Consider the following 121,370-nt stretch of genomic DNA (forward strand, 5'->3'; position numbering starts at 1 on the left):
CAGGAGTGCTTTACGACGAAACTTGTCTCGTATTATATACTTGGGGACATATTTTTTTTGTAGTTTGATACTTTGATAAAAGCTTCAACAGCACATGTTTTCAGCTAAGTACCCTAAATTGACTTACCTAACATCGAGGCGCAGATTCAATACTTATGGATATATTGGTGATGATTAGGTAAAAGATACAAATGAGTTTGAATTTACAACTATTTAGGCTTGTTCATTTTGTGAAAAAATTTGCTATATAATTCTGTTTTTTTCGTCGAGGTTTTGATATAATGATATATGATTTAGTGAATGTGGGTTGTTGAGGAGTTTCTTGGCTTCGATGTTGTTGGGGGGAATCCATCGCTAGGTATATGTTTTAACAAAATAGGTTTTTCGAATTTCATGAAATTTATTTTCTTAAAATATTTTGTTTATGTGAAAAAATAACTTGTCTGTTATATCTAAAAGTGTATAATATTATATGGTAATGCATTTACAGCAAGAGAACATTTTTAAAGGTTGGTTTCTAATACTAATAAATAATTAATAAATAATGGCCAACTACGGGGACCCAATTGATAAGTGATAAATAATTAATCGATAATATAATACCAATTATCATTTATACTTAATTTATATACATTTACTATGGTTAATGGTTAATGACTTATTAACCAATAACCATAGTAATTTGTAAACCTTATTTTATATGCTATTATATTGTTACTAACAATAAAATAATATACCTAAAAAATGTTAACTATTAAGACTACCTACACATTTTTAAAATTACAACAAAATAACTAAAATCTGTTTTTTGTTTAAAAATTATCTAAATTTATCCAAAATAAAACTTAAATTAACTATAAAAAAAAAAACTCTGATATATTTTTTTGGTTACAGTATAAAATACTCATGAGAAATATTGTATTATATTTTCAATACTTAACTTTAAATATTGAACATTAAACAGGTTTAACATTAATTATGTCATTGTAGGCGGTGTTTTTTTTTAACGATTATGGAACGATGATAATATGGAATCTCGTTAAAACGAAAAAAAGACATATTTCTTTATTTTCAACAGGCATTTTTTTTATAACTATTTCAAAATTTTTAAACACGCAGGTGTACCAATAGCAAAATCAACTTTATTTTTTCAAATAGTAACCACTTATATTTTTTAATGGATTCTGGTAAAGCTATTTTGTCTATTTGTACACAAACAATAATTTTTCAATACATATTTTAGGTAACTGTACCTTATATCTATGAAGATTTTTAGGTCATTAAAGCATTTTTTTTTTTGGTCATTAACATCCTATCTTTGATTATCAGTTATCACTAATACGGTGCGATAAATTGATTTAATATTTTCCGAAAACTTTGCATTTGTAAAAGTAATTTGTGTTTATAAAATATAATAAAATACCCGCCTTAAAATATGCAAGTACATATAATATTTTTAAACTACAACATTCAATCCTTAGCTATAAGAATTGTACATTTTAAACATTTATAACTACAAACAAAATTATTTGAAAATATTTGTGAATTTGACAAATTTTGTTAAAATTTGATCTTCATATGCTAATAAAAAAAAATGGCTATATTAAAAACTTATGAGGAAACTTGTATTCAATTTTCAAGCTTCTTGACCAATCCAAAACAATTTTTATCGACATTTATAGAAATAAAATTGAAAATTTCACATGTCTATTAATAACTAAAAATAGACAACGATATTTGAAAATAATACCATTCATAGAAAATGTTAATATAAACATTTGGTGAATATTTCAAGTATCAATATTGCAACAAAATAAGAAAATCGTTTGGTGGGAAATCGCCATTTTACGCGTGAATATCCAATTTTGTCAAAATTTAAACTTAGACAAACCTTAACCACAATAAAAAAAAATTAGAAATTAATTGCCACATTTTTTAATAAATGTTGAAAACGTTTACGAAATTTTCATAAAAATCACAAATTATTACGTAGTTAAGCATTTATAAATGTTTTAATTTTAACAGCTACTAAGGGCTGAGAGTTGAAAATTGTATACAAAATTTTTTTTAATTTTCTAACTGTCACATACATTTTTTATGAGTGAAATAAGTTCAAATTACGATGACATCGGATAATCAAACTTTTAATAATAAAGTTTTTTTTTATTTAGTTATTATATTAATAATTTAAAATGTTTCATTATATTCCTGAAAATAGCATTGTCTATACAAAATTAAATTTTTAAAATATTTAGATTTATTTTAAGCTTTTTATATTCTTACGAACCTATTCACAGTTTACACCGTTTAGTTCTACGGTACCGTTGGTATTTACTTAGTTTAAGTTAATAACTGACACCAGTTGTCAGATAAATAATATAATATAATATGTAATATAATAATATAATATAATATTATAATAATGTAATATAATATGAATTAACATTATAAAAATTATTACATGAAATAGTACGGGAATAGTTTTTGGGAAAAATAAGTTCAACCTAGGTACTTACAGTATTACTACTAGAAAATGTTATCACAAAATACGAATTATTATGGCCATATATACGTATATTGACGACAAAGATATTCGAACATTTTTGGATAATCAATATCGTTATTTAGTTATTGTTTAAAAAATATTAATTTAAGTTTAAAATGATCCACTTCTGCTAAAAAATATCATTGTCTATGTATTATATATAAATAATATAATAAATATAAAATATGATATGGGATTTTTTGGGGGGAAAAATTAGTTCAACCTACCTTACACGGTATATTATACTAGTAGAAAATTAAATTACGAATATATTATAGCAATATAAATATTAAAATAAATAATAAATTATATTATATGTCTTTTTCTGTAATTTTTATCGTATCCAATGATTAATATCATCGAATTCAAATTTATTAATACATCGATTACAGTTTTCTGATCAAGAACGATTCTGATTCTGATTCAATTATGATTCAATCAATACTTACTGTAATACCGGCATTTAGCAGAGCGACTATCGACTTCCAAGGTTTTTATAATTGTTATTTATTATTATTATTTAGAAAGTTATTAGTTAAAAGGACGTGATAAAGAATCTAAATAAGGTAAGATTATTATCTAGGCAATCTCGTGGACTCTTTATTATATTTTAATTTTAAAGCGAGTTATGAGTATTTTAAGATGTATACAAACAATTTACAATTTTAAAATACTAATAGCTCGCTTTAAAATTAAAATATAATAAAAAGCCCTGATGTTGCCTAGATAATAATCTTACATTTAGATTTTAAAAAGAGGTTAGGTTAAATTATATTTCAATTCACTCTAATTTTTAAGCTAACAGAGCTACATGTGTTCTGCCGAGTGTAAAATTTGCTATGTTACACACTATTATAAGACTGAGACAACACATGCCGGTATCACGTCCCCTTATAACTGTAATACGTATAACTAAATATAAAATTATATTTGCTTTATTTTGTCAGTGACCAATGCGACTCTATGATGTATATTATGTAGACTTGGTCTCCCATATGATACCATTGAAAAAGTCATTGCTGTAGCAGTAGTGTCCATTTTTGGTCGGTTTTCGAGAACTGCTATAGCAGTACTATTACATATAAATTCAAAATTGTCCCCTGGCATTACCAAACGAAAATACTGCTGCAGCAGTACTTTTTCATAATGGTCCGTCAATGTGTCTGTCTCGTTATACTGCTGTCCACATACACTGTACATCCATTCACATTATAAATTTAAACTTGACAATATTTACCAACATTTGTAATTACCGGATTGGCGTTAATTATTTAAAAAAGTATTTAAACATTTTTTTGTATATATTTTATGATTTAGTGTGGATACTTTCACTATAAGTACAATAACATTTTAGATTCTGAGCAGAGCGATGAATGTATTGGTTTTACAATGATGTGTGTTTTTTTTTGTCTGTGTATACGATAATTAGTCGAAATAATGGTTCAATTTTCAACTTTAGTACCTATCTTGTTCAATGGGAAAGTGAATATTGTTGATGCATTGGGTAGGGAGGTCAAAATTTAAAATTCCCAATAATTTTCAAAAGCACCGTGAAAAACAAAAGAAAAATTAAGGAAAACGGGTATTTTTAAACAAAATCTGTTTTTGAGAAAATCGAATTTTGGTTTTTGGTGCAACTCATAAACAAATGACCGTAGGTACATAAATGTTTATATTAGCATTTTCTATACACCATAAAATTTTCCAAATATTTTGACTTATTTTGAGCTGTGTACGGACATTTTCAGTTTCCATTATTTTTAGTTTTTTTTTCTATAAATATCAAAAAAAAAATATTTGTTGGTTAAAAAAGCTTGTAAATTTAACAGAAGGCTCCTAGTATATTGTTTCAAAGGCAGATTAAAAAATTCAAAATCCATAGTCACATTATTTTTATTAGCTTTGAAAGTTCAAATCTTGAGAAAATGCATAAAAATGATGAACATTTGTAAATTATTTTAAGTTAGAAATTCATAAAAAATGTTCTTTTTAAATCTCAGATTTTAAAATGTAATACAAGATTCCTCATAAGTTTGTCTACCCTTATCAAAAAAAAAAATATCTACAAGAAGCTTAAATTAAATTTTTATGAGCGTTTGAAATTCATATTTTTACAATATTTGATATACACTCGATTTCTCATGTAACAATTTTCTTATTTTATTGTAATTAAAAAACGAATGACGGTATATCTAATACTTAAGAATTTCACTGAATATTTATATTAGCATTTTCTATACACCATATAATTTTGACTCTTTTTGAGCTGTTTACGGACATTTTCAACTTTCCATAATTTTAGTTTTTTTTCCTATAGATATCAATAAAATTTTATTTGTTTGGTAAAAAAGCGTGAAAATTGAATGCAAGGCTCCTGGTCTATCGTTACAATAGCAGTTGAAAAATATTAAAAATACATATGCGCAATTTTTTTTTTAAGCATTTAAAGTTCAAATTTTGACAACATTTATCAAATTTATAATTTATTAATTATTTTGTAGTTAAAAATGTATAAAATGTTTAACTTTTATGGCTAAGGATTGAAAATTTAAAACAAGGCTCCATGTAAATAGGATATATATAAATTACTTTATTCGCTTTAATATCATCAAATATACTTAGTAATATACTAATATCATAGGCTGACTGACCGTTTTCGCTCAGAATCGTTTTTCTTATACAATGATATTACATCATTTTAACACCAACCATTTAGAGTGACCCATTTGTAACCTACTGTATAGCAGAGTGACATCCACTGGTACACTTTTTTTATTTTATTTTTTTTATAATGAAAATAAACAATTTTAAATTGTATTAAATGTATTTTCAAAATAAACAATTAGTAGATATAATTTTTTTTATAAATGTTGATGGTAAAAAGTTATTTAAGTCAAGTAGTTTAATTTTTAAAATTTTTTTTTTTAATATTTAAATTTTTTCGGAGTAAATTAATTTGAAACGTAATACATTTTTGGGAATTTTTCGTCATAAATATTATAGTTCAAAAATTGATTATTATATTTATATAATTTTCATAATTTTTGTCATTTTATGTTAACTTGTATTAATTTTAAAATTTTTTTTTTGTAAGGTATTTTTGTTACACTCTATAGATAAATATGTATTTTTTAGAAACGTTTTACGTATCCAATGATTAATTAATCAAATAAAATATACCTAATATATCTAGTACAGTTTCTTGCTTAATGACGAGATGGTTCATTCGATACCTACTATACTGCAGAGTGACTTCCAAGGTTTTTATAACTGTTATTTGCTATAGTAGCTATGACAACTTATAACTATGATATATTATTTGCATAGATTGTTTTTAAAATTATAATAATTACCTTAATATACTTACTCAAAATACAATACAATTTAATACATTAACACTTTCATGGTACGAATATGAAACCTCAACCGTCAACAATTCGTTAAATAGAATTAAATAAATTTGGATCTAATTTGGTAATGGTTCTCAAAAATATTTCGTTAAACAAAAAATTGTATTAAATCGTAATTAAAGTTCGTTGTTTCACTGTATAATGTATTTATAGTTCGTTATTAAGTGTCTTAAAAATTGTTGGTGGTGTTATAATTTATCACTTCCAGCTTATAAATGTTATAATATTATAAACTTTGAATTTTTTTGTTTTTATTTATTAATTCATAATGATAAAATACTCGAGATGTTAACTAGTTTTTGGCTATTTTAGAGAATATCAGATATTATGATAATCGTCAGTTTAATATTTTATGTTGAATTACTCAACAATTCGTTTTGGCAGAACCATAATATTATTATATAAACATATTGTATTATGACACGAATTATAATATTATGCCGCGTTGAACATTTGGTGTATTTTAAGTTGCCTATCTGCTATTTTGGCGGGCGAAATGACTTACGTGTAACAAAATTTAAAATTATTAGTTGACAATCGATAATAATATTATTCTTGACATAATTTATAACTAAGCTTCGGAAACAGTCGTAAATAATATTTGGTCCATTCTGATTATTTATTTTAAATGCTTGTAATCTCTCTCATTCTCATTATAATAATTAATAAACCATGTTTGCGTATGAAGTGACACTTTCGTTGTTTTTAGTGATATACAGCTTTTTTGAAAATGAACAATATCGTAGCAAGGACTTGCTTCAACTGATAGGATTTTAGATTCAAGTTCGTGATACAAAAAATATAATTTATTTGTTTGATTCTTTTTGTTTATTCTATTTATTTAATTTACTCACATTTCATTATAGATTAATCTTAGATTTATTTTTTTAAAAGTTCCAAGTTAAAATCAAATTACCATTGGAAATTTTAGATATTGTACAAGTGTATTAAAATTAATTTAAAAATATAATAATATAATACTTAATACATTATTATAACGTGCAATAGTTTCGATATTATTATTTTATACGTCATGGTTAGGCATTACATGATTATTATAAATTTAATTAAGGGGATTCCATACCGTGATTTTCTGTTTTTGTCTAACACACGCGCGACATAGTATTTTAGACGTGTTTTTTGCCAAACATTCCAATCGATCTATTGAAGCGATGAGTATTCTGAAAACAGATTTGAATTCGTCGTCAAGTCTACTTGAAATCGACTTTCCCACAATTTTGATTTTTTGATTTTAGCTTCTCCGAAAATTGAAATACAAAAATGTTTAAATACTCTTTTTTAATATGACGTTTTCTAGAATTTGGGGATAATATCAAAAATGTGGGAAAGTCGTTTTCAAGTAGACTTGATGACGAATTCAAATCTGTTTTCAGAATTCTTATCGCTTCAATAGATCAATTGGAATGTTTGGCAAAAAACACGTCTAAAATACTATGCCGCGCGTGTTTTAGACAAAAACAGAAAATCACGGTATCGAATCCCCTTAACTTACATTATATAATAGTATATTAAAACTACACCCCGTCTCACTATTTCATACTAACTATTAAATAATCTAAATAGATAATAACAATAATCAGATTTATATATTTTTTTATTTTTTGTTTTCGTTGAAATGTCGTGTCGTGAGCATAATTTCGCTACATATTTTTTGGCGTTGTACCCTCCGTAAAGAAGTTTCACTTCAATCACTTGCAAGCTTATATTATTATATTACCATAAAGTAGGTACCTGATACCTATATATTATATAAGTACTTTAACAGAGAAATTTCTTAAAAACTATTACAAATATTTGAATTTTTGTCAGTTATCTTTACGAATTATAATATACCTAGTTTGAAGCTCATGACAATTTTTTTTGCATATTATTGCATTTTAATTAATGGTTATTGCATATTTGTGCATATTTTGACAAATTTCAATATTTATTGCACATTGAGTAAAAATTTAAAAAAAGGTATACAATAGTCATTAGTCAAGTAGAAAATCCTAAAATAGTTTTTTAAGCTCCGAATATATAGTGTTTGAAATAAAGATATGTTAATTTAGTAGACACCTACCTAATTATAGGCTGGTTTATTTGCTTTAAATAATTTAATACTTCATAAAATTATAAACTAATAATAATAATAGTCATAAAATAAAATGTGCCCGTTTTTTTATCATATTATGAACTATATAATTAAAAAATTATTTCCTTGCATATTTGTTGAATGTTATATGGAATATTTTGATACTTTTTAGTGCTAAATATCCGTACTCTAATAATAACTTACAAGTATACTTTTAGCTATTACAATCTTTTTACAAGTGCTTTATAGCATGTAAGTGTGTATCGTATATTTTGTAGTATTTATTGTTAGCATTTTGTAACATTTAAACCACAATTATTCTTCAATAAATACCTAGGGGGAAAATAAAAATATACTACAAGATATGCATTATTTTAAGCTTATATACTGTAAAATAGTAAGTTAAGTTTGAAAATAGTGTTTGAATTATGTGACTATTAACATAATATAATTATTTAATATTTTTTTTGGAATTTTTGGAATTTTAGACATTGGTGATTTTGTTAACTCTTTTTTTTTGGCCTGATAAGGATAATTTTAAAGCCTCATAATATTGGATCATTTTTTAACATTTTGTTCAATATTTGTTTCCGTCAGTTAAAACACTTAACACATTTTATGATTTTTTTTATTTTCGTAAATATGTACTACCCTATAGGTACACAAGATGTCGTAGTTAACTAATTAAACTAATATAATAATATATTCTTTAAATTGAAATAATTTTTAAATTTGAAAGATTATTAAGTTTAATCTCGTGTTTTGCACATTCAGAGCATCTTATGCTGAATCTTTGGGGATTTTAAGTGAACTTTTTTAAGGTTTTTTTAGATTCTGAGCGGAGCAATGAATGTATTGATTTAACAATGATATATGTTTTTATTTATTTTTAATTTTTTTAAAAATATTTAAATTTTAGTGTCCATCACCACCATCTGGGGCAGAACACTGCTTCGATTTTCTTCAATACTATGTTGCTCGATGGGAAAGTGAATCTAGTTGGTGCATTCGGTAGGTCAACATTTAAAATAACCATTAGTTTTCAAAAGCACCGGGAAAAATAACATAACAATTAAGGGAAAATGAGAATTTTCGCGCAAAATCGGTTTTTGACAAAATTGATTTAGGTTTTTGGCGTAACTCTAAAACAAATACATGCAATTTTTACTAGTTTTTTGTATTCGCATTTTCTATACATGATAAAATTTTCAAAGTATTTTGATTTGTTTTGAACTGTTTAGGGATATTTTCAGTCAATTGTATTAGTTTTTTTTTCTATAAATGTTAATAAAACTTTCTTTGTTGTTAAAAAGTTTGAAAATTTAATACAAGGCTCCTACTATATTGTTACAACGACATTTGAAAAATATTAAAAAACCTTAGTTACAGTTTTTATTTATAAGCATTTAAAGTTCAAATTTTGACAAAATACGGAAAATTCACGAAAATTTGGAAATTATTTTGAGTTAGGAATTCATAAAAAATCGTATTAATTAATAAATCGTTTTAATTGTTGTAATTCAAAATCGAATAACTGTAGATACATGAAAATTTCACTGAATGTTTATATTATCATTGTATATACACCATAATATATTTTTTAAATATTTTGGCTCTATTTAAGCTGTTTACAGACATTGTCAATTTTCGATTTTATTTTATTTTTCTATAATTGTCAATAAAACTTTATTTGTACAGGAAAACAGCGTGCAATTAATACAAGGCTCCTGATATATTGTTACAATAGCCGTTGAAAAATATTTAAAATACATAGTCACAATTTTTTTATGAGCATTTAAAGTTCAAATTTTGACAAAATTTACCAAATTTAAAATGTTATAATTATTTTGTAGTTATAAATTTATAAAATGTTCAACTTTTATAGCTAAGGATTGAAAATTTAAAACAAGGTTACACGTAAATAGGTTATATATATAAATTACTTTATTCACAATAATATCATCAAATATACTTAGTAATATGATATCATAGGCTGACCGATCGTCTTCGCTCAAAATTGTTTTTCTTAATCATTGAATCATTGAACTCAAATTTAACACCATCCATTGCACTGACCCACTTGTAACCTACTGTACAGCAGAGCGACACCCACTTGCCCACCTTTTTAATCATTAAATTTATAGCCCTAGTTATAAACAAATAAAATATTGATTAGCTTTTATAATTTATGCTTTTTGATGTACCTATATAATATGTTCTAAAAATAAAAAAAAAATATATATTGTAATTAGATTTAAGTATAATAGGTTATGTAAGTATATCTGGGCATGGGATATTTACGTACATCGGATACATATTATTAGAGCTTTGCATATTTTATTTTATCTATTTGAGAATATAACTTGATATGTTGTACTGTTTCGGTATAAAACATTCAATCGCGCAGACATTCACACATTTTGATGTTATATTATTAATTTATTATGATCGATGCATTATTATGTCTTTACACGTAGATTTTTTATAAATAGTTTCACTTGGAAAATCAATACAACTCAGATCATTAGGTATTTTATTTTAATACGGAAAACAATTTGTATGAATTATAATTTATAAGTATCCAATATGGGTCATTAAAAAAATTGTAAGAATACAATAGTAAAATAACGCTGATGTATTTGACGATGTTAAGTATAAAATATTCAGAATGCACGATCGAATGACTCTTGTTTTTGCATTGTCTTTATTAAGCTGAAAAAATAAATAAACAAATTAATAATTATGTTCACACTACACACGTTTTGAATAATGGTTTTCTATCATCAATATAATATTATTAACAATTTTCGGAGACCGATAACATCAGCTTGTGCTGTACGAAAATATGAAGGCATAGGTAATATATAAATATATATTTTTATTTTTTAACTTTCCATTTAGGTATAATTTGATACACGATATAAATAAGTTAGGAAAGCTCTCTCTGTAAGCGTGCTATATTCTCGGTTTCTAAACGTATTTTAATACAAGATCGCAATAAGCTATAATTGCATGTTATACAATTAAAAAATAATTATTTGGTGACCTTTATATTTTGGTAAGTACCTATTTTTAATGAAAATGTGGAATTTGTTAACAACTATGACCAGTGTTGGGAATAGATAACTAAAAAATTATCTAGATAAGATAAGATAATTTTAACAAAATATTATCTAGATAAAAATAAAGATAACATAAATGTAATTTATCTAGATAAAGATAAATACAACAATACATTTATCTAGATAAATATCTAGATAAATATCATTTTTTTACACTTATTTTTAATGTTTTTTAGTATTTTTGTAATATTAGATATATATTAATATAATGACATAATATTTATAATAACAACGGATTGAGCCTTCAAATGTAACTATTTGAATATTATAGCTATAAGAATGAAACACCAAAACATTTAAACCAATACTTGGAATACTGGTATTGGTTTGAATGTTCAAAACTATGTTGTTAGCTGACACTTTATTCTTTAATAGGTACTTTAATAATTGTACCCCTACTTAGTTATACAAATGCATACAATAATGAATTATTAATAATTTATACATTTTAATACAAACTAATCGAGTAAAAAATTATTTATTTGTATTATCTCGAGGAAAAGTTGGTTCTTAATAAATATTGTCAAATGCCTCTGTATGCACTTATAGGCTATAGCCACTTGTAAATCATATTAAACCAATATAAAAAAGGATAAACTTCACCTTAAATATTTAAAAAACATATAAATAGTAAATATTACATTATAATCAATGTTTGGTAAGAAATAGTTGAATGCTAAAATATAAGCGTATTGTTTTATGATTGAATACAACATTTTTCATAGTTTATAAAACAAAATACAAATTATAAAATTACAACTGCAAAATATTAATAAAAAAAAATATTTTCAATAATTTTAATAATAATAATAATAATAATAATAATAATATTAGTACCTGTATACAATATAGCCTTGTTTAACTTACTTAGATCAGTTAGGCGTTGCTTTTTGGTTATTATTTTTTATACTTATTTTAAAAATATATTTAATATACCTAACTATAATGAAAAGTAAATTTCAATTGTGATACATTTTATGTAATAACAAAATTGATTTGTTAAGTCAAAAATATAGGATTTGTGACCATATAAGCCATAGTAGCAAGTTGCTACTATCAAGTAGCAAAATGATATTGTATTTTTTAAATTTAAGACATAAAACTACCTATGTATTTTTAGATACTGAACATTACCTAGTATAATAAATTTACATATATTAAATTATGATGGTATGGGTAATCAACTGATCAAATAAAATATGAGGCTACTAAACTATACTACTATGGTCGATGAGAATTGAGGGGGTAATAAACTATACTACTATGGACTATGGTCTATAAGGGGTACTGATCTAAATTGTCTTAACTTTAAATTTAGTCTTATGAAATAATATGCTATAATACTATTTCAAAAAACGCACTGCATCGCGCATCGACGCATCGTTATCAGAGGTTCAAACGGTTTTCATCAGCGTTCTGGTGCGTTCTCATTTCTACGAAGTTAATTTTAATTTATTTTTAAAATGGATGGGGAAATAAACCTATACCTAATTAATTGTAATAAGCTCATGATTTATGGCTAGTAGAGAACGATGTATAGTGCATGCCCGCACATAGGTTCTCGTATTATCGTAATACCGTCGTTGACAATAATAACAAGAAATATATATTCTTCTAATTTTATAAATAATTTATATTATTTAAGAACTTTAGTAACTTAGGTTTTATAATTTTGTAGGGGTACTATAATATTTATCTAGATAAATTTATCTAGATAAGCCAATTTTTTATCTAAGATGAACATTAGATAAATCGTAACATAATTATCTAGATACTCTAAAAGATAATTTTTTTCAAAAAATCTTATCTAGATAATTTATCTAGATAATTTTATCTAGATAATTCCCAACACTGACTATGACACATGCTTGGATAGTACGAGTTATAACCGTTAAACGGTTTTTAGCAAAAATATTATAACAATTTTGTGAACATTAATGTTCTAAGTATTTGTAGATTAGATAATCGTTATTAGAATATAGGTATTGATGATTTTGTATTAGGTATACGCCACAGATGTGAGTTTGTATTATACTGCAGTGGTATAAAACTGTATTATGCGATTATACAAATGGTATATAATTATTTTATAGGTTGTGTTAAAAGAAATAAATATATAATAACATAATTAGAAAATTAATTTGGTATTTATAAGAATATAATTTACTGCGAGTTGTAACTATATTATTTAAAACGGAAATTATTTCTAGTCAATATTATAGTAACAACATGGTAGCACGACTTTAATATTAATTTACTCTTAAATGATTCTTTTATTATTGTGGTTTTAAAATGTCCCTCTGGTCATAATATACAATAGTGTATAATCTGTGTTTAATTTTTATAATTTATGGTACCTGCAAGATTCTATACGGTATAATACTGGTATAATATCGGTATTATAAAAATTAATATATCGTATTTTAACATCTCCAGGTATAGGCTATTGTTGATGATGGATAATGATGGATGTTACCTATGCGATTATTTAGATTCAGAGCGAGGAAACGATTGGTATTCTGTTGTTGTATGTTTTCCCTGCCAATACTTCAATTCAATGTGAAATGACTTAGGTATAAGTTATGTTTTACATATTATTATATTCCTATTCACCTCGAGGGGTTTATACATGATTTATCATACAACATTACTACGCTTATACTGCTTTTCACGTCCGTTGTTTACAATTATACACGAAAGTGTATGTGGAAAAGCATCGTATCTCTATACTGGTTATAGTCGTTATAGCGTATTTGTACAGTGATTTATATGGAAACAATGGCGTATTTAAGCCGAGACCAAGCCCCAGGGACCCTTGGGCACGTCCAATTTGGGGAGGGGGCCTAGTACTATTAATCATTACGCATAAACTGAGAAAATATTTATTTTATTCATCAAACGAAGGATCGACAAGTTCATTTTTAACTTTTAAAGTTTATGAAGTTATTGTATTGACTACATATTTTGTAAGTGCTTAGTAAAACAATGAATTATTATCATTAAAGTATTTTTCAAATTTTTTTTGTTGAAGCTTTAAGCATCACTATATTTACAACTTGATGTCATTGCATTGTTTGTTTTCACCCTCTCACCCAAGGGCAACATACGCAAAACGCGTTTACACACTCTGAACTCATTTAATTTTGTTTTTAGAGTAAAAATGTTTATTGTAAAATTGAAATATAAGAATAAAACGGTTTTATTAAAAATAAAATATTGTTTAAAAAGCTATAGGTGGTCGTTTAAAAATGTTGAAATGGTCGTTATTTCTAAACAATATATTGAGTATGTTATATTCAGAATAATGAAAAACGTACCATACTGCACTTCAAAATATTGTCATATTTTCATTTTAAAATAGGTATTTTTATTCTATAACCCAAATTGAGCGAGTGGGTGTGAGAGAGAAAACAAACTGTGCGCTGACATCCTCTTAATGTTTTTTTTAATCAAATGAAAAGCAGACAAGTCCATTTTTAAGTTTTAAGTTTATAAAGCTAATGTTTTCAATACATTTTGAAGTGCTTAGTAAAACAATTATTATCATTTTAGTAAAATTTTTTAATGTTTTTGGGCTGGGTATATATATTTTTATTTTCTAAACAATTTTGCGTAATGCTTAGAATAATATGTAAAAATTACCTAATTCCCATTAGGTATATACTATATAATATATTATATATTATATACAATTATTAATACATACATTTTCTTCGAAGTGGAAATTTTCGAGTAACGTGCTACGTTTATGTCAGTCTTCCAAATTAAATTAGGTACCTTGTAAGAACTTATAATATAATAAGTTATAAATTATGTATGGGTTTTTTTGTTAACTTTTAGCATCACTATTTACAAAGCTGTCCAGTTAATGATTTTATTTAACTCATTTATGATAAGTTAATACGGTTTACACAGCATATACTGCTGACTTGTTCAACAATTTGTATGTACTAACAGTTAGAAAAATATAATACAAAGTCACGGTAACTTATATAAAAAAACATAAACTACTAAACCAATCTAAACGAAATGTCAATACAAGATTTGAAAAATAATATTTTATAAGAAACGTAAACAATAAAATGATTACTGAGATGCAATTTAAAACGGCAGGAACTAAAATTGCAAATATGTTGCCGGTAGAATCATTTAACTCAAACCTCAATAATTTTCATAGATGAATAATACATTGGCTAATTACTGATTTCACACGTTTTCAGTAATATAATTAAATTTAGTAACAACAATGTCAATTAAGCTTGAGAGATTGTAATTTTTAATATCCAGATTTATCCAAACTTTTTTCAGACAGTACAAATTGTTAACTAATTTATATTGTATGACTTATAGATTAGACACCTGGACCCCCACACGAGAGTCTCAGTGGGGCCCAGTATTCTTATTTCTGATAAATAAATACATAAATAAATCTGCAATGATAAGGAAATGTTAAATTTTCAAGGTTAAAAACAGAATTTTTGTTTTGTTCATAACACTATAGTGTTATATATAGTTATATATAGCCTATTTTATTTTACCAACTAAAAACTATCATAATAGTATTTATTTATAGTATTTAAATATAGTACTTCGTTGGAATTTTTTGTCAATAAACAAAAAAACAATTCACACCTAACAATACCCAAAATATTTTTTGATTGAAAAGAAAATCGAAATGCAATACAATATAGTCGAAAACAAATTAACTTAACATCTTGAAATGAAAATGTAAGTATTTAACTCAGTGATTTCAGGTTAGTTAAAAAACAAATAAGTTAAACTATAGTATTAACATTTTGCCAAAACCCCAAAATAACTAACAAAATTAAAAAGTTAAAATAAAATAAACCTTTTAGCTCTGCAGCATTGCAGCAGGCATTTAATAATTTAATTTAAGTGTTTATAGGTGACTCCAACTCCTAGTTTCACGCTACGCCACTGTATAGAAATATCAACGTTAATATTATATCGATCCGTTAATCTGAGTCCAAGGGGGGGGGGGGCGACAGAGACTTAGTGGGGGGCAAGTCCTAATTTTCAGTTAACTTTCGATAGTATAATATGGGTTTATTTTTGTAATCTTGTTTTTAGGAATATATAATTTTTAGAAATACGAGCTTGAGTGCGGAACCCTCTAAAGTTGCCTCTGAGTCCACCCGGAATCAGACCACCACCTTTATTGTGCAATCACCTGTTGCTGCTGGTTCCGGTACGCTTTCCGCTGCTGGCGCTGCGTCGGGCGCAGCCTCGGCGGCGGGCGCTTCTTCCGGTTTAACTTCCTCAGTGGCCGCCGGTTGTTCACCTTCAGCCGGTGGTGCTTCCACCACTTCAGCCGGTGCGGCTGCGGCCGGGTCTGCTGGATCCGCCACCGCGGTGGCCGGGTCGGTCGGCGCCGCTGCTTCAGTGGCCGGGTCGGTCGGTGCGGCCGTTTCGGTTGCAGGGTCGGCGGGCGCCGCTGGATCGGCTGGGTCAGCGGGTGCTGCAGGGTCGGCTGGGTCAGTGGGTGCTGCGGGATCACCTTCAGCCGGGGGACCACCTTCAATTCCTGTGCGCGTGAAAAACATAATAATAATAATATATTATTTTTTGGCTCAATTTTAGTCGTTGTACCATGCTGGCAACTATGATAAGTCTGCTTAAACAGGTGGTAGGTTAAACTATCACAGAACTAGCGGGAGTACACGTAGTAGAGTTTTTCCATTCCACAACGCACCAGAAACTCAAACTCAAACTGTCAGACGGTAACCCCAAGTCCAGTGATGCCGGACCTCAAAATGAGGGTATCCCGCGGTGCAAAAGAAAAACCTCTATTTAGGTGCTCAATTGTTTTCATTTAACACTAATTTATTCACCTCGCGAACATAATAGTTATTATAATTGGATATAATAATTATTTAGTGATCTTCCGGAAACCTAAAATGTTTAAAATCGTAAAAAAAGATAAATATTATATTATATTTTTAATATTTTTTTCATTTATATAACATCATAGTATTGTAACTATTATAATATAGAGGTCGACGAGGTGATAACATAGGCCACCAAACAAACAGCCAAAGACGATAACCCCAGAACGTAATGAGTCAGTTAAAATTACTGAGTTAAGTATTTAATTGATGACCACGAAAAAAAAATATATCAAATATATTATAACAATTTGATTGACTAGGTATTGCTCCACCTAGCTTTTATCCACGGACACACCTAGTGGCTATAGTGTATTATAGTATTATTAAAAAGTTTTCAATCACCTTCGTCAATTGATTTTTGTTTTTTAATAGTGTCTTTGACCACAGAGTTCAGTAGGGGTTGTGGTATGGCCGTTACGGCAGTCATGAGTTTGTCAACTAGGTCGTCGACGCTGAGCGGGTTATTCGAGCACACGGTGTCCTTGAGGTATGCCCAAAGTTCTGGCATAAAACAAACAAATAATTTAATTAGTATTCACATTGAACAATTATTATTAAATTTTATCGAAATTTACCTTCTGGTGCCGGGGAGGGTGGTTGGGGTTCTGGTTCGGGTTCAACCACTGGTTCTGGTTCGAGTATCTCGTTGTCGCTCTGCACGTCTTCCGTCGCGTCCGTCAGATCGCCCGCGACCGATTCGCCTTCCGTGGTCAAACCGTCGTCGGTCTTTTCGTCTTCGGTACCGTCGCCGTCTTCTCCTTCGCCCTATTTTATTTCATGAACAGACGACGTGAGAAATGTATTTTTTTACCAACGCACATTTACAATATAATAATCTATCTCAAAATTCAGTTTCAAACGTTAATCATAATTATATAACTGTCCACCTATGGTGAGAGAAAAAATAAATCCCGATTATGCGTAAAATATTTATTTTTTTCGCCTTAGACGGACGTGCACTTACCTTAGATATGATTTTACCGATTATTTCTCTCTTGCCACACTCCGAGTCGTCTTAACCATAATAATATTAGGTACAGCGCCGAAGGCTTATAATAAAACTCATTTATTTTTACAAAATTATATCGAGGAGGATGTCATTTAGCCCGTTAGCAGTACTTAGCACTAGATATATCTTGAAATATTCCACATTACACATATACCTATCTAGTCTTAAGAAAATGTCTACAACGTTTCTGTTCATAGATATAACTTTACGTGGTATAAAACAAATACAATTAAAACATTAATATTAAGGATAATATTGTAATACATATTGCATATTATTTTAAATTAAAAAATAATATATAGGTACTCCTGCAGGGTAATTTTAAACTACCTATTTAAAAATTGTTTAAACGGGTCAGAAATTCATACTGATATAATTTAATGCTATGCATACTGAACACTGCTTTAAGCATATGGTTGTCTCTGTCCATTACTTACCCGCGATAAATTGATTTTTTATACATGATCGCCCCAATTTTTCCCTTTAATAGAACATTTAATCAAATTTTGATATCTAGAATTTTCACGTATACCAATAGACTACATTTTTAAATTTCTGAAATTTTTTGTACCTACTGCGTAAAGAGTGTCCTGTGGCGATACAAACTTCTATTTTTCAAACGAGGATTCCCCATTTTTACTGAAAATTATTTATCAGATATTTTTTAGAAAATTTTGATCGATCTAAATCAAAATTCTAATGAGTAGTTACTGAGTTATTAAAACGTTATACTAACAATAATAATTCTTAAAAATAGATTTACAAAAATATAAACTTTATATTAGATATAGTATAGGTACGTATTTATTATAACATTGTATTATATTATAATATTATGGATCATTTTTACAATCTATTTATATTGATAGTAATAACCAAAATTTTCAAATCATCTAAGCTCTCTTATCTACTTAACCCATTACCATAGACATATTGTCCTTAGGAGGTACCTACTTAAACAAAGTTATATAACTCAAAAACTAATCTTTCGAATGTTGATTTAGATACATCAAATTTCTCAAAAAATATATCTACTGGATAGTTGAAAGTGAAAAAATATGGTTCCTATTTGAAAAATAGAAGTTTCTATTGTCACAGGTCCATCCTTAAACTGTACAAAAAATCTTAAGTAAGTATTCTAAAATATGGTCTTCAAGCGTACGTATTTAGAAATTCAAAAAATCAGAAGTTGAATATACCTATGCATAATATTTAATCATAAATATAGGATGAATATAGCTTAAAAATTCACCTTATGGATATTATATAGTAAAACCATTAATAGTTATAAGTTATAACGAATGGGACAAAATTTATATTGTGGAAAAACTACAAACGTCATGCGTTTGGGCGAATCGCCATTTTATCTGTTCAATAAAAACAATATGTTAAGGCGAGTTCTTCATACTGTGTTTAACCGGGTATGATACAAAAATAAAATAAAAGAGATAAAATATTGTGAAGATTAAAATAAAATATTATAACAACCTAAAATTAATAATTATGGCATGGCACAAATATCATCAGTTTTTCTCGAACAATGGAAACGTGAACTCGTTATAATGTTAGTGTATACTTATTAAATATTTAAATAATTTTTTTGTATTTTAAATACATTTGAATAACTCTTAGCCAAAAGTGTTTTAAAATGTATATTTCGAATACTAATTATTGTTATATTTTCAACGCAAAAATATTAAATACAAATTCTTTTAAACTAGATTTTTAGTTTTGGGTTTTTTGACAATTTATTTCCCCAGAAATGGTTAATCGTCGACATGTCGACGACGTACGGTTATTAATAATAAGCGATATTTAGCGATATTCAAGGTAATATTATAGTGCTTATTTATGCAATTTTAAGTACTATAAACTCCAAACCCTGGTTATTATATTTTGTTATCGACGGTAATTGTAAATATTTGACAAACAATTTGAATATAAATTAATTTTTGTGTAAACATATAAGTACCTATTTGAAAATATTTGAAATACCTTTTGAACGTATTTGTATTTGTGTTTTAGAAAAGGCATTTAAAAACTTTTTAACTGTAATAGGGGGACGGAGTGGTCGGGCGGATTAAGGCGTCGGTTCGATGCCGGCTGCGGGTGGAATTTTTTTCGGACAAGTCAAAGTGTCCGGAGAGAAGTGCCGCCATTCCGCACCCGGGCATGTCAGATACCTACGGGAGCCCACTAAAAAATCTGCCAAAACCAAAACACACGTGTTTAAACTTACAGTACCCTCCCCCACAGTAAAAACCACCCAATGACCTAAGTTACCACGGGTTAATAAATAAATAAAAAAAAAAAATTTAGTAGGTATTTAAAATTTAAATACGTAGGTAGTTAATACGTAGGTATAATGTACCAAATATGGATCTTAAAATTGAAAAAAAATTTTACTACAAAGCGAATTAAATAGTGAATTTTAATTGAAGAATATTAAAAAAGGCCACCCAAACACATTGCAATTTTCAAAAAACTCGCCTAAACGCAAACTGCCCGGAAAAACAACCAAACCAAATTACTACTAAAAAAAAAATAGTGCCCAATGAATTTTAATCAAACTATGTGAAAGCGAGTAGGTAATTAAATTCTATAATTTTCAGTTGATTATGACTAGAGCACTAAAAAGTTCAAAAATAAGCTATAATTTAAATTGAGTATTATGATAAAAAAATACACAATTTTAATTTGATAATTATTAGCCTATAATTTTACGGGGTATTAAAATAATTTAAAAGAAATTAAACAACTTATAATAATTAAGTTGGTATCTACTTAATGGACTTGTCTTTAATATAAATAACTATTTAGAGGCTAAAAAGATTATATTTTAATTCTCTACTTGACAAATAATACCAATTATTTTTTACCTTTTCTTTTGTTGACATTTTTGCTTCACTATTCAATAAATATTGAAATTCGTCAAAATATGTACAAATATGCAATAGATAGCCATTAAAATATATGCAGTAATATGTGAAAAAAATGCGATAAGCTTCAATAATCATTTATAAAGATATCTGGCATAAATCCATAAATGTGAAAAGGAAATAATATACAATTGCATAAAAATCCGCGCTCTGAGATTATAGGTAACTGTCATATTGTCTGTGAATATTTAAAAAAAGGAAAGTAGTTTGATAATTGAAAATAATATTATTTTGAAACGGGTCATGCTTTTGCTTAGGTACCATATTTGCTAATTTATTATTACAATATCGTTACAAACACGTGAGAAAAAGCAAAGATTGGTTTTTTATAAATAATATTTCTTATTAGGTAGGTTTATACGTATACAATGTATTTTTTTTCACTACGTCTACTACGGACGGAGACAAAACCATGTTGCGCTTATAAATAAATAACATTTGTTTTCTAAAATAAATCGCCAGACGTAGTTGACCTAAAAAAATAAAATACATTTTCCCGGCGTCTGGTAACCCCCACCACGCGTACCTCAAAATTTACTATGACATACATTTTTTCGATTTCCTCTCTTTTTTCGTTAGTAATATGATATATGACGTAAGCTCTGGGAATTGGAAACACTTATGTGAGAAAAATAAATATAATTCTGGCTTTGAGCCATCCGTGTAGGATATTATGCGAACATTGTCTATAATATAGTACCTACTGCTCCGCTCGCATAACTTTTCAATTTTTCCACACGACATTTTCCGTGTGCCCAGCTCTCTTAAAATCTAATCTCTACGACACCGTTTCCTAGCTTTTCCTTTTCTGCTCGACCTTTACGCTATTAATCATATTTTTGTCTTACTATCGTCTGATTTCAGGCAACTTCCAAAATCTCTCTTTTATTATAAGCGCGTCTCTACGACTGGTAATGGTTATTATTGTTTTGTAACCGATATCGAATTTCCGTTTTTTTTTTTAATACACCCACTGACCTTCTTTTTAACAATTAACATATTTCCTATTGTAATGATATGCTCACACACATGTTTGACATTTTTCTCTGCAGTTTTCACATAATAATATAATCACCCTAAATATAATGTTCACAACAATCATAACCGTCTAAAAATAATTTGTCCTCGAGTAGGCACTTCTATGTTTTATCTGTTAAATATTATATTATATAAAAAAATATTTGATTTACCTGAAAAGCTGCGACGCCAATTTCAAATTACAATCTATGTGGTAATTGTGTGTAGATAATTACAGACCTGTTACAGACAAAAGGGTACACAGTAGGTAACATATGACAAAGTATTGAAGGAATTCTCATAAACGGCAAACGTTGAAAATATTGTATAAAATATAATCATAAAAAAGGCAAAGGATGGGGACTGACGTTGGATAAAAAAATGTGTTGATTCATGCACGATGTATATTATAATATTATGTTATGTAGGTAGTTGATAAAATTAGAGATTCCTGTAAAACCGTTTGAATGGCTACACATAATAACATTATTATTTCCATTATATTTTGTAAGTCGGAAAAATGTTCCTGGATAAACACTATGATTGAAATGTCAACAGTGCAGGTTCATTAAATCAGGTTCCATTATTTCAGGGTTTTTTTTCACACTGCAATGAACCGTATTAAACATTTAAATCGATGGTAAAATTATAATTCAATAATTACAACAGTAAAAAATGTTGAAAATTATGTAAAAATCGCCGTCTGAGTCACTGGACTGGAACGGATAGGCATTAGGTGGGTGTATAATATTATATTTTTTGTCAATTGATATAAATTGAAAGGGGTTCGAGTGCGACGTGTTTTTTTTTTAGGGATCATACAAAGGTTGAAAGACAAAGGTTGATTTTTTTAGGTTTGTTAATAAACTTGTACACGAAATAAGTTTAATGAGACATTTATGATCTGTCATGTTTGACAACAAATATTTTGGTTATAACAATTACATGCTGGTGTTGAAAGAACATAGAATAATGAAAATAAATAAAACTGGGTAAAAATATGCAATTCATTGGAAACACAATAATAAGCTTCGTTCGAGGTCTTTATGCCTCGTATTCCACTTCTTCCTTTACCTTCTTTTCGTCTCCCTTTTTGGACCAATCGGGTTTTTTCTAAAAAAAAATTAATACAAAAATATTGTTTTACAAAATATTATGTAAAATCGTCTCTGCTTATACGTATACCTAACACAATGTCATTAAACATCAACAAAATAATATCGCAATGATATTACGTACCTCTTTGTCTTCTTCTTCCAAGGTGAACTCCTTTTTCTTCACTACCTTCAGTTGGTTTCTGAAGTTGAACTCTGCCGCTTTCTTTTGGAGTTTTGCGAATTTGTTTTCGTATTTGGAAACCTTCTTCAATGTTGGTTTGACGCTGAAAGAAATATTAACGAAATGTAAAAAAACACACAAACAAAATATAATGTAACTTGACCACTGCGGGTGTTATTCCTTTTATACTCACAATTTTCCTCGTAAGTCATTGACTTGGCTGTTCAATTCGCTGATCTAAAAATACCAAAAATATTATTTTAAAACAATCGTACCACATTCTAGGAAAATATTTTAGTCATTGTTAAAATCAATTTTTTTTCAACACAAATTTCACATAGCATGATAATGCAGTAAGTACAATATATTACTATAAACGGATGCAATTTCAAACAATAATGGTTATTGTTAGTATAGTAATAAATATACTTAATAGGTATTTGATATATTTTTGACTTTCGAAAATCAAAAATGTTGTTGTTTTAATAATAATCGTTACGTCCTACTGAGTAGGTATTGAAAATACCACAAATATAGTTTTTATGGCGTTTTTTTATCTTTCTTCAATCAACTGATATACGACTGTTAAGTTCAGCAGAAATATAAGGAACTATATTATATTATCATACTAAATATGTTTAAAAATTACATTTATCTCATGTAATTTTGATTTATCTATATTATATGTATTTTATTTAAATAAATAATAACAATTTACACTATTTATATAATTGTAAATTTTATTATTTTTAGATTTTTTAGTATAATATTGTTACACTCTCTATCTCTAACTCAAGCTCTGCTTCAAAGAGATAGATAATCATACTATTGTACTTTTTAAATTTTATTGATTAAGAAAACAAAAATAAAAAAATGCAGATGAATGTTTTTATCTGTTATATTATGGTATCAGGTCAAAAATATTATAATTTATTAAGCTACGCCGATCACGCGTAATGCAAGCTCGTTTATTTTTAGAACTAAAATTCGTTGGTGTAAATAAGCGAATAATTGCTGGCACTCGCGAATAAAAAACCCACAACGTCGATGTAATCATCGCTATCGTAATAATATTATAGCCTTTGCTTTTAACCTACCGATGAAATAATAATTTCATTATACAATTTGCTTTTGACATAAACATAATATACGGTCCAGCCCTTTGATCTCTGTGGGGTGAACCGCAGGCTAGGATTTAATTAAACTATACATTCGAGTGTTTGCGATTAAATAATATTATATTGCTCGACGAGTTAATTGCTTTGTGGGCTTATAGTTCAAACATCGCGCCTATTGGCTTATTAAGCTCTCCGTGTTCTATTATTATTATTAATACGATTATTATTGACTATTAATACGTTATGACAATGGCGAAACGAGTTTAATGAAAATTAATACATTTAGGTACATTTTACATATTGCAATATTATTGAGCGTCGTCCTTTGGGACCAATCGGTCAACACAGTGTGCGGTTCGAATATTATAATATTCAGATTTATGTGGTCTGCACTTCCCGTAGCTCTTTGACAGCGGTTCTCAACCTCAGGTCGCCAAAAAATTAGTTATAAAAATTGTATTAATATAAGAAGGTAATTAAAAATAAAAAAAGCATAAATGGAGAGTACTAAATAATTTCAGTAGGTTTATAGTTATAGTAATTGAAAAAAATCAGGTATCGTGGGGGGAGGGAGGGGGGGGTTGAACATTGTTTTCAAAAAGGTCGCATGAAAAATCGAGTAAATATCTTCGGTCGTCAACACACAAAGGTTGAAAACCACTGCTCCAGTATTCTATAATAGTATAGGTGTATACGTGCGTATAACACAATATTTAATTTATGGTCGGAAAATATGAAAAATATCGTAAATAACTATCGTACGTACAAAGTTTTTGAATAACGACATTTTCCTATTTGGTCGTCTGTTACTGTTGTACCAAAATCATAATAATCGTAGGTATTGTACAATATAGATCAAAAACAAGCGCACAGTGTCCTGAAGCTGTTATGAAAATTTAGAACTAGTTAAATGTTAACCATCAGTATTTGCACTATTTTAAGAATAGTTAACGTAAATGTTAATATCAAAAAAAAAAAAAACAAAAAAAATTAGTACAAAATATCAAAACCTTTTTTTTTAGTAATTTGGTAGGTGATAGAACTTAACACATTATCGTGCGTTAAAGTGATTTGAAAATATAATCATTTAGTTTTTGTGGTGTTGGAATTTGTAATAAAAAATATTTCGACGACGCGATCGTCACGACATGCCGTGCGGGTGACGGGTGTTGCACGAATTACCTCGAAAACTTTCATCCTGATATCTCTTTCCAAGTCGAATTTTATGCCCTCTACGGTATAAAGCCGTTTCCATAGTTCTTCGCAGATTTCCGCAAGCTCCTCTAAACATCAATACTGTAAGATAGTTAAATAGAAAAGCAAGACACCGCGATCTGGACACGTGATTATAATATGGGCCCTTTTTTTGACGTCATAGGGAGACTGCAGGTGTGGCCCGACTAGTTTACGAATAAATGTCTTACGATTTTACATTCGATTTTCGGTGCCTCCGATATCACTACCAAAATCTGCTGTGGTATGTGATCCATATACCGTGTGATGAATAACGTAATACACCACTCGTAAACTCAAAAATAAACCAGAATTATTGACGTGCATTTTACGCCGTCGTTCGGTTTGAATGTTCTCCGTGGTGTATTATTATTATTACCATCATATGCTGCCCCCGTTTTGGCAACGGTATACAGAGTGTGGTTTTTATTTTAATTAAGCGTTAGTGTTAACGTTGGCCCGCGGCGCGTGCATAAAATAAAACGTCAACCGCAGATGCCCTTGTGTGTAGTTGTGCGTTCGAAAAGACTTTGACGTCCGGCCAAAAAAAAACCGAGACGACCAATATAATATAGGTTGATGTGCGTAAGACGGACAAAATATTACAAACTAAAAGCTGCAGAAAACGGTACGACCGTCGTCAAATCACGTCATAATAATATTACAATATAATATTATTACTGTCGAAAGTCCGAAAAGCGCAGACGCAAAAGCTGCTGCAGGCCTACCTACGTGGTAAAAGCGCGCCGGATTTTAATTTCGAAAAGCTCGAAAAGCGTTTAAGCCTGCACGGCCATGTACAGCAATAGTATAACAGTAGCGGGTAATATGCGTATTGTTGTTTATGGTCAAGCAGCGGTATAAAACGACCGACGACCGTCTAACCTCGAAATCTTTCTTTTTCACGAGGTATTCCAAGTCGAACTTTTGATCTTCTAATTTCGTGATCCTGTCGTAATACTCTTTGATCACCCGTTTGATCGTATCTAAATATCGTTTTGCGTTCCGAGAGGAAGCGAACAGAAAAAAAATAACAGTTACGACAACGATTTAGGTTATATGCTCCGTTCGTTGTTGTCCCGAACACGCGTGCAAGTACATAATAATGTATAGGTAAGTATACCGCCATGGCGTCGGCTCGTCGCCAGAAAATCCCGTAGGATTGTCGTCTAAGAGCTATTTTTTATGATGGCGATAAAAAATTTAATCGTTTACCTTCGCCGGCGTCGTCGATGTTCTTCGGTTGTCCGCACCGCTCTTCGATGATCCGCCTCCGTTCGGCAGCTTTGCGTTCTTGTTCTTTCTTCAACTCTTCGGCTGCCTTTTTTCTCAACAACAGCTGTACACACACACACACGCGATCCAATCACAATAATACATTAGCGAACGAGAATTAAAATTAAATTTCAAAGACTCCGAAATTTATATTATATTCAACACCGCCAGCTCAATTCCATATAATAATAATAATCGAGGAGTACTTACACGGAGTTTCTTCTTTCTGTCCGGGGTCATGAAACCCTTCTTGGCCTTCTTGGCCTTGGACGCCTCTTCCATACGCTTGCGCACTTCAGCCCTCTTGCGGTCGATTTCCGCCTGTTTCGCTTTCTTAGCCTGCGGAGGACACGAGAAAAACAGAGATTAGTGTCGGAAAAAGAAATGAACGTCGGCAGAAGACCCAGCACGGGTTCGAACTCACTTCATCGTCGGCCATGGTTGACGGGTTGTTTTGTGCTTTTCGAGTAAATAAAAATAATCTGAAATCATCAATAAAATACCGGTGTTAATGTTGCGAACGTACGATCTTGCGATTGATATTTATAATAAAATATAAAATTAAAATAGGTATAATAACGTAGTCGTTTCGTATTCTGCGGAAGTTTCGCGCGTTCCATATTATTACACCGTCATAAGTTACACCGGAGGATTGCGATTTCCGTGGACAAATATTATTTCGACTTGCTATGCCGTTGGGATATTTTACAGCAAGTTAACAAAAGTGTTAAGTTCTCAAATGACTGCCAATATCATCACATAAACATGTTATTATATGACAATTATTGCGCGCATGTGAGTCCATCACTTAGGAAAGGGCAACGGGGCGAGGTAATATAACATTATTATTACTATAAAAAGATATGTAATAATATAAATATATACCAATAATAACAATATTATATTACTTAGTGTCGTCGGGAGTTTCTAAATTTACGGTGTCGTTATAAATGACATAATTATGTACGAGGGAAAATGTAAAAAATAATAATATTAATATTTAATAAATGGAGAGAATAGAGACGACAAAAAAATTATAAGATTAAAACATAAAAATATTATAATAGCCGACGAATAGAAAATATAATATTAATAACCACAACAACAATAAAAATAATGAGAAAAAATGTTCAACCTGAACTCTCTGGAGGGCGGCGCGGCAGCTGACTTCGCAGGACTTCACCGGATTGAACAGGACTCGTCACTGTTTCGTATAGGAAGACGAGCGCGTTACACTTGACACACAACACGCCTCGCGATTGGTCGACAGAGTCGCCGTTTATTTATAGCGCCAAGCTTTTACTTTTAGCCGGACGCGGCGAGCAGCGGCCGATCGGTGCACGCACACACACGCACGCGCTTATATATAATATTTAAGTATGTATACATATATTTAAGTATATGTATATATCGGAGTATATAATATATATCTAAGTATATGTATATATATATGCATGTACCCATACACGAGCACAAGCGCAAGAACTTACGAACGGCGTCGTACGTTTTCGTCGCCACTCGCGACTAGCGGGCGCGACGACGTCCCGATCTATTTTTAGACGGCGGCGTTAGCGACTATCGCGCCGCGGCTTGCGCGAATACTTCGGGCCCGTTCGTAAGTTATTATTATTATTATTATTATTATTATTACTATTATTATTATTATTATTATTATTATTATTATTATTATTACTATTATTATTATTATTATTACTATTACTATTATTATTAATATTCATATTATTTAATTATTATTATTACTATTAATATTATTATCATTATTAATATTATTATTATGAACGAGTTTTGAAAATAATATATTATATAATTTCCAGCTAGGAGGTAGTAGCTAGGGTTTGGACTGCTGCAGTATCTAAGATATTATGTATATGTATGTTAGATACATATTTTGTATTTTGTATTTAAATACTTTTTTTTGTATCTATCTTTTATCTGTTTGTGTATGTAGATGCTAGGTATTTATGAAATTGCATTTTTAAATTTTTAAAAACAAATCAAAAACCTGATCATGCAATAAGTTTTTAATATAAATTATACTGTTGGTTTGCGAAGTTCCAATCTATATTACCCACAATATTATAATCCTGTATACTTTGACCCTGGTTGTGATTTTATGCCACTAAAAACTGCATACATGCGTTATAATATTACCTCAAATATTGCTAAATATGCGTCAAATAAAAAGCAATAAAAGCATAAATAATGGCAACTATTTGGCATTTTAAAACAATGTTATATAGGCACAAAGAATAACCATAACACGTTCAATCGAAAATGATATAGTCATCGACTTGCAAGTGAACATTTTTAAAAATGGTTTATGGTATGAAATAAAGAAAATATGTAACATATTTACATATAATGTAGAAGTTGTTTGACAAATCTATAATATAACATATTTGAACAAAGCCTTTTAACTATTAAGTTACAAATGACAAATCCATAAGCTAAATCAACATCATAAAATATTTTAAAACTCATATAAAAAAAATGATTGATGTTTTAATTTATTACTCAAGTACTAATTTAGGTACTTAATATTGTACATTTTTTCATAATTATTTTAAACTATATTATATTTATACAATTATAATTATAAATGATAGTAGTGCTCAGTGTTTTAACTTCATAACTTTATAATTTTATAAATAACTAATAAGTAATAAGTATACAACAACATATAAGGTTATATTACCGTACTACTTGATTGCATATTTTTTAATCACCCCAGATTCTAGTTTTTCTGATTAGATTTATAAATTATAATACAATTAATAACAATATACCATGTTTTATACTTAGGTATATACAGTTACAAACTTAATTCATAACCATTCACATATTATAGTAATAACCAAAGTTTACGAATTATTCGTAAACTTTGGTTGATAACTCATAGGTTATACATTAGCAATGTTTTCTGTGTAAAATCAATATGTTATTTCGAATAATCTATAACCACACATGTTTCAAAGAAAAAAAAGCGGAGAAGTGGTTACAAATAGTTCACTGTGGTTTTAAATTTGAATTCAATGATATAATATCACTAGCTGTTTATACGAAAAACGAATTTGAGCGAAGACGGTTATTTGTCAGTCTAAGATATTTTATATTATATTTACTTTGCTATTACTTATTATTAATACGGTAGCCGATAAGTTGAATTAATATTATACAAAAACAAAAAAAACTAACACCGTTATTCTTGATTATAATATACGTAATTTCGTTAAAATTTAAACATAAAATAACTATAAAAAAACTGTGTTTTATATTTTTATATTTTTTTAGTTGCAGAATAACCTATTTATGTAGAATCTTGTTTTACATTTTCAATCCTTAGCTATAAAAGTTGAAAATTTTATACATTTTTAACTACAAAATAATTTTTAATTTTAAACTTGATAAATTCTATCCAAATTCGAACTTTAAATGAAATGCTTATAAAAAAAATTGTGCCTATGTATTTTTAATATTTTTCAACTCCTTATGTAATAATATATCAGAGCCTTGTATTAAATTTTCACGGTTTTTGACCCAACAAATAAAATTTTATTGACATTTATAGAAAAAAAAACTAAAATAATGAAAAATTGAAAATGTCCGTAAACAGCTCAAAACGAGTCAAAATATTTTGAAAATTTTATGAAGTATATAAATGTAAACTTCTAATCTAAACATTCAGTGAAAGTTTTATGTATATGCGGTAATTTGTTTATGAGTTACACTAAAAAACCAAAATTGATTTGGTCGAGAACCTTTTGCGTAAAAATTCCTTAATTTTTTGAAAACTTTTGAAAACTACTGGGAATTTTATATTTTGACCTCCTCAATGCACCAACTAGATTCACTTTCGCATCGAACAAGATACTGAAGTTGAAAATCGAAGCATTATTTTGACTACTTATTATGTACACACTACACAGACACATAAAATAAAAAAATAAAACATATATCGTTGTAAAATCAATTGCTCCGCTCAGAACTTAAAAATATTTTTCGTCATGTCATTGAAATATTTTAACAAGAGTAAAATTTTTGGGCATGAAACAGTTGCACCCAAAACAAAATTTGTACTTTAGGCTCAGTATACCAATTGCGCTGCTTATAGATATGTTTATGTTTATTAGGTATACTATAAAGTATCTACCTACTAACTACTAAATATTATCGACGTTCATAACAACTGAAAAATATTAATAAACAAATCGTTTTTATTATATTTCAAAAAAGCTATTTATTTATATATTACCTATGAATAATTTTTAATTATAGGTACACTAAATATATATACTGTTTTATAAAATAATAATATCATAATAGTGATTTATTTAATTGCAATTATATATTTGTGTATAATAGATTATAATATTATAATATGTATTATTAATATTCATGTTCATTGAACTCCAATAAAAATATTGCTATATCTTCTATGTGTTATTGAATACAATTAATATTACCCTAAAAATTACTGTTAGTTTTTATATGAAAAAGTAATTTCAAGCGCAATTGGTAAACTCCCAAATTTTTAATTTTTAACTATTGCAAATTCAGAACCCTACTAATAATACACTAGGTATAATACAACGCTTTAAATACTCATTAGACAATAATTAAAGCCGTATAGTATGCGTCATATTATGACAAAAAGTTAGCATAACAAATCATACAACAAACCAGAAAACAATCACAAGTTTGAAATTGGAACCGAATAATACGAAATTATGAACACGGCTGATGCTTTATAGCTGGCCGAAATAATGTTTTCATCAAAAATTGAACTAAAAATTATGAAAATTCATTATTGATACCTTACAATAAAATAAGTATGTACTAGATTTTTATTTATTAAAGACAAATTTAATATTATACCTTATTAATTGTTTTAAATTAAAACAATACTTTAAATATTTAAAATATAATTTATTTAAATATTCATTTTTTAAAAACATATACTATTGAACTTTTTTTTTTAATATATAACATAAACAGTAATATTTAATAACGGTTTCATCCACTTTTATAATACGCTTAAAGTATAATATTTATAATACCTATTTAATATTTATTATTATAAAATAATTATTTTATACTGAATTGCATTCTAAAACAATTTCGTAATAGCTTTCTGAATCACTTACTTCATTCGTTGTTTCTGTCGTAGTGCATGAGTTTGTTGCCATCGTCTTACGTTTATACTATTCTCTGTGCTTAAGCGTCTGCAATTTTTTCGATATTTGAATTTTCATGCAAGATGTGGTCATGTAAAATATCACCAACCAAAAATGCTCATATCTCGCTTGAAAATAAAAATATCGATTATCAAATAAAAGTTGACCCTAATACACACATAATGTGCTTACCTAAAAGTTTGATAATAGGTAAATTGGGTACCACACGATTGCGTACGTTCTTTTATACGAATTAAATCAGCATTTTCCATTTTTTTAATCCGACCTTTAAATACTGATTGAATTTTCGTACATATTTCCTCTTGCGTTTCTTTTAGAATTGAAATAACCACATGGATGAGAGCTATGAAATTGAGCGTTGTAAATTCGATGAAAACTTTCAGATCCATTTGTCGTACTTAAAAAATATAAAATAAATGCAAAATTATAGTTATTATAGCAATTATATAGTTTTGGTGCATAATTGAAAGTACCATCAGTGAAAAATTCACTTGTACTTGTCATAAAAGTAAGATTTTGTTCTGTAGTAACACAAACAAACAATTTATTGTCGGGAATAAAAACAAATTGTTTAACTTGAAATTTTATTATATCGTCATCTCCCATTGCTTTAAGTTGTTCAATTGACTCCCTAAGTGATTTTGGAAAAGTGGGATAATTTTTTCGACGTTTATCGTACATTGCTTTTCGAATCGACCGTACATCTCTGTGCTTGATTTCAGAGTGATTGCTCCCCATAAGTTCGTTTCTAATTATTTTTATGAGTCTGACACAAATAGTATTATTTGATTTTCTTTTACAAGCTTTTTATAGTACTTGTCGTTCAATGCTCTGTTGTGAATTTACAGTGTGGTGGTGTTCATTAATTGTTTCATGGACATACTCTCTATTTGTCAAAATGCTAGCATAACATGATTTTTTTGTACACAGCCATTTTTTAAATCCGTCTTTTCTTTCCCTAATAAACCGATATTTATGTAGATTTAGTAAGACTAGTGGTTTACCGTTTTCAGAAGTTATAAAAACAACTTTATTTTTTATATTTCACTCGAAAAACACGAAATACGCGAGGAGCTGTTGATAATCCAACGACGGTTCTTCACTGACTTCGTTTATTGAACGATAGGTATACTGCAGTATACAAATTTATCGAGTGCGAGTATCCTAAAATATCTAAGTAAAATAACCGATTTCGTTATCGCCCATCACCTATCACCTCTCAATTAATTTTTAATTGTATGTTCTATTAGTTCAAAGCAAATGGCAACAGTGCTTCAAAGTTTCAAATAAATACCGTATGCAATCATGTTTCACCGAGGTAAATTCACCCGAACATCAAAACTACAGCATTTTATTTAAACTAGGGAACGAACATTTGCTATGCCGTATACTCGTATGTGTGTAAGAGGGAGACAACAAATGCATGTATCCACTTAAGTTATATACACAGTAATATTTATAAATATTTACGTCATATTAAATATATATAAAAAAAAACACTTAAAAAGGAAAAAATAAGTTTTTAGATGTAGTTAAAAACAATTTTAAATTATGTAAATAAATTGGTAGGCATTTCCTACGCCAAGTGTCTGGAATCTGGACTAGGATACAAAACAACAATCGCGGCATTACAAAAACACCAGTCTTATAAAATATGTTTTTTAAAAGTATTCAAGTACAGTCTGTACAGATAAGGATACCTATTTTGAAAAATATTTGAATACTCAGTAAAATAAGTATTTAAATATAGGTACAAAAAAGCAAATACTTTTAGAAAGATACTGACAAATTGCTTACAAAATATTTGTTTAACCTTAAAAATCAACCGAACCGATTTTCTTCATTTACGTTACTTCTATAGATCATTTTACACTGTATCATTTGGTGGAACTTTAAAATACTCATCAGTTATCTCTGTCGGTATATTTGATTTTCAGTTGAGCCTAATTCACAGTAAAAAAAAACTATTACCTATTTTATATTCTTAACTTTTTTTTTACTTGACATGATTAAATTAACATTTTAATTTTTTTAAATTAGTTCTTAATCTTTTCAAAAGTAATTAAATTCCTTTTTGAAGTAATTTTTACAAAATTATTTAAATTGCGTATTTCGAGTACTCATTTTTAATTCTTCGTACAGCATATAGAATCTAGATATCATCAAGTTTCTAAAATCGTAAAATTGTCGCTTGAAATAGTTGAAATTAATAATCGATGAAGATACTTCTTATGTAAAAATAACTAATTTTGCCGAATGTTTTTTCTAAAACGTCGTTCAAAATATATTGAGTAGTGACTAGTGAGTAGTGATCAACAATATTATAATATTATATAAAAATAATATAATTTTTAAAAAAAAAATTTACTTATATCTAATATCAAATTTTCAAATTTTCGCACTTTTCCTAAAATATGACGAAATATACAAAGTAAAGTCTTTATTTTGACTCTTTTTGAGCTATTTATAGACAAACAAAAATGTCGATTCTTATTAGTTTTTTAACTATTCTCGTTAAAAATAAATGTTCACAATTTAATAAATATCAAGTATATTGTCATAATATTTTTTCTTAAGCGTTTAAGATTAGAATTTCGACGAAAACCGTCAAAATTACGATAATTTTCAAATTATATTGTAGTTAGAAATTCATAAAAATTGTTCTTTCTGTAACTAAGATTTTAAAATTTAATAAGATACCTCATAAGATTTCTACTTTTAACAAGAAAAAAAAGTTTAAATGTCAAATTAATGTTTTATGAGAGTTTGGAGTTCAAATTTTATAAATATTTTGACTGAGTTATTTATAGAAATTTAAAATTTGTTTTTCTCAAGTTCAAAAATAATTAAGATTCATAAGCAAGTTTTTATTTTAATCATTTAAAGTTCAAATGTTGACAAAATTCATCAACATTTCGATAATGTGCAAATTGTTTTGTATTTAAAAATACTTTAATTAATTTGTTCACGTGCTAATATGGTATTACGTGGGCTACATTTTATACTGTAGACCGCATACTAAAGCAGAAACATGACGGTAGTCCGCATACAATAGCAGCACCGATTTTAATAGCTAAGAATTTAATATTTTAAATAAGCGGTTACTCATAAGTATAACTACCTAGTTTATGGTGTACCCTTTTTTTTAAGAAAAATGATTTATACTATTTATACCTATATTTAGGTATAATATACCTGCATATTATGCAGTGTTGTAAAGTACTTGAGTAAAAGTATTCAAAACTTTTTCAGTACTCAAATACTTTATCGAAGTATCTCTATTTAAAATCAAATAATTTAATAATTATTTTTAATTTATATATTTTCTATCTCAATTTTGATTACCTAAAATAAAAATAAAATTCAGAATATAATATTATATGATAATATATTTTTTACTGTGATTTATATTCAATTGAAAATCAGATACTTTGAAAAAACTTCTATGCTATCCTAACCTTTAATATTAACGTAAAGCATAAAATCGGTTCAGTTGATTTATAAGGTAAAAAATATTTCATAAAAAGTTTGAAATTATTTGAAAGAATCTATAAATACTTGTTTTAAATGTTTGTATCAGGGCTTGTAAACGTTATAATAACGTTATATTTGACAAAAACTGATTGAAATTTGTAAACGTAATATATATATATTATTGTAACAGAAAGCGATAATCAAAAATAATTAAATACCTCAAAACAAAATATAAAGATTAACAAAATATATTATATTATTATGCTGTTAAACAAAACATAACGCAAAACGTAATTTATAGAATATCATAGAATGAATAATATGGCAAAACGTAATTTATAGAATTGTATTGAATAAAAAATGACGCAAAACGAAATAATTTAAAATCTGTTTATTTAAAAGTTATATTGGTTACGTAGAAATATTTATTTCATGCACACCTACGGATATTAGAATTGATTATAATATTATACCTATTCCGTAACCGGGCCATTACCTGCCCACATTATTTAGTTATTCTTAATACATTTATTAGTTATTAACACTATTCTAAATAACGAGAAACGCAAAACTTGTATAACGTTTTAATTCTAAATCACGATAAACTCAAACATTTTGTAACTTTTTAATTGTAAATAACATAAAATGGAATTTTTTTTAAATTCCATTCCTGGTTTGTATAATTTGTACTTAAATACTTTATTGCCGAGTATTGAAATACGTATTGTATTTTAAATACTTTTCAAAATAAGTATCTGCAGTAGGTTTTTGCAGGTACTTGAATATTTTTAAAAAATATCTTTTACAAGACTGTAATAATATACCTATGTGATAATTAGAGTACGGATTTTAAAGGCATTTGCCATTTTTTTCTATTGCTTTAGAACGAAGCTATGTCAGCTACAAATTCAATTTATACTATTTAGAATAAAATGCACAACATTTTATTTTGCTTTTTTGTATATTTATGCTTTTTGGGTATTTTTGGTACATTTTTTCAAAATGTGTTCTAAATAAACGTATTTGAAATGTTCATTTTTAATTGAAAACTTGAAAAAAGTTTTAATTGTCCAATGCAACTCCGATGATATAGATAAAAAAAATCATTTTATAACTATTATTTAATTTATTTTTATAAATTATCTTAAGTAGAATTAATTTAATTTACAGATTAATAATATTGTGGGAGAAGGAATACTCGAAGAAGTAGACTTGTAAAAAAATTTTAATTCTTTTTTTGTAATAAATATACTTTTTTAAAATCCATTTTTAAGCTTTTTTTAAAGCTTTTTTGGAAGATTTAGACAGCTTTTTTGCTTTATTTTAGTGCTTTTCTTTAGTTTTTATTGCTTTATAATCAGTACTCAAGTGATAATATAACAATACAGGTAGGTAATAAAAAAAAAATTATAATAAAAAATGTATAAACGTCGCGTTTACAATGAGCATTACATACATTTTGATAATATTTTAAAATAGGATTTCTAAAAGGTCTTCCTGCCGTCGGTCTCTATGCGATGGATCTAGTGAATTGCTGCAGTCTGTTTGTGGAAAATGATTAATAATTCGAAACGGGCTACACCTTTGCAAAGAACCGATTTTTTTCACACTCAATCCTTTATTGCATCGAGTAGGTATTGACATGCACTATCGCGTGAAATTTATTACACGGCTGACTTTGTGACGCGTAAGTACGTAATAATAATAATAATACAAAATAGGCGCGACGACGACTTTGACGTCGACGAACGATGACGATCCACGGCGATTGATCCGTTATTTAGATGGGTCAAGGATCGTGTAGTATCGTATATATATATATAGGCGTAATATATACAACATTGTACCTATGACGACGTCTTTCGGAGGCCAAATCGGCCGACTATTTCCTGGCTCATCTCTCCACCGGTGTCACTGTCGTCGTCGTAGTCGATACTGATAATAATAATATGATAGCCGGCAGTATGTTGTATCCACGGGCCCAGTGGCGAATTTAACGGTCGTTTTAGCACTACATTTTGACGCCCCCCCCCCCCTTAATTTAAGCTAATTTTTTTTAAATTTTTGCCACGAAAAAGTAAACATGTTTTATGTCACAAACTGCAATATCGTTTAACATTGTTCCTATTTTTAGGTTAGGTTAGGTAAAAAAAAACAAAAAATTCATAAGTAGGTATAATATGCTACTGAGTACTGATACATTTTTTACGAGGCACAGACTGTTCCAGAAAGCTAATTTATAAAATAAATCAGTAATTGAACATAAAATGATAAAACTGCTTATTTCAGTTTGTTGATAGTGGTTTGAAACAAGCAGTGACTTTCAACTGGTGTGTCGTGACACACCATAGTATTTCGCGAATTACCGTGACGTGCATCGCCTAAAAATTGTTTTTATATCCATATTGTAGGTACCTACATCTTCAAATAGTATAAATATATGAAATTATTATGGCGCGTTATGACGTGATGGTAAAAACCACAGATGACCAAAACAATTGTGAAGATAGTCAGTTCATTCTCAATTTACATATAGGTTTACTGATCTAAATTAAGGTGCTGTCATAAAAAATGTTGAGAAGCACTGGATATCGGTTTATAAGTCGGTACGCTATTGCAGTATTGCGTGTATTAGTGAATTGAATACCAATACTATTAATACTAATATAGCTGCGTATGATAAGTATTTTTAATAACAATAATTGTTATAATTATTATAAGCTAAATTGTTTGAGTGTATATATTATTATAATTACAATATTATGGTAACCGTTGTTCATTGAATGGAATTAAATCGTTTATTTTTCTTCAATACATCACGGATCGTTAGTGGAAGATATTTACATGCATATCTTTTTTGTTTTTTTTTTAGTAAAGTTTTGCATTCACAACTTCAATAATATATTATTATATAGAGATATTAAAAAATGTATTATTTCAAGAGGTAGCTCTTATGGATTTTACGAATTTTTTCAAACCCTTAAATCTGTCATACTATCCAAGGTTCCTCTGTGATTTAACAATTAATAGTGATTTTCCGGTTGTTGCAGGTGTCAGCAGCTGTGCTGTCACTGCAGCCGCGGTTAGCAGAGGAGAGAAGTTCAGGGAAGGGGTCAGGCGATCGTGCATTTTTTGTTATAACCGAATGAGCAGCCAAAACGATGATATATATAATATTATGGTTGAATTATAATATATTATATTATATAAGAAGATTGTAGTCGGTTAGTAGTAATATTACGCAAAAATTAAAACATTTCGTACAGTGGTCGATGTAAAAAATATTAAGATTCTCGTTTTTTACTAACGCACATATATAATATATATATTATACTTACTTGCGTACTTACTTTAATCAAACGCGTTTTTATTTTTGTGGAGCCGAGACAGAAGACAGTTTGGTTTATATTTACGCTATTTTTAGATTTCTCCTCAAATTTCACCTAGTTTTCTCCGCGTGCTCTATATACGCATATATAAAGTATACCGCGGTTATTCGACCGTTTTGGACGTACTTTTGTTTACAGTGGGTTCAGGTCTAATCTTAGACTTCACGAATATTAATTGAGCAACAAGTGAATGATATATTATAACAACTATGAAATATAAATGTCTAAAAATAATTCATAATAATATAATATAGACAAGTAGCGTAAATATGTTGTTAAAAAACAAAATCATAATATCGAATGAAAGGTAATAGGACACGCAAGTTATGATAATGAATGTTATTCTACTCACACAACTTACACTATTATGAATAGGAAAGGTTAGGATGTTTACGACTTTTTAATATTTTTCCTTTTAGTCTTGTGTGCATTGCATACCTAGTTAAAAATTCGTTTTGTATGACAAAATTATGAATGAGATGCATTATATTTTATTTTGCATGGAAAAAACAGTGACTCCAGCTCTTATATTAAAGTAAAGTATTAAAAATTCGATAAAAAAAAAATTAGGCAAGATATATGGTTTGATGTGCAGTAACACCTACTAGAGAGATCACTGTAATGGATTTGTTGAATTTAGTTGTATACGAAAAGCGATTCTGAGTGAAAGCTGTCTCGTCAGTCATAAGTACCTAAGTACTATAATACTATTGCTATTGAAGCAATTTACTTTACTCTTAGACATAAGTAATATGCACTAACACAGTAGGATAAATACATTTTTGCTGAAAAAACGTAATCGTGTTTATAAAATATAAAAATATACCCAATTAAATAATGTTAAGTGTCCATAAAAAATATTTTTGAAATAACAACAAATTACCTAAAATTGTTAATTTTCGGTTAAATATCAAATTTCCTACTAATCTGGACTTCAAAATACATCCATAGAAAAAAAACTGAGTGTAAATATATTTTAAAATTTATGGCTACAATATGAACTACCAATGAGAAGCCTCGCTATACATTTTGGATATACAAATTGAACATTTTTAACTACAAAATAGTTTGTACATTTCCGAGATTTCGATGAATTTTATCAAAATTTAAACATTAAATGCTTATAAAATGTATCACTTATGCTTAATATTTTTCAACTCCTGTGACAACTCATGAGAAATGTAAATTTTTTTATTGTTAATAAATATATAGAAAATAATATATTATAGATATCAAAACGAGACAAAATAATTTGAACATTTTATCATTACATAAAATAATAAAATAAAGATTTGGTGAAAAATTTCAAGTATTTACGAATATTCGTTTTTGAATTACAACAAAATAAGAAAATCGTTCTATGAGAAATAGTTTGTTTATGAGTGAATATCTAATGTATAATATCTAATTTCATCTTCAATATTACTTATCAATGACATAAACATCAATTTGACTTTCCAGTAAACTTTTTTGTTGTTGTTAAAGGTAGGAAAACTTATAAGAAATCGGGTATTTAATTTTCAAATATTAGATATAAATAGAAACATTTTTTTCGAATTTCCAACCCAAAATAATTTGCAAATGTTTCTGTTTTTTTACGAACTTTGTCGAAATTCTAACTTTAGACGTTCCTAAAAAAATACTGTAAATTTATGCTCAACTTTTTTTTTTAAATTTCCACTAACAATAACTTAGGAGGAACCTCGTATTCGATTTAGTTTTTTTTTAAATTTATTTATCGAGAATAATTAAAAAAAACTTATACAAATCTAGAATTTTTCATGTCTATAAATAACTCAATGAGAGTGAAAATATTTTAAACATTTTGTGGCGTATAGAAATTGCCAATACAAATGTTCGGTGAAAATGTCCTTGATTTTTTATTCGTTTTTTTCCGACACTTTTGGACCACTGGGAATTTTCTATTTTGACCTCTCGAATGCACCTTCTAAAGATTCACTTTCCCACCAGAAATCTAAGCATTGTTTTGGCAACTTATCGTTTACACAGGCACAAAAAAATAAACAAAAAACACACATATTTGTAAAATGTAGATGATGGTCAAAATTATTCATCTTATAACAATTTGCCATCTGACAAATGACGCAAGTTGTTCTAAAATCTCAAAAAAAAATTTATTATTCAAATGTGAAACTTTTAGGATGCCGTTGACTATTAACCAATATTAATCAATGCATTTTACAATGTCATATTTTATGGTTTTCACGACATACTTTGATATGTTTTGTGCATATTTGTGTTAAATTTTTTAGAATTTTCGTAAACATCTTAACCTTAATAATTATAAGTTATATAACTATAAGTTATCACGCATACATTTTTTTTATATATTTTCTATGATTAAAATCAATATAGTACTGTAGGTACTCTTCTACTAACTTTACAGAAGTGTATACAATTTCAGTTATTTTTCCAACGGTGATATTATCAGTTAATAAAAATTGGAAATTGCTTGTTGACTTTTCAACGATTGTTTAGCATTCGAACTATGTAGTAGTTTCTTAAATATAATGCAGCTATATTTTTAGAAAATTTAATTATACATCTATATATATTAAAATGGACCCTAACCTTTTGTCATTGCATCACTTGAGAACGCAATTACCGATTTGTTTTCTGTTATGTGTTCGTGATTGTTAGGACAAGGTTTATATGAATTAACCAGTATTTTCCGGAAAAAAATTGTGATTGTTCAACTCTTTTTGGGTGTAACACTAAGATCAGTGTTTTAGATTCTGAGCGAAGCGATGAATGTATTGATTTTACAATGATGTGTGTTTTTTTTTTATTTTTTTTTTTTTTATTTTTTTTTTTTTTGTGTTTGTCATCACCTTTTAGGACAGTAAAAGTGCTTGGATTTTCTTCAACAGTAACTTTTCTGATAGGAAAGTGAATCTTGTTGGTACTTTGGGGGGTCAAAAGTAAAAATTCCCAGTAATTTTCAAAAGCAACGTGAAAAACAAAAGAAAAATTAAGGAAAAACGGGAATTTTTACGCAAAATCTGTTTTCGAGAAAATCGATTTTGATTATTGGTGTAACTCTAAAATAAATGACCGTAGGGACATGAAATTTTGACTGAATGTTTATATTAGCATTTTCTATACACCATACAATTTTGAAACTTGACTCTTTTTGAGCTGTTTACGGACATTGTCAGTTTTCAATTTTTTTAGTTTTTTTTTCTATAAATATCAATACAATTTTATCTGTTGAGTAAAAAGGCTTGAAAATTTAATAGAAGGCTTCTAGGTTATTGTTTCAAAGGCAGATGAAAAAAATTAAAAATCCTTAGTCACAGTTTTTATTTATAAGCATTTAAAGTTCAAATTTTGACAAAATACTGAAAATTCACGAAATATAGCAAATTATTTTGAGTTGGGAATCATAAAAATTTTTCTTTTTAAATCTAAGATTTTAAAATGTAATATAAGATTACTCATAAGTTTGTCTACCTTTATCAAAAAAAAAAAAATGTCTACAAGAAACTTGTACTGTAATTAAAAAAACGAATGACTGTAGATAATTGAATTTTTCCCCAAATCTTTATTTTATTATTGTATGTAATGATAAAATGGGCACAATTTTTTTTTATAAGCATTTAAAGTTCAAATTTTGACAAAATTTATCAAATTTATAATTTAATAATTATTTTGTAGTTAAAAATGTATAAAATGTTCAACTTTTATAGCTAAGGATTAAAAATTTAAAACAAGGCTCCACGTAAATAGGTTATATATAAATTACTTTACTCACAATAATATCATCAAATATACTTAGTAATATACTAATATCATAGGCTGACTGACCGTTTTCGTTCAGAATCGTTTTACTTATACAATGATATTATATCATTGAATTCAAATTTAACACCATCCATTACAGTGACCCACTTGTAACCTACTGTACAGCAGAGCGACATCCACTTACCCACATTTTTTAAGTTTAAATTATATTATATTTTTCGTGAGATTTGTTTGTGGTTAAGCATTATATTATCAGGTAGGCAATCTACCTGTGGTATATCGCGAACCACACGTGGTGCGTACGTAAGTGTATCATTTAACTCTAGAGTATCAACATTTTACCAAGTTTGTCGTTTTTACACAATTCAACCTATGGTGGATTAATACAATAATTTAATACAAAACCCTAACCTAACCTAACCTAACCGTACTAAACTCCAAAGAATAAAAAAAACCAAACATTCGTATAATCTTATGTATAGATAAAGAACAAAAATACACAAGTAAAAATAAGAAAAAAACCATGTTAAAACAATGCAAAAAATTGGTCCACCGAAATCGTGGTTCAAACTCGAGACATTCTGTACTAAAATACACAAGCTTATCGCATTAATAATAATAATTATTATTATTAAAACCAATAGCAACCTTTTATAGAAAGTAAATCTCATAATCCCTGTTAGAGAACCTCCCCGGTTTGCACATTTTTTTTACTTTTTTCATGACAAGATGTAGCTTATCATTTCCCCTAAGTTCTATCTCTGTAGGTAGCAAATTTCATTGCAATCGAATGGTCGGTTTAGGAATAGACAGGCAGGCAGACGAACATTAATTTTTATATGATATATAGATTACATGCTTAATAACAATGAATGTTGTAATGAAAAGCTACAAGTCTCTATGAAAAATATGTTTTGTATTGCATACAATAAAATAAGTAAAATCGTTTTTTTATCATTAGGTAATTAAATATCCAATTTGGTCAAATTATAAAAATTGAAATGTCTATAGAAAAAATTGTTATTCGTATATTTTTTTAAGATTCTCAAGTTTCTGTAAGAATGACCCATGAGAAATCTTGTATTAAGTTTTTAAGTTTTCATTAAAATTTATAATTTTACAAATTTTCAACAACAAAATAATTTGTACGTTTTAAAAATGTTTTTGAAAAATAGTTTTTTTCCATTAAATTAGTTAATGTTTACTGTTGTATAATTAAATATTAAAAACGTATCGATCGATGCGTTGATTATTTGATGAGATACAAACAATTCTAACTCGTACAATAATATGAATTGTAAGGGTGAAACCGATAAGTATTAGTTTCAGTATTTTCATTCTAAAATCTAAACAGTAATTAAGAATCAAATAGGGAGTTCTAAATGATTGTATATCACACCAGGGGTGGATTGGTAGTATTTATATTACAAGGAAATATTTGGAGGGGTCCCCAAACTGAAAAAAAATTTAGTCGCTTCGCTACTTAGATATTCAGTCTAACACCTTTCCCTATAGATAAAATGTTACGGGTGAAAACGTATTTTTAGTTTGGTGGGGGCTGGGGAAACGGCATATGAGGAAAAAGCTTTTTTCAGTTGTAAGGAATTTTTGAAAAATTTCACGTAAGTTCGTACAAATACCGTACTAAATATCTGCATAAAAGTTTCACATAAATAAGTAGTTTTGGAAATAGGGGGTGGGGAGTGGTGAAATGTTTCTATAGCCCCCCAAACAAATTCTCGTATAACTTCGAAAAAAAAATCTTACAGGGGCCCACAGGGAAATCCCTTTTTCCACCCCTGGATCATACAATCATAGAATGTAAAGGTACCGTCATAATACCACATTACCATTGTTATAATAATTATTATTATTGAGCTATAATAATAATATATTATTCCATGCATGTACTTACCGTCTATTTTTGTTTTAAAATTTGAAGTTGGTACCACTGCACAGAAAAAATGATTTAAATCAGAATCTAAAAGTTCTAACTAAACCAATTAAATATCTTTTCAGGATTAAAACGTTCTACACGTGAAACTTTTTGATTCCAAAAATAACATTTCAGTTTTTGTATGGTTTACCCGATAAATAATTAGGTAAAAACAAATTTCCGGTAAAGTCGTCGTGTTCTGTAATGTAACTTCCTTGATACTGCATCAAATTTTCGTAATTTAGTTGTTACAGTGAACAAAGTTATTCGATTTAAACGCTCCTCTGAACAATTTATTACAAAATTATTACGTTAGAACCTTTTCATCCTGCGACGACGATCATTCACTTTATTGACAAAGTGGAATAAATTATATACGACATGATACAAATTGGCGACACAACGTTCGTGTTTCTAGAAACATTTTCATGACCTCTCAAAAGTAGTTATAATAATATTTTACATCAAAGAGTTTCGGGTTATTATATCAGTACCATAATATTATTTTAGTAATGTTTTGACTTTATGAGTTATGCGACATTAAACGTTGATTGGACCTATTAATATGGTCTTGAAGTTTTTTAGCCATCGTTAAATTATTTTGTTGTACCTTATTCAAAGTACAAACTAAAAAAAAGGATGCTCATCAATTTTGTATGCTCAAAGTATGCATATATAATTCTGATTTTTAAAATGTTTAAAAATACTTGTAGATAGGTAAAGGCCATATTTTTTAATCCTTCAGATTTTTTGTACCACTTAGAGATGATCATGTGAAATAAAAACTTCTGTTTTCCAAATATAAATCCCCCTTTTTCATTTTTAATTATCAAGCGGATATCTTTTTTGAGAATTTTGATGTATCTAAATCAAAATTCAAGCGAATAGGTTTTGAGTTAAATATAACTCTGTGTACTGAGGATAATATGTCAATGATAACGTGTTTAGTAGCTTTGGGGGCTTAGACGATTTGAAAATGTTAGTAATTACTATTGATCTAACAATATAAATAATTTATAAAAATTATCCAATTATAATAAATTCTACATCAAAATATCCAATATTACATATAGTATATATGTATATTGTATATAAAACCATTTTTGAGGATTATTATCTTTAGTACCTATTTACATTTTAATAACTCAAAAACTAATCGTTATAATTTTGATTTAAATACATCAAAATGTTCAATTAAACAGTCCACTAAATAATTTGTGTAAAAAAAAAGGGCTCTCATTTGAAAACTGAAGCTTGTATCGCCACAGGACACTCCTTACGTTGTGTAGAAAATATCATAAATTTGAAAATATGGTCATTCGAAATTATAAAAATCAGAATTTGAAGAAATATACTATATTAAACGATAAAATTGGGAGGAGGGGGAAGGTGGGCATGGTTAAAAATGTACCCTGCATATTTGAGATATCCATATTCTTAAATCACTAGCTTGTGACGAAGATAGAGAGTTACAGAAACAGAGAATTATAAGAATTTCAAAACTACAACAAAAACTAGTATAATTTTACAACTATCAGATGGTACATTAATATTGTCTGTAGATATCTACGATTTCGGCACTTTTCTACGATACGATTTATTTTTTACTTATTTTTTCCTCTATGTAGATTTATAATCCAAAAAAAATAATTATTCTCGTTTTATTTTCTGTTCCTACCTATATTCGTAATCTCACGAATCCTTACGATCCTACGTCTTCCGATCCGTTCGGAAAATTACAATTAGGTAAAATCCTTGTTAACACGTTACAAAGTTACTTTTTAACCAAAAATCTTAAAATACAGTTTTAAGACAAACTGGTTTTTGTGTCCAATGCCCCAAAGTCCTAAATTATTTTTAAAATTGAAAAACTGAAATTATTAAAAATTGTTAAAAAATGCAGAATAAAAACTTTTTATACTGATTCAAAAATACACGAAACTGTGATGACGTTATAAAACGAACTTTGCGTTTCAAGGTTTGTAAAACAATGCTAAGCTAGTATATCAATATCCCATCCCTAGTTATGAACATTTGAGTTATAACTAAACATTTATTTATTTAATATTAATTAACGTCAGATGGAAATAATTACAAAGTTTGGCATAAAACTACCAAGTTACATAATTATAATGTGAATGGATGGGTAAATGGACAAATTTATCCTCCTAGACATTTCTCCCCACCCCATAATTTATTTGAATATGAAATTTTTTTTTACTAATCTCTAAGTTTGTCTTTAAATATATTATTATTGTCGAAATATCTATCCATTTTTTTTTATCAATATTATATTATTATTTTATTTAGAAAATCTTTCAGATATTAAATTGTTTACTTAATTAGTTTTAAACATATTTACTTACTGCTTGTTTATTATTACATTAGTAATAACTTACCTACTTTTTATTGTATCAAATATGTATATTATGTATTTTGTGAAATGCTATTGTTACTTATACTTAATACAGTACATATTAAAATTGCAATTTGTTTTTGTAAAATATTGTGATTGTCACCTATATAATACTTCTTTTAAGCTTTACTTTTTTTTTTATTGTTATTTTAATAGTAGGTAGGTACTTTTTATTGTTTAAAATTGATAATTTACTATTATAAATATATATCTCTAATAATTTATTATATTTATGGAAATATTTGGAAATTTATTCAATCTTAACAAAAATTAGACATTTGACAAAAAAAAAATAATAATTTCTAATTCAAATACATTTTGGGGGGAGGGTAAATAAAGTAATAATGACAATAATAACGAAAGAAAGAAACATTTTTTTTTATATAAACTGTAAGTTGCAGTGTGAATGTGACAAATAAAACTGAGTTAGGTAGTGGATAAAGTGTTTATGGTATAATAAACGAACATCATAATACAGGGTATAACAGGAAGAACAGACAAATTAAATAATTTTTGCTTTTTGTACTAGAAAATTGTTTTTAATATAATTTACGATCGTTTGCGCTAAACATATAGTATAACATTGTTCATTTTTATTTTTAAAAACTGAGTATTAAAAATTTTTAAATCTGATATGAATTTTTTTGAATAATTCAAAATAGCCAATTTGTAAATCAGGATTTTAGAAAAAAAATGATTTTAAAAACATTTATTTGAGTCATTTTGTAAAATTTTCGAAAACTCGTTATTTTTATTAAGTTAAGTTGATAAAACCTATAAAACATTTTAAATTCTTAAGCATAAACTATTTAAAAATATTTTAATATATAATTATATGGAAATAAATTCCTAAATAATTAAAGAAAAATATGCCTACGTTTTTAGTATTAAAATTTGTCAAAAAATTATATTTATAAAATGGATCTTGTGAATTTTTCCGAAAAATAAAAATAAAAATATGTTATTTTGTACTCTTATTTTAGGCCTTAATAAGTTATACAATACATGCATAAGGAAAAAAATGTTTAAACATTCATTAGAACCAAAGTTATTTCATTTGTCAGGTCTTTCCGTCGCACTCTGTAATTTCGTATATTAATATTATGACATATTATGATGTAAAAGTATATGTTTTCAAATTTTAATCATAACTGTTCATCATACGTCATTTTTTGTGACGAGGGATGAAATACGAAAACAGTTGTCTCTTATAATATTATTATATAGGTACGCGAATATACATCACTCTCACTGAAGTTCCGGGTGAAAAATAAATTATGATTAAATTATATTATTGCAGTTCAACGGATAATGCTGATCGGGTTATTCGAATTGCACTTTTTATACCTCAATTAAATTGGTAATGGAATTGTACTTGGGTTAAAAAAGGTAATATTCGAACTGCACTACTGTTCAAAAAAAGGTTTTTATATGTTCTTAAAATGAACTTAACATTTTGAAAACACTTACTTCGTCTAATCGTCCTACCTGCTAATTGTATGTGTATGTGACGTTTGTAAAATTATAAATTATATTTTAAATAAATTATTATTTTTAAAAATGATAAGAAAGTGAATTATGACATAATAATATTACAAATAAGACTTTAGACACGCATAAAAACATCTTCAAAATAATTTGAGAAAAGTGCAATGAATTACGTTTAATACTTATGAGGATGTCAGCGTACTATTTGTTTTTTCTCTTTGACCCACGCGCAGCATAGACAAAACGCATTTGCGCAGAATCGTTTTTTCTATGTTTTCAAGTTATCTTAGAGTAAAATTACCCATTACAAAAAAGATAGAGAATAATATTTTTGAGGGAATGTCATATCAATTTTATATTTTATTGTTATTTGACTTTGTATTTGAGTTTCAAAATAAACAAAAAAAATTTGTACATTTAAATGATGTTTAAATTGTTTTGAAACAATATTTAGAGAAATCGATATGACATTCCCTTAAAAATATTATTCTCTATATTTTTTGTAATGGGTGATTTTACTCTAAAATTACTTGAAACATAGAAAAAACGATTCTGCGCAAATGCGTTTTGTCTATGTTGCGCGTGGGCCAGAGAGAGAAAACCAATAGTGCGCTGACATCCTCTTATGCTAAATGTGTAAGACTTGTTAAAACATATTTTTTGAACCCGAATTCAGTTATTCGATCATTATCAGCGGTTTTCCCAAGTGCAGTTCGACCATTGCCTTTTTTAAAATCATGTGCTCTTCGACTAAGACAAGTGCAATTCGACCTTACCCAATGCAATAGATATATAATAATATTATAGAGAACCAAAAAATGTGCTTATGAACTTTTCATTTTTATAATAGTTGAGTAGTACCTCATCTTTGGTATTTTATTTACAAAGCCACAGCAATTTTATAAAGTAGAAATAAGTCGATGAATAATTTTACATTTGTATATGCATTCAACATATTATATTATAATAGCAAGTTATAATTATGATTACATAGTTTGAAAATCGAAAATTCCCGAAATGCTTTTAACTTTTTGATTTAACTGTCATATAACTCTATAATACTTAAATTTATGAATTTATAATGTACCCAACTATAGTAACTAACATATCTATTATAGAGATCCAAATTATGTGCCTATGAAATTTTCATTTTTATAGAAATTGAGTGATATGCACCTCTTTGGCATTTTATTTACAAGGCCAAAATGTAATTTTACAATCGTATATTATACTAATATGATAACGCATGATGTAAAAATATATGTTTTAAAATTGTAATCAATATTGTTCTGTTAATACGTAATTTTTTTGTGACGAGTGATATTAAATTCGAAAATCGCTGTCTCTTCCATTATTATATACGCACGTATCTCACTCTCACCTGAAGTTCCGGACATTAAATAAATAATAATAATTACTAAATTGTATTGTATTGCAGTTCAACGGTTTAGCGTTAATGCAACAATAATACAATTTGGAGTGTCATCGCCGTGTGTTCATATTATATTAATTGTACACGACCATCTACGGCTCCATCTACGGCTTATCACATCTTATATAATTATTTCGGCTCTATGTATAATATAACATAATAATGCCACCTAACCTGACCGGGTGACGTGACAAATTGATTAATTTAATGCGGTTTACTAATAGATTTAATGCACCAATCGTGGGCCACTCAATCGTGTTTAAGAGACATTTAGAGACGCACTGTTGTTCAATTGAAAGTTTAGTGGCTGTAGTTTTGTAAGTCAAATCCATAGAAAACTGTTCGTGGAAAAAACGTTGTTTATTTAAGTCGAGCAGTTAATTTTATTACAGTTTTTTTTAATTCGAAACGTGATAAATTTTTTTTTGGGAATTTTCGGATACAAGCAAATCTTAAACTATTTATTAGTTTATCATCAAATTTATCGATTAATAAAGCGGTTCGCTAAAATGTAATACACCAATCGAGGGACACTATTACTCGTGTTTAAACGCACTCTTTAGCGCCGCACTATTGATTGATTGAATGGAATGTTTAGTGATTGCAGTCGATGATGCAACCACGTGCATTAATGCGTAATTATAGAAATCAATAATTCGACTTTAAAAATATATTTGCATACCACGCATCGCTGCAGCATGAGTTATATTATCTCTAAAAAATATAAGTATTTATCCATTACACGAAAAATGTATAACTTTGTGTATTATACTTTATGCGTGGACAAACAAAAAAAACATTTAAAATCACAATAAATATTATGAATCATTGTAATGAGGTTTTTTAATAAGGAAATAAAATATTTGTAAGAGCATATTACTAAGGCATAATAATATGTCATGGTTAACTTTTAAAAATGTTTTATATAAAAAAAATTATGACGTCATGGAATGTATATAAATAATTAATTCTAGCTGTATTACCCGACTTTGCTGAGATTAAATAAAAACTATATCTCTCTATCGTTTTTCATTTTTCTTCAGTTGATATACCTATAATATAAACACAACTGCAACGATCAATTTTATGACTTTCCACTTCTTAATTTATTCTGAACATATTTATATAAATACAAACAAAAACTGAAGACGGATTTTGCACGAGTCCTTAAAATCCGGAGTAAATGCAATATCGTTAAGATTGGAATTCATATTTAGTATTTCCGTGTTTACTTAAAAATTAAGTTCAAAATTAAGAAAGCAAGTCTTCATTGAAAATCATAAAAGTAATCATTGTAATAATTGTATTTACAACTATTTGTTTTTATAATTTATATATTTCTAAAATTATTGATAATCATTCATTATCAACTAGGTACATAGTTAAAGTTAAGATAGCACTTTGACATAAAAGCTAACTAAGTTAGGACATAAGTTTGTTCCTGAAATTTCCAAAATGTCTAGCTTGGTTGGATGGTTAGTTGGTGAAAATAAGAACTTCATAAATATAAATTTAATAAGCCGTTTGTTCAAACGGAAAGTATTACATACTTTGGTACTTTAAAAACGACTTTTTAACTATAGTCAGTGCCTATATTTCTACATATTTCTTCTATAATAATTATAGTAGAAATATTATAACCTATGACCATATATATATAGTGGCATCCATTTAAAAAAACAAAAAAATATTCGATTTTCTTAAACTAAATTCATGCTCGAATCAAAATATAGCTAGTGGCCTATTATAGGGGTAGAAAAAAAAACTGTAAACACACCTCCGAGTCTCAATATAATATATAGGATCTATATGTATATATATTGGTATAATTCTTATTGAAAACGGTCCAGTAGTTTTTGATCTGCAGATGTTATGGTCTGTGCGTTATCATATAACATGCCAGACATAGGCTTAGTAGTTTTTTTTTCTTTTCATTTAGGTATTTATTATATTATTTATTTGCTATGGTTTTATTTGTCTCGTGACATATTTTCCGAAACGAGTGCCAGCAGAGGCATATGCTATTCGCGCGTTGGAGCTCGTACATAACGTAATAAAATATTTATATATATACAAATATTATACTCTTTTCGAGAGTGTATATAATTAATTTTGTTAATTTTTTTTTTTATTATTCTTATTTTTATTCATTTCGAGTGTTGAACTTTCTCGCGTGCCCGGTGTTACGCACAATCGCGGCGAATTATTGTGAAAATCCACACGCGTGAATGAGTATTTCTCTATTTGACGATGCGATATCGTATGTACACTCATCATACATACATACATACATACATACATACATACATACATGCATACATACATAGTACATACATACATATATACACACATATATACATATATATATATACATATATTTATTATGTACAGGGTGTAACTACAGAAGACCGGACAAACAAAAAATAAAAAAATGACACTAGTCAAACTCGTATGACAAAAACCGTGAAAATTATAAATAGATAATAAATGATTTAAGATTTAGGTACCTACTGATGTTTGGAAATTCCCCAAAACGATATCTTGAAATGATTACATTTATTACGATATTACGATATTACGTTTCGGTGGTCAAATTATTCCAAAAAAAAACAAATTCAACTAAATTTAAAACAGTCAAAGGTTAAAAATAGTGTTGTGTACTTGAAAGGCAAGCGTCAATAAATTATATACATGGAAAAAAAATGTTTAAATAATAATATACCTAATATTGATTGGATCAAAATGCGTTATTCCATTTGTCAGGTCATTCTGTTACACCTTGTACAATGTATTATAACTCTCAGCATCGTCTTCTTGTCCTCCTAGCCGGCAGGCTTTTCGACGTCGCGTGAAATAATTAATTTCACGATAACGTATTTATAACAACAACAATAATAATAATAATAATAATAATGATATATTACACATTATTGATTATACCTACGACTCGCCGTATAATAGGCATTATCTGTTTTGTACGAAAAGGTTTCTAAATCTCCCCAAGTCCCCGGAACAATCGACCGAACGGTACGGGACGTCAAATCGACGGGGAAACCGATTATGGCACGCGTCGATCATTATTCGCGATGTTTTGTTGTCCGTCTGCGACGGCCATTGTCTCGGCCGTGTGAAAACGCACGCGGATGTGCAGACCCTCCGCACAAGTCTCTAAGGCGCCGCCGACACTTAAAACAGTCGCTTATCTGCTGACGGCCGACAGTCGTAGTTACCCGGCGGATTTCGCGTGACCGCGTAAAAACCTGCGGCGGAGTATAGTACCTAGGTATACATCGTAGCCCCGGTATCCCAAATCTCTCATATCGCGAGATCTGCACAGTAATAATAAATTATAATATCGTAACAACCGCTGCAGCTGCACCGTATAGAAAATAAACATTTTAACCGTTACTGTTATCCTCATTGTTGTTATTGTTCTCATTATATTGTTATCATTTTAATTATTCGTTTGAATCGTAACAAACGCGCGCGAACGTTCTCCGTCCCGCAAAGCCTTTCGAAAAACAATTACGCGATTATAACATAATATATATATATATATATAATACCTACGATTAAGATGAATAACAAGTACGTCTGCTGGTTCGTCTGGACCATGGCATTTTCCATCTCGCCGAACGTTTTCGTTCATTCCGGTGAGTAATATTAATGACTCGATAATAATAATGTACCATTGTATAGGGCTGTGAATTTGCAGAAAAAATATGTATTGTTTTTAGCTTACTGTAAAACATGGCTTCCTTAAAGCACGAACTCTGAATTTGGTTCTATACTAATACATTTAAGAACTTACTATTTAGAACTTTTAATTTGAAATTGTTTGCATTTCTTATCTAATAAGTATTTTTGTCATTTTTACATAATTTTTTCAATACTTTTTTTCGATATTTTTACCCAATAGTTTCCGCCAGTAAAACTTGTACACATCTTATGAATTTTTATTTAAAATTTTTTCAGTTTCGTAAATATGTATATATTTTACAGGTACACATGTGACATGTCGTAGTTAATTAATATAACATATTTAATTTATTGTTTGTTTGAATAAAAATACTTTATTTACATAATTTTACGACTGTATGTCTTACACTTAGTGCATGCTCGTATTGCTGTATAGGCCAGGGACTGGAACCTTTTAAATTTTTCGGTATCGGTCCCGGTACTGGTTTTTTGATAATAAAAAAAAATAAGGGTATCGGTTCCAAATAATTTCGGTCCCGGTTACAGTCGATTTAGGTACTGAAAAGTATAATAATTTTAAATACCTATCCGGAATGCGACTTTTATTAATAGTATGAGAAATTTTGGAAAACTCATATAATCATACATAGTTTATACATAAAACAGCAATACCATTTATAATAATTATGATAAATAAAATTATTTTATTTTTGACCCTAAAAGAGCCTATTTCATTTAAAAATTCCGGTTCGGTTCTGGTACTTTATTGATTAAAATAAAGGTTTTGGTTCTTAACATTTTAAATGTTTCGGTTCCAGAACCGATTTTTTTATGTTCGGTTCCAGTCCCTGATATAGGTACCATAATAATATCACAGATTTGGGTGCCTAGGTATACCTACAGTGGTGTTTTTGAGGGCATGAGCGTCACCGGGGTCAAAATTCTGGAGAAGCAAAAATAATCATCTACAAAATATTTGCTATTTAGTAATTTTTTTTTTCTAATATAGCATTTCAAGGGTAGAAAAAGTACCCCTCGATATCCCTTAGTGACGCATATGTTTAAAGGTATACCACGGTGGTATACGGCGTTTATACATTATTACCATTTGGTGAATTAACATATACCTAATATATACCCTGTAAAAATAGTACAAAATATATACGCGCACGTATACGCTTGCATATTATTACCTTAAATTTTTTAAAAATTAAGCAATCTGTATTCTGTATTATTATGTACTGTCGAATGGCATTTATCAATCGTCGATCATAATAGTTAGAAACAAATTATACAGATTGGTTATTACCAATGTTTTTTACGAAAACACCACTGGATGACTACATAATCATACTATAAAGGTATAATAATATTATAACTATTAAACCGTCAACTTAGTGTTATACGCGTGACACGACCATTTGCATATTATTATAAATTGTGTTTGTGTAATTGTGTGCATAAAATAATGCGTTCTTATAAATTATAATTAATATTAAAATATTTTATATTATAATAAAATTGTATCAATAAATTAGCATTCGTTTTTACATTGTATTATAAGGTGTTTCAAAGTGAGACTTTTCCTTTTATACTTCTTTCATTTTACTTGTTCATTATTATTTTTAATTACCTACCATGACTGTTTTGATTGTAATTATTTTCAAATATAAAGAGATATAATATTTTTCACAAAAAAAGATTTGGCGGGGCTTAAAATTACCTTATTTAATTTAGTATTATCGAGTCGTTCGTGTTATATTAATTGGATTCCACAATAAAATAAAATGTTTTACGGTTTTTTATCGTTAGATTTTTGGTTTTTCGAATGACAGCATACATTTTAAATGGATTTAATATTCCGAATCAGAATATTTTTATGAAAATTTCGATACGGAAGAAACTATACACCGGCGAACTCGATTTTCTATAGGAATGTATAATAGTCGTATAATAGAGGAATACTATAACCATACTAGGTTAGGTATAAATTGTTAAATTTGAAATCATTGTGTACGGAAAACGTTTCTGATCTCAGAAGACAGGTGGATCATTATTTATTTCCAATGTTGTATAATATACTCAGAATCTAAAAAAATCGAACTCAGAATGAGTGCGGTTAATAAATAAATGAGTAGTGATAAGTATATTCTATAGTTTAAATGAGTGGAGTAGTCATCCAATCATCTTGACTTTAAATCCTTAAAACTCACTGACCACTTGTTCAAAATTCAAATCTTTTACATTGAAATTATAAGAATATTAAAAAATGTTCTACTTAGGTACCTATATATGAAATATGAAAAATGTTCTACTTAGGTACCTATATATGAAATATAAATGTATGCTATCATTTGAAAAAGTATCAAACTTAAAAATTATAACGTTAATTAATTGATAGTTTAACTGATATTTATTTAAAAATCTTACAAATTATCTGAGCAATAATTGCTTGTTTTCCATTTCACGAAATATATATATTTTATAGGTACATGCATGATAACAGATAAATATATAATATATTGTTAATGCAGTTATTAACATGGTTAGTGTCCATTTTATCTAAATCCATGCTCAGTTCAAACTTCAAATATTAGTTCCGAAAAAAAAATTTAACAACTAAATAATATTACGTTATTTGATAATATAATAATATTATGTTATAATGTACCTATATGTATACGACCATTATACGAGAATATAATATAGTAAGTTAATAGAGCTAAAGTATTATTGTAAAAAAATAAAAATAGCCATTTTTGACTTAGTTATTTTATTACCTATATAAAAGTTAAAAAAAATAATATATAGTATTATTGTAATAGTAAAACCAATTTTGGTAGTTTATGCACATAATATTATTGAGTTGAAAACATTACCATCGCTACTCGTTTGTAAATATGTAAAATTGAAATTTACAAATGTTAAATTAATCGTTAATTTAATTTTTACTTGATAATCATATAAATAAATTAAGTACTTATATAACTTTAACATTTTACCTATAAAGTGGTATAAAGATTTTATTCGTGAACAAGTATCATGCAATACATTCTATATTATAATAATATATAAATAATTAATCTAAGATTTATTTTTTTAAGTATAGTGAGGGTTGAATTTAAAATGTTGACAATTTTGTTAAAATCATAGAAATTTGAAAAAATATACTTTGTAACTAAAACATTTTTAATTTTTATTAAACGTTTGAAATTGTGTAACAAGTTTACTCATCATTAGTACAAGTTTTTATTACAACAATTAATAAAAAAAATTCGTTAAGTAATAATATTAGTTTTTATACGTGTTTGAATTTAAGACTTCGACAAAATTCGTAAAAATAGTTAATACAGGCTGACGAACGTCTTCTTTCAGCATCATTTTTCATCGTACACAATAATTCATATTATCGGTGAACTTAAATCAAACACGTCCATTTCAGTGCACTTGATATACTTATATTATATTATACCTATATTGTGTGTATGAATGACTAAAAAAAAATATCATAATATTACTCACAGATTATTATTCCATACGAAGCAGAAGTTAATGAATCGACCAAATTTCAATTACTTCTACATAAGGCGACCGCAACAGCCCCTGTCGAGCAATCGCGAGGTGTCGTGGCTATAAGAATACCGGTCATTTAATTTTGAATCCTTTTCTTTTGATCGTAAGACCGATTCTATTGTATTTCAGTTTGTTTTGATCAATATATTAGTGTTACGTGTTTTCCTCGTTTACTTTTACTCTTTGTCAGAGTACCAAATCTCAAGTGTGCAACGTATCTTTACAGTGGCGTTTGTGGTGAGTAAACACTTTTAGGGTAGCAAGACACCGTTTCTCACTTACTTTCTCTTCAGGTACTTGTTATCGTGGTCAGTTTTTCGAGAATAAAGCGACCTTAGAGTTGTCGAGTGTAAATCCTGTTGGAACTTGTTGAATTATCCATTTGTGCAGTACTCGTTATCGTGTCACCAAAAGGAGAATTAAATGAGCTTTTACAGCAGGTGTCGATACTATTTACTCGTTTGACGGTTTGGGAATTGGAAACCAAAATATATCTGTTATTAAGCCTTTGCGTGGCGTACACGACCTTGCTGAGTGGTTACCGAATATTGTCCTCCTATTATTTTTTACCATAGCAGTAAGTTTTTTTATGAATTTTCTTTTTTTCAAAAATCCGCTTATTTTGAATAAAAGATTCTGTCTGTATATCATTTTTATGGAAATGTCGATGTATAAATTATTATATTGGATATTGAAGAAAATTGTGAACATTTGATAACTATTTTGTTTGTAATTAAAAACACGTCACGTTTTTAATTTTTATACCAGATATTTTAAAATGCGGTACAAATTTCTAATACCTAAGTATACGTTTTCAATATAAAAAATTTAAAAAAAAAATTAGTTTAAATACATACATAATACACATAGGTACCTATTATTATTAGTTTATTAAGGAATTTAAAATGTCGACGAAATTTTTCTAAACTGTTAATTATTTTGTAAACATAATAATTACAGGTTGACGAACGTTGTCGTTCAGAATCGTTTTTTTATCGCGTAACCATGATTGATCATCGAATTCAAATTTACCACATCCATTACACATGAACTATTCAATGACGGGGTGCGCTTGACATACACTTTTATAATTTATAATATAAAGTAGAGTAGTTATTTGTCCTCTATTTATTTTTGTTACCACGGCAGTAAGTTTTTTTTAAGATTTTTCGTTTTTATTTTTCGATTTTTAGTTGTATTTTCAATAAAAAAATTCTATTTTTGTATATTTTTATGGAAAAGTTGATGTATAAAATAGCATATATTGAATTAATAGATCTTTTCTTCACAATCATATTTTATTATTTTATACTCAATGAATTTTAAAGTTCAGTCGAACGGAGTGATGTTTATAGTAAAATGTTGCGGGACTAAACGTCCCCATAATAGTACTCAACCTAACAGATGTTTTCTTAATGTCACTCTAAACACCTAGAGCGCGGGTTTGTATGCACTAAAAAGTATCAAAATATGACATATAATATGCAGTAAAAATCGTGAAAATATGCAAGAAAAAAATTTTAATTGGGCAATAATATAGTAAGAAAAACCCACAAATTATATTTGACAATAAATTATTATTCTTAGTCTATAATTCGATGAACCATTAAAATAATTGAAAACAAATTAAACAACTCATAGTTAGGTATCTACACAATGAACTTCTCTTTATTTCAATAAATTTTTACTATTTAGTGCCTACGAAATTTGTTTTTGAATTTTCTGCTGAACAAAATATTATTTCATACCTTTTAAAAAAAAAAATGTTCGCTTAAATACGCAATAAATTTTGAATTTTGTCAAATTATGCGCAGTAAATGCCAAAATATTATGATTCGTGAAAATTACCGACAAAAATTCAGTGCATGGATAAAAATCCACGCTCTACATATATAATGTACTTACAGTATTATAGAGCGGTCACCTACGTCTTATTATTTTTTTTTTACCGCGGCAGTAAGTTTTTTAAGCACCTTCGTCTTTAAATGACAATTCGTTTATTTTCAATAAAAATGTTGTTACTTGTTTCTTTATTATATTTATGGAAATGTCAATATATACAAGTATAATATATTATATTGGATATCAAATTAATACATAAATAGTTTAAAGTTCAGTCGAACGGAGTAATGTTTATAGTAACATTTAGCGGGACTAGACCTCTCATATAACCAGCTTATATATATTATCTCATTGTCGCTCTAAATGTCGTGATTATATGCTTTAATGCTTTATAAGATGTAATATTTAAATAGTTAAAGAACTATATTGCTCCAATATGATATTTTCAAAAAAAATGCTGCCGATAGTCTTGAAGTTTAAAAACCTAAAAATAAAATCCCATTTTTATGATGAAAAAATATAATGTTATAAATTATAATAATAATAAAACAGATTTTCATTTTCGTCTTAAGAATATTTAAATGACAAGAGTGTTCTGTTACCAAAAAAAAAAAATCATCATCTGCACTTTGTGTACAGGTAGGTTATACGTATATTATTTTAACGTTATAAAAATAATCATCTGCAAAATATTTAATATTTAGTAATTTTTTTTCTGATATAGCATTAATAGGGTAGAAAAAGTACCCCTCGATATCCCTTAGTGACGCATATGTTTAAGGGTATACCACAGTGGTATACGGCGTTTATACATTATTACCATTTGGTGAATTAACATATACCTAATATATACCCTGTAAAAATAGTACAAAATATATACGCGCACGTATACGCTTGCATATTAATACCTTAAATTTTTTAAAAATTAAGCAATCTGTATTCTGTATTATTATGTATTGTCGAATGGCATTTATCAATCGTCGATCATAATAGTTAGAAACAAATTATAGAGATTGGTTGTTACCAATGTTTTTTACGAAAACACCACTGGATGACTACATAATCATATTATAAAGGTGTAATAATTATAACTATTAAACCGTAAACTTAGTGTTATACGCGTGACACGACCATTTGCATATTATTATAAATTGTGTTCGTGTAATTGTGTGCATAAAATAATGCGTTCTTATAAATTATAATTAATATTAAAATATTTTATATTATAATAAAATTGTATCAATAAATTAGCATTCGTTTTTACATTGTATTATAAGGTGTTTCAAAGTGAGACTTTTCCTTTTATACTTCTTTCATTTTACTTGTTCATTATTATTTTTAATCACCTATCATCACTATTATCTCATTGTCGCTCTAAATGTCGTGATTATATGCTTTATAAGATGTAGTATTTAAATAGTTAAAGAACTATATTGCTTCAATATGATATTTAAAAAAAAAATGCTGCCGATAGTCTTGAAGTTGAAAAACCTAAAAATAAAACCCCATTTTTATGATGAAAAAATATAATGTTATAAATTATAATATTAATAAAACAGATTTTCATTTTCGTCTTAAGAATATTTAAATGCCAAGAGTGTTCTGTTACCAAAAAAAAAAAATCATCATCTGCACCTTGTGTACAGGTAGGTATACCGTATACCGTATACGGTATACGCATATTATTTTAACGTTAAAATATTGTGAACGCAGAAAATAATTTTGTAAAATATAAATATTACCAAACCTTTGCCTCTATTATTGGATTAATGATAATAAACTCAAATAGTTACTGTAATAAATGTACAATAACAGATTGATATAGGACAATTTAATTTTAAGAACTTAAAAACGTATTAAATTTAAGTGTTCGAAAAATATTTGTACTGATTATTATAATATTTAAAGTATCTTTCATACTTTTTTTTAATGGAAAAATGAAAATTAAGTTTGTTCTTGAACAAATGTATACATTTGCTGAAATTTAAACTTTTAACGTTTAAAAATAAACATTTAATTAGCCGATAACTAGGTAAGACCTAGATAAAATTTTGTTAATTAACCCGTGGTGTTGGCTATTGGGTGGTTATTTTTTACTAGGTTTTTAACTGTGGGAGAGGGTACGATAGGTTAGAACACATGGGCATATGTGGCGAGGGTTTTTGTCTAGCACCCGGGTGGTCACCCATCCGGGAATTAGTGACACCGGCTGATGCTTGACTTCAGAACACGTTTTGTGATTGAAGCCAGCCACCGCGCAAGTCAAAAATGCATTATTGTTATAGTATTTATAATCGATAGCAGCCGTTATTATTGTGCCCAAGTCCGATCTAAGTCACTTTCATTCGTCTACAAGTTTTTTTTATGTAATCGGTCAATAAAAATATTACTATTTCTCCTTTGCCGGACTCAGAAAAAATATGTATATATAATACGTAAAGTACATAATTTAAACAAAAATTGTGCATTATAATAATACCGTGTACAGGTATCGAAATACTATAGGATCCCATCCCATCGTGTTTTATTTCTTACACACGATCGATGTCAGACACTTATATATATGTGTACGTAAATATTATTGTATTATGCGGCGCAATGATGATAACAATATTATAATATTTTAGTCGTAACAACGGCCGTCGGCTGTGTTTGCACTTCTGCCGCGGAGACATAATAATAATAATAATAATAATAATAATATTTTGTCGACGCTTTTTTTTTCGTCCTTTTCGGGAGATCAAACGGAGCGGATGTAAAAAAAAAAAAAAAACATTTCAATATAATATTATATCGTCGCGTTTACCGAGCTTTGCATTTCAGTATAATATCGTAAAATATTATCGTCGTCGCCGCCGCCGCCGCCGCCGTCGTGCAGGATGCAACTCGGGCCGTACAAAAAAAAATTAATAAATTCTTAAAACAAACACACACACACACACACACACACACACACACCGGCGCGCGCACTCCCGCCGCCGCCTCACAATATCGTCTTTCACACTGGCGTGCGTTTCCATTCGGTTATTTTCGAATACGTTCTAAAATAATATCAGTAAACTGCGTGTGAGCGTGTGTGTGCGTGCGTATATATACACACGAAACGGGGTAAAAATAATATCTAAGCTTGTGTGTGTGTGTGTGTGTGTGAGCGGATGTTGACAAATTAATAAGTAGGTGCTTGTGAGCGATGTTGTTCGGACGATATTTTTCGTTACCCATCGCGCGAATTACTCTGTTATTGATTAGCACACTGACTATAATAATATGCAGTCAGAAAGTCAAAGTCGGTGGTTGGAAAGTCACTTTTTCTAATCGCCGAATATGACGTATGTATGTAACTGTATTGTACCCTTACAGGTCTTCGATTCATATTTTTTTTTTTAACACTATAACACTACTATCTCGATATTTATTGCCATGCAATTATTTCGAAATGTATATATTTCAACTATGTAGATCTTATGAGGGTTCCGTCACTGGACAGCCTCCCTCCTCAAACTAAATCATCTAGTAAATATTTTCCGTAATATTATCTATATTTGCATATTGTACGTCATAATATGTTACAGATTGTAAATTTTCTATTTTAAATCGAAAAAAAAAGATAGTCACTTGCAACAAGTTGCAGGTCTTACAGTACTCATAACAACTTGCTGACCAGACAAGTCGAATCGAATGCGTCGTCGTTACAATCTCGTCTAACGCGTTAAAAACTAAAAAGTATAACCATAGTGTTATTATAGGTTTCAAGTGGTTATTATAGATGGTTTGTTTTTACTACAAAAATCCCAATGTTGTGTGAAAGACTTATCAAAACTGCCGGGTGGATGGTAATTATTAATAATTAATATATTTTGTGATGATAGATACGTTTATTGTAAGTGGCAATGCACGGTTGACGGTTTAAACCACGCCCATAACATTTAACAGACTTTGAGTAAACGGATTTTCAAATGTATATTTAAAAACTATGAAAAATGCAACTTCTAACTAGAGCTATTGTTTTCACTAACTAATTTGAAACCAAGTCCGACGGTCGGACAATTCCATACAGATGACTGACTCTGTCAGTTATTAATGTTAAAGTGATCTAACTTTAGCCGATTGAAACATGTCTCGCCCAGCTTTGAATTTACAGTATATAATGAAAAATAATAAATACCTACAGTGTCGTACTACACACATTGATAATAATAAAAATTATAATATTATGATATCACACTATACCGCAATAATCGCGGTATACTGCTCGAGTATAATAGTGTGCGCGCGGTGTGTACGACGGACGTTATAATAATAATATTGTAAATTGTTTTTTTTTTCAGCCGACGAGCCGGGCGAATACGAGTACACAGATCTATGTTTTCGGGACGACCCAAAAATAGACGTTTGCATCCGCAAAAGAATTAACGACGTGCTCGAGCAATTCCAAAAAGGTACATAATATTGTTATAATAATATTTTACACATGGCCATGGCAGCCACTCTATTATAGCACACCATAATAAATTACATTATTAATTTATTATAATAATAATTATTATTCTTATTATTAATTATCATAATTATTGTTATTTTATTAGTCATCATATTGTTAATTATCATTATTATTATTATTATTATTGTTATTGGAAGTAAGGTAATTGTTATAATTGAAACGATACCTCAAGTGTGATAGATTTTTTCACTCTCATGCCTAGAGATATTATGTTAAAATACTGGGGGGGGGGCTTTTTTGTTGTTGTAAAATACGGTATTATACCAGTATTATACCACTATTATATTATCGTATAGAACTTTGGAGTACTTTAAATTATCGGAAATTGAACACAGGTTATACTGTATATTAGGTACTTTATTTGGTATGACCGATTTTAAAATGGCATAATAATGTCAGAACACAATGTTTTAAATCCACATTAACACAATAATTATTTTATTAATATATAAAGTCATGCTACCAAATCTTGGTATACCTATATAATATATAGTTGAAATAATTTAAATTTAATTAAATGTAGTTAAAATTCGTATAGTACATTATATTCTTTAATATCGAATTAATTTTTTAATAATATTAACTATTGTTTTAATTTTTTTTCATACCATGTATATAATACAAACTTACATCTCTATACCTTATATACCTACGTACCTATAGGTAATTAATATATTATATGGGTCAAGACTTGGCGGCGGCCTTTTCAAAAAAGTTTTGATTTTATTAGTGTCCAGCATGACCCTGGAGATATATATAATATCAGTAGTATAAGTACTTAATAATAATCACATAATTATGCGTTTTTTATAGAACACAGGCATTTCCATAGTAACACATTCCAACGGAACGGAACGTTTCGCTCCGACACAGCAGCTGTGCATCTACGTAAATAAATAAATAAATAACAATACGCATTGCTCTGTCCCGATCATTTATATTTCTTTGGATTCGAATTCAAACTATTCGTCCAATCAAGTCGCGACATTTTACAATATTAATAATAATATACAAACATAATATTACATATGTATAAAAAAAAAATTAGACCAAACGATTTTTGGCGCAATGTACAGCTGTTGATATAATAGCCCGTACACTGATACTCGCGTACGTCTTTTTATAGATCACCATATTTTTTTATTTTTTTTTTCTTAACAGCAAATGAAAAATAAAAAGAAACACACGTTTAATGGGTTACCAAAATTAAGTTGTCATCTTCTAGAACATCTATAATTATTGTTGTGAATAATATCGATTGCTGGTTCTAATAGGTATAGGTACTAATCATCGCTCGTGGATTGATTGATCAATAGATTTCGAAAACCGTTCGACTGAGATTATTTTTATTTAATATTTACAATACATATAATATGCATCACTGTACATATGGACGATTATAGTAGATATATATATATAGACATTATGTATAGTCTACTCGGAGTAGACCATTGACCATATTTATAAATAAAAAATTGACCGATGATTTTTGGCTCAATTGAGAGTCGTCGCTCTCTGTTGTTTATATTATAATATTATATATTTATTAACTTTGGTTTCAATAACACCTCAACACAAGCCAGTAAAAATATTCTTTTTTTTCGGTGCAAAGGTTTTTCCCACATATTATCATCTATAAGAATAACGATATGAAGGTAACGGGATTATAACGGGACAAAAAGCGTCTCATTGGAAATTTGTTGGGACAAGCGGTGACACGATGCTTGGGACAAGGGGGGCATGATGTTCAAAATAGCGACAATCCCGTTCTAAACGGGACGTCATCTTTGAGTACAGTGGTTACAGTGAGACCTCCTCTAACAGACACCTCTAAATAGTGGACATTTTTTTGGGAACAATCTACACATTATCTACAAACGTAATCCTCTGGATAGCGGACGCCTCCGAATAGTGGACGAAACGTCAGTGACCTAGGTGTTCGGTATTTAGAGGTATCATTGTAGGTACTGTGTAGTTGAAAATATTGTTACCTATAAGTTATAACTACCTGTATATAATAAGTGTAAATAGACAGCGTATTATCATTGATTATGAATATTTATTATATTAATAAATGGTATTGTGTTAACCATTATTGTAAAAATTCAAAAAACGAACAGAACCCGATTCGAGAGGGAAATTGGAATATCTAGCTCAGGGGTATGAAAATATAGATTTTAAACAAATAATTAAAAATGTAACGAAAATAAGGAAGTTAAAAAAATTAATTACATAATATCTTTCGTAAGGAAATGGTATAAAATGAAAAATTTAAATATTTAACAAGCCGTAAACGATGATATAATAACTATATAAATTAAAATGAAACTTAAAACATATTTGTACACAAAGTAATTTAAAATTGCTAAATAAATTTAATTTTATATAATATAGTGTATTAGTGTGTCTTCCAGCGAGTATCCATGTAGGCACAATTATGGTATTTAATTTGGGGGGCTGTTCTAATTTAGACCAAACGGACCCGCGGAGTGCTATTTCGCACGAGGCAATTTCATCACTTATATTATTATAGTTGAAAAGTAAGAACTTGTCCAGGAATGAAGCATTTTAAGTAAACGAGAGTTTGTGGTAATTTTCACCAAAATAAAAACATGTAATTTGCACCACCGCCGCAGGTAACTGAAAATAGTGTTTGCAATTTGCACCGAAATAATGGTACGACATTTGCACCGTTGTAGGTGTAGTGAAACATAACTTGCAATTTGCTCCAAAATGAGTATTTATGTATTCGATTATTTCGTCGGTGTCCTTATTGTGGTTGACGTCGAGACTCGACGGACTCGAATGACAATAACAGTTTTTCGGGATTTCCAACTACTCGCCTAGGTATCTGGTAATCAAAGTTTAACGCTCGATCTGTCGTAATCACTTTAATATACCTACGCGGCATTACATTTACTAATTTTTTTCAAAAAATATGCATTTATTATATTATCAACAGAGTTGTGGGTAATTAGAGACCCTGCAGGTGCCAGCCAGCACATCACGTGTATGGGCTCCTCTTTTTTGATCATAATAAATTTAATAGATATATAAAAAGACGGACTTGATATAAAAATACATAAAGATACATAAAAAGACTTCACATCATGGGTATTCTTTACTCCTTATATAAGACACTATTGGTGGATTTATTGAATTTTAAAGAACCGATAAATAATTTCTTCGTCGAAACAATTAACAAATTTATTTATGTCACTCTAGGCTGACCAATTCTAAACTAAACAATTCCAAGTCAAAACGGACCAGGCTTTTACATTTTCACTATATGACTGAAATACAAGATAATAATATGATTATTATGAATCAAATTAATGGGCGAATAAAAAACAAAAACATTTGTTGACGGCTATAGGCCCTTCGTCCCGGAGGATCGCCTGCACCTTATGATTTTTACGGCAGTGAATTTATCAATTATTATAATATTACATATTTTTTACCAATTTGTAAATCTAGTTTTTAAAGAAATGTTGACGGTAAAATCGTTTATTCAAGTGTATTAGTTTATTTTTCAAAATTTTTTAAAATATAAATATTTCATTGGAGCAAATTAGTTTTAAACGTAATAGCTTTTTCAAAATATTTTCTTGGGAATTTCTTGACATAATTGTATTTCGCAAATTATTTATCAACCATATAATTTTCATAATTATTTTTGTCATGCGCTTAACTTGTATCAGTTTTTTTTTTTTATTCACTAGGTTTCTCTGTCACACCCTGAGAGTATGTGATTTAAGAGTCTGCAGTTGGCTATTGCCTTAAAATAAATCTATACAGACCAGTAAATAACACATCGTCCCTGAATACATGTAAGCGGTACAACATACCGTGTGTAACCACAGAAAAAGTAAAGTCGATGCGCATGCGCAAAATACAAGGGTTAACAATTTGCAAGTTTTATAAGCAATTAATGATCCAACAGACGAGTTTCATGTCCCGCAAACATAATTAAAAAATACGTATAGGTAATGAGTAATATATGAACTAAGTTTAGTGTCTTTAAACTTACCCTATTTTTGTGGTAAAATCGTATATATTAAAACTCACGAAATTAATTTCAAAGCGCTTCCTCGGTCGTTATTTTAGTTTAGTACCCGTTATGACGTATATAATATGTTTTCTGGGAATAATAAAATCCTTTCTGAAATTTCACTATAGGTAGGAGGTACTCCTTCGTTGTTAAAACAATAAAGTATTTTAACGGTATTCAAAACAGCTTTGTTCGACGAATTATCTAAAAATTGTTTTCGCGTGTAGGTTCTTTGCATAAAATAATATAATAACTATTATGATAATAAGACGAAATTAATTTCGAACGCGCTACAGAAAAAAACAAATATTAAAACTTGCTTATTAGTCATTAATCATTATTATCAATTATGCCCATTGTATAATACTTATATTGTATACAAAAGTCAAAAACAAAGCACTGGTCGACAAAATAAATTTCTAAATTTAATAAATGTGACCGAATAGATAGTACCTACCCGGTACCTACTCCGAGTACGGACTCAAAGACGGAAAAAGAAAATGATTTAAAACTAACTTTTTTTCTTCGGAAAACAATTCAAGACATCCTTGGTCAGTGTGGTGTACGCTGTTTTTTTGGACGTAATATCAGGATTCAGGTTTGGTGTTTTATATCTCTTAAAATCACATAAATTATATATATTATGCGCTATAAATATTATAATATTACCTTAAATATTGCTAAAAAGCGCTACAAATCTGCAATAAAAACGACAATATATGCAAAAATTGGAATATTAAACTAAATTTGTTGGGTACCTGCAATTTAAGACGCGACAAAGAATAATCACGTTCAACTGAAAACACAACTTTTTTTCCGAGTTAATTAAAGGACGTAGGAGTAACCGCGTTAGCATTACTTATTCTCAACTGAAAACACAACTAGAAGAAGTTATAGATTTTATTGTTATTATTTCGCAAGTTACCGACATCATATCGTAGACAATTGTATATAATTAAATATAAATATAAAATAATTTTCATCCAAGAGATAGCTCTAGTATAGGAGACAAGAGTTTTAAATTAAGTAAATTTAAGTATAATACAATAAACGAAAACAAATGTGATAAGTATTACGTAAATAAATAATAGGTTGAAAGTGATATATGCACTAATTATATATATGTGCTGTACTTATCAATAAGGTTAAATATACATTATGTAATATGCATCACTGTATTAATATTGAAGCACAATAATCATATAAATTACTTTATTAACAATTTATTATATTAAAGGACATAGGTATCATAATATTATATTCAACATTATTCTAAAATAAACAACAATTTGAGAAACTCTTAAGAGGACGTTACATGGACACTCGTTGGTAGACACACTGTATACACACAAACACAGATAATGTTTTTACCATCAAGTTTCATAATATATCAGAGTGTTGATAGATCCAATGTTGTAAAAATTTGAACTTCAAATGCTCATAAAAATTCAATTTTACTTTCTGGTAGACATTTTTTTTTTGAAAAACTGAAAAGAAACTAATAAAATCGAAAATTAAATATACCTATATAATGGCAATACAATTTGTGGTTAGTGACTAATGTTCATATTTAATTTAAATTAATATAATATACATTTAATAAGATGTCTTTTGCATGTAATTGTTTTCAAGTAATAGTTAACATTCATTATAAAAAGTTTTGGTAGGTACTAGTACGGTACGGGAGGTTTTTTTTAGTAATTCTTAATAAAGTATATTGAAGGCGGTATTGATCATATTTTTACAACTATAGTATTGTACAGCATAAGTAAACGAGTTGACTTGCACCCCCTGATATTGTGTAGCAACTAGCAGAGGTGCAAATATATCCTACCTTACCTGCAAAAGCAGAACTATAATCCTCTTAAAATCCAATACTATTCATTTGATTTGTTGTATTATTTTCATAAATGATAACACACCTGAAAAATGTATTAATAATGAAATAACGTTATGTAATCATTTTGCTATCACTTACCAATCGATTATAGCCCGATGGCCGTTGTCACTATCTTAGTCATTCATAAACTATATCGATATGGTCTAAGTTTACCGAAATAAATGTTTTTATTTTATACAAATATTGTATTTCTATATGTATAACTAGCTGATCCCGCTGGCACTTCGTTGCCCGTTAAATGTACCAATTCTATATTACTCAAACTTTGTTCAATTCGTTATTTAATATTCGGCGTATGGTGTATGGTGTTCAAAATTTATCTTAACTTTTGTGTTGCCCGGGATAAAAGTTCTGATTCGCGGCAGTACATTATCAGGTAGGCAATCTACCTGCGGTAGATCGCGGACCCCGGCGTGCTGTTTGTACGTAAGTGTACGATTTAACTCTAAAGTATCAAAATTGTAGTACTAAGTTTGTCGTTTTTACTTAATTCCACATACGGAGGATTTATATAATCAATTAATGCAAAAGCCTAACGCAACCGTACTGAAATCCGATGAATATAAAAAAAAACAAATTTAACACTTTTTATAATTAGCCTATCTTTTCCCCAGAGGTCTAATCTACACACAAACATTCATTTTTATCTATACTAATATATAAAATGATAGCCATAACTCCGGAACCACTTATCCCACAGCGTAAAAACTTCACAGAAACCATCTACATATCAATCTTAATATATCCTGAAATTTTTATCGAAATCGGTTCGGTGGATCTTGAGCTATAAGATTTATTCAAAATGTACACTTATTTTTATATATATAGAAGATGTATTTTTATTTTATACAAATATTGTGTTTCTATATGTATAATGTATAAATAAATGGACCTACAGACCATTGAACTATATTATAATAACATGATTATCAGTCTTGTAAAAGACAATTTTCAAAAGCATTGAAGCACAAATACAGATACTTATTTAAAAAATAATTAGAAATACGTAAGTATTTGAATCTTAGAAAGATAAGCATTAGAGTACAAACACGAATACTTAATAAAAGTATTTGTAGACACATTCAAATTGTTCATAAAATATTTACCTTATAAACCAATACTGAACTATGTTTCTTGTTCTACGTTAATTGTATAGATCTGAGATCATATTATACTCTAGATCGTATCATTTGGTGGAACTTTAAAATATTCAACAGTTTTCTTTGTCGAAGTAGGTACCCATACCTATTTGATTTTCGGTTGAGTATAATTCAGTATTCACAGTAAAAAATGTATTATGGTATAAGGTTTTTATCTAATAATCTTGTGTCCAGTCTACCTATTTATTATTATGTATGTTAAATATTTGTGTATGAGTTATTATAATACGTGTTGGTAAATTATATATTATACAAAGTTAAAGTAACTAATAATTTATTAAAATATCGATTTTTCTTTATAGGTATGTATTGCTATTGCCAATAGTATGTATTATGCATATTAATAAATGTTCCTTTGTAGTGAAAATCGATCGTCTTATTAGACTACTGAAAAAAAAGAATATTACATATTCTTAGTTTTAATTAATATTTTACGTCATCAAAGTTTAAATTTTAAGTAGAATATATAATTTAAACTTGAAATAATTATTAAAATGTTCGAAAATTAGTATTTGATTTTAAATACATATACACTGAGAAAGTATTTAAAATAATGTATTTGAGTACTCAAAAAGTATTTGATTACTTATTCAAGTGCTTTACAATACTGATCATCATATAGTTCAACATACATGTTTATGCACATACTGCAGTGTTTAAAATAAACATATTTTGATATTTGTAAACGTTATAATTTTATCAATTATAAAAATATGGTACACTCGAGCGAAGCGATTGGCTTTAAAATATATGGCTTAATTTGTCTTTATGATTATTGGATCAATAAAAGATTTGAACCTGCTGAAATTTAATCGAATTACGCCAATGTATAATAATACAGTATACAGCGCGCTTTCAACAATCGTTATAGACAATAGGCACAGCTGTAAATGACAAAAAAGGGTGCCCATCAAAATCAGCGGATATAACAAAAGTTTTTAATTAGAACCAAATAATACGAATTAATTATGAACTCCGCTGATTGCGTCGCGTCGGCACTCGGCGTCTCCGTAGTCGGTATATTTACTTAACTTATATTATATTTACTTTTAAAATTAGACGATAATCATAAAACACGTTTATTGTCAATGCAATTTCACAAAAGATGACCAATTTCGATTAAAAAACTGATCAAATAATTGCGAAAATATCTCACAAAGTACAGATGTATAATTGCACTAAAATCTAAAAATGCAAAATGAAAAATATGCAAAGTAAAATTTTTGATTTCAGTTCTCAGAACCATGAAACAAATTTTAAGTTCACTCTGCTATTTCTTAAGCATTTTATTAGAAATATGCAAATGCTGTAAAATCCCAACTTTAGCGATAATCGTAGGTACCCATCATTGTAGTAGTGGCGTAGCCAGGATTATGAAATTGGGGGGTTTATTTAAAAATTATACCAAGTTTGTTCACATATATTTCGTGTATAACTAATACATTTATCAGAGGAAAAATTCCATGGGGGGGGGGTTGGTTAAACCCCCAAAACCCTCCTGGCTACACCACTGGTCAATAGGTCGATTTTAAATCGAATTTAATCGTCATTAAATCGAATTTTAACAACTGCGCAGGCGATCCCCTCCCATTTGACGGTCTTGCAATCAATTTTATTGTTATAAACTCATAAATCCATCTACGATGAAATCGCAATAGATTTTTATCACTACGATTTTTTTTTTTTTTAAATTTCGTCGTTCATTATTTGTTATTGTTGACTGAAGATTTTCATTTCCATTTTTCCTTTACGTATACGTAAACACGCGATGTAATGAAAAAAAAAATGTTTGTTTTTATATCGTTACAGATTTTTAGCATATTATATTATTTATAATTTACGAGAAGTAAAATATACGAATCAGTTTTGTTGAACATAATAATATAATACCATCATTATCTAATACGATTGCAGGAAATGACGAATTTGGCATGCGCGAATTTGACCCATTACACTTGGACACTCCGTTACACTTCGAACACACTGCCCGATTGATTGGTGGAAAGATCTCGGTTAAGAACATGATGACTGAAGGTTTGACAACAGTTAAATTGCTATCGCTGAGGTAAGATATTTTTCGATAATATTATTATGTAGTTTGTATTTTATTTTTATTTTTATAACAATACGGGATAAGCCCCCAAAAAACAACAGTAACTATAGAGGTACCTATAATACTTCTTAGTGTATTAGAATAATAACAATAAATCGTCACATTATATCACGATTGTCACAATTTATCATGATGTTCAACGATAATCAAACTGAAATCCCAACCGTAGTATTGTGTTAGTTTTAATTATAAAAAAAATAAATAAAAAATAGTATTTTCGTCCATTCGTATACTGTTAACGAATCAGTAACCTACGTACAGTAACCCATGTCCGTACCAGAGTACAACAGTTACACCTACTCAAAATATTTCTCCATTCTGGCCTTAAACGCGGACATAAATTAACTAAGATGGAATTTTTATATTTTATTATTAGGTTAGGTATTTGAAAAGACCGAATCGCTAGAAAATATTTACTCCCTCCGGGCGTTCCCGACGCATATTATAGCGAAATAGCGCGAAGCAGTTAAATTGATACAAACGGAGAAATAAATTTAATATACAGTTAGATTGAAAAAGAGGGGTCGTGGTTTACAGTGCGCATCAGGCGAATGATTGGAATTCGGAGAATCGTCAAGATGGTCGATAGAGAGAGTTGTATAATGAGTTAAAAATGTAAAATGCATACATTTTTGGTTACTATTATTCCTATCAGTCTTGTAAAGGTACGTCTTGTGTTTCGCGTATCTTTCGCTATATATATTTTTACTATTCGAATCGATAGTCGAAAAAGTCTGTACAGAGTACGTATTTGACATTTGAATAAGTTCTTATTAAAAATTATACTTAACGAGTATAGTATATTTTTTTTCCCCCGCAAATTTATTTCTGTTTTAACTTTTGGAATGCCAGTGCAGGTATATAGTTAATAGTTATATACAGTATATAGTTATATACATCAATATAATATAATATTATTAAATAAACAAATAGTTATTGTGTTTATTGTACAATAATTGATGTTAGTAGGTATACCGACCATGCAAATAAAAATTTATTAGAAATTTGTTTTATCACAAATTCAACAATGATGATGATTGCTCACTAATCTACTGCACGATAGTTATTTATGGGGGGAGGGGGTTGATGCGGAGTATTATAACATCTAATTACTTACAGGAAAATATTCCCAACCTTGTAGAATGGTCGGACTTTGATAACAATTTTTTTTATCTGAAAAATACGGGCTGAACCCTAATTGTTTTTATTTGAATTCTTTTATTTTTAAAGGCTTAAGTATTATCAAGTTTGAGATCAAAATATTGAAGAATGGAGTTCAATTTGGCGTGTAGAATATTACACTCTATTAGTTTAAAAAAAAATGTATCAAATTTGGTTGATTCTACAAAATATGATCATTATTCCCGTATTCATGGGGACTACATTACATTAGCACCGGGTGCCTTAAATTTTAAGCAATTACAATATTACAATAATATAATCGACTGATGTAGAAAATGTTATTTAAATCGATTAAGTTCAATATCATAATATTTATTATAATCCAAAAACATTATAAAACAAGTCTTATATAAGCATAATTTCAACCACAAACTAACGTACAAATATATTGGAGAGGGACGGAGTGGCCGAGCGGTCCAAGGCGTCGGTTGCGACGCAACCGACGCCGGCTCGATTCCTTGGCCATGGGCGGCATTTTTCTTCGGACAAGTCACGGTGTCCGGAGAACAAGTGCCGCCACCCCCCACCCGGGCATGGCAGATACCTACGGGTGCCCAATCAAAAATTCTGCCAAACCCAACACACACGTGTTCCTCCCCTCTACCGACATTAACAACGTACAAAACCAATACAGCTAATGGCCGTAGATGCCGGGCTTAAGATCAAAAAAAAAAAAATAAAAAATATATTAAAATGCCTAGCATATTATTATTAATATGATAATATTATATTTTTAACGTTTTCGGAATGTAGGGAAAATTAATAACAAGTATAGGTAACTATAGGTGTATGGGCATATGGAATTTACCGTCAAGCATAATGATGACTGATTTTGCAGTGTAAATGTAATATTATATAATAAGTGAATTGAGTGTTAAATATTTTTTATTGCTGGGTATAGAAGATGTACGAGGTGTAACAGAAATACCTGACAACTTAAATAACTTTTGTTCCATTCAATATTTACACATTTTTTTTCTAATAGTTTATAGACGCTATTGCCCCACAAGTACCTACTGCAGTTATAACATTTTTTTTATACTGAAAATAAAAAATTTAATTGAACTACATTTTTTTTGGATAAATTTAAAATAGCCAATTTGTAAATATAATTTTTAGACACATTTTAACGGTAAAGACGTTTATTGAATTCAAGTAGTTTATTTTTACAATTTTTTGATAGTATCAATATTTTTAAACGTAATAACTTTTTTCAAAATATTGTTTTTCAGATTTTCCTTACATAAGTATTATTTTTTTTGAACTTTTTATCATCCATAAAATTATCATAATTTTTGTCGTACGTTTAAATATATAGAACCATTTTTTTAGGTCTTTCAGTGACACCCTGTATTCGAATGTAAATTTATTTATTGACTTATAGAATAGCTGATGTGGCCTTTTAATAAAATATCAAAGATACACTCGTGACTACTAATAAAATGAAAAGTACATAAACAGTAAAAACAATATAATTTTGATCTCTTTAATTTTCAACTGATGTGCCTGAAGTATTATCTAACCGAGAGCTTTTGAAAGTATTTTTTTTGAATAATTATGTTTAATAAAAATATAATATAATACAATATAAATATCAATATAATTTATGTACGTAGGTATAGACTATAGGCACATATATTATAAAAAAGTACAATTTTGCTTATCTAATTTGGTGTAAGAAAATTAATAAATAATGAACTAAAAAAAAAATTAAAAAATGGTGTTTGATGAATAAAACGTTGTCCCATGCTGAGACGTGAAAATATTGTGAAGGGAATATTGTGCTGTGTTAAAAAAAAGACGAAAACCACTGCTCTCTGTATTATATTAATAATCTTATAATATTAAAAATAAAATTATTTAAGACGCCTAATAAACTTATATAAAATTTAAAGGGATTTGCGGCATTCAAACTGTACTTATAACAATATTATAACTTGCTAAGATATTAATATTAGTTTCCTACGAATTCTGTATTTTATTGCGATATTCTGTTAAATAATCGAAGATTATATGTATTATAATAATTATTAACTTGGAGAAACGGAAAATTAGAAACGCTATAATAACTGAGTTAGATAGTAATAATATATTATATAAGAATAAAGTAGAGTAAATTAATTTGAAACGTATAATTACATTCTTTTTTCAAAATATTATTTTTGGGAAGTTCTTGACATAAGTATATTTCTTAAGTTATTCATCAACCATTTCATTTTTATGATTTTCGTCATACGTTTAACTAGTATAGTTTTTTCGTTGTCATATCTTTCTGTTACATTCTGTATATTATTAAGAAATTATGCGACTATGTATATATATTTGTTACCTAATCAAAAAAAAATGTTCATCATTATTCCTTATTTAATATTAATAATTAATGCGATAATAATTAGATGTTTGTAAATTAATTAGGTATCATTAGAGCAGCTCATCTATACTAATTTAAAAATTCTAAAAGTATAAAGACGACCAATCAATCAATTTATTAACATAGTTTGTATGGCATATTAGTACTTGTTACCTATTCTCTGTGTATTGTACAAAAGGTCACAAGTCATATAAAAGTGGTTAAATAATAATTGTGCATATTATGGCCACATAAGCCAATAACAATTATAATAATATTACAATGAATAAAGCACTTAAAACATGTAATTATATTGTAAACATAAATGCATGTACTTAAATTACATGCGTATTTAAAAATCATTAATTTTTCATTTTAAATTGGTTAATTATTTTTTTTCTGTTTCCTGTAAAATGGGGTTTTTTGACTTGAACCCTTTTGCACAAACATCTCTTAAACATACAATTTAGTATAAACCAGAGATTCTCATTCAATGAGTTACCTTAATTGTATAAGTTAACTTGAATAGTATACTAACCTAACCTAAACCATATTGACCATAAATACGACTGATATTATTTTGTACACGTACTTATGGAAAAACGAAATTGTCACAAAATCATACTGTAAACGTTTATAGAGTTGACAAATATACGATTGGTATATTATACAATTATGTAAAAGTGTTGGAAAAAATGAAATTTTCGATAAATATTTAAATTTGAAATAAAAGTTGCAAAAATTGCTCGGAGAATTGGAAAATTCGAGAAAAACTAAAAGGTTACTTTTCAATGGGATTTTCATATACTAGGTAATGGATACTATTGATCGCATAATATTAGCAAATTAGAGCTAATTAGTATTTTTTTTTTCTATATAAATGGTTGCCTCTGATTGCATATAGTTTAATGCGATTGATCGGATATAATAGTTTAAACTTACAATTTTTTTGTATTTGTCCCTATGTTATTCACCTGTGATGGTATATTCGAAGTTTTCTAATCTCAAAAACCACTGAACCATTCTAAATAAAATGTTATACAAATTGATTCCTTGAGACTCGACGGGTGTTTATAGCTTGTAAGTTTATCAACCCCTGAAAAAAGAATATTTATTTATTTGTTAACTCATGTGGTTACTGTTGGTCATATTAGTATTATAGTTAGTAGATATTAGATATTGTATAATATAGTATTATGGTGTGTAAATTTTTTTTTACAAATATATTTATAAAAGAACAACGAATATTTAGCACGGGAAACGCCGGGTGCGACAGCTAGTACCTATACCTATATTAATACGAGTATAATACTATTTGCACGATGTATGTTTGAATAATAATATGTCGTGATGATGTTATACAGGTCAAAACTTCAAAACCCAAATAAAATGGAAGTGGGATTCACCTCGAACTTCAAAAACTTGTTAAGCTCCGGTCAATATCAGTTCAAAGGATATCTGGGACGTATGCCCATAAACGCCAACGGCCGATACAACATAACATTCAGTAAAGTCAAATTCTGATATCATATATTATATTCTTACGCATAAAACCGCGTAAAACCGCCGTCATGAACGTTACGATAATATTATACTGTTTCGCATACACATAAACTACCTGTAATACATATATATATATAGGTACCTAAGTATATGATATAATATCATATATTGACATACGCTTCACGGCACACAACCTTCGGGGCGTGTGCGAGTCTAGAAAGTTTAGAAGTGTAGTCCAACATGTATATGATAATATATTATAATATTCTAATATTATATATATATATATTTTACATGGACGTACAAACAGCGTAAAACACTGTTAAAACTTTCCCGCGCATATATTATATTATTATCAACTGCGTCGTATTTATATTACTTATATGATTTTATGATTTTACGTTTTTTATCATATTATTATTATCTACGACGCGCACGCCTCACTGCTGCTACGATATACACTATACAGGGTGTACCTAACAGGAACACCTGACGAATTAAGTAATTTCTACATTAATCGGGTAATGGGAGGGGGGAGGGGGTTCGTTTGGGCGAATTTTTGAAAAGTGCAATTGGGCAATTTAGCACGGTACGTTTGGGCGAGTGATTTTGAAACATTGTAATGTGTTTGGACGATCTTTTTTTAATATCCTGGGATGCTGCATCCATTTTCTCTCTCATTTTAACAGACTCAGACACTCAGTCGTCCACGGTTATGATTAAAAGTGGATTGTTTTATGTGTGTGTGTGTATATGATAAAAAATTGAAATAATTGAAAATCAAAATAATAATATTTAAATTGTGTAAGTGTAATCAAAAATTGAAACCATGTGCCATATTTCAATTGATATATTATGATTCCTTATAGATTTTATATATTGTTTTTTTCTTAATCTTTACAAACTTACAGTTATATCTTTTATATTGTATCGTACTCGCTCAAACTCATTATAAGAAACTCGCCCTAACACACTACTTATATTTGCAATGTTAGGTACCTAATTAGTTTTTTTTAGTTTTTATATAATTTAAAGAAGCTTGTGCTACACAGTACATAGTATAACATTAGGTATTCATTTTTATTTTTTAATACTGAAAATTAAAATATTTAAATCTGATATACATTTTTTATGAACAATTCAAAATAGCCAATTTGTAAAAAAAAAAATATTTAATTCATGCAGTTTATTTTTTATGATTTTTGAAATCTCGTTATTTTTGTCATGTAAAGTTCATCTAGTCGTAAAAAAACATTTTAAATTCAAAAAGTATTAACTGTTTTATAAATATTTTATGAGAATTTTTAAATATTATATTATATTAAAAAAAAATATTACTTTTCAAATTAATGAGTTATAATAGTTAGTTCAAAAAAAATTACCATTTTAAAAAATCATAAAAAACAAACCACTCGAATCAGATAGGTACCTAAGCGTATAATATGTAAAAGTTTTCAAAAACCATGTTTACAAATTGGCTATTTTGCCATATCATATTTTGATTTTTTTTTTTAGTCTCAGTATATAATATAAATAAAGAATGTTATATTATACGTGTGTATAGCTGAACGAGTTGATGAATTGTATTTATAAAAAAAAAAATTAAAATCTATCGATTGAAACGAAAGGTTTGGTATTATTTCACTTGTTAACAAGTCATCTTGTTACACCCTGTATATGTTTTAATATTTACCTCATGATTAATTAAACGCAACATCGGTCGGTTCTTCGCGTGTTGCAGAGAACGTCGAGGCCAGCTACGTGTTGAAGGCCAAGCTCAAAGAAATGGAAAACAGCACGTACGTGCAGCTCGAAAGTTTTCGCTCGCATCCGCCGAAATTCGGAGAAATGAAAATCTTCGCCAGTGATTTGGTGCCGGGAAACGCGGTGTTGAGTGAGTATTAATATTATAATATTGTTTAGACTATAATCATTATCATCATGGCGATAACGAGAAACGGATATGCTCGCGGTATAATAATATTAAACGGGTGTTGTGTTATAGTATTATAATATGGTAGCAAAGTTATGGTATAATAAAATATTATTATAACTATTACCTCCTTTATTCACGGCGAAGTTTGGTTCGACCGTAGATATCTATAGGCACCATCCTAGTCCGATGTCTTCTGCAGACATACCACTTCGCTGTTGTTGTTGTTGTTGTTGTTGTTGTCTCTTGTAAATAATAATAATTTATTGTTTTGTGCAGTATTATGATAGGATTGCAGGGATTGATTTTCGCCACCGACTCAAATATTGATTTCGTACTTTTTTTTAGGGGTGAGGGGGGGGGGGGAAGTCAGCGGGTGCCAAACTAGAGGCCATGGATATTTTAACCAGTATATTAGGCCAGGGATTCTCCAATGTTTTTGTCATGGAGCTCCCTAAATTTAATAAAAAAATTGTCAAGGCCACCGGTTAGTTGATATAAAATACGGTCTTCGTCGAAGAAAAAGTTTGTTTACACTAAGCATATGGCGGGACTATTACCTATAGTAGTTTAGAATTCACACAGTCGCCTATAGTGGGTGGGTTTTATTTTTAATAAATGGGCGACATGGCTTTTTATATATTTTTTTATATGCAGTAGATTCTTAATATGTCGAATGTCGCTATCTCAAAATTTTTCATTATCTCGAACTACATCATTGAATTCCCCTTGAAACTACTATTACACTAATTAGTGTTTTGCTCTCGATATAAAATGAATCGTTTTTTCGTTATCTCGAATAAATTGCTTCATAAAAGCCGGTTTTCAACTACTATTTCTGATGATAAATGGAATTTTGTAGCTGATCATCTTAATTTAGACGACAGAAGTTTTTCACATCAGAAATGGACAACAAGTAATATCAAGCAAACTTTAATGACAGATTTTTAAGGAAAAAATAATATATTCAGTCATTCCAATTATTTCAGTATTTTAAGTATTCAAACTATGTATATAAGGCATTCGTATTATTTATTATTCATATACATTTTCATATTCATATTGTATTTCTTTTAGTTTAAATTTTTGAATTAAACTCGATAACTCGAAGTTTTTGGTATCTCGAACTTTTTTCTGTTCCCCCAGAGATTTGGCATAACGAGAGTTTACTGTTTAAATTAGAATGTCTAAAGTCGTCTTAATCGTAAAGCGTATTATTATATAGGAGAAGTATAATTATAAGTAAAACGAGTTTGTCGAAATAATTAGTTACAGAAATATTTAACTATTGTTGTTCATCTGAAATGTCTCCGCTATTATATATAATATATAGGAATCGTTTTTCATCGAATAGGACGATTCGTCATTTTAATTCAAATTTAATACATCCTGTACCTAACAGTAAATCAGTGACCTATTCAATGACGAGGAAGTAAACTCGACGTCTACTATACAATAGAGCCAGTGGAGGATTTGATTTTTTGGGGTGGTGCGGGGGGTGCATGGGAGTGAAAGCACCCACCGTTCCCCATATTATTGATATTTTTATATTTGTTTAATTTACTTAGATATAGGTTAGCCTAACCTAACCTATATAGACTAATTATAGTAAATAAATTATTATATTAAAAAGCATGTCAACAATTTTACCAGCATTTTAAGCATCATAAGTCATATTATCATAGATCATAATATTGATAACACGGCAAATAGATTGTATACTATTTTATTCTGTGATTATACTATAGTATCTAAATACAATTTGTACTAAAATTATATTCTTTAATATTATTTAATAATAATACAAATATATTATTATTAAGTAACAGTAATGGAATAAAGGAAAAAGATAGATCGCAAAAATATTGATTTTTATATTGTCGTTTTGGTTTTTTTTCCGTATATCATTATATTACCTATTATTTTATTCGTTGTTGTTGATGTTTTCGTCTCGAATTGATAATAATAATAATCATTGCTTTATGTAGTTAATGGCATATTGTGATATAATAATATGGGATTTCAGCAGGGGGTTGGTCTTTGCTACCGCCTCAAATATTGATTTCATACCTATTTTTTGGGGTGGGGGCAAACGGCTAGAGCCAGTGGATATTTTAACTAGTACACCAGGCAATACAATTATTTCGTCGATACGTTCGAATGGAAACAATAATTTTTCTGGATTTCTAACTATCTGCCGCCTTATCATCGCCCTATCCGCTGGTAATCATTACAAAATTTGACATCCAATCCGTCTTAATCGGGTTATTACAGAGTATTACATATTTCATCAATTTTTGATATATTTACTATATTATTAATTATTATAATATTATATACGCATGTTTTTCATATAGATATTATTGTTATTAGGTCAGTGTAGGTACCGCGTAGAACGGTGTGAATAGATTAGTGACATAGATAGAGATGTGAGTTTATATTATACGGTAGTATAAATTTGTAATATACGAGGCATAATAAACATTCGGTATAAATTTATTTTATGCAGGTCGTATGTAAAAAGAAAAATATATCAGTTGATATTATTAGAAAATTTATTTGATATTCAAGAATATAGTATTCTAATGAATTTACTGTAGGTATATAACTGCATACCTTAAATTAAAACTATTTCCAGCCACTAGGTATATCAGGATTGGGAGCATGTCTGTAAATATTAATAAAATAACTATTGTATAAATGTGAATATTATTATATTATATGCATTGAACTCGCATACACTTATTTCATAATGGACATCATGGACTTTTGCTTATAATTTTCAAGAAATACCAACCTAGTATAGGAATCTATACATTATGTATGCTATAAATAGGTTTTGGAATCTAGTTTGATTTTGCCCTCCCTCCCCCTGAAAATTACCCTATGGTGGTTGCCCTTGGGCACTATCGAAAGAACAATCGATTTGAATTTTGGTGCGAATTAGGTACGCGCATAAACGCATTTCAAAAATGTCTGTGCGAATTATACACGTCATGTCGTACAATACATTTTTGGCGAATTTCGGTGCAAATTGACTACAGCTGGCCACTAGAGTGCCTGCACGATAATATCACCGTCATAACACAATGCTATAATGTCTGTGCGTTACGTAGTATGACGTCAACTACAAAACAACCAGTGATATTTAATATTATACCTATACTTTAGCACACACGTAATATTATAAACGGTATTATGTTATACGCTGGACGAAATAAAATATAATATAATAAACGTGTGAGCTTCCAGCTGACCTAATTGTATTGACTTCGCGGCGTCTCGCCCGTTTGTGTGCGAGCCGTGCAATATTATATATTATTCTGTTGGTTTTGTATCGAATGAACTGTGCGTGAATGGAAATAGCCAAGAATAAACCGACACACACACACACACACACACACACACACACACACACACACACACACACACACACACACACACACACACACACACACACACACACTCGCACTGTGTCTCTCACGGTGTTTAAGCCTGTATAGTATAATTATATACAAGTCGATTCGCCGAGCACGCTCACCCCTTTTTATTCCCCAACACGACAGCTGTTCAAAATTTGTGTTTTGGAATTTATAATTTATAATTTCGAGAGATTTTTTCGTATATCTTTAGGGAGATTTTCTTCGAGAAAATAATTAAAAGATAAGTTGAAAATCTATATTGTACATATTTTTTGTATGTACCTACTACAAAATATGTCTCTAATTTGTAGTTTTTACCAGTGGTTCTCAGACTGCGGCACGCGTACCACGGGTTGTACGCAGACGACTGCAGAAGGTGGTACGCGAAAAGCCTCGTGGTACGGACAATTGTTCAACAGGTTTTTTTTTTTACTTATGTTTTTGTAACATATCTAATATTGTGTTATATTTTGTGTACTATAGGTACTACCTACTAAATATAATGTACTGTTAAGTGAACCTAAATAATTATTTTTAAATATTATTATTGTAAAATAATATGTATCGGCATTTTTGAAAGTTCTATTTTTAGTCATGTGGTACATTTAGTCGAGTGGTACGCGGAACGTAAGTTTGAAAATCTCTAGTTTATACGATAAAAAATGTATTATATTTTGAAAATCTTCAATGCTAAATAGAAAATAAACCGTTTTCGGTACAGTCTGTTTTATGATTTATTTTGCAAGCGCTTACAGTATTGTATGTAAAAATGACCCATCATAAAGTAATGGAAAAAAAAATATAATAAACAGAACGATTCACTAAACATGCTCATCTCCCTTTTTTATATCAATAATGCAGTTATTCAAAAATTTTTTTTTTTGAATTTTTAAATAATATACTGCTTTAAAGACCATATTTTCAATTTAATGAACTAAAGTTAAACGTTGTATACTAGGTATAAGGATAACAATAATGAGTATGGAATATTTGTGGCTATGACGATTTGAAAAATTTAATGATTAATCCATCAACATTCTCAATTTGTAAAAATGACCCAAGTATAATAAATACTAGATCCAATATTATATTACATTTATATTAATATATTGTAAAACCCTTTTTAATGACTTTAATTATCCTTAGAGTATAAGTGTTGATAGGCAATTGAAAATAACTACTTGTTTGCATTTTAAATAAGGTATCTCATCAACATTAAAAAAAAATATCCACTAAATAATTTACAGTAAAAAAACGTAGATCTCATTTGAAAAAAAAACAGAAGGTAACAATTAGGTACAAAAAATTATTTGAAAATTTGAAAATATTATGGTATTCGAATACCTATATAATACGAGTATGTTATTTAAAAATTCCAAAACCCAGAATTTGAACGAATTTATTATAAAAGGAAAAAACGGAGTGAGCATGATGGGTGAATCACTCTGTAGGCACACCTAATAAATGCTTCGGTACCGATCGATATCACTAAAAAGTAAAAAACTGCGTATTACCATGAATAATGTGTTATGGATACACATAGATATTATTATTTAAAATAAAAAACTGTAAAAAAAAAAATGTAATGAAAAATGTGTCTAGTAAAGGTTGTAAAATTTTCCTCGGGAAATAGCCTTATTAAAAATATTCATATCAATTTACATAATTCGGGTGGGTACATAAATTATACGTAATGGCCGTAATTTATGTGTTGTCACGTAGTTGATAATGCCTATAGCAGGTACATCATTATACGGTTTGTTTTATATAGGTCAATTAAAATTTAACTGCGAATAGAGGATATTTCTACCCTATTAAATAATAATTACTTGGATCGATATAAGGAAAAAAATGTTTGTTGAAAACCTCCTCATGAATCACGATACTACGTAGGTACCTACCTACAACTTATAAAGTTCGTGATCACATTGCGTATACAGGGTGATTCACTAAGCATGCTCATCCTATTTTTTCGTCAATCTGATTTTCGGAATTTTTAATACAATAATGGCAAGGGAAAACTCAAAATAAAGTTACATTACCTAGGTTTAGTGTATTTATTTTTTTTTATTTCCAAATTTTCATCGATCATCGTTCCTTTAAATATTATGCTCTAAAATATCGTAAAATATAGTCTTAAAATTACAAAATCATTAAATAGGTAACCAAAAATAGGTATTATAAACTTTTAATATTTTTTTTCGCAAGGTCGTGAAAACAGTTTCAAGCTTACAAATTTAATAACCCAAACAAAAAAAAAAAAAACGCGCAAATGCACACAACTTTTGAGCCCTATATAGTCATATTATGTAAACACCATCATACCGTACGTAGAAGGTAGAACGGTGTAAATTAGTCCATTGTTCTAAATAGCTAACAATAAATTATTAGTCTGCTGCCCATTTAATTTTGTGTGTATAAATTAATAATAGTATCAGCTATAAGCTTATAAAAAACGGCAAAAAGTCGCAAATCAATACGATTAATATTTTCATAATTAACTAAAACTGTTAGAGGAAAAGTTATTATTTTACTATTCAGTTGTCAAAATTAGTTCTTTAAACGGACCTACCTATAAACTTGTTGTCACCACTTTAGTTACAAAGACATTGTATTATATTTTCAAGCTTTCTTACATGCAGCCAAAATGTATTATCAATTATCATACACATATCAAAAAAAAAAAAAACTAAAAAAACGTAGAACATTTCAAAAGTCAATTTAGGTAAGTAGCTTAAAAAGAGACCGAATCTTTTGAAAATTAAATTGAGTATAGGGAATGCTAATATAAAAATTTGTTGAACATTTAAATTATCTGTACCCACGGTTATCCATTTTTGAGTTATGTACAGTAAGAAAAAAAAGTAAGACTTTAAGACAATAATTTATTACACTATATTTCGGTTTTCTGCGTTTTTTTTTTGTATTTCCGGCTACTTCGTTAAGTACTTACTACTTACTATTGAATTTTTACTTTTGACTCACTAAAGTACGATCTGAATCGAATTAGTAACCCATAATCACCGTCAAAGTTGTAGATTGAATTATTTTCACTACTCTAAGAGGTGACGAATAAGACTGCACAGTGCACACGGAAACAAAACAAAAAAATAAAGTATAAAAAAAAACAACACAAGCGTCGTTGTATATAATGTCAGAATCTAAAACATCAAAAATATGATAGTAAAAAATAACAAAAATTTTATTCAAATAAAATATTGTTATATCTATGTCTAGTTCGTTTGAACTGGTATTTATTCCGAGATCATCAGCATAATACTATTATTATACTAACATTTTATTTCTATATTATTATGGATCAACATGTGGTAGCAGCTGACTGAAAGTACGATAATTTGAATAATAATAACGTGATTACTGGGCACGCGTGCAGGTTATAGCCGACGAGCTTCAACATCCATGACATAATACCGTTATTATAATAATAATACCGTGCAAAGAAAATTGTCATGCTTATCGGCGACGAAAACTTGTTACACCTACAATAATATAATATATTATATTAATAAATCTGTTGGTTTTTCGTTTCAAATAGTGTTTGCGATTATCTGAAATAATATTAAACAGGGCGTAACAGGAAGGCCTGACAAACGAAATAACTTTTGTTCTAATCAATATTATTATAATTTTTTGATTTTGTTCTTTCTACATACAAATTTACTGACTCGCGGCTTACACGTATATGTATATAATATTTTGTATTTTTAAATTTTAATACTGAAAATAAAAAATTTATTTTGAAAATTTCTAAATAGCCAATTTGTAAATCTGTTTCTTAGAAAACTTTTTACTGTAATAACATCTGTCTAAGTCGTGTGATTTATTGTTTATGCATTTTTTAAATTTCTTATTTATTTTTTGAAGTAAAAAATTAATTTGAATGTAATTATTTTTTAGAAATATGTAGATTTTAATAAGTAGGTGGGTCCCTATTTTTAAAAATATGAAAATATTTAAAAAAAGTTTATTTCTTTTGAATTTAACATGTTTTTTTACAACTGGATCAAAGTTGATTTACTTAAAGTTAACCTACTTAACAAAAATAATGAGGTATCAAAAAACTGCAGAAAATTAACTACACAACTTAAAAAGGATTTTTTTTTAAAAAACAGATTTACAAATTGGTTATTTTGAATTTTTTCAAAAAAATTATTACAGATTTCAAATGTCTTGTTTAAAAAATAAAAATAAAAATAAAAAATGTCATCCGACACATGTGTAGCGCAAATGGTTTATAAATGATATAAAAAATAAAAATATATAATATATCTAAAACAATTTAATTTGTCAGGTCTAATACTGTTACACCGTTAGGTATATCTGGTATTGCATTAGGTAACTGAGATCTGAATCCCAGGTTAGGAACATTCACGAATCACACGAATAGTAAACCATCGTAAAAGTTACTATTATTACGCTTCGCTCTAATATAATAATAATAAATTATATTATTTACCTCGACGATCCTGTCATGCCGTACCTGTAATTTATAATATTGTATTTGTCAAAATCGACATAATATCAAAGGAACGTCTGACGCGATTATATTATTATCATGTAATGTAATAAGCAGGACCGGATACAGATTTTCGGATGCCGGGCAAATTTTTTTTTAAAAGCTCCTAGCAGTAAAAAAATTTAAAATTTATAAACTTGCACATTATAACTATCTACCCGATATGTAGATAAATGTGCCTTCATATATCACAAATTTCAAAATTAATTTAAACATAGCAATAGCCAATATTATTAGAATCATTTTATCAAACCTTCATAATTTGAAGAGTTAAACTTTCACACTGTTACATTAAATATTAATAACAATTTATAATTACAGTTTGATTAAATTTAATGCTTTCAAATTTGCATACGCTGGAAATAGTACAATGAAAATTATCTCGAAAAAAATTTGGTTGCCTCTAGAAGCAGATGTGACACCTTATCAAACCCGGGTTTTCTGGGAATTACCATCGCGCTGCTTAAAAATAAACCATATAACCAGTATCGTCCACTCGAACATACCTATATACTAAAATATTTTGTGTTCGCTGGATGTCCCACCCATGTTTGCACCCCAAATTTTATAAATAAAAATCAATATTTATTTTTGCAGTTGATATTTATTTTATAAACTTTTTTTTATACACTTCCTATCAAACTTAAGGTCGAAAAGTTTTTAATTTTTTTTCATAGTATTTCGGCATCCGAATACTCTATACAAACCCTTGCCCTTAAAACCACCGACAAATTGCAAAAAACCGCTAAAAACGGGATTTTAATTTCCAACGCTTTGTCTATCGCCATAGCAACGAATAAAAATAAAAATAACGATTTTAGTTATTTCGTTGTAATTTATAATATTAATTCAACTTACAAGGCTATAATTAAAATATAACATATCCAGACCGACAAACCGTCTCCGCTCAAAATCGTTTTTCGTATACAATTACCTATATGATATCATTGAATTCAAATTTAATACAATCCAGTGACCCGCTTGTAACCTACCGTACAGCAGAGTGCCATTCACTTACCCTCTTTTTTTATTTTAATCTTTCAACAGCAAAATAAATGTGACGATTCATATACGCATAATATAAACACTTTAGATTTCGAGTGAAGTGAAGTGGTACATATTGGTTTTATACAGGACGTTTCAAAAATAATGCATCGATTTTCAATGACTGTAAAGATTTGTTGAAAAATGGTAGAGAAAAATAATAAAAGATATATCGTGAACCTTTACAAATTTAACCTGGTAAATAAAAACGTTGTTGGAATTATTGGGCGCTAATGGCGCTTGATTCGGATTTATACTGTCGCTATAGGTTATAGAACGCGCAAAATACAGTTGCAATCGCTGGAGAATACGGTTTTCAGTCGTAACTTACATACAATATAATAAGTAATAACTAGGGCAGTGAAGTTGTTGCATTTGCGTGTTTTTTGTAAACGCTTATATTTATTGCTGAGTGAGATTAAAATATGTTTTGTTGAACGCTTAATTCAAACAAAAAAAAATTATACTGCAATAAATGCAATTTTATCAATTTTTTTAATTTTACTGCAATTTTAACTATTTTTCATAATTTTTGTTTACATATAAGATTATATAACTAAATATATAAAATAAAAGCAAGTAAAGGTAGCAGTGAACAAATTTCTATATTTGTTGTAAAACTTATTATTTTATTAATATTTCTATAGAGCGACTATCGTATTAAGGTCGCTAAGAAAACTTAAACAAATCATTTGTTGTGTAATGGGATAATGTAAGCAATATTCATATTTAATTTTTATTATTATTATTTATTTATATGTGTGATCTTATTGATTATACTTACATTTTTTTGATGCAATTTTTAATATATTTTAATGCAATAATGCAATCAATTTAGTGAGTTTTTTAATGCAATAACTTCACTGCCCTAGTTATAACTATTGTGTGTGCCTGATGCAGGTAATATATTATAATACGATTAAAATAATGATATTATCGTAGTATGTATAGTTTATAACCAACTGACGTAATATCAGGTATTATTCATTAGATATTAGGCACAGGTTTCGTGCAAAATATTGTAAAACGTGCAAACACGATTTTTCAAGAATATAGCAAAGGACATTGGTGAATAATGGTAATGGTATGGCAATGGCGCCCGGGGAAAATTCGACTTCCGGGAAAACTGGTATAGCGGGAAACTTAACTACGTCACTCTGCATGCAAACATTTGTTCGGGTTTATTACGGATACTGTATTCATGTCAACAACAATAATGACAAATGGGACCAATGACACAATATGTTATTATGTAATATATAATACATGACGTATTATTTGTGATTACCTATTCAAATAGCCAGTCAGCCAATTATTGTTCGTCGCCGTTCCACAGACATACAATTATTATTTTCAAGGGGCACGGCGACAACGCGTCACAACATCAAACTATTTCTTAGCTATATTAGTTCTGCTGGATCGCAGTCGAAACCACCCCCTCCCTATCGAGGGTTATTATAGGTAAAAACGAAAAGCGATTCGATACAACTATATCCGACACATTCTCATACTCGTACGGCACTATCGAAATGTAACACAATTAATGGTCGCAATAATAATATTATAGTACCTACCAACATTTCATAGTTTTCAAAGTTACAAACAAAATGTTTATGCATTTGCTCGTTTTGAAAATAAATCAATCTAATTGAAAATGACCGCAGGCCGTCTGGAAAATTCCCATTTTCAGACCGGCCACCCCACCCCTGGGTGGCCGGGGCTGTATGCGAGAGATAATTAATTCTCTGTTCCGCCGATGCGATGGAAAACATAAGCGCCAAAATGAGATGAGAAAAAATAAGTTATATCGTACGAAAACGCCAAAATTCTAGATAGGTTATATTTTGACAATTTTTTATAAGATCGAATATCAAATAATCGAATAATCAACAGATTTATTAAAATTATAATTTTATAACTGTAGTTTATTATTAATGTCTATTATATTTATTAACAATTTTTTATAAAATCGACGTTTTTAAATAACTATTCATAAAAAATATTAATTTTGGTGCAAATGATATGTCGTTTTTGCACCTTTGGCGTTTCTGTCATACACCCCGCCGATGCTGGTTCGGGTGAATCGGTGCATTATTTTTGAAATGCTCTGTATAATGATTGCAGAGTGTGCATGTATATATTTTTATATTGTTATTACCGCGTGTGGTTTATTTCCAGTCAGTCTGTTTTCATTTTTTCAAGTACGCTAAGTGGAACACTCCAAAAGTTTCAAGCGCCATCCATTCTATCGATTGGACATTTTCATCAAGTGCTTACGACGTACTTTGCAGACGTAATTTATTGATTTCTAGGTCGGTCGTATTCCCTCTCTCGTACAGCGCCCGAGGAAAAATATTATTAAAGCTTCGACGAAAATCGTGACATTTTAGGTTATAATAATATGTTTACATATTTCGTTGTAATTAAAAACAAACAAAATATATTCCTGCGGGATGTCGTTCGTTCCGTAGGTTGGTAGTGATGATTTTATTTTACTCCCCCAAACAATTGAGTTTTTTTTTTTCAACATGATTGGAAAATGATTGGTTTACAGTAACATTTAAAAAAAAACTGAGAAAGCAAAAAAAAATTATAATAATTGTACTCGTAACAAGTGCAGAAGAAATGATATCAAAAGATATTTTCCAATTGTGTGTTTTTATATACATTTTTTTAAATGTAAATATCAAAAATTATTTGCGAGGTTTCGACATTAATAATTATTGTACAATCCTGAACATTTTCTTCCTTTCTCTCTCTCTCTCTCTCTCTAAAGTAAAGGTATGCTTTGAACAATTTTTCATTGTGACTGCACGCTTTGATAATAAATTCTACTCAACCACCGTTTTTCATCAAGAAATAATATTTACAAAGGCTAAAGGCACGTTCATGGTAATGGCTGAGCCCTTGTTTGAAATGTGCGCCGCAAGAATCCGTTGCCGTAGGAGCTGTATACTTTCCAAGTTCACGACGAAATTAGTGGGTATTAGCAGTGGCGTAACTAGGATTTTTGTAAGAAGGGTGTGAATTATAAATCAAATATTGGAATCAAAATGAAAAATGTTGATTTTAAATTCAATTTCATTCATCAATATTTGTTTTTTTTTTATTCAAATTTAAAATAATACATTGATTTTATAGTTTTATAACTTTTATGTTATTGCGCGACATCTAATTAATTTTATAATGATTTTTAATTAGATTTTATACAATTTTTTTTTTCGGTTTAAAATATTAATTTTATATTTTTACGATATTAATTTTGATTTCTAACTACGATAAATCTGTCGTCTTATGCATGGCTGCGTAAAAGTCCTAAGAAAACGAAATATTAGTTATTTATTATTACTTACATATTATAAACAACATTATAGACCTATTGGTTGTTATTGAATTTTAAACTTGAATAATTTTTTTCTAAATTCAAAATTACCAATACTTAATATAAAAATTATAAAACAATTTTTAATTAGCTATAAATTGTTGATTAAATTTTTTTTTCGATTTCAATATACATGTGGAATATCATTAAAAGAAGTATTTGGTTTTGATATCACTTTTGATTTCTTATAAGATTTTTATCGATATTTAAAATCTATTTTGAAATCGATTTGAAGCCCTGTTATAAATATTATTCATACAAACTATAACTTTGATATTAATATTTAATATAAAAAAAAATGATAATAAAAATTAATATTCCTATTTAAAGTTAAATTCATGTAATCATAACCCCAGCACCCCCCTCGGATACGCCACTGGGTACCTGCATGTAAGGGCTGTTAAAAATATGCATATAATGTCTGTGCGGGGCAACATTCCGTCATTTAAAATATTGTTTTTCTAATTAAATTTATGTTTAACATAATGCTAACAACAATAATAATAATAATAGGTAGGTACCTTAGTACCTTATAATAAAAAAGGTATGGCAATATAATAATAATAATAACATATTGTTATAATACGTGAACGAAAAAATTTTCTTTTAGTTTTTCGATGTTCGAGGCAACAACCACCCACGTCAACTTGGCAGCGATCGCCTCTCTCTCTTTCTATATATATATATATATATATATATAGGTACACATCATACTTAGCATGTCTGTGTGCACAAAGAAAAGTGGTTTTGTTTGTCTTTGTCACTTTTTATTTGACGTTTCGAACTAGTATTCAGTGACGTTATTTCGCGTACGGGTTTACCTTATCGCAGTTACCTACGCGTGGGAAAACAATATTATTACTCGTCCAAAATGCATTTTCACCACATATATTATTGCAGCGACGATTTACAATTTTTCAGCTTTTCGTATTTGTCGAATATCGTTAAGTTTTTATTTGAACATTATTTAAAACATATTTTTTATTCATTTTTGTGTGCACATTATTCCCTTTTTTTGTCCTGCAATCACTCATACTGTCATATGGGTTAACCATAGGCGCAAATAGGGTTTGAAATCTGGGGGGGCTGAAGCCGTAGCTCAGTTCAGGATACTGAATACTCTTATGATGCTTTTAAATTATTACAAAACCACTAAAAAAATTTACCTTGCTGCACATGAACTACAAATAAACATAAACATATATAGGTAGGTACATATATATATATTATATACCATCTAAATTAAAATTCACATAATCATCTTTAACACATTGGTATTTTTTTGACATCAATTTTTTTTATTATTCTTATAGTAATTCTCATTACAATAATTTAATTCTCCTTTCGGTTTTACTAAAAGTATTTAGAATCTCTTCCACGTCAACAACAATATCTTTTTCAATTTCAAGTATGCCTAAATTGCTAAACCGGTTTTGGGACATAGTAAATCTTAAGTAGGTGATATTGTATATTCTCAACGGACGATCAAGTGGATATTTAACGATGAATTTATTATGGAAAATATAAATATCGATCAACGAAAAAAATAAACAATCAAACCAAAACGTTAAGAATTAAAACCATGTGTCATGAGTGTGCGTTGTGCATGAGATATTGAGATATAATATAGTATGTGAAGGTCTGCCGACCGTTTCTTATCAGACATCAGTGCTGCACATTTCCCACCAACTATTCTTTAGATTAGCGTGATCACGTGGTTCTCAAAGCATTAATCGAAATTCGATTATCATTTTTCAAATCATTCGTTACGCGCGAAAAGTGATATTTCTTTCGAAATTACATTGTAATTTATAATGTGTATCATATAGTAAAATCATTTGTTTTTGGGGGGGCTATAGCAATTCTTAGGGGGGCTAAGCACCCCTAGACCCCCCCCTATTTGCGCTTATGGGGTTAACATAATATATGATATAATTTGTACCGGGATTTACAATAACCAAGGGAGAGGAGGTAGAAATATATTTTGTTATATTGTCTACTATTTATGAGTCAATAATATAACTCACGGTTTCAATGGCGGTTCGATAATATAATTAAAGTTTATATTTATATAAAACGATATTTCAGGATTATTAGTGTATACATTTTAATAGCTCAGAAAATGTATACTTGTTAAAATTAGATACATCAAAATGTTCATGAAAATCATGCGCTAAATAAATTTAAGTAAATAATAAGGTTTTTCTTTTGAAAAATAAGAGGTTTATATTCTTAAGTAGTACAAAAAAATATCAGGCATCATCAGGAATTCACGCGAACTCAAAAATTCTAAAAATCAGAAATCGAATAAATGAGTTATAATTAAATGGAAAAATGGGGCTGGGCATGCTCGACAATTCACCCTTTGATCATTTTATTATTAATTAATTAAATTTAAAACGATCCAAGCATTAGTTACTGCCAGTCACGTTTACATTTTAAAACACGTACCATTTTGAAAATTTGAATACGAATTACGATTTACACGTTAGTAATTGTTATGGATATAATATTATGATAAGTTTTTGAGCTTTGAATTTTTCACCAGTGTAAAATAATAGGTGTTCTTAACAGGAGCTTAAAAGCATATAAGCTTTCTATGTTTTCAAGCATTCAACTGATTATTTCACCGACTTTTTTTCCAATAAGGTGGACTTTATAGTAAAAGTTGTAGAACGACAAAACGATAAAATACCACCGATAGGCCAATGATCAATGACGTAAATAATAATGAACAGATATTACTTATATCATCAACTATCTAGTATAGTAGGGCCGATATTTATTAGTTTTAATTTTAATTATTAAGGCACAATTAAGGCCATGCACAATATAAATCAAAACATAAGTATTCATTAGTTTTCCTAAAAACATATTAAATATATAATATGCAGTTATGCCCTAAAATTTACCTAAATATGTACTAAAAAAAATCAATAATAAATTCTAATATTATACTAATTGTTATTATCATTCATATTATTCTAATTTTATTTTATTTTAAATTAAATGATTATTTATATTTTATATACCTAAACTGCAATAAAATGTTAATAAAAAAAATGTGGTTTTTCGATCTTCGAATTTCTCTTCGTCCGAAAGCCAATCATTTATGCTTTGCTTACAGCCTGCTGAAATGCTGAATGCTAACATTTATAAATCATGAATAATTATTTTGTGATTCTCGATCCATTGAGTTGAGCAAAATGTCTTAAACATGTACGGAGTCCTAAATATATGCACTAAAAATGTGTAGTAAATGCACAAATATGCAAAATAAAATGTTGTATACACAATCGTTAGGTCATGAAAACAATTTTGGTATAAATTAGGTAACTACTTTTTTCAATAACCAATGAGAATATGAAAATGCATAGGAATTGTGTATACTTTTAAGTTACCCGTACCTAAGTTATAACCAGGGAACTGTTTTATAGGTAAATATATATTTTCACTGTGACTTGATAAATTAATAATTTAGGAAAGTGATAAATTTGTTTTCTCGTGATCTTAAATTAAATGAGTAATTTCATTTGATTTTATGTATTTTTTTACATATTTTGTGATGAATACAATCGTTTTACATGTTATTATTTTACAATGATGTTTATATTTTTTTTTATCCTGTAAACAAAATGTCTACCAGAAGGAGTGCTTCGATTTCAACTTATAGTATACCTTATCTCTTAGCGAATTGGATCAATATGGTACTTTAGAGATGTAATTTTACGGTTTTCTCAATAGTTTTTTTAACGCCACATGGAAAACCACTAAAATTTATTTTTCTATCCTATTATTTTTTATAACCCTCTCTTTATCACCATAGAAACGAATAAAATAAAAAAAGTTATCTAATTCCCACTAGGTAATATTATAATATTATCTATAATATACCTATATTAAATAAAATTAATGGTTACTTATTAATACATATTTATAATTCATAAATTTTCTTTCATCCACTCAGAATCGTTTTTTATCGAACGCAATCATTGCATTCGAATCGAATACCGTAATAATAGACTATCCTGTCCGAGGACCGAAGGGACTTCCACCACTCCACCACTGACTTACTCCGCTCCGGTGCACTGACCCACTTTTTTTCTAATCTTTAAGCTATTACCTACAGGTTAGGTCATAAGGACGTAAATTTAGTAAAAAAATTATAGTGGCATATTATATTTTTTTGAGTTTTTCATCACATACTCTGGTCGTATACCTAAGTCGTATAACTTTTAGACCTAGACTATTTATTTAATATATACCAAACTATTATATACACACGTAAGAATCCGTTCCCTAGTTATAACCATATACACGGTTATACACGTTCTAATATATAATAAAACCAAGAGTGGCTACTGATGTGTTATCTACTTATCTAATAGTTTTTTTTTTCTAAGATACCATTTTTTTTCAACCAAACGCATTTGACACTGTCTCGCCGATGTTATTTTCCTTTGAACACGTGTTCTTTTTTTTCTCTCTATAAGTGTGTTATTTGCAGCGCCGGCGCATCTCTCTATGACTTATATAATATTATTATGGCATTGTATCAAGTATCTGAAAAAGTCTTCATCGAAATGTAAACTTGTCGATACACGAACGACAATCCATCATTTGTATTTATCATTTTTCAATATGAATTTAATCACCATGGTATAATATAATATACGTGTCAACACTCACCATTTAAATCTCTTTATATATTATATTTTTTTTATTTTAAGACGTCAACTGCATGGTTGTTAGCCTTTTTTACTGTGGGGGTCAGTTGGTTCGGAACACGTGCATTATATGTGTAAAGGATTTGTCACTAGAACTCGGGTGGTAACCCATCCGGAAACTAACGACACCGGCCGATGCTTGATCTCAGAACACGTTGTGACTAAGGGCAACCACCGCGTCACACCAAGGATATACATTATATTTTTTACTAGGCACTTGCTATATGTATTATGATACATTTTACTTACGTACATCTCGAGATTAAAAAGAGCATATTGTGCACAGGGTGATTCACCAAGCACGCTAACTATTTTTCTTTTAGTGACAGTTGATTTATTCAAATTCTGAGCATTCAAATTTTCGAGTAAGTATAGGTGGTCAAGAACTATAATATAATAGTTTAAATTATTTAGATTTTTACACCATTTTTATAGTGTCCTGTGGCGATGTAAACCTTTTATTTTCAAACTTGAAATTACTAATTATTTATAGGTACACTTTAATAATATAAAATAATATTTTACACTATTAGTTCAAGCAAAACTTATCCTTATAACTTATAAAAATGGTTTATGGAAATATAAAATAGACGTAATATCGAATCTAATATTCGTCTAATATAGTTTATATGTTCACCTTTTATTGGTAGCACGGGAGAACTACTAATTAGAACTCTGAGGACTATTATTTTTCGTCATTTTATTATTATATCAATTAATTAGAAACCATTCGTCCCGATCTTGATTTACATGACGTATAGAAACGTTGAAAAAAAAATCGTCTGATGAATAATTTACAGTGAACTATATCCTCAAATGGTATCGACGATTAAAAATAAATTGAATAATAATTAAATAACAAATAATTGAAAACAAAAACAGACCTCGAGAACACTAGCTATTTAAAGTATGGGTACACGTAATTTCAAAAATTAGAATTTGAATAAAATAATTAATTAACTGAGGGAAAAAATGAGAATGCTTGGTGCACAATTTAATTGTATTACTATTGTATTGACGTATAGTTATACTCATTTGCGTTTAATTATCGTCCACAGACGACATCTATTCTATTGATTTCCTATCTTCTACCGCGTTAAGTAAATCATAATAATTATGCAAAAGTTCAAGACAATTTCTATTGTCTTAGTTAATTCGTCTATAATAATATATACTAATAACGTGTCGATAACACCTTTTGTGTCTCATTATATTATATTTATTATACTTTATTGAGGAAATATTTTATAATCAATTTTATTTACGTATACATTTCGAGACTAGATCGAAATAGCACAATTTATTGTGATTTATCGCAATCATGCTCAATTCAATTTTCTCCTGACCTAGTAACATTATATTTTATCTGTTTAAATTCTGATTATTAGAACTTTCAAGTAGGTATGCTTAACTACTATATTTTAACTTATTTAGGTTTTTTACACTATTTGAATAGTGACCTGTGGCGATGCAAATTTTTATTTTCCATTTTGAAATCAATAATTATTAATTATTATTAATAATACTATAACTTATTAACAATTACAAATATTTTACATTATTGGTTTTAGGAAAAAAATTGTACTTTTAAGAGTTTCGATTGGTTATCCAGTATCATCAATTAGAGTTTAATATTATACCTATCCAATGTATTTTATATTTTTGTAAAATCATGTTTAAGGACAAAAGGAAACAAACATACACTATTTAAAATACACGAAAATTGAAAAAAAAAACAACCGGAATTTGAATAAATTGATTCTTCGAGGAAAAACAATGGCGATGACTGATGAACATGCTTGGCGTATACTCATGTACAACATGTAATATAATAATAATTTCTATAATATTACTATAGTTATACCCATTCACGCGCTTAATAAATTATTGTTATCCACATAGGACATCTATATTGATTTTCAAATCTTCAAATCGTGTTAAGAACGTCATAATAATAATATGCAAAAGTTTGCACATTACTACAATTGTCTATGATTGGTTTTCGGCGTCGTTCTATGAGTTGAAATATTATCTAAACAATTCGCGAGCCTTAGAAAAATAAACGAAAAGTGACGCATCTAAATATGCACGCAGGCGCACTAACACGTCTATCCCGCTCCATGCCGGCTCGTTTCGGAAATATTAAATTTAATTAAATTAAACACATTAATTCACCGTATTAATACGTTTCAAGACAAACAGTCCGCGAAAGTTTAAGACGTATAGACTACTATATAGATCACTGAATTTGGCGGGTCAACGCGTGCAGTAGTTAAGTTTTACTCGAAAGTAGAAAGCCGAAAGCAGTAAATCATTATCTGCAGTTTGTTGTAAAAACGATTCCGACTGAAAGTTTTTACCGACTTATAAGAAGAATATTGCTTATTCATTTTTTTGTCATACCCTCTTATAACTTATAATAATAGTAATAAAAATAATAATAATATTACAATCTTGTACAGTCTTGGATTTTTTTATCTTATCTCGGTCAAGTCTTTAAAGCTAAAACATTTTTATTAATTTTAAAATACATCGCCTAATTAGTTTTATATTTTTGTTTTTATTGATAGATTTTCTTTTTTTTTGTCTTTCTAATTAGTTTTATTTGTTTGATTATCACTTTGTCTATTTAGTGTCATATGTGCCAATTATTATTATGTAATGTATTTTTTTCCTTGTAAAAGGGCTTATGCCCGTTGCTTATTAACAAATAAATAAATAAATACAGATAATAATAAAGCAAACATAAATTAATATAATATAAACTAATGCAATGGGAAATTTTCGACAAGAACAATAATATAGACAACTAGCTCGATTCAAATATGGGTGCAGTTTATCATTAATTGTTCACATAAAATATATGGATATGACGATCTTACGATTTAGATAGGTATTTTAAAAACGGTCATAATCTTGTCGTATAAATATCGTATCTCGTACATTTACACCAAAATTGACCCAAAAATAAAAACCTATATTGAATATTATGCAATTTTCACCAACATTTTTGAAACGCCTTAGTAATTCGCACTAAAATGAAAATATTTAGTTTGCATCATCTCGGGTGGTAAAAAATATGAACTGTATAATTAAATCGATTATTGTTTTCAACAGTTCCTATACACGCATACGTTTCGATATAGTACCTATAACGAATGAGATAATACGAGTAACTAAAAACACAGACTATTCATTTTTTGATTCTGAACGGTTATTTCGTATACAGACTTATTCACATTTCACACAATATATACTTCGCCTTTCGTCACCTTAAGTTGTCCAGTTAATTAATAGCGGCGCGTAAACATCAGTATTGACTTTAAATAGCTACCTACCTATAGTAATAAGAACATGATATAATATATTACTGTCTAAAATCAATCAAATATTATGTAATAGATACTTACGACTTACTGCAGTGTAATAACCAAGGCTGGGCAAGTTAATGATTTTTTTTAACTCAGTTAAGTTAATATGCACCAATAACAAAAAGTTAAAAGTTAATTTAACTATAGGTTAACTCAGTTAAGTTAAAAGTTAATACACATTTTTTGTTAACTTTTTATCAAGTTAAAAAAAAGTTAATTTGTTTACACAACGCTAGCGTACTTAATTTTTTTCCAACCCAAAACTAAATTATAAAATTATAGTGTTAATACTTCATACAGATTTCCATATAAGTAAGATTCGAATGATATACATTTTTAACTTTAAACAATTTACAATTCATATTTTTTGACATGAAAACGAAATAGATTGAAATAGTGAAATATTATAAAATTAAAAACAAAATAAATTAACTTAAGTTACTTCTTGAAATGAAAAATTAACTCGTTAATTTCACGTTAATTAAGAAAGAAATTTAATAAGTTAACAGTTAAGTTAATGAAAAGCCAAAAGTAACTATAGTTAAGTTAAAAAGTTAAAATAAAATTAACGTTTTAACATAACTTTCACTTTTTAACTCGTCAATGCCCAGCCTTGGAAATAACTCGTTGGATGTCAAATTGTAACGATTACCTGTTGGTATAAGGCGCAGTGAATATAGTTAGGAATTCCGATGAATTAATACTGTCATTCGAGTCCCATCTAGTCTCAATGTCAACGCGCGTATATTATACTGACGAATACCATCGATAATAATTGATTACGAAATGGCCCTCCAAACTCATTTCAATTATAGAAACACGATATTCCATCAACGCACATGATTACAGTGTGCACATGACGTAGTTACCCTGTATACAGAGCCATTTATGGGGTCACGTAGGAACACAGGTTGGTCTGCAGATATTATATAAATTATATTACAACAATTAATAACAATCCTGGATAGGCGGTGGGTGTAGTTCGAAATACCCGAAAATTAGTAGGTTGTCGCTGATGAAATTATCGAATACTTGGTGATCGATATTTTCGTAGACACTCCACGCTAATTATTGTGGTGCAAGTTTCACACTATTTTCGATTACCTACCACGGTGCAAATATTACGTACTTGCCTACCCTTATTTCGTTACCTATTACTTATTGAGTTGTTGATGACACCCGTTTTCATTATAACTTGTTTTGTAACTGTTTTGCTCATCGTAAACAATATGAAAGAATTCGTTTTGACGCGGTTATGTCGGTTGTTACGATTGTTCACGTCACACAATAGACAATGAGACAAGCACAGACATAAATATTTAACTTTTTTTTTATCCTGGACACATACCTAGGTGTATATTTTGTGATCGTTATTTGGAGTAATAATAAAAATAATGAGGCTGCTACACTACGATTGGTTCTACGGAACCAAACAGTATTATCATAAATAACACTTCAGACGAGGTCCCAATCGAAATGTTCACTATACGCCTTTACCTACAACTGTATTATAGGTATCGGTTTCGTTGAAAACATATTTAAAAAAAAAAATAAATGTTTTTTTTCCCCTTTCAAGGATTAAACACGCAGGCAAAACATTTTTTTCAAAAGAATTGTTGACTTTCGCTGCCTCTATAACCCGCACAAAGCTTTGAATGCTATAATGTTGTATGACTTTCGAATGCGTCGAGTAATGGAATTTCTAGATGGAATTACTACCGGGAAAAACTACTAAGACAAAACAACCGAGAATAAATTTAAAATTCTAAGTATTATCGTACCACGTTTTTTTTTTTAAAAAAAAAGAATTGCGTTCATTCCAAGTAAACGTAATATTATTATGACATCAATAATAAAATATATACTTATTAGTTATTGGTTATTACCAATAGCAGCGGTGGTCTCAAGCATGTGGCACGTGAACTCTTTCGGTGTGGCCCGCGAGAGAAACAAATTGTATTTCTTAAAAATTTCGAAAATAAAAATAATAATTATTATTTACCGAAAAATCAGTGTACGTATATATTTGTAATGCTTAGTGTTAAATATACAACTACTGAACTACCCATATTTTATGATTATAAATTATTATAATCAATAGTAGAAAATATAATATAAAATCTGTTGTCTTCATTTATTTTGTTCATCGTGGATTCATATAGTATTAAGGTGGGAGTAAAAAAAAAAGATTTTTTGCCCGCAAACCTTTGACCTATAAGTAAAACAAATATATGACCCGATTGGTAATATTGTGTGGTTACAATAAAAAACGTGTGCTGCTGTCAATTCGATCGAAATTGAGATGTATATTATATCATAATAGATACACGTTTTCCTAGGTACTAAAAATAAATGGCTGGAAACTTAAAAAAAATAACAATATTAATTATGCTGTATCTGTATACAGGTTAAAAATGGTTTGAAAATGACTCGATAAGAGAAAATATATTTTCTTAAAAAAAAAAAATTTTGCCCGCTAACCTTTGACGTATAAGTAAAACAAATATATTATGACCCGATTGGTAATATTGTGTGGTTACAATAAAAAACGTGTGTTGCTGTCAATTCGATCGAAATCGAGATGTATAATATTATATTATAATAGATACACGTTTTCCTAGGTACTAAAAATAAATGGCTGGAAACTTAAAAAAAATAACAATATTAATTATGCTGTATCTGTATACAGGTTAAAAATGGTTTGAAAATGACTCGATAAGAGAAAATTTATTTTCTTAAAAAAAAAAATTTTTGCCCGCTAACCTTTGACGTAAAAGTAAAACAAATATATGACCCGATTGGTAATATTGTGTGGTTACAATAAAAAACGTTTGCTGCTGTCAATTTGATCGAAATCGAGCTATTTCTTTTTTCTTATTATATTATATCGAATTAATTATAAATAAAATAATTTTTAGTTAAGATTAAAATAATTAAATTATATTTATGACGATTTATTTAATATAAATAGGTAAATGTTTAACTTTGAACTGTCAATCAAATGCGGTTTTGAATTGTCGACCTTCCAAATTTTAATTTTTAACAATAGACAAAATGTGTGGTATTGAAAGGTGTAAATTGTGTGGTTATGAATGGTAAGTGTGTGGTTTTGAACGGCGTCCGATTTATAGTATTATAAGCAGGGACTGGAAACCTTTAGGATTTTTCCGGTTCTGGATCCGGTTCGATTCTTAAAATTACAAAATATGGGTTCCGGTTCCGGTTAATTCCGGTTCATACCGGTTCTTAAAAATGAATTTTTTCAAAAATGACCTATTGCTTTTTAGGTAGATTTTTTACTCATGAAGACATAACTTGGCCCAGTCTTATAAAAGATACTCTTAAAATTTTATTTAAATACAAATACAAATACTTCCATTCAAAAAGTATCTAAAATACATTCCAAATACTTTTTTAATTTCACTCAATTCAGTTCAGTTTGCAAAGTTTGCAAATTTTTAATTGCTAATTTCAAATAGTGTAATGTTAGTTTGTTACATTCATCCAGATATTATTAGAACTGTTTGAACCTCCTCCTTAAATTTATACTGGAAAATGAATACTAATAAAACTGGCCACATAATAATTTTGAAATCATTTATTATTAGGTGGGCAATTAAAGAATTAAACAGTTATTAATAAAATCAGAAATCAATTTAATAATTTCACTGGGTAAGAAATTATTAATTTAGGAAGTGTATTCAATTTTCAAAAATGATTTTAATTGATTAACAAGTGTACTGGGCTTAGGTCTTAGAAGTTGCTAATAACTAATAAGCGAAACGTAAAATTACAGCATGACCATAAGATTAATAAGTCGTAAATTACTCGTACGTGTTAAAGTGTGAGTGTGTGACTGTGTTTGAGAATGTGAACAGAGTTATAAATAACTACATAAATATTATTTCTCGTTATAGTCGTAGGTATTTGGGAAAGATTGTAGAAAAACACATCATTGTTGTCGACCATTCTCGGTACATTACCAATGAAAAATGTAACCCGTATGTGTGTAAATTAATCGGTCTCGATCGTACCTATAATACGATTAATTCGAGTTAAAATATTAAAATACCACATCTTACTATGTACAAAACAAAAATATTTCTATGAAAAATAATTATTTGATTACAACAAAATCCAATTTAAATAAAATGTTCAGTTATTTGAAGTACAGGACTTTTTCTTAGAACCGATAAGAACCTAAAAGAACCGGAACACTTATTGCATATTAAATTGTGGTTCCGGTTCTAATTCCGGTTTTAAGCATTGTAAAATATGGATTCTGTTTCCGGTTCATATATTTTCTCCAAGAACCGGTTCTTTCGGTTCCGGTTCCAGTCTCTGATTATAAATAAGATCAAAAGTCAAAAAAGCGTTTTGCCCGCAAACCTCTGACGTATAAATAAAACAAATATAATATGGTCAATTAGAAAGTAATATTTATGTGGTTACAATAAAACACGAGTGCTGATACGTTCTAAAAAAAAAAAAATGGCGGGAAATAAAAAAAAAATTAATATTTCTGTAAAATGGGTTTGAAAATGAGCATTTTTTCCAAAACGTTCTATCTCCCTTGTAGAATATTAAGCCAAAACGTGTCATTGCTGTTTTGGTCCAAAAGGTGCTATTGCCCATGTCGTAGGTATAGGACAACATTATATTTTTTATTCAAAACGTATCGACATAGGTATTGCCTGCATTTTTTTTCTCAAAACGTATTATTGCCATTTGGGAATAAATTATACTATTAAAACCACTATATATGGAAGGCTGGGCATTAACGAGTTAAAAAGTTAATTTAATTTTATCTTTTTTACTTAACTAATTACTTTTGGCTTTTCATTAACTTAACTGTTAATTTATTAAATTTCTTTCTTAATTAACGTGAAATTAACGAGTTAATTTTTCATTTTAAGAAGTAAGTTAAGTTAATTTATTTTGTTTTTAATTTTATAATATTTCACTATTTCAATCTATTTCGTTTTCATGTCAAAAAATATGTATTGTAAATTGTTTAAAGTTAAAAATGTATATCATTCGAATCTTACTTATATGGAAATCTGTATGAAGTATTAACACTATATCCTATACTTTAGTTTTGGGTTGGAAAAAAATTAAGTACGCTAGCGTTGTATAAACAAATTAACTTTTTTTTAACTTAATAAAAAGTTAACAAAAAATGTGTATTAACTTTTAACTTAACTGAGTTAACCTATAGTTAAATTAACTTTTAACTTTTAACTTTTTGTTATTGGTGCATGTTAACTTAACTTAACTGAGTTAAAAAAATCATTAACTTGCCCAGCCTTGTATATATGTATAGAATAATAGATTATTGAAAGTCAAGTTTATCTTATCGAACCGGTGCACATTTCGTCTTGAAAAATAAGACAAGATCTATACCGCCTGGATAATAATTTAATGCTTATCCAATAATAAAATATAAACTATAAGCTATACAACGACAATCGCCGAATTTTTTTAAAATTGTTTTCGTTCTTTTTACAGACCGAGTGGCGTTGAGGTTCCTGAACCAGTACGCGATCCAAATAACTGACGAACTCTATCCGGCCGTGGGACCCGTACTCGACAACATTCAAATGGACATGTGCAACAAGATGTTGGTCATGTATCCCTTCGACGTTTTGCTTCCGCCCACCAGAACGAATTGATCGACCTAGGCTGCAAATTCGTAGGAAAATGCATTTTTTTTTTTTGGAGCAAAACATAATATATTATATTATTTCTCAACACAATTTCTGAGTTGTGTCAACAATGTGGAAGTACGTTTTTGATATTTCAGGTCGATTTTTCGGCCTCTCGAGTATTTTTGCTTTTTCTTATATTTTACGTTTGTCGGTTAACATATTATTATTATTTTCGTTCGTTTTTATTTATTTATTTATTGTTTGTTGCATTCCATCAAACATGATTTGTTTAACTTTTAAATGTATTACAATAATGAAACTTTGTTTTTGAATTGATAAGCACCTAAATAAATTTAGCCATTTTTATTTATTTATTTTTTTTTTTTTTACATACGAAATACGATTATGGGTTTTCTTCAATAAGGACAAGACTAATATTTCATATTATTATTTTTAATGCGTTCCTTTTTTAAAAGTCTTTTGAAAAATGTAAATGTATATTTTATTGCACTTTTGGGAACATTTTAAAAAGATTTCAAACAAACACTTTTGACTTTTTTTTAAGATGACACGTAGGTACCCACATTAAATACACAGCTTTAGTACTCATAAATACTATGATACCGTATGACCGTATGAGAATCCACGATAGTCGCCTCAAAAGTTATACTGATTAAAGAATAAATCGTTCGAAATTTTTAAAACATTTTTTGAAAATAGCTTCAGGTACCTGTGGAATTTTTTTGTTACAGACAGTCAATAAAAAGGAGAGGAAGATGTTTTTTTCTTTTTTTTAGTTTGACGGAAATCGCATTTGAACGCATGGACTCGATTAATATTATGTTTTAAAATTGAAGCTATCCATGCAAAAACACGATGACATTATACGTACGTGATAAATCCACTTTCATCAAAAAAACTGTTTTGATTGTATTCGATGAAAATAAATAAATAGATTAACTGTCCAAAAATATTTGAAATATTGATTTTTGTTTTTAGTGTAACTCTAAAATATATGGCCGTAGGTGCACGAAATGTTTACTGAACAATTTATATTATCATTTGCTATACACCAAAAACAATTTCAAAACATTTTGACTTGTTTTATTATCAATTTTCACTTTGTTTAGTTTTTTTTTCTACGAATGTCAATAAAATTTTATTTGTTGGGTGAAAAAGCTTGAATATGCTCTAAATATATTGTCACAATGATATTTGAAAAATATCAAAACTTCATGGTCACAATTTTTTTTATAAGCATTTAAGTTCAAATTTTGACAAAAACCGTAAAAATCACGAAATTGTGCAAATTATTTTGAGTTGGAAATTCATAAAAATGTTTCTTTTTCAATCTAAGATTTAAAAATGTAATACAAGATTTCTTATAAAGTATAAAAAAAAATATCAATCAGAAAGTCAAATTAAATTCTTATGAACGTTTGAAGTTCAAATTTTTGCAACATTGGATATTCACTTGAATTCTCATGTAGTGATTTTTTTATTTTCTTGTAATTCAAAAACAAATTACGTAGATACTTGAGATTCATACCATATGTTTATTTTATCAATTCCTATACTTGATAATATTTTCAAAATATTTTAAATTTTTTCGAGCTGTTTACAGACAATTTAAATTAAAATTTTTTTAGCTTTTCTATAAATGTCAATAAAATTTTATTTGTTAGGTAAAAAAGCGTCAATATTTAATACAAAGTACCTATATGTTATATGTATATATTGCTTGAATAGCAGTTGAAAAATATTAAAAATACATAAGCACAATTTTTTTTCATAAACATTTTAGGTTTGATTTTTGACAACATTTATCAAATTTAAAAATGATTTTGTAGTTAAAAATTTATAAAATTTTTAACTTTTATAGCTATGGATTGAAAATTTAAAACAAGGTTTTACGTAAGTAAGTTATTATGTCACCAAAATATCTCAAAAATATAAAACGCAGCTTTTTATAGTTGTTTTATGTCCAAATTTGGAGGAAATGACATATAATATATAATAAATAACCAATAGAACAAAATTTTTAGTTATTTTGTTGTAATATTTTATAATATTAATTCATCTTAACTGGCTAATAAGTAATAAGTAATAAAAATATAAATATAATATAAAATAACCACACTGACAAACCGTCACCGATCAGTATCGTTTTCGTATACAATTATATTATATCATTGCATTGAAATGTAATACCATCCATTATAAAGTGATAAACTTGAAACCTCCTGTACACCAGAAGAACATCCACTTACTCGCTTTTTTTTTTAATTTCCCTTTGAACAATTTATGTGGAACCTCGAATTAGATTTTCAAGTTTTTGATCGAACAGAGAATTATTCCTGGACAAAAAAACTAATAATAGGTTATGAAAAAATGTATTTTGTGTGTTTACAATTTTCAAAATATCAATATTTTTTTCATAGTAGGTATTGATTTGAAACGTAATTTTTTATTTTCAAAATACTCTTTCTGAAAATTTTTAGACGTTATTAAATTTTTAATTATTCATCCAAATATTTTTCAGAATGTTTTTCACGCCTCTATCGCTATAGTGTTTATTTTTATTTTTCATCCGTCAAGTCTTTCTGTTGCACCACTCTGTCTACTCTGTATACGTATAATATACCGACACACGCGTAGGTATACAAATATTATTCCTCGCGTGTCTTACAACTATTATTATACGAGTGGGTTGTGATTTTGACGGATTTTTTTAATTCTCGCTTCGGACAATCATAAAAAATAATTGTGTTCACGCTCGATTTGTTTTAAAATTTCCCTTTAAACAATTTATGTGGAACCTTGAATTCAATTTTCAAGGTTTTTGATCGAGCAGAGAATTATTTATCGACAACAATGTTGGAAAAAAAAAACTAATAATAGGTTATGAAAAAATGTATTTTGTATGTTTACAATTTTCAAAATATCAATATTTTTTTCATAGTAGGTATTGATTTGAAACGTAATTTTTTATTTTCAAAATACTCTTTCTGAAAATTTTTAGACGTTATTAAATTTTTAATTATTCATCCAAATATTTTTCAGAATGTTTTTCACGCCTCTATCGCTATAGTGTTCATTTTTATTTTTCATCTTTCAAGTCTTTCCGTTACACCACTCTGTATATGTATAATATACCCAAACACACGCAGGTATACAAATCGGGGACTGGAACCGAACCTAAAAGAAACGGTTCTGGAACTGGAACTTTTAAAACACCAAGAACTCGAACCAGAACCTTTATTTTAATAAATAAAGGACCAGAACCGAACATAAATTTTCAAATAAAATAGGTTATTTTAGGTTCAAAAATAAAATAATTTTATTTATAATAATTGAATGGTAAGTATTACTGTTTATGTATAAACTATATGTATGATCGTATCAATTTTCTAATATTTCTCATACTATTAATTCAACCAGCATTCCTGGTAGGTGATTAAAGTTATTGTAATTTTCGGCACCTAAGTTACCTGGAACCGATACCTTTATCTTTTTTTCGAACCAGAACCGAACCGGAACAGTTATTTTATTTTCGGAGAAGCAGTCCTGGAACCGATACCGATAAAAATATTATTCCTCGCGTGTCTGACAACAATAATTAATTGTATTATTATTATTATACGAGTGCTTTGTGATTTTGACGAATTTTTTTTCTACTCTTTCTGGACATTTTTAGACGTTAGTAAATTTTTAATTATTTATACAAATATTTTTCATAATGTGTTTCACGCTTCTATCGCTATAGTTTTCATTTTTATTTTTCATCCGTCGAGTCTTTCTGTTGCACCACTCTGTCCACTCTGTATACGTACAATATACCAACACACGCGTAGGTATACAAATATTATTCCTCGCGTGTCTTACAACGATTATTATTATACGAGTGCATCGTGTTGATTCATAAACTAATAATATTCCAATGCAACTGCATAGGTGCCTACCTATTATAACATATACAGCTGCGTTCGTGTATCGTACATGAATGTTCATGTTTAATAATATAAACATTGCACAAAATTCCGATTGTTCCAGAATTTTAATTGCCGCAAGGTGGCGTTCAAAACACCAACGACGCCTCGTGTGCAATGACCAATGATCATATTTAATATTATGATATTATTATTACGATGCCTATGGTTATAAATAGGGTTTTACAATTCCAGTTATGTGAAAAATAAAAAAAACTTTGTATTTAAAATTGTGTATTATAATATCTAAAGTTGTGTATATGCACAAACTTACGGCTAGAGAACATACATTTTAATAGTTTGTTTATTGTACCGAATAGGTGTTAATAAATAAAAGCCAATATATGGACCCAATTGATGTGTGATAAATTAACTGATAATATAATATTATTATGTAATATATACTGTTGTATTCTAGCTTAGACAATCGTACAATTGTAAATTATAATATATATAGTATTAACGTATAAATATAATTTAGCGAATAAGTAAATTATTACTCAGTCCAATGAAGCTAAAATGTGCTGAGGCGACACTTTAATATATTTTGTGCATGTAACAACGCTACATGCGCTGGCGCGAGGCAGTCCCGCTGTCGTCGCGGAACTCGACGGGAGCGTAGAGGTGCGACGGTTGTACCTCTCTAATTGTGTTTAAGTCTTATTTCAGGCTTTTGTTGCGAACAACGCTTTTAGAGAAGGCAGCAAGACACCGTAGTACGTACTTTCTCGTCCTGTACTCGTTATCGTGGTCAGTCGAAAAAGAGTAAGACTTTGTCTAGGTTAAAGAGCTCTCGCCCTCGGACATCCAGTACTCGTTATCGTGGTCAGTTGTTCGAGAGTTAAGTAACCTTAACCACTAACCACCCTAACCACTTTGTATAGTGTAAATCCTGTTGGACCTCTGTTTAATTATCCTTTTGTGCAGTACCCGTAATCGTGGTCACCAAAAGGAGAATTTAAATAAGCTCATACAGCAGGTGTCGACAATTTACTCGTTTGCAAAGTTTCGGCTAGGCAAGTTAATGATTTTTTTTAACTCAGTTAAGTCAAGTTAATGTGCACCAATAACAAAAAATTTAAATTTAAAAGTTAATTTAACTATAGGTTAACTCAGTTAAGTCAAAAGTTAGTACACACTTTTTGTTATCTTTTTATTAGGTTAAAAAATAGTTGATTTGTATATACAACGCTAGCATACTTCATTTTTTTCCAACCCAACACTATAGTGTTTATACTCTACACAATATTTCCATATTAGTTAGATTCGAATGATATACATTTTTTACTTTAAACAATTCACGGTCAATATTTTCTGACATGAAAAATGAAGTAGACTGAAATAGTGAAATATATAATAAAACTAAAAACAAAATAAATTAACTTAATTAAAAAAGAAATTAAGTAAGTTAACAGTTAAGTTAATGAAAAGTCAAAAGTAACTAGTTAAGTTAAAAAGTTAATATAATATTAACTTTTTAACTTAACTTTAACTTTTTAACTCGTTAATTCCCAGCCTTGCTCGTTCGACGGTTAGAGAATCGGAAACAGAAATATATCTGTTATATACGTCGAGCCTTTGCGTGGCGCATACGACAATACTCACTATTTAGTATATTTACCTACAAATAATTTATAACGCGTCAATATAGTAAGTCGTAAACCTTCGTTAGCAAGTTTCGAATTCCTTGTCGATAGTTTCTATGAGTGCGACAAATAATCATTTCTAATTGTCTGTGACCAAAATACGTTTGAAAGTAACACTAAAAGGCGAACAAGTGGTTACTGTAGCTCTGCTGTACATTTGTAGTTGTCGAGTATGTCTTTACAAGGGACTTGTTATATTTTAATTCAATGATCAGTCATTGAATACGAAAAACGGTTCTGAGCGGAAACGCTGTGCCATCCTATAATACTATTGTATAAATAATCAAATTTAATAATTAAAAAAAAAAAAATAACAAAAATCGAAAATATCTTATGGTTATAAATTGCATAACTTTCAAGTAAACTGGTTTTTTTGTTAAAGGTGCAAAACCTGTTGGAAATTTTCTATTAAAATGTCGATTGTTAGCTATGAAAAAAAAAGCTTTTATGAATTTCTAACTGATAAATAATTTAGAAAATTAAAAAATGTCTCGTGGCTATAAATAGCACAAAAAGTATCAAAATATTTTGAAAATTTTACCATGTACGGAAAATGCTATTATGTGAAGTGTCTGAGGATATTCGTTTTTTGAATTACACCAAAAAAATATAGTAGATTTTTTCGTTTTTCAATGTTGAAAATCGGAGCGAGCAAAAGACTACCACAAATGTTGACGTCAGACAGAAAAAAAAGCACACGCGCTCTGTATCTAAAAATATATTTTGAAATTTCATTGAATTATTTGCAAAAGAGTGAAATTTTAAATTTTAAAATATTTTAATTGAAAAATTTCAAATGAAATATTTAAAATTCAGTACTCTAAACTCTAGTGACTATAGATGCATCGTAGCGTTCATAGCTTACACCAACAACACCGTGTGCGTCACACGACCAATGGTTTATGAAATACCAATGACCATAATATTATAATAATTTATTATTATTACAGTAATATAGGTAAAAAAAATCGAATTTCTACGGGTCCCCTCTCACGCTGGCATAAATGGCAACGAACTAGCTGACAAGGCAGCCAACGAAGCAATATTATCACCCAGCTCAGTATTAATAAACCAAATAACATTTCAAGACGCACTCATAAAAATAAACAAGCTAACTAAAAGTCTCTGGCAAGACTCGTGGGAGAAGACTTCAAACACAAATAAACTAAAAGAAATTAATACATCGATCGACCCATGGAAAACTCCTCCACCCTCATCCAGGCACAAACAAATAGTTTCTACAAGAACTCGGATTGGACACTCCCGTCTAACACACTTGCACCTCATAACAAAAGAAGACGGCCCGGCGTGTGAACTCTGTGACAAAGCGCTGACAATCAAACATATCACACTTGAATGCCCCAAGTTCATCAACTCCAGACAAATTCTCGGAAACCCATCAACAGGTACTTGGCGAAGAGAACACCAAAAACATAATATACAACTTTTTCAAAAACATAGGCTTAGCAAAACTAATTTAGAAAAATTATTAATATTTAAATAATTAAATGTACCTACATATATCCTACAAACTCCCTCTATCGTTAAACGTAATGTATCTCCATAGTTGGAAGACCAATACTCAATTAATAATATTTTGTATTTTTTACAGGCTAATAACCTCAGGAGTTGAAGCCTTATTTAAATAATAAAAAAAAATAATAATAATACAGGTATACTAGAGCTATGATTATAAATCCACCGCAGTCATCGTCGTCAGCGAAACGTGGAATATTTATTATATTATTATTTTTTTTTTATTATTATATTTATTATACAAGGTGTAACACTGAATGGCCCGACAATTGATAAAAATATAATTTGTTTTTATTTCGTTGAAATACACGAGGGCATTGAGTACAGCTAGTAATAATTATTACAGTACATAATATAATTAATTTTTGATATTTGAACAATTTTTAAATTATTATAAAGTGTCCAATACAGATATAGTTGAAATCTACCATAGTTTTGAACTGTTCGAAAATATTAAAGACACATCGTGCACGTTTATTTTCTTTATGCGTTTAAAGTTCAAATGTTGACATGTTTCATTAAAATTCTGAACATTTGCAAATTAATTTGAAAATATATTCAGTTGGAAATTCATAAAAGTTTTTTTTTTCATAGCTAACATTAGAAATTTTAAAAGAAGATTTCGAACAAGATTTTCTACCTCTATTAAAAAAAAAAAGTTCACCTGAAAGTACGCTATAATAGCCATGAAATATTTTCAATTTTTATCAATTTTCTTTTTAATTATTAAATTTGATTATTTATACAATAGTACGATAAGACGACACAACGTCTATGTGTTCAGAATCTTTTTTCGTATGAATTTTAATTTGAATTCGAATATAACACATCCGCTGCAATGACATGCTCGACGAATTCTGTACAGCAGAGCGATACCCACCTGTCCATCTTTTTTATTTTTTTGTTATCCAAAAATATTAATCGTAGAAACTTGAACCATTCCACTATTACTTCAATTATCATTTTCTATACACAACCAAATTGTCAAACGATTTATGCCGATTTTAAGCTATTTATATTACCATCATCCTATTACTATATATTATTATCATCTTATAATAATAACATTACACGAAAAGTTTAATGTACATAATGATATGTACAATAACATTTTTTTTATACAATAAATAAAAAAAAAAAACATTAGTTGATGCTTGTATAAAGAAGCTACAAATGCAGTTGAGGTCCCAAAAGAATTTTTCAAAATGTGTGTTTTTGCAGCTTTATAAAATGGAAAAAAGTCTGTCAAATTTTCGAAATCGTGTTTTTAAGTTTAAAATAAACAAAACATTTTTTTTTTTCAAAAAAATTTCTAAAATCACTGGGTAGCTAAATTGCATTTATGCTACAAAATATTAGGTACAAAGTTATAGTTCTAGAGTATCTGTTCATACTCTGAATATTTTATGAATACAAACTACGTCTAAGTATAATATGTGCCTACGAAGTTGAACATAAAGTGTTGATATTTAAAAACCACGATAAATTAGAGGTTCGTAGGTAGGTAGTTATGTGGTCAATGAATGTATAACTATATCACAGGAAGTTTTGTTTTGATGTATCCAAGAAATTCGTTTTGAACTCGTTAAATTTTGTTAGACCAAGCAGGATTGATACGGATTTCATCAAATAGAGCCACACCTATATTCCATTATTGAGCGAACCAGTGAAAAGTAAAGAGTGTATTTAAAGAAGAACATTTTATTAAAATCATGTGCGTTTCCAATTAAATAGGTATAAAGGCGCGAGCAGCTGTGATTTTTAATTCGCCATGTACCTGTAGGCATCTGATACACTCTGTATACCCAACAATTAATAAAATGTGAGATGTACCATTATCAGGGACTGGAACCTTTTGAATTTCAAAAATCCGGTTCGGTTCTGGTCTTTTGATAAAAAAAATAAAGGTATCGGTTCCAAATAATTTAAGTACCGAAAATTATAATAATTTTAAACACCAATCCGGGAATGCGGGCTTAATGAATAGTATGAGAAATATTAGAAAATTGATACGATCATACATAGTTTATACACATAACAGTAATACTTACCATTAAATTATGATAAATACAAATATTGTATTTTTGAACCTAAAATAACTTGTTTAATTTAAAAATTCCGGTTTGGTTCCGGTAGTTTATTTATTAAAATAAAGGTTTCGGTTCCGGTTCTTAATATTTAAAAAAATCCGGTTCCAAAACCGGCTCTTTTAGGTTCGGTTCCAGTGTCTGACCTATATACAATATAATATACCTAATAATGATATTGACGATGACATTGTAACGGGGTTGGGTAACCTGTTATATTTAGATAATTCAGTGAGGGTTTTCAGAGCCATATGAATTATATTTTAACCGTAACTCGGGAGCTTTAAAGAAAGATAGTTCAAATATTAAATTCTAGTTGATACGTTTTTTATTATTACACAATACTTATTAAATACATACACCATATTCATGTAATATACCTAACGATGCTTATTACATACGAAATACTTATTAACTACAGAAATATCGAAAGGCTTACTCGCAGTATCGTCCTCCGGAGTTCGTTGGTTTGTGGGTAGCTGTACTGTTCCCAGAACTAACTAACTTAACATCGTGTGTCTCTTTTATACGTTAACAATTGTGTGTGTATGTATTGTGTACCCGGATAACTATACTGTAAGCATTCTTCCTTCTTATTATTTATATCTATATTTAATTATTACTTATACTTAACGGTATATCATGTAACGGTGTCACACATATGTGATCCGCTACAACATTTTGCACCGATTTCAGTACTTGTAATCTGCGCCACCGATAAGTGCGTATTGCGCCAAAGTATAAAAAAAACAACAATAAGGAATTATTACACCACACCTAAATAACGTCACATTCGTATAAAATGAGAGTGTGCTAAGTGCGTTACGTACACGATTATGTTTACAATTAATATTAACTTGCATTTTTTAATTTACTTTATGTACGTTTTAACGATGTTCTTGAAAAGTATCTAATGAAATTGATTTTATTGATCGATAAAATAAACAATGTAATAAATTAATGCTTGAGTACAAAATATGAATAAGTTTTGAAAAAAATGTATCCACTGCATAATAATAATAACAGTAAAAAGTGAGGGTTGTCATTTGAACCACAGACGTTTTTCGAAGGTTATAAGGACACACCTTAATAGTAGTTAAGAAAATCTCCAGAATTTGAAAATATGGTCAATACGCATGGTATTTCAAAATTCTAAAAGTCAGAGTTTGAATAAATGTAAATTATTAGACGAAAAAATGGGGGTGAGCATGCCTTATGAATCTCCCCGTATATATTATATCGGCTGATTCACCAAGAACGCTAACCCACACTTTTCCTTTGATATAATGCATTTATGGAAAATCTAATATTTGGAATTTTTCAATTTAATCAAGACCGTTATATTTTCAAATACTTGAGATTTTTCGTACCGTTTATAATCATAGGGGTGTCCTGTGACGATACAGACTTTTCTGTTTTTCAAACGATTACCGCCCTTTATTGCTTTGAAGCATTCATCGATACTTTTACGCATCTAGATCGAAATTCGAACAAATAGTTTCGGACATTAGTGGACTTTGCGGAAATCCCAAAACAGCCAAAAACATATTTAGGTACTTGTATTGAAGTATAATGCAAAAAAAGGAAATTTATAGAAGTCAACGCATCCAAATGTTATCCATTCATAAATTACTGAATTATAATATTAAAGAATATTGTTGTTACCTACTTTTTATAGCCATAATAATTTTAATCGTTCTCATTCTGAATATATTTTATTGAGAAAATAACGAAAAAGGTGTAATATTTTAAATGATTTGCGTCAGACCAGTGAACGCACGTTCACACTGACCCCACATAATGTACCGTATAAAGAATACGTTTACCTTACAAAAACACACGTGAGATAAATCTATATGAGAAGACCGATTAATTGAACATAATATCGTGGGCGGAGAATGAAAAGGTTCTATGGTCATTTTTTTCAAAAATCGTTTTTTTGCATACATTATTGTTTAATTTTCAACTGTGCATCTTTTTGTCCAAAAACGGTGTTTTTACATATAATACTTAGTGAGATACAGAAAATGAAAAGGTTCTATGTCATGAAAAATTAATGAATCGTGATTATAGTTGATAAGTTTACGTAAGTAAAGGTTCTATCGTCATTTTATTCAGTTTTCGTTAGTTCTAAAAGGTATTATCAATACATGTCGATGATACAATAAAAACAAAAATTACAATAATATCGTACAATAGTTTTGTAAAAGTAGGCATAATATAATATAGACTTAATAATATTATCTTATTATTAAAAATTGAACTTAAACATTATTTAGTATGTTATCAATTTCAATTGCCACCAATTTATAATTATAATTTTGCTTTTTAGGACGTGTAAACGATGATGTGATAATGTGATATTACTTAATATAGTTATAGTATTAGTTGGGATATATAATGTAGTCTCAATCTGCAATATAATTAAAATAGTAAAATTAGGTAGGTACATCAAGCAATTTAATTATTTATTCGCTCAAAGTTTTAATAATTGTTTTCGATTAAACATTAAAATAATCTAAACACAAATTTCATTATAAATATTAATGTTGCATGTTTCGGTAACTCTGTTAAGAAGTAAAAATATTGTATTGAATTACAAAAAAAGAAATACGTTCTATGTATATCATATCATTTAGTTGGAAGAATGAAAAGGTTCTACACACAGAAGTTTTTTTATACTTATACACTTTTTTTCCAGTTTTTTAGGTTTTATAAAATATTTGGATGTCGAATACTTAATATTAACAATGTATCTGACAATAATTGTATTTATGAATTCATTAAAATTTTGGTTATATTCATAAGATAACCTGAAAAACAGATATTGGGTATTAAAGTTAAGAATCGCTCTGCTGAACAATTGGATATTGTGACATAAAACTTTTTCATTCTCAGCCCACGATATATCATATGCTTCTGAATATTCATAGGGATATTAAATAATTTCTCCAGAGGAAAGACTTAAGTAAAAAGCACATCACAAGAAATATTTACAGTTGCAATACATGTAAGGAATTAAGTTTAAGTCCTGGTTACAGTGCGCTAGTAATATATGTATCTTATAATCTGGTGTATCCTCAATTCCTCTTTCTTAGTATTATATTTTAGATTCTGAGTGGCAGTGATATTTTTTTTTTTGTGTCTACGATAAGTATCCGAAATAATGCTTAGATTTTAAATTTCAGTATCTTTTTTGATGGGAAAATAGTGAATCTAGTCGGTGCATTTCGGAGGTCAAAATTTGAAATCCCCAGTAGTTTTCAAAAACGCTATGAAAAACAAAAAAAAAAATTAAAGAAAAACGAGAATTTTTACGAAAAATTGGTTACCTATTGACCAAATTGTTGGTATAACTCTAAGAACAATGACAGTAGATACATGCCATTTTCACTGAACGTTTAAATTAGATTTTTCTATACACCACGACATTTTTAAGATATTTTTACTTGTTTTAAGCTGTTTAGGTACGGACATATTCAGTTTCCAAGTTTTTTAGTTTGTTTTCTTTAAATATCAATAAAATGATTTATTGGGCCAAAACGCTTGACAATTAATTAATACAAGGTTCCTGATAAGTTTTTGTAAGTGGAAATGAAAAAAAAAGTTGATGGTTAATCCACAATAATTTTTTATGAGCAGCTGAAGTTCGAATTTTGCCGAATTCGTAAATATCACGAAAACGTGCAAATTATTTCGAGTTAGACATTCATTAAATTTTTAATTTTTAAATCTAAGATTTGAAAATGTAATACAAGACTCATAAGTTTGTTGGTGGATTTAAAACAATAGACACTTACGTTACTAGTGGTCAATAAAATTAATCAGTTACGGACATTAAAAAAACTACTAATAACACAATAAGTCACAATTTATTATTAGAAAACAATTACACGAATAAATTAACACGAGAAACGTCTTATGAAATCAACTTTATAATAACCTGACTTAACTTATATTAGTGCAACAATAAGATGATGAATCCAAACTCAAACACGTGCTTTCACCGGTATAAGTAAATAGGTAACATATAAATGGTCATATGGTCGCACATTGATTAAAGACTTGTCACATCGCATGGTTAAAGATCCTCGCCTATGTGGGTCCTCCGGTGTACAGTCAATGAGCTATGATTAACGAATGACTTGTCACACACATCGCACGGGTACGGGTTTTCACTCGTGTGCGTCCTCCTCCGGTGTAAAATTAGATGGATGTTTTGGTTGAATGACTTGTTGCACACATCGCACGGATACGATTTCTCTCCTGTGTGCGTCCTCCGGTGTACGTTCAATGAGCTACTATTAGCAAATGACTTATTGCACACAACGCACGGATACGATTTCTCGCCTGTGTGCGTCCTCCGGTGTACGTTCAATGAGCTACTATTAGAAAATGACTTGTCACACACATCACATGGATACGGTTTCTCGCCTGTGTGCGTCCTCCGGTGTACAGTTAGATGGATGTTTTGGTTGAATGACTTGTGGCACACATCGCACATATACGATTTCTCGCCTGTGTGTGTCCTCCGGTGTGTAGTCAAAGCGTTAGAATTAGCAAATGACTTGTCACACACATCGCACGAGTACGGTTTCTCGCCTGTGTGGGTTCTCCGGTGTACGTCCAATGAGCTACTATTAGCGAATGACTTGTCGCACACATCGCACGGATATGGTTTCTCGCCTGTGTGGGTCCTCCGGTGTACAGTCAATGAGCTACTTTTAGCGAATGACTTATCGCACACATCGCACGGATACGGTTTCTCGCCTGTGTGGGTCCTCCGGTGTACAGTCAACGAGCTACTTTTAGCGAACGACTTATCGCACACATCGCACGGATACGGTTTCTCGCCTGTGTGGGTCCTCCGGTGTACAGTCAATGAGCTATTATTAACGAATGACTTGTCGCACACGTCGCACGGGTACGATTTCTCACCTGTGTGGGTTCTCTGGTGTACGTTCAATGAGCTACTATTAGCGAATGACTTATCGCACACATCACATGGGTACGGTTTCTCACCCGTGTGCGTCCTCCGGTGTACAGTTAGATGGATATTTTGGGAGAACGTCTGGTCACATACGTCACACTGGTACGGTTTCTCGCCTGTGTGGGTTCTCTGGTGTACGTTCAATGAGCTACTTTTAGCGAATGACTTATCGCACACATCGCACGGATACGGTTTCTCGCCTGTGTGCGTCCTCCGGTGTACAGTTAGATGGATGTTTTGGTTGAATGACTTGTGGCACACATCGCACATATATGATTTCTCGCCTGTGTGGGTTCTCCGGTGTACGTCCAATGAGCTACTATTAGCGAATGATTTGTCGCACACATCGCACGGATATGGTTTCTCGCCTGTGTGGGTCCTCCGGTGTACAGTCAATGAGCTATTATTAACGAATGACTTGTCGCACACATCGCACGGGTACGGTTTCTCACCCGTGTGCGTCCTCCGGTGTACAGTTAGATGGATATTTTGGGTGAACGTCTGGTCGCATACGTCACACTGGTACGTTTTCTCGCCTGTGTGGGTTCTCCTGTGTTCAGTTAATTTGGTGATATTTCTAAACGATTTATCCCATACGTCACATGGAAATTGTCTCTTGTCCATTTTAGTGCTGTAAATCCCACGGAAATTTGCTGACCGGGTCAATTGTATTTTCACAGATCCTGGTAAATAATGGGTCCTACGTCAATTAAAGGTTGTTACGTTCAAACTTAATGTTTTTTATACATAATTTGTAATTGTTTTTCTTACAATGGTGTAATTAATAGACTATTTTTTGTCGTTATGGATTATAAAAAAATATGGGTCGATTAATATTTATTTATATCAATATGTTTTTTAAGCCAGTATTCCTTGTATTACTATCTATATCTCTATATTTTATAAAAATGGATTCCTGTTTTCCTTGGCTACACCGATTTCGCTAATTCTTTTTTTGTTATGTTCGTAATTGTCAGGAGAAGGTTTCTATGTAATACGATTTCAGGAAAATCCACCGGAAAAGTAGAAAATTTGAATGTCAAAAAATACAACAGTGGCGCCACCCGTCCAGAAAAAAATAAACTAAATAATAAAAAATTTAGTTGCTGATTAAAATA

At 28.8% G+C, this 121,370-nt stretch overlaps 3 protein-coding genes across 6 annotated transcripts; 1 reads left to right on the forward strand and 2 right to left on the reverse strand.

Annotated features, from left to right (window-relative positions):
* Positions 1 to 10,573: 10,573 nt before the first annotated feature.
* On the reverse strand, positions 10,574 to 28,186 carry LOC132933371 (troponin I). Of its 3 annotated transcripts, none has more exons than XM_060999666.1 (12): positions 28,086 to 28,186; positions 27,375 to 27,432; positions 27,161 to 27,289; positions 26,891 to 27,014; positions 25,625 to 25,725; positions 23,518 to 23,561; positions 23,286 to 23,427; positions 23,121 to 23,159; positions 17,657 to 17,846; positions 17,424 to 17,582; positions 16,364 to 16,717; positions 10,574 to 10,762 (listed from the first exon to the last, which is right to left on the reverse strand). In XM_060999666.1, the coding sequence occupies exons 2-12, from the start codon at positions 27,387 to 27,389 to the stop codon at positions 10,758 to 10,760; spliced, it is 1,302 nt and encodes a 433-aa protein (XP_060855649.1). In that variant the 5' UTR covers positions 27,390 to 27,432; positions 28,086 to 28,186; the 3' UTR covers positions 10,574 to 10,757. The 3 variants fall into 3 exon arrangements, with proteins under 3 accessions (XP_060855649.1, XP_060855648.1, XP_060855650.1); XM_060999665.1 differs by lacking the exon at positions 25,625 to 25,725 and adding an exon at positions 26,561 to 26,661; XM_060999667.1 differs by lacking the exons at positions 10,574 to 10,762; positions 16,364 to 16,717; positions 17,424 to 17,582; positions 17,657 to 17,846; positions 25,625 to 25,725 and adding an exon at positions 26,561 to 26,661 and having other exon boundaries at positions 22,927 to 23,159.
* An 89-nt stretch (positions 28,187 to 28,275) lies between these two features.
* On the forward strand, positions 28,276 to 106,374 carry LOC132933372 (uncharacterized). 2 transcript variants are annotated; one of them, XM_060999668.1, is made up of 7 exons: positions 28,276 to 28,565; positions 53,052 to 53,719; positions 63,509 to 63,619; positions 72,707 to 72,857; positions 77,802 to 77,944; positions 79,682 to 79,834; positions 105,865 to 106,374. In XM_060999668.1, the coding sequence occupies exons 2-7, from the start codon at positions 53,644 to 53,646 to the stop codon at positions 106,026 to 106,028; spliced, it is 798 nt and encodes a 265-aa protein (XP_060855651.1). In that variant the 5' UTR covers positions 28,276 to 28,565; positions 53,052 to 53,643; the 3' UTR covers positions 106,029 to 106,374. The 2 variants fall into 2 exon arrangements, with proteins under 2 accessions (XP_060855651.1, XP_060855652.1); XM_060999669.1 differs by lacking the exons at positions 28,276 to 28,565; positions 53,052 to 53,719 and adding an exon at positions 62,990 to 63,013.
* A 12,969-nt stretch (positions 106,375 to 119,343) lies between these two features.
* LOC132939276 (zinc finger protein 271-like) lies at positions 119,344 to 120,876 on the reverse strand. The gene has a single exon (XM_061006364.1). The coding sequence runs from the start codon at positions 120,874 to 120,876 to the stop codon at positions 119,344 to 119,346; it is 1,533 nt and encodes a 510-aa protein (XP_060862347.1).
* Positions 120,877 to 121,370: the final 494 nt, after the last annotated feature.

The sequence above is a fragment of the Metopolophium dirhodum genome, chromosome 1 (assembly GCF_019925205.1).
Source record: "Metopolophium dirhodum isolate CAU chromosome 1, ASM1992520v1, whole genome shotgun sequence".
Classification (NCBI taxonomy): Eukaryota; Metazoa; Arthropoda; class Insecta; order Hemiptera; family Aphididae; genus Metopolophium; species Metopolophium dirhodum.

Excerpts from the sequence above, each read along its gene's own strand:
- LOC132933371 (XM_060999666.1), bottom strand. Across the intron at positions 23,428-23,517 it reads AATGACTTACGAGGAAAATT|CGTCAAACCAACATTGAAGA; the intron begins GTGAGTATAAAA and ends TATTTCTTTCAG. Across the intron at positions 17,847-23,120 it reads AAAAGGGAGACGAAAAGAAG|GGCGAAGGAGAAGACGGCGA; the intron begins GTAAAGGAAGAA and ends GAAATAAAATAG.
- LOC132933372 (XM_060999668.1), top strand. The coding sequence starts at position 53,644 with ATGAATAACAAGTACGTCTGCTGGTTCGTCTGGACCATGGCATTTTCC. Across the intron at positions 63,620-72,706 it reads GCTCGAGCAATTCCAAAAAG|GAAATGACGAATTTGGCATG; the intron begins GTACATAATATT and ends ATACGATTGCAG. Across the intron at positions 77,945-79,681 it reads CCGATACAACATAACATTCA|AGAACGTCGAGGCCAGCTAC; the intron begins GTAAAGTCAAAT and ends CGCGTGTTGCAG.
- LOC132939276 (XM_061006364.1), bottom strand. The coding sequence starts at position 120,876 with ATGGACAAGAGACAATTTCCATGTGACGTATGGGATAAATCGTTTAGA.